Source organism: Argopecten irradians, chromosome 16, assembly GCF_041381155.1.
Source record: "Argopecten irradians isolate NY chromosome 16, Ai_NY, whole genome shotgun sequence".
NCBI lineage: Eukaryota > Metazoa > Mollusca > Bivalvia > Pectinida > Pectinidae > Argopecten > Argopecten irradians.
The window spans coordinates 18,311,545-18,455,723 of record NC_091149.1 but is presented as its reverse complement, the minus strand read 5'-3'; the positions used below and the strand labels follow the sequence as shown (position 1 = coordinate 18,455,723).

The 144,179-nt window shown below is 34.9% G+C and overlaps 9 protein-coding genes across 13 annotated transcripts; 3 read left to right on the top strand and 6 right to left on the bottom strand.

Moving 5' to 3' along the window:
- Positions 1-6,037: 6,037 nt before the first annotated feature.
- LOC138310059 (uncharacterized) lies at positions 6,038-11,997 on the bottom strand. The gene is made up of 4 exons (XM_069251205.1): positions 11,932-11,997; positions 8,197-8,287; positions 7,387-7,756; positions 6,038-7,156 (listed from the first exon to the last, which is right to left on the bottom strand). Exons 1-4 carry the CDS (start codon positions 11,995-11,997, stop codon positions 6,040-6,042), a joined length of 1,644 nt encoding a protein of 547 aa, XP_069107306.1. The 3' UTR covers positions 6,038-6,039.
- A 9,026-nt stretch (positions 11,998-21,023) lies between these two features.
- Positions 21,024-23,946, bottom strand: LOC138311028 (uncharacterized). Its single transcript, XM_069252454.1, has 2 exons — positions 23,698-23,946; positions 21,024-22,703 (listed from the first exon to the last, which is right to left on the bottom strand). Exons 1-2 carry the CDS (start codon positions 23,898-23,900, stop codon positions 21,584-21,586), a joined length of 1,323 nt encoding a protein of 440 aa, XP_069108555.1. The 5' UTR covers positions 23,901-23,946; the 3' UTR covers positions 21,024-21,583.
- Positions 23,947-33,235: 9,289 nt separating this feature from the next.
- Positions 33,236-34,959, bottom strand: LOC138311035 (uncharacterized). The gene is made up of 2 exons (XM_069252459.1): positions 34,807-34,959; positions 33,236-34,576 (listed from the first exon to the last, which is right to left on the bottom strand). The coding sequence occupies exons 1-2, from the start codon at positions 34,914-34,916 to the stop codon at positions 33,460-33,462; spliced, it is 1,227 nt and encodes a 408-aa protein (XP_069108560.1). The 5' UTR covers positions 34,917-34,959; the 3' UTR covers positions 33,236-33,459.
- Positions 34,960-41,423: 6,464 nt separating this feature from the next.
- Positions 41,424-69,254, top strand: LOC138310722 (E3 ubiquitin-protein ligase TRIM71-like). Of its 3 annotated transcripts, none has more exons than XM_069252063.1 (2): positions 41,424-41,502; positions 66,341-69,254. In XM_069252063.1, exon 2 carries the CDS (start codon positions 66,527-66,529, stop codon positions 68,294-68,296), a length of 1,770 nt encoding a protein of 589 aa, XP_069108164.1. In that variant the 5' UTR covers positions 41,424-41,502; positions 66,341-66,526; the 3' UTR covers positions 68,297-69,254. The 3 variants fall into 3 exon arrangements, with proteins under 3 accessions (XP_069108164.1, XP_069108163.1, XP_069108165.1); XM_069252062.1 differs by lacking the exon at positions 66,341-69,254 and adding an exon at positions 43,396-48,666; XM_069252064.1 differs by lacking the exon at positions 66,341-69,254 and adding an exon at positions 43,401-48,666 and having other exon boundaries at positions 41,429-41,502.
- A 1,004-nt stretch (positions 69,255-70,258) lies between these two features.
- LOC138310721 (integrator complex subunit 9-like) lies at positions 70,259-100,401 on the bottom strand. Of its 3 annotated transcripts, XM_069252060.1 has the most exons (22): positions 100,244-100,401; positions 99,829-99,956; positions 99,182-99,248; positions 97,027-97,095; positions 96,603-96,742; positions 93,692-93,778; positions 92,824-92,944; positions 91,771-91,860; positions 91,300-91,344; positions 90,533-90,644; positions 89,738-89,918; positions 88,576-88,636; positions 87,934-87,976; positions 86,989-87,117; positions 86,530-86,585; positions 85,936-86,085; positions 81,400-81,486; positions 80,436-80,534; positions 79,681-79,797; positions 76,535-76,555; positions 72,344-72,382; positions 70,259-71,366 (listed from the first exon to the last, which is right to left on the bottom strand). In XM_069252060.1, the coding sequence occupies exons 1-22, from the start codon at positions 100,250-100,252 to the stop codon at positions 71,247-71,249; spliced, it is 1,971 nt and encodes a 656-aa protein (XP_069108161.1). In that variant the 5' UTR covers positions 100,253-100,401; the 3' UTR covers positions 70,259-71,246. The 3 variants fall into 3 exon arrangements, with proteins under 3 accessions (XP_069108161.1, XP_069108160.1, XP_069108162.1); XM_069252059.1 differs by lacking the exon at positions 72,344-72,382 and having other exon boundaries at positions 76,496-76,555; XM_069252061.1 differs by lacking the exon at positions 72,344-72,382 and having other exon boundaries at positions 76,496-76,555; positions 100,222-100,364.
- On the bottom strand, positions 77,228-79,644 carry LOC138310727 (uncharacterized). Its single transcript, XM_069252067.1, has 3 exons — positions 78,240-79,644; positions 77,849-77,961; positions 77,228-77,679 (listed from the first exon to the last, which is right to left on the bottom strand). The coding sequence occupies exons 1-3, from the start codon at positions 78,325-78,327 to the stop codon at positions 77,332-77,334; spliced, it is 549 nt and encodes a 182-aa protein (XP_069108168.1). The 5' UTR covers positions 78,328-79,644; the 3' UTR covers positions 77,228-77,331.
- Positions 100,402-100,420: 19 nt separating the features above from the next.
- On the top strand, positions 100,421-111,949 carry LOC138310725 (RNA-binding region-containing protein 3-like). The gene is made up of 15 exons (XM_069252065.1): positions 100,421-100,556; positions 101,073-101,234; positions 101,720-101,767; positions 102,278-102,384; positions 102,958-103,059; positions 104,356-104,467; positions 104,841-104,909; positions 105,156-105,250; positions 106,818-107,071; positions 107,523-107,578; positions 108,320-108,425; positions 109,782-109,876; positions 110,085-110,143; positions 110,609-110,741; positions 111,599-111,949. Exons 2-15 carry the CDS (start codon positions 101,118-101,120, stop codon positions 111,629-111,631), a joined length of 1,386 nt encoding a protein of 461 aa, XP_069108166.1. The 5' UTR covers positions 100,421-100,556; positions 101,073-101,117; the 3' UTR covers positions 111,632-111,949.
- A 139-nt stretch (positions 111,950-112,088) lies between these two features.
- LOC138310726 (ganglioside GM2 activator-like) lies at positions 112,089-117,800 on the bottom strand. The gene is made up of 4 exons (XM_069252066.1): positions 117,643-117,800; positions 114,456-114,648; positions 112,851-113,067; positions 112,089-112,386 (listed from the first exon to the last, which is right to left on the bottom strand). The coding sequence occupies exons 1-4, from the start codon at positions 117,728-117,730 to the stop codon at positions 112,228-112,230; spliced, it is 657 nt and encodes a 218-aa protein (XP_069108167.1). The 5' UTR covers positions 117,731-117,800; the 3' UTR covers positions 112,089-112,227.
- A 1,752-nt stretch (positions 117,801-119,552) lies between these two features.
- LOC138310220 (kinesin-like protein KIF9) lies at positions 119,553-139,355 on the top strand. The gene is made up of 20 exons (XM_069251337.1): positions 119,553-119,629; positions 121,236-121,403; positions 122,324-122,489; positions 122,976-123,129; positions 123,471-123,657; positions 124,008-124,091; positions 125,912-126,004; positions 127,180-127,392; positions 130,185-130,262; positions 130,727-130,795; positions 131,182-131,286; positions 131,555-131,610; positions 132,530-132,620; positions 133,590-133,762; positions 134,123-134,376; positions 134,635-134,757; positions 135,038-135,217; positions 135,962-136,080; positions 136,680-136,784; positions 137,350-139,355. The coding sequence occupies exons 2-20, from the start codon at positions 121,248-121,250 to the stop codon at positions 137,464-137,466; spliced, it is 2,523 nt and encodes an 840-aa protein (XP_069107438.1). The 5' UTR covers positions 119,553-119,629; positions 121,236-121,247; the 3' UTR covers positions 137,467-139,355.
- Positions 139,356-144,179: the final 4,824 nt, after the last annotated feature.

Sequence of the window (144,179 nt, the reverse complement as noted above, 5' to 3'; positions counted from 1 at the left end):
ATAAAGAAGAAGTACTGTCTATAGCAAATGCTATCAGCATTTGTTCGATCGTATTCGATTTTACACAAGAATAGTTATATACTCACTTAGCTAACATGCATATGCATACTTTAATTCCATAACCATTTAAGACGATGATTTTATGTCTTGTGTATTTGTAAGCTACATTGTGAGGCCAAGCTTCACGATTCCTTCTTATACTTGTGTTTAAGTCCCAACAACACTAACTGCCGTAATTTGGCGGTATGGGTCAGTGAGATAGCACTATAAAAAGGACAAGAGTTCCATTATAGACATCACCGGTTTTCACGTAGACAGACTAGGTACGCGGGCACGAACGTGGACTACAAATATATTATGGGTCGTCAATGAGGTGTTATAATGTACCAGATATAAAATTTAAAAAAAATTCGATAATGATATTATGCAAGTAGTCAATCCGAGTAGTCAATACAGCATTTCCGATGTTTTGACAACATATTAACACCATAATCTTTAAGATTAGCCCTCAAGTAGTTCGCGTCCGTGTTCGCGTGGTTAGTCCATCTTCCTGAAAACCCATGATGTCACAACACGATCACATCGCAGTCTCCCAAAACAACGCACTTCACACGCAACACACTGCATACACGAAAGAACGTCCGTAAATGACCATGACTGCATGTTAATATAATGTTAATATATTTAACTAACAAACTTACTAACTGCCGAAATCGTGATGGCCGCTGTTTTGATGCGCATGCAACTCAAATTGGGACTGGATGAATCCGAATAATCGTTATTGTTTAGATTTACGTGATATAGGGAAGAGTTATTAGGAACAGATCCGAATTCTATTCCATATGCCCTCCTCTATAATGCATATATCGCATTTAATGATAAAATCCACAGGTAACTTTAGGAATATTAAAAAAATATGCATTTTATCACACTGTACGAAAATGGGTGATGTGGCTGATTGAAATAACATGTATGATTCAGGAAATTCTCACAATAAAAGTCACCACGATCAACAGACAAACCCGTACCCAGAGTTCTCTGAAGATCGAACCATCAAAGTTTCTAAACCTTAAAGAAACAAAGGATTGTTTAATGAATGAATACGGTCTCTCATATTCCGTCTTTGCACATTACAAAGTTACCCCTGTTGCCGATAGTTATCCATTATTACGTCATCAGTTTGTTCTTCTCTAAAAATTATGACGTTACACTTGCAAAAACATGACGGATAACTATATAATATAGAAATACAAATTATGATCTATGGACAGTTACATGGCTTGACTGACACATCCTTCCCTCAACACACACAAGAGAACTCCGAAGCAGTAATACAGATTTTGATATGATATTACTAAGTACGGAGCGATGCAGCGACACAGACATTTCTCAATCTGATCAGGTAGGAGACCATTCTGTATACATTGTGTTGGGTAGTCATGTGATCAAATGGTACCGTGTCAAATTTCAGACCTCACTTAAGGTATGAACATGTGATGTTCATGCTGGGTTACTTGGCCATTTTTTAAGGTTTGATGCACCTACCCGTAGTAGCATCTTTTGTATTCCGATGATAGATTTCTTTTGAAATAGAAAACTTTTCCACCAACTTTGATAGTATGGATACACTCGCAGAGTAGCGTACACGTCAAAGCTGACAACCTACACAGGGACGTCCTTGATCCACAGTAATGAAAATTGGCCAAACACTACACTATTTTAAAAGATTTCGTTTTCGGAAATATACAGGATACTATTACGCCAAATAGCAGAATAATCGGTTCAGTAAAATATTTGTTGCAGGATGTTTGCCGTGTATGATACCATTGATAATCAAGTGGTTTTCCCTAATGTATACAAGGAATTATTCTTTTCTGCTCCTGTATTGAAACATACGAATCAAAAAACGAGAAAAATATTTATTGACAAAACCGTGTTTCGAATTGGAAAAGTTTTTCGTTTTTTTTAATCAGATTAATAATATCTATTGCACAATGACAATAATTAAAATTGCTTTAAAAACAGTTTTAATATAAAAAACTACATAATGTACAAAATGAATAAAATTTAGTCTATTCACCATTTTAACATAAAAAAAATATTGTGACAGCGACATAATTAAGATCTTAAGGATGAGGTTCTGCATCGCCGAGACAGTCTACTACGCGTGACTTTTGTTTTCTCCCGCTAAGGCTATAGCTATCCATCATTGTTTTTTTTAAATTTTACAATGTATATTACATTTATTCAAGTTGTATGTAAAATAAATACTTTGTTTACGAAATATCCTTCTCTAGTTTTGGTGAAAATAATCAGTTACGTGTGAACTCGCATGTACAACATTTAACAGCACACTGTTACTTGTATGAAACAATTCAACGATACAACCGTTAATTAAGAAATGGTGTCATGATGTTATGTTCAAATATATGAACAAAAATACAGTTTATACATCAGTGTATGATGTTATGTTGAAAATACGTATATAATTACAGTTTACACACCATGTATCATGTCATGTTGACATATACGTACAACAATACAGTTTATACATCAGTGTATGATCTCATGTTGAAATATACGTACAAAAATACAGTTTACACACCAGTGTATAATTTTATGTTGAAATATACGTATAAAAATACTGTTTACACATCAGTGTATGATCTCATGTTGAAATATACGTACAAAAATACAGTTTACACACCAATGTATGATGTCATGTTGAAATATACGTACACAAATACTGTTTACACATCAGTGTATGATCTCATGTTGAAATATACGTACACAAATACAGTTTACACACCAATGTATGATGTCATGTTGAAATATACGTTCAAAAATACAGTTTACACACAAGTGCCTGATGTCATGTTGAAATATACGTACACAAATACAGTTTACACACCAATATATGATGTCATTTTGAAATTCACGTACACAAATACAGTTTACACACCAATATATGATGTCATTTTGAAATTTACGTACAAAACTAATGTTTACACATCAGTGTATGATGTCATGTTGAAATATATGTAAACAAATACAGTTTACACACCAGTGTATGATGTCATGTTGAAATAAACGTACACAAATACAGTTTACACACCAGTATATGATGTCATTTTGAAATTTACGTACACAAATACAGTTTACACATCAATGTATGATGTCATGTTGAAATATACGTACAAAACTACTGTTTACACATCAGTGTATGATGTCATGTTGAAATATACGTACATAAATACAGTTTACACACCAATATATGATGTCATTTTGAAATTTACGTACACAAATACAGTTTACACATCAGTGTATGATGTCATATTTAAATATATGTACAAAAATACAGTTATCACACAAGCGCCTGATGTCATGTTGAAATATACCTACACAAATACAGTTTACACATTAGTGCATGATGTCATGTTGAAATATACGTACACAAATACAGTTTACACACCAATGTATGATGTCATGTTGAAATATACGTACAAAAATACAGTTTACACATCAGTGCATGATGTCATGTTGAAATATACGTACACAAATACAGTTTACACACCAATGTATGATGTCATGTTGAAATATACGTACAAAAATACTGTTAACACATCATTGTATGATGGCATGTTGAAATATACGTACAAAAATACAGTTTACACATCATTGTATGTTATCATGTTGAAATATACCTACAAAAATACAGTTTACACACCAGTGTATGATGTCATGTTGAATTATACGTACAAAAATACAGTTAACACACCAGTGTATGATGTCATGTTGAAATATACGTACACAAATACAGTTTACACATCAGTGTATGATGTCATGTTGAAATATACGTACAAAAATACAGTTTACACACCAGTGTATGATGTCATGTTGAAATATACGTACAAAAATACAGTTTACACATCAGTGTATGATGTCATGTTGAAATATACGTACAAAAATACAGTTTACACATCAGTGTATGATGTCATGTTGAAATATACGTACAAAATACAGTTTACACACCAGTGTATGATGTCATGTTGAAATATACGTACAAAAATACTGTTTACACACCAGTGTATGATGTCACGTTGAAATTTACGTACAAAAATACAGTTTACACCAGTGTATGATGTCATTTTGAAATGTAGGTACAAAAATACTGTTTACACAACAGTGTATGATTTTATGTTGAAATTTACGTACACAAATACAGTTTACACACCAATGTATGATGTCATGTTGAAATATACGTATAAAAATACATTTTACACATCAGTGTATGATGTCATGTTGATAAATACGTACAAAAATACTGTTTACACAACAGTGTATGATTTTATGTTGAAATATACGTACACAAATACTGTTTACACATCAGTGTATGATGTCATGTTGAAATATACGTACAAAAATACAGTTTACACATCAGTGTATGATGTAATGTTGAAATATACGTAAAAAAATACAGTTTACACACCAGTGTATGATGTCATGTTGAAATATACGTACACAAATACAGTTTACACACCAATATATGATGTCATGTTGAAATATACGTACACAAATACAGTTTAGACACCAGTGCATGATGTCATGTTGAAATATACGTACAAAATACAGTTTACACACCAGTGTATGATGTCATGTTGAAATATACGTACACAAATACAGTTTACACACCAATATATGATGTCATGTTGAAATATACGTACACAAATACAGTTTAGACACCAGTGCATGATGTCATGTTGAACTATACGTACACAAATACAGCTTACACACCAATGTATGATGTCATGTTGAAATATACGTACAAAATACATTTTACACATCATTGTATGGTATCATGTTGAAATATATGTACAAAAATACATTTTACACATCAGTGTATGATGTCATGTTGAAATATACGTACAAAAATACAGTTTACACCAGTGTATGATGTCATTTTGAAATATATGTACAAAAATACAGTTTACACATCAGTGTATGATGTCATGTTGAACTATACGTACACAAATACAGTTTACACACCAGTGTATGATGTCATGTTGAAATATACGTACAAAAATACAGTTTACACACAAGTGTATGATATCATGTTGAAATGTACGTACAACAATACAGGTACACACCAGTGCATGATGCCATGTTGAAATATATGTACAAAAATACATTTTACACATCAGTGTATGATGTCATGTTGATAAATACGTACAAAAATACAGTTTACACCAGTGTGTGATGTCATGTTAAAATATACGTACATAAATACAGTTTACACACCAGTGCATGATGCCATGTTGAAATATACGTACACAAATACAGTTTACACACCAATATATGATGTCATGTTGAGATATACGTTCAAAAATACAGTTTACACATCATCGTATGGTATCATGTTGAAATATATGTACAAAAATACATTTTACACATCAGTGTATGATGTCATGTTGAAATATACGTATAAAAATACAGTTTACACACCAGAAAACAACAAAATAAATTCTAACAGTTACATTTCTATCAATCATTTCTTTTAAAATTGTAGTTCCAATAATTACCGATTGTTAACTGTTATACGATTAGTGAATCCGTCGGTCATTGGATGAAATCGTGGAACAGCTGGCGGGCTTTAGTTTGGAGGATAATGCTGTAAAGTTGAGAGAGTGAATAAAATATAGTTCCACTATAACTTTATTGTTTTTATTCCATTTTAACAATATTTCTTAAACTTTCTATTTTCTGATATTTTATGTAAAATTTTGAACATTTGAAAATATAATAAGAACAGGCTGAATCGAATGCGCATTCACCCTTCATGCGGACAGTGTTTAATTAAAATTATATAATTAATAAATCAAATTAAAACCAAATACGCATCCTGACAATATGGCTTGCATCTGTTCATCATTAGTATGGTAAATAGGTATCATAAACAAATAGTTTGTTTAGTTAATATTGTTCTTAAGAAACTTTCAAGTTCTAATTTTTTTTATGTTATTGTTCTTGTTTTTTATTCCCTTAAATCACAAACCATGAACTAGTTACCCTGAGGGTATTGGTAGAAATCTCTCTATTGTCCTTAACATCCCACAGCGATGACGTCAGTCTTCCTTCTGTTGTTACCAGGATTAAATTCCAGTGAGGTTCAGGAGCAAACATTCTGTCGGATGAATCTGGTTTCTGGACGTGTCCAATATACCGAACAAATTGTGCAGATATCTCCGATCCAAAATGCTCGACATTGTCGGCAGTAAAGGCGATCAATGTGTTGTTTGAGAATGTTACAACTAAACGTAACATGCCGCCCAATTTCAGTGACCTACTCAAAACTTCTTTAGATCCAGAAGTAACGGCCCCTGACTCTGATATCGTTAACAGTTTCCTCCACTGACGGGTATCGGCATACCACTGTGCACTGACTGTACTTTTTTCAGGATTGTTTTTGTTATTGTATGATTCGAGATATAGTCTAATAATGTGTCGAAATCCCGCTGTTGATATCATCTGCCAATACCAGTAGGGGCTGCTTTGAAAATAAGCCATTTGGTCGACTGATATTTGAGTAAGAAGCTGGGCGTTGATATGTCCGTCTGTCTCAACAATAACACTGTCTGGTTCTCCAGCTACATTACCATTCAGAACGACACGAACTCTTCTACCGGCGATGATACTAGCTCGTAGTCTGTGTAAAACTCCGTCAAGAGAAACTCCCTCTTGGTTGTGGGAATAGACCATTGACCAACATGTGTCTGCAAACCAGTCTATATCTTTTTCAAATTTTAAGTTGTACTTTATATTCCCGCCAATATACCAACCTAGCCTGTTAATATTGCCATCAGATCTGTCAATTTCATAGGACCATAAAGGTTTATCTCTTATGAACCTACGGATAAATTTACCGCCAGAGGACAATACTTCAGATCCAATGCGTCTTAGAAATTGGGCGCTGATCAACGGTCCATCTTTGAGAACAATTTGATCTAAAAGCGACGCCGTCCACCCATTTCCTGTAACGTAACTGGTTTCGTAGCCCTGTCGGATCGCTGAGTCGAGTTTAGATAAAGATCCGCAGGATCTCTGTCCACCGTTGTCATGACAATAAACCGGATAGTTATCGCGATGGCGGCAGGATTTCCTTGAATGAAAAATTACGTCCTTTATAACCTTATGGTACACATAGTAATTAATTATTCCCCTAATTTTAAAATATCTCAAATCAAACCATGGATGAAAAAGGACTAAACGTGATACACAATCAAAAATATCCACAATATATAATGATAATTATGGAACTCGTTAATTATGTTTTTAATGATATTGAACTCAAAATGAAAACAGAATTATAAACTATTTTAAAGTAGTTACCTCACGAACCATTTTATTCCAATGACACCAAATGTATCCGGATTGCTTGGACGGGAAGATCCAAACAGATAGTGCAGGCTTTTGTGATAATCCCCTGATGTACAGAACATATAAAACACACGTGTTGCTTCCGCTGAGAATGTGTTCCATGTTTCCTTGGCTACCTGGATCGACGACTGTGAACATGTTGAGTTTTTATCCAAAACAAATTCAGTGACATCAGTACGGAATGTCTGATTCCAGGAGGGTACATACACTCGGACGGACGAAGCTGATTGGAAGGCGGATATCAGGTCACCCTCCCGTCCGGAAACTACGTCCCCATCATCATCTGTCTCATAGACTAGTCTCCACTCATTCAGAAGGTCTCCTGTAAATGAATGTCACATTGTGAACGATTTTTATATTTCGTTTATTTTTTCTTTCTTACAACGGCATTCCATTCTCATCCTCTCCTAATTCGGTCCATATGGTGTTATATCACCCTGGTAGAATATAATATAATGCCACAAGCTACGCCTTCGATCTGTATATCATTTCAACAAATTTCATTGTCATATGTATATGGCGATACAGTGAATTGAATAACAGGCTATGCTTAGATATCGTTTTTAATAAACACTTATCGGTCATTATTGAATTCCAGCATGGTGGTATAACAACGTGACGTGTTGACCTCAATAAAAGTCCATAATTGATAAACAAATTCCATCACGATCGCTGACGTCAGTCATTCAAATATTTGTCAAACATTTATTTTATACACCCGTCAATAACCAAACATAAAACATACTTCTCTGATTTACGTACCTGAGTGATCACAGTATACCGATGTTGTATCAGTAACAGCGCATTTGTTAAACCCAGAACAATGACTTCTACTGCAAGGTGAAATCATTTCCTGGAATAGAACATATCACGAATAATATGACAGTGATAATCAATGTAAGTATTTGTTGGATACAAATTATTAAATAAGGTCTGGTCGATGCTTCATCTGACGATACATAAGAATGAGTTTGGTTTATTTTGTTTTTATCTTATTAATACAATAACGAATCATTCAGTGATATTAATTTGGAATTGATCGGGACGCAATTTCAGTGACCTCTAGCCACTTACGAATGGTGACCGCTTAATTGAGTTCAGTATAGTGTTTTTCCATCGTGAGGATCATTGACTGACCGCTAAAGGCAGGTGACCGCGACCGTTTATACAAGGTAGTCATTAAAGACAATACACCACTGACGAATGGTAATGTTTATATATTAAAAACGTGATTTTTGTTCAGTAACAAAAGATACTTACATGACACTATAACCATCATTAACAAGTTTGCGCTTCTTATTTCATTTCAAAGCAAAAAGTAATTATAATGGTTAATTGCATTCCGAAAACAGTCCATGGTAGACCGAATCATATGTCTCTTAAAATGAGCTCATTTTTGTTGTCGTTTATCAATACGCCCATTTTAGAGACAGAACAGACTCTTTCATGAATGAGGTAGAAATACAGCCATCCTGGTCGTGGTGAGCCTTCACATTTGTTTTGTATGTTTCGCTTACATTTTGGATTTATTTCATTATGAAATTAAAAAATACACTCAACTAACCTTGTCTCAGGTTGTAATTCGCTATTTCAATCATCCTATCACTCTTTTCGCTTCGCCTCGATTTCCAACTCGATATTTCAATATTGAAATGGATAAAATATAGCTAATTACAACCTGAGACAGGAATAGTTGAGTGCATTTTTTAAACTGTTAACACGTTGAATGATTCATAGGCATTAGCAGTGGAGGTTGCTGTGTAAAACTATTAACACAATAATTTACTAATGACAATCCAGATGAAGATGAAATATATAACAGTAATATCTAATGATGAGAATTCTCCAACTGAATATAAAATTTAATTCGGTCCATATGGTATTATTTAACCCTGGTAGAATATAATATAATGCCAAAAGCTACGCCTTCGATCTCTATATCATTTCAACAAATTTCATTACCATATGTATATGGCGATACAGTGAATTGAATAACACGCAATGCTAATTAGATACCGTTTCTAATAAACACTTATCAGTCATTATTGAATTCCAGCAGGGTGGTATAACGACGTGTGGACCTCAATAAAAGTCCATAATTGATAAATAGATTCCATCACGACCGCTGACGTCAGTCATTCAAATATTTGTCAAACATTTATTTTATACACACGTCAATAACCAAACATAAAGCATACTTATCAATAAAATATCTAGAGGCGGAGATTATTGTTTGTGATATACTGGTGAGGATTATGTATGTTTTATGTCATCATACCCCACGTTATTCGGCATAAACAAATAAATTAACAAACTGAATATAAAATTTATAACGCTGTTATGATGATATCTTGGCAGAGGTTATTCAAGTAATCAATTTTTTTCTAATAACAACATATCTGTATCACTACATCGAGGTGTCATTACTTAAATGTCTTAAGAATGTAAGCCGGGAAAATGGTGAACGGAAAGAATCAAACGTTACTTTCCAAAATAATTCACAGTGGTCGGAAAGGGTTTTATCAAAATGCGAAACATAGAAGATGCAGTAAGATTATTAAGTGGCGTTATTAGATATAAATTTAATAAAAATGGGACAATTATTTTCTAAAACCAACAGAAGGCGTTCGATAGGGTCGAATGGGAATGGTTAGAAACATGATTTGAAGAAATGGGTCTAAAATGATTAAATGGAATCAAAGGACTTATAAATGTTCAAAAAAAATTCTTACTATATATATATTCAACAAATATAACAAACATCTTTCTAAATTTAGCCAGGTCGCCCCAACCTTATACATTTTGCTTGTTCAAATTATAAATAACAAATTGAATTAAAACTAAAGATGTTCGCAAAATCTCTTTTTTTCAAAACTACATATAAAGTCATGGTTTTTAATCAGTGACGTGATATAGGGACGGTTGTAATTTCAGGATAAAATAATAAGATATTCATAAATTAATACCTCAGTTAATCTGGTGACGGGGACCATGACAAAAGTTGAGTCAACCTCATGGAAACTGGAGTCTGTCATATCCACATCAAACAGTCTACACTGTAGAGACCTTCGCTGGTAGCTGAGGACAGTACAACCTGGATGTGATAAGCAGTGTCTGCCACATTTTGGCAGTGAAATACCATACAACACTTCAAGAGAAGTGGCACAACATATTGTCTTTCCGGAAACAAACTGATGAAAGTCAGATATTACTGCAGAATCATTAAGCATTGTTCCATACACTGTTTTTGTTAGAGCTAAGTAGATACTTAAAATGACAACCTTCCGAGAATTCATTTTAAATCGACAAGTTTGTGAACAAAGAAACACCGCCTTACTTCAAATATGTGTCTTCGAATAATACTGAGTATATGATTTTGCTATGCGACTGGATCTGTCATTGCTAGAATATGTATACGGAAACATAAATTAAACCATTGAGAAATTTGTTCCGTCTAACTTATCGCCTTGCAAAGATGTGTTTCCGAATAACAATGAATTTATTATTTTACCAAGCGACCGGAACAACTATTGCTACAGATATGGAAATATGAATTCAACCAATCAATGAGAAGTTTGGAACATCCCATATACCTCATAAATATTTCATGCGTCTATGTCTTTTTAGCACTGACTGTCACTTTTCTCAGATAAATATCAAATATCATATATATATACCTACCGACTTATCAATTATGATATCAATATTTCAGGAATAGGATTGGTAAAAGTTTACACATGGATAAACGAAATCAATGATAGAGGAGAACAGGAATCATTTTCTATCGTAAATGAAATAACTTATGAAAGCGGAACTACTGCGTATTTTCATTTTTCATAATTCTTTCGTACATTTAAGGTTGAATGCCTAAATATGTATCATTTCTATTGGCTTCAAAGGGAATCAGTAATCATTATATAGCTATGATATAGGTACATTTGAACGTAAGCCAACTGATCAAAAATGTCTTTTCATCATGGCTAACTTTAGTTATTATTATTGTAGTTGTGTATTTTGCAAGTTTTGATGAGATATACGACAAAAGTACGTAGCAGCAGGTCCCGAACATACATGCGTCATACATTTAAGAGAAAACGGCGTGAGATTCGCTCACAAAATAATGACGTCACAATGGATACCTACCCACAAGGGAACTAACTCTGTAACATGCAAAGACGGAATAACATGTAGTAGGGATACTTACAATAAGCGGTAAACGTATACACATACGTATACAGATACGAATTGAATGGAGAGCGGCCAGTATTCAAAACACATTCCCTATTTTTATGTTACGTCTATGTTAGTAATTTATCCTGCAACAGCCCCTCATACTGACGGAAAACTACTGCCGCATAACATGTGCTTTTATCCACCAATACGACCACGTGAATTTGATCCATATCTGACGGAACTTTTTCTAACTTGACCCAGACCTTTAACCTTCCGGTGAATGACACGTCATTCAATCCCGCTAATAAAGGACGTCATATTTACCGCAAGGACGTCATTTTTACGATATCGGAGATCTCGTTTGGCTGTGTCGTCTTTTTCTTGTCTCATAGCAAAGATATGTGCTGTAAAGTAATTCTTTAATGTTTTTGGGTATTTTAAAATTGTTTTAATGACATTACACACTGAATAGAACTACTGGTACTGTTTCCGAATGCGTTTATATATTTCCCACGAAAATGATAAAGGAAAGGCGTACACTCTCATTCAGTTTAGTGAATATTTTCCTCCGCATCAAAGAAACGTCTCGCTTCGAGCGAAACCAAGTAAATAACTGTTCATTTGCTTTCGTTTTGAATGACATAAAGGTTGCGGGATAAATAGAATACACTGTTAGTACGCTCGTATCTTACAATACAAGTTTTATTTTGGTGCTCGACACGGAAAGCCGAGATGACTTGCCAAAGCCTCGTGACCTCGGCTTTCCTAAGTCTCGTACCAAAATAAATCTTGTATTGCAAGATACTAACCATGTAGAATTTACACATGTATGTTATATGACACAATGTAATTCTCTCCTCTTCTGATCTCATTATATCAGTTTTGAACCTAAAAAAACTGATGGCAGTTCTGGAGAAGAAAACAAAATATTAATCACAGAAATGCAGTGAAAATCACAGAGAGCGACGTGTATCTTCAAAGCCATATAGTCATGCACAATGTAAGGTTATTAAAATCTTTTGAATTACATCAAAGGACCAAACTATGTGTCTTATTAGTTTTGTAATGACAGATTCAAGAGGTGGATATATCGACAGTGAGAGTAACCCCTTGGGTATCACAAATGTGATAGATAGATAGATAGATAAACCTACCGGGAGTGGGTGGAAACAACACTGGTTTATAACTCTATAACCAAACAGATTTGTAATACTGTAGAATATTATATTGTCGTGTCTTTTATTATTTACAACACATTTGAGAATACATAAACACGCGATCAAGGCATCCTACTGGCAATAAAGAATCCATATACAATTATTCAAGTTGCAATTGAATTTAAATTTAACTTCTTACTAGAATATATGTATCCCTTGGACACATTAATATTTACAGTATCCACTGTACACGTGTTATACTGTGTGAATGGGCCTTTATTATGCATATTATAGCAAAACAAAACTATCCATGTTGATAAGGATACACTTACACCACAGACTGTTTGAAACAAACCTGTGTGTTCAGTATTCAGTATGTATTTTTAAAATCTTGCTTAAAAGAGGCACTTTCATTGCCTTAATATGTTTTGTTATCATCTCTTAACGTAAAATTAAAGCAAATCACGTGGCCTGTAACGTCGCTTCGCATTGGCTAATGCAAAAGTATATTGATTTTTTAAAAGAAAATAGTCGTTAATCGTATTTTCTCTCAATTGCACATGACGTTATTGAACTACAAAAATAAGTTTGAAAGGATAATACGTTGGAAAGACAAAAAACAAAAGTGAATTCGAGATGGGAGAACACATTGGTACTATCGTTCCGGATTGCTTTTTCCTTATAGTAACTATTGTCTATAGCAAGTTCTACCAGCATTTGTTTGATAAAATTCTATTTTACACAAACATACACATACTCACCTTCCATGCATTTGCATACTATAAAGTTGATTCATTCCATAATCATTGAAGGCGACGATTTAACATTTTGTGTTTTTGTAAGCTACACTGTGAGACCACTTCTTTTTGCGATTTCTGTCATTCTTATATTTATGTTGAAGTCACCAGTCAGAAAATAATGGATGATTGCAATGATAATCAAAGGACACTTTTATATAATTAGATATAAATAATTATTGCGGACATTTCGCTGATAATGTGGACGAGAACTGAGATGAAAATACGTACTGGTTGAATATTGAAAAATCATGATTAATTTGTGTAGATTTTCGTAATTTAGGTAGAAAGTTTCCCTTAAAATTTATGGTATCATTTTGTGTAACATCACAGGAACGATAATTTCTACAAAAAAAATGCGAATCCGGATAAATTCAACGTTTCAGTTTTATTGCTTAACATCTCACAATATTACATTTGAATCACAAACTTAAAATTTTCACCAGGTTTAACGAAAAAATATGCATTTTTTTAACATAAACATAACAATCACTGAAGTACGTAAAAATAACATAAAAATATTGGCGACAAAAATTACAGTGGCACATTGGCTATTCGAAAAACTTCATCATTGTTTACTTAAAATGGAGTATGACATTTTTTGTATGATACAATAACCATATTTGATAGGAATTTAAACGATTTTTTTTTGAAAATTTACTTAACTGTGAAGAGTGACGTACATGAATTAAACACACATGTTTTTGATTGATAAACAATTTACGATACATTCACGTGTTATACTATAGTGAAGGAATTTTATCACGTATATTTACCGTTTACATGTCAAAATGCCATAACAGTTTCATTCACGTGTATGAAAATGTTGATTATACTGCTGTACGTTTTATGATTGTTTTGTTTATCTATGTTATTACGTACATTCCATTTCCATTTATTTAAACCATGATTTTTTTTTAAAAATCGAATGTTGATATTGAATCCGTAGTGTTTACGTACAGTTTAATAGAAACATGTCATTTCATATTTTAACTTACACAAAGATAAGTTTTATTTCGTATTGTCATGTGAAACACATTAGTGTCAAAATTTTACGTAATTAGTGTGAAGTTTATCACAAATTTACAAAAATAATTTACATTACATCAGTGTACATCTCGTTTGAAAATACGTACAAAAATTTAAACACAAATGAATGAATTTATTTTCAGTCACCATTTATACTCATAATACTGTTATTCAAACTGTGATAAACTGTTGAAATGACCTACAAAATACAGTTTACAATGTGCAATGTCATGTTTATACGATATTGTTTCACATCACCAGACATAATTAATCCAAAAGTTAATATTAACAAATACTGATTTTTTACCAATATATGATTCATGTTGTCAAATATACGTAAAAAAACACAGTATACACATCATTTTATGATGTTTTGTAATTATACATACAAAAAACAATTCGATTTGTCAAGTTGTTGAAAATGTATAAAATAACCAGTTACACATATTGTAAAACGACACACATAAAATTATGAAATACAAAAAAAACATCATTGCATTTATATATGTTAAATATTACAAATGGAATACAATGTATAATTTTGGACTTTTACATTATGGAGGACTCACAATAAATATGTATAACATTTTTCCACCAACATAAACATCATGTGTTTATGATACATCGCATTAGTACTTTAATATTCATTACAAATTTGTAAGGGAAATTTAAAATATTCCTACAAAATCAGTTTAAGAATCATAAATGTTGAAATATACTACAACAATTTTACAAATTTGATGATTCATGTTGACAAAATTACAAAAATACAGTTTACAGAATTATTGGTACATTTGAAACAATAAAATATTACAATTTTACTCATTATAAAACCAATTTTTCATGATTAGCTCAAAAAAATACAGTTTACACACATTGTATGTATAACAGAAATTAAAAAAAATATTGAGTTTACACATTTTTGTATGTTTGAAAAGTTGAAAAGTGTTTTTTTACAAATTTATTGATTTCATTTGAATATACGTAAAACAAAAATTAAATTTACCACACAGTTTTATGTAATGTTTTTATATCAATGCAAAAAAATTAATAAAAATAATTTTACACTTTTTGTTTATCATCATGTTGAAATATAACTTCAAAAATACATTTTTTACACATAATATGATGTCATATTGAAATATAATGTACACATTACTAGTTTGAGACATTGTCCGTACATTCATGTCATGTTGAAATATTTACACTTTTTAAGTACATTTTACATGACATCAAGAAATCGGGAATATGTACAAAATGATACAGTATACTCACGCATTTGTATATGTCAAACTTTAATTCCATAACATTTGATGTCATTTACACATGTATGTGTTTTTGTAAGTTATTGTGAGAAAAAATCAAATTCAGTCTTACACATCAATTTACATGTTGAAAATTTGTACAACAAAGTAATTTTACACCAGTCATGAGTCATGTATGTAATAATATGAGTTTACACACAATAGAGTTTATTGAATATAATTCATGACAGTACCGAAAAACACATTTTACAACATCATGTGTAGAAGTGATCAGGCAACAGGAGTTTAGGCTTATTTAAGGTGCACCAACAATTATATGATACACCATCTGAAATATGTATTACAAATTTAAATACATGTATCCTTAGACAATATTTTAAATTAGTCACAAGATTTGATGTTTATATAAATGTACACAATAACAGAATTACACCAATACATGTTATCAATGAAAATGTTGTATTGTACACAAATACAGATTTACACATCAGAAATATGATGATTATGCATGTCAAAATAATTTTGAAATAAACGTACAACAAGAACAGTTTACATTCAAAGTAATTTTTTGTAAACAGCATCACTGATTGGAATCATTACCAAATGGCATGAAGATTCAAAGCTATCAAACCTTTAAACGAAATCTTGTCCAGTACTGTATATCACTAATCATAGACCAGTATTGTATTTTTATTGTGATGTCTAATATATTTGTCTATCTTTAGTTTCTTATTTGAATTCATATAATATTATGCATACTTATTTTAGTTTATGCATATATTAGCAAGCATGTAACTATATCAATTTTTATTATTTGCTATATTAGCATATATGTATTACAAAGGCATATGCCTTTTAAATGACGTATTAACTATATGCATGGGATTTATGCATCCTGTGATAATTTTAAGTATATTTTCTGTGATAATTTTTGTTATTGTTTATAAAATTTCTTAATTTGTCTGCTATTTTAACTAAAAAATGATATTATGTTTTACTAACAGGCAGGGCCATGTGGTACATATAAGCCATTTGGCTTAACATGTAAGATCCATCCTCAATAAATAAATTGGATTATCATTAGTCTAGTAATTAATATTACCTCACATTTCACACACGCAAATTACCACTGAAACACATGGAAGGCAGTCCCTAAGATGGTACTAGATCTGACTAGGTTAATAGGACGTTGCTATATAATATTCAACCAAATAAACGTACTGACTGCGGACATTGTGTATGATAGCTGTTTTGGATGTGGACGAGACAAATGATGAAAATATTGTAATGGAATGAATACGAATTAATCATTAATTGTGTAGATTTTCGTAAATTTAGGTAGAGTTGCTTTCCCTTAAAACGTTATGGTATCATTTTGTGAAACATCAACGGGAACGATAATTTCGGGAAAAAAATGCGATATCGGATTCATGACGTTTCTTTTCTATTGCTTATGTCATCTTCTATTACATTTAGAGATAAACTGCACATGGAATTTTAAAAATTGAAATATGCATTTTGCCATAAATGGATCACGTAGCTGATTACCATAACATAGAAATCACATAGGAAGGAAGAAACAATGATTCAGAAAATATCACAATAAAAATCACCATCATACGGATAGGAATAAAACAATCCCTTCTGTGGCATCCTCGATATTCAAGGGCTTCCGATCACTTACTAATAGGAAACCCTGGAGTATCGAGGATGGTTTTGTGACTACAGATTGCATTTAAAGAGTTAAATGATTTTTTTTTCAAAAACGTATCCGGAGTCCACTGAACTCCTGAGCAGTGACGTACAGGTCGACACAGACATTTCTCGCTCTGATCAGGTAGGGAATCATACACGTCAAAACTGCTGCATAGTGTGGAGTAATCACGTGGTCAAATGGTACCGTACACGTCAAATACCCTGCTTCAGGTATGAAAATGTGTTAAACTGCTGTACGGTTTACTTGACCGATTGTTTTTCGGTTTATGCATCGTACCCGTACTAACATCCTTTATATTCTCGATGAACGATTTATTTTGAAATAGAAAACTTTTCGACCAAGTTTGATATCATGGATACACTCGTAGACTAACGTACACGTCAAAACTGGTAAACCAATTGTTAAATTTACAACAAAGAACAATGTATACTTTTGTGTGAGACTGCACTGTATTCCCGTTTTGTCTCCTTTTATCAATTATGTATATGCATTGTATTTTACCTCGTGAACCGTTTCAATCCAATAAAACCCAGGCCAAACACTACACTATTTTCAAAGGAATCATCTTCGGGAATATACAGGATAATATTACACCAAATAGCAGAACAATCGCTTCAGTATCTATTCCTGTTCATGTATTGAAACATGCGAATTAAAAAACGACACAAATATTCATTGACAATTCGTGTTTAAATTGAAAAAAGTTTTTTCATTTATGTAGTTCAATGAATAATATATCTTGCACAATGATAAACAAGAATCCAAATTTCCTTTTTTAATATATATTATGTCAAAAACTACATAATGTATACTAAATGAAGCAAAACTAGTATTTTCACCATTTTAATATCAAACATATTGGAACGACAACATAATTAATAGTCTAAGCTCAAAGTTCTGCAACGGGGCGACATTTTACTATCCTTAATCTTTCTTTTCTCGTTTTCAGTCAAAATCGTGAATGTCATATTTATATTTTACAATACATAGATCATTTACTCAAGTTGTCTGTAAAATAAACACTATGTTCGCGAAATATTTTTGGTAGTTTTGATGAAAATAATCAGTTCAGTGTGAAAACAGTGTGAAAACGTATGTAAAAAATAAATAAAAAACAAAACAAACTGCTATTTGTATGAAGCAGTTAAACGATACAATGGTTATTTAAGAAATATTTACATTTCCGTTTTCACCTTCTATATAACCAATCGTTTACACTTGCGTGAACGCAGAGGGGCTCCTGTGCAAGAACACTAACCGAAACACTGACTTCCGCCCTTATGGTGAATGCGCATCCGGTTAGGCCAAAATATATGCCATGACAAAGGTTTCAATATAAATATCAGTTTTAATGCAATGGAAAACATTGTCTTAATATTGAAAATTAAGAAAAAAATGAAAACATATGGAATAAATGGATTAAAAAAGGCTAAAGTTATTGTGGAACTATATTTTTATTTACTCCCGGCACTTGACACATTTTCCCGCCAAATTGGAGTCAGTTGTTACGCAATTCCATCAATTACTCAGCTGTTTCTGTCAATCGTATAACGTTGAAAAAAACGAAGGTTTATTTCACCGGAACACTAAATTTAAATGAAATGGTAGGCCAAAATGTAAATATAAGGAATGTTTCTATTTTTTTGTTGTTTACCGGTGTGTAAAATGCAATTTTTGTACAGATATTTTAAATGACGCGCGTCAGCGCGTTATGTTGAAATATCTGTACAAAAAATGTACATTTCGGCCTACCATTTCACTTGAAATATACGTACAAAAATACAGTTTACACACCAGTGTATGATGTCATGTTGAAATATACGTACAAAAATACAGTTTACACACCAATGTATGATGTCATGTTGAAATATACGTACAAAAATACTGTTTACACATCAGTGTATGATGTCATGTTGAAATATACGTACAAAAATACAGTTTACACACAAATGTATGATGTCATGTTGAAATATACGTACAAAAATACTGTTTACACAACAGTGTATGATGTCATGTTAAATTACATGTACAAAAATACAGTTATCACACAAGCGCCTAATGTCATGTTGAATTATACCTACAAAAATATAGTTTACACACATCAGTGTATGATGTCATGTTGAAATATACGTACAAAAATACAGTTTACACATCAGTGTATGATGTCATGTTGAAATATACGTACAAAAATACAGTTTACACACCAGTGTATGATGTCATGTTGAAATATACGTACAAAAATACAGTTTACACATCAGTGTATGATGTCATGTTGAAATATACGTACACAAATACAGTTTACACATCAGTGTATGATGTCATGTTGAAATATACGTACAAAAATACTGTTTACACATCAGTGTATGATGTCATGTTGAAATATACGTACAAAAATACAGTTTACACATCATTGTATGATGTCATGTTGAAATATACGTACAAAAATACAGTTTACACATCATTGTATGGTATCATGTTGAAATATATGTACAAAAATACATTTTACACATCAGTGTATGATGTCATGTTGAAATATACGTACAAAAATACAGTTTACACATCATTGTATGGTGTCATGTTGAAATATACGTACAAAAATACAGTTTACACATCATTGTATGGTGTCATGTTGAAATATATGTACAAAAATACAGTTTACACATCAGTGTATGATGTCATGTTGAAATATACGTACAAAAATACAGTTTACACATCAGTGTATGATGTCATGTTGAAATATACGTACAAAAATACAGTTTACACATCAGTGTATGATGTCATGTTGAAATATACGTACAAAAATACAGTTTACACATCAGTGTATGATGTCATGTTGAAATATACGTACAAAAATACAGTTTACACATCAGTGTATGATGTCATGTTGAAATATACGTACAAAAATACAGTTTACACATCATTGTATGGTGTCATGTTGAAATATATGTACAAAAATACAGTTTACACATCAGTGTATGATGTCATGTTGAAATATACGTACAAAAATACAGTTTACACACCAGTGTATGATGTCATGTTGAAATATACGTACAAAAATACAGTTTACACATCAGTGTATGATGTCATGTTGAAATATACGTACAAAAATACAGTTTACACACCAGTGTATGATGTCATGTTGAAATATACGTATAAAAATACAGTTTACACACCAGTGTATGATGTCATGTTGAAATATACGTACAAAAATACAGTTTACACACCAGTGTATGATGTCATGTTGAAATATACGTACAAAAATACATTTTACACATCAGTGTATGATGTCATGTTGAAATATACGTACAAAAATACAGTTTACACACCAGTGTATGATGTCATGTTGAAATATACGTACAAAAATACAGTTTACACACCAGTGTATGATGTCATGTTGAAATATACGTACAAAAATACAGTTTACACATCAGTGTATGATGTCATGTTGAAATATACGTATAAAAATACAGTTTACACACCAGAAAACAACAAAATAAATTCTAATATTTACATTTCTATCAATCATTTCTTTTAAAATTGTAGTTCCAATAATTACCGATTGTTAACCGTTATACGATTAGTGAATCCGTCGGTCATTGGATGAAATCGTGGAACAGCTGGCGGGCTTTAGTTTGGAGGATAATGCTGTAAAGTTCAGAGAGTGAATAAAATATAGTTCCACTATAACTTTATTGTTTTTATTCCATTTTAACAATATTTCTTAAACTTTTTATTTTCTGATATTTTATGTAAAATTTTGAACATTTGTAAATACAATAAGAACAGGCTGAATCGAATGCGCATTCACCCTTCATGCGGACAGTGTTTAATTAAAATTATATAATTAATAAATCAAATTAAAACCAAATACGCATCCTGACAATATGGCTTGCATCTGTTCATCATTAGTATGGTAAATAGGTATCATAAACAAATAGTTTAGTTAATATTGTTCTAAAGAAACTTTCAAGTTCTGATTTTTTTATGTTATTGTTCTTGTTGTTTATTCCTTTAATTCACAAACCATGAACTAGTTACCCTGAGGGTATTGGTAGAAATCTGTCTATTGTCCTTAACATCCCACAGCGATGACGTCAGTCTTCCTTCTGTTGTTACCAGGATTAAATTCCAGTGAGGTTCAGGAGCAAATGTTCTGTCGGATGAATCTGGTTTCTGGACGTGTCCAATATACCGAACAAATTGCGCAGCGACCTCCAATCCAAAAAACTCGATATTGTCGGCAGTAAAGGCGATCACTGTACTGTTTGAGAATGTTACAACCAAACGCAACATGCCGCACAATTTCAATGACCTACTCAAGACTTCTTTGGATCCAGAAGTAACGGCCCCTGATTCTGATATTGTTAATAGTTTCCTCCACGGACGGGTATCGGCGTACCACTGTACACTGACTGTACTGTTTTCAGGATCTTTTGCATTATCGTATGACCCAAGATAAAGACTTAGAATATGTCGATATCCCGTCGTTGATATCATCTGCCAGACCCAGTGCGGTTTTTTTTTAAAATGCGTCTCATTGATTCTAGATACCCTACTCAGAAGCTGGGTGTTGATATGTCCGTCTGTCTCTACGATAACACTGTCTGGTTCTCCAGCTACATAATCATCCAGAACCACACGGATTCTTCTACCGGCCATGATACTAGCACGTAGTCTATGTTCGGATCCGCCCAGAACTACTCCATTTTCATTATGGGAATATATCTCTGACCAACACGTGTCTTCATACCAATCCATATTTCTTTTTGCATCTATGCTACTTTTTTTTATTCCATCAACATACCAACGGAGGGTGTTGATGGTACCATGCGAACTGAGATAGAAAAAGACCGAGTGACGATCATCTGTTCTAAACTTACGAATGTTTGTTCCGTTATAGACAGCTTGGTAACTTGCAACGTATCTCAGCATTCCGGCGCTGATAATCCCATTTTTGAAATAAATTTCATCTAAAATCGGTAAAGACAATGCGATATTTGAATTTGAGAAGATGCGGACATCACTACCCTGTTGCATGACTGACTGTAGTTTAGATAACGATCCACAGGTTTCCCGACCTTCCTCGTCATGGCAATATATAGGGTAGTTATCACGATGACGACAATAGTTTCTGGAATAACAAAACGAGCTATTAAATGATGTAAAATATGTTTAACTGCAAAACTTATTATAATAAATATGCTCCTAGAGTGACCATTCTATTTTTTATTGAAATCGCATATGTATTTAGGGTTCACATATTTTGCTATTTTGCGATTGATAGTATTGACGAATTGTTTGAGAACAGACAGTTTGGACCGAAAGACAAACTACTGCAGAACATGAAATATTTGTTGTGCATAAACCTTCATTGTTTTCATGGTTGGTAACACCTCAGCTATTAAAATTACAAGATTGGTTAAATACATGATTCGAAGCACTTAGACATCAGCTAACTACGGATATGTCAGTCCACGAAATGATACCAGAGCTCCGCACCATAAAAGAAAGTACTCGTGAACATTCCATTTAATACGGTAACTAAATTAACAATATATGAGCCAAATATCTTGGAGTAATCAATGGTGTTAGACTTGACGTTTTTCTTTGAAGAAAATAACGTCCTATCAACAGCATGGACGGCCTCCAATGTATGCGATGTGTGTCGTGTATGAAGTACGTGGTGCTTGTTTTTTAGGGGAGGGGCTGCGGAATATTCGTGTTGTGTCTTCTGACAATGGACAAAGCAGTTGTCCCACTCCCTTTACGTCGAGAGCTAAGCAAAAACAGAAACAAACATTGATATAGCCTATGGTGTGTCTCGGCCAGGGGACAGACCCAGAGCCTACCACACAGGGGCGAGCAGAAAGGCAGAAAGGGAGACGGTTAGTCAAGGGATATAGTAGTAAGCATTTAGGAAGTAAGGAAGAAAAGAACAGCTAATATGTTTAATTTAGTCGAATTTTACGACATGTAATGGGGACAGCAGGTACAATTTAAATACACTACCGCAAAACCAATTGTTACATTTACAACAAAGAATAATGTATACTTTTGTGTGAGATTGCACTGTATATTGCCGTTTTGTCAACTTTAATCAAGTATGTATATTTCATAGTATTTACCTCGTGAACCATCTCAATCCAATAACACCAAACGTATCCGGATCGCTGGGTCGGGAAGATTCGCTTAGATACTGTAGGCTTTTCTCATATATCCCTGAAGTACAAAACATATAAAACACACGTGCTGCTTCCACTGAGAATGTGTTCCATTTTTCCTTAGACATCTGGATCAACGACTTTGAACATGTTGAGTTTTTATCCATGTTGATAATAGTGACATCAATACGGAATGTCTGATTCCAGGAGGGCACATACACTCGGACATAAGAAGCTGATTGGAAGGCGGATATCAGGTCACCCTCCCGTCCAGAAATTACGTCCCCGTCATCATCTGTCTCATAGACCAGTCTCCACTCATTCGCCATGTCTTCTGTAAATGAATGTTATATGCTGAAGAAGCAAGTAAAATGTTCTGAATAAAAGCCCCGGACGACATATCACATCAAAAAACAGATCTAGAGGCGATGATTATTGTTTGTGATATACTGGTGTGCATTATGACGGTTTAACGTCAACATACCGCACGTAATTCGGTATAAACAAACAAGTAAACAAATATTATGATAATAATAATAGCTATATATATAAATATGTGTACCTGAGTGACCACAGTATGTCGATGTTGCATCAGTTACAGTGCATTTGTTAAACCCAGAACAATGACTTCTACTGCAGGGCGAAATCATCTCCTGGAATAGAACATATGAATTATAAGACATATACAAATGACTATCATTGTTTGTATGATGCAAAATATTAATTGGGTATTAGTGCATTCGGTTGGAATTACGTACTTCTTTGTCCCATACATTCTGTGAGCGATGCATAACCTGCCGATTTATTTAAAAATGAAACTTTTACAGATTTCTTTGTATATATTGTATACAAAACATATAATACAAGAGTGGATTGTAATGCGGGCTGTTTTATCACAGCGGTGTATGATGAGTGTATACTCTAGACTATTTGTGTATTATCTCCTTGACATACACATTTTTATTCAAGAGAGGACAATCATTATACTTCATATACAACGTTCAGACACAGGAAGGCCGAAAGCTACATGTGAAGCCTTTTGTTTTGAAATTCTTGCTTTATTTAAGTTCTATCTACTAACGTTACATTATGTCTGGGATATTTAAATACTCTATTTTGGTTTTTACAAGGCCTCTTGAATTGTCCGTTATGTTATCATATTCCCATCTGTATGCTATTATTGGTTTGATCTGTTTGATTAAGTATAATTGGAGAGATGGAGTGGAGAAGAAAGACGAAAAAGAATGTGAGAATGAAATACGAACGAATTTAGGTTTTTTAATCACTTTTACTTTCATGCTACTAGAGTTTGTACCCTGTACATTGATTTCTTCACCTTCTCTCGCTACTTTCTGTATTGTTACACTATGGAATCTACCGTCTCAGTAAGTAGAGATATCCAGAACCTCCTATGACCTCATCCTCACAACCTTAATTACAGACTGTCCCTCTTTGCTTTATCTATTTCTCTCCTGTTTTTTTTTTCTAAATCATGATACTACTAACATTTTAGATTATCAAACTTCTCGTTATGTGTTGATTGAAATCATAGTTTGTCATATTTGCATCCAAAGATAACTTAATCGTAACCTACTGTTTTTAGTGTGTCATTTCATCAACAGTAATGGGGGGGAGAACTGTTTTTTACATTGATCTCTTAACTGATTATTAAGGATAATGAGTCCACTTGACAAACTGAAAATGAACTGAGGAAATAAAATCGATGAATGGTTTGAATTGAAAGAAATAAAATTAGGTTCTTCAGCTAAATAATAGAATTAATATAATTCAAATGAACAATTCATAATACTTCACAGTATAAGTTTAGTTTTATTTTAAAAATGAAATTCAGTCGCCATGTTTATAAGCCAATAAATTTTTTTATATTGGCAATGTAGTAACAGGTAAACCCTCTATTATCCTGCATTTTCGTATCCCCAGAACTAAGACGGATTACGAAATTTTTCATTTATTTGACCTGATATACAGTGGTTGATAGTTCAAGATGAGATGTTCATAAATAATGAAAATAAAAATACCTCTGTTAATGCTAAGTGACGCGGGAACCATGACAAAAGTTGAGTCAACTCTCATGGAAACTTGGAGTCTGTCCGGATCAACATCAAACAGTCCTACACTGTAGAGGACCTTCGCTGGTAACTGAGGACAGTACAACCTGGATGGGAAGAAGCAGTGTTTGCTCACATTCTGGAAGTGAAATCCCATACAACAACTTCCAGGAGGCGTGCACAACAAATCGTCTTTCCGCGGAAATAAACTGATAAAAGTCTGATATTACTGCAGAATCATTAAGCATTGAGTTCCATACAACTGATTTTTGTGAGAGCCATGAAGATACTAAAAAACGAAAACCTTCTGAGAATTCCCATTTTAAATCGACCCGTTTTGTGGACCAAAGAAACACCGGCGCCTTACTTCAAATATAATGTGTTCGAATAAAACACTGAATCTATTATTTTGCAACCGAGAACTGGATCTATCGTTGCTGAGATTATTTATAAGGAAACATTAAAAAAAATTCAACCATTGAGAAATTTGGAACACTCCCTCGTGTGGGGGGGGGGCATATATCTCATAAAGTTCTTTCCATGATTCTATGTCTTTTTAGCACTCGACAGTCACTTCTATCAAATAAACCATCACATAACAAAACTTTTTAATTATGGTATCAATATTTCAGGAATTTCATTGGTAGAATTGTACACATGAATGCAGACCCAAATCGATGATGGGAGGTGGGAAATGAAGCCAGAGAACACTTTCTATCGTAGAATAAAATAAGATATAAACTCCAAAACTTCTCCTCCCGTATTTGAATGTGTTTTCAACAATTTTTTTTCGTTCGTGAACAGAACTGCATTGCCTTATCTACTTGTCATCACTTCTTATCGCCAGTGATCTGCCCTTGACCTTAAATGACTTTTAAAGGAAATCTATCCATGTTGAAAAAGGATCAATTTATACTTTACACCACAGATGGTTATAACATAAACCGGTATTGTTTCAGTTCTTCAGGTATCACATCTTTTAATCTTGCTTTAAAGAAAAATTTTTAATTGGCTTGGAATATTTGGGTTATCATCTTAAAACGTAAAAACAAATCACTTGGCATCCTATAGCAGCGCTTCTGATTAGCTGATGTGGACGATATATTGGATTTGTGAACAACAATAGTGGATCGTGGCAAGTTCAATCACTATCACACGATGATATTGAGTGAAAAAATACATATTTCGTTAGAAAGACAAAACCCAGAGTATACTCGAGATAGGAGAACACAATTTTAGACACTACTCGGTTATGGGGGGGAAAAAAAGTGGGCAAAAATAAAAAAAAAAAAAAAAAATATAATATAGTTACTGCAATTCACACCCCTAGTGTCGCAAAATGCCGCAATGAATAAATAACTAATCGTCATCATTGACGAAACCTAATCTTATATAAAGAAAGAATGTACCTGTCTATAGCAATTGTTGATCAGCCCATTGGTTCGATCGTATTCTCGATTTTTCAACAGAGATTAGGTTATATACACCACCTAGCTAACATGCATACATTAATTAACAACCATAACCATTGAAGACGATGAGTTGTAATGTCTTGTGTATTTGTCTACGCTAACATTTGTCGAGGCAAAGCTTTTCACGAATATACCTTTCTTATACTTGATGTTGAAGAATCCCAACAAAACTAACAGCCGTAATTTGGCGGTATGAGTCAGTGTATATAGTCACTTACAGAAAGGACAAGAGTTCCACAATAAGACATCACCGGTTTTCCACGTAGTACAGAGACTAGGTACGCGGGCACGATACCGTGTTCTACAAATATATTATGGGCTCGTCAAATGAGGTTTGTATAATTGTACCCAGATATAAAAATTTAAAAAAAAAATCGGATAATGTACATTATGCAAGTAGTCAATCCGAGTAGTCAAATCACACGCATTTCCGATGTTTTCACAAACATATTAAACACCATATATCATTTAAGATTAGCCCCCTATTTTCAAGTATTACGCTGTCCGTGATTCGCGTGGTGTATTCCATCTTCCTGAAAACCGATGATGTCGTATAACACGATCACATCGCAGTCTCCCAAAACAACGCACTCACGACGCACACACTGCATACACGAAAGAACGTGTCCGTAAAGTAGACCATGACTGCATGAGTTAATATAATGTTATATATATTTAACTAACAAACTTACTAACTGCCGAAAATCGATGATGGCCGCTGTTTTTGATGCGCATGCAACTCAAAATGGGACTGGATGAATCCGAATAATCATTATTGTTTAGATTTACGTGATATAGGGAATTAGTTATTAGGAACAGATCCGAATTCTATTCCATATGCCCCTCCTCTATAATGAATATAAATCGCATTCTAATGATCAAAATCCACAGGTTGTAACTTTAGGAATATTATAAAAAATATGCATTTTATCACAGCTGTACGAAAAAATGGGTGATGTGGCTGATTGAAATAACATGTATGATTCAGGAAATTCCTCATAATAAAAGTCACCACGATCAACAGACAAACCCCCCCCGTACGCCAGAGTTCTCTGAAGATCGAACCATCAAAGTTTCTAAACTTTAAAGAAACAAAGGAGTGTTTTAATGAATGAATACGGTCTCTCTCATATTCCGTCTTTGCACATTACAAAGTTACCCCTGTTTGCCGATAGTTATCCCATTATTACGTCATCAGTTTGTTCTTCTCTAAAAATATTATGACGTTTACACTTGCAAAAAATCAAATGACGGATAACTATATAATATAGAAATACAAATTATGATCTATGGACAGTTACATGGCTTGACTGACACATCCTTCCCTCAAAACACACACAAGAGAACTCCGAAGCAGTAATACAGATTTTGATATGATATTACTAAGTACGGAGCGATGCAGCGACACAGACATTTCTCAATCTGATAGGTAGGAGACCATTGTCGTATACATTGTGTTGGGTAGTCATGTAATCAAATGGTACCGTGTCAAATTTTCAGACCTCCACATAAGGTATGAACATGTGATGTTCATGCGGGTGTTACTTGGGGCCACTTTTTTATAGGTTTAAGGTTGCAAACCTACCCCGTAGAAGCATCTTTTGCATTCTGATTGATAGATTTCTCTTTTGATATATAGCAACAACTTGTCCAACCAAACTTTGATAGTATGGATACACTCGACAGAGGTACGAACTACGTCAAAGCTGACAACCTACACAGGTACGGTCCCTTGATCTACTGTAATGATGAAATTGGCGCAACACACTACACTCTTTGAAAAAAATTTCTTCGTTTTTCAGAATAACAATACATAGATGCTGTTTCCAGTTAAAACATTTTTTTGCAGGACCATAATTGCGCGTGTATGATATCCAATGATAAATCATAGTGGTTTTCCCTAATGTATTAGCCAGGACTTAATTTTTCTTCTCAGTCCCTGTATTGAAACATACGAATCAAAAATACGAAAAAGTATTTAGTTGACAAAAAACCGATTTTCGAATTGGAACAATTATTGTATTTTTTTTTTTTTTTTTTTTTTTTTTTAAATTAAATACTATTATGAGTCTATTTCACATTGACAATAATTCAAATTCGCTTTAAAAACAGTTTTGATATACCCACAAAAACTACATAATGAACAAATTGGGAATAAAATCTAGTCTCTTTCCACACATTATCTAAAAAAACATCAAACTAACTATTGTGACGGGCGACATAACTAAGATCTTCAAGGATGCAGTACATGCCACATTGGCCTAGACAGTCGGACTACGATTGACTTTTGTTTTTCTCCTCCCGCAAGGGCAACAAGCTTATTCAACATAGTTTTTAAATTTATCAATGTAATTTTACATTTATTTCCCCAGGATAGTTATGTGTTAAAATATAATACTTTGTTTACGAGACAATCTCTCTTCTGTAGTTTTTGGTGAAAATAATCCAGATACGTGTGAACTCGCATGTGCACCAACAATTTAAACAGCAACAACTGTTACTTGTAATGAAACAATCTTAAGCGGACTACAGCCGTTAATTAAACGAAATGGGTGGTCCATGAATATATGTTCAAAATAATATGTAACTCACAATAGACAGTTTAAACATCAGTGTTATGATGTTCTGTTGAAAAATTTACTACCAAAAATACAGTTTACACGCACCAGTTGTAATGATTTCTATGAGTTGAAAATACGTACACAAACTTAGAGTTTAACACACCAGTGCTATCATGTTATGTTGTTGAAATATACGTACAGAAAATTAGAGTTTTACACACCAATGCATTTGATCACATGTTTGAAATAGAACGTACAAAATTAGAGTTTACACTACCAATGCATTCTGTCCAAGATTGACATATACGTACAAAAAATACAGTTTACACACCAGTGTTAATGTATTTTATGTTGACATAATTCGTATAAAAATACCTGTTTACACATCAGTGTCTGATCTCATGTTGAAAAATACGTTACATAAAATACAGTTTTTACACACCAGTGTATGATGTCATGTTGAAGTATATGTACAAAATACGTATAAAAATACTGTTTACATATCAATGTATGACATTGATCTCATGTTGAAATATACGTACTATAAATACAGTTTACACACCAAATGTATGATGTCATGTTTGAAATATACGTACAAAAAATTACAGTGTACACACACATCAGTGTATGATGTCATGTTGAAATATACGTACAAAAATACTGTTTACATGACAACAGTGTATGATGTCATGTATACGTAAAAATAAGTAACAAAATACTGTTTACACACCAGTGTTGTATGATGTCATGTTGAAAAATACGTATAAAAAATACATGTTTACATATCAGTGTGATGATGTCATGTTGAAATATACCTACACAAAAATACAAAAATACAGTTTACACACCACAGTGTATGATGTCATTTTGAAATATACGTACACAAATACAGTTTACACACACCAGTGTATGATGTCATGTTGAAATATATACGTACATAAGAATACTGTCGACACATCATTGTATATCATGTTCATATTGTGTATGATGTCATGTTGAAATATATCCCCGTACAAAAATACAGTTTATACACATAAGTATGGTGTATGTTGAAATTACGTATTAGTTTACATATATGATGTCATGTTTAAATATACACAAAATTACAGTTACACATTGTATGATGTCATTTTGTATATACGTATAAGAATACATGTTTACAATCATATGATGTCATGTTGAAATATACGTTACAAAAATACAGTTTACACATCCATGTATGATGTCATGTTGAAATATACGTACAAAAAATACATGTTTACACATCATTGTATGTTATCATGTTTATGTACCAAAAATAACATGTTTCACATTGTAAGTGTGATGTCTTGTTGAAATATACGTACAAAAATACAGTTTACACATTCATTGTTTGGTGTCATGTTTGAAAATATACGTACAAAAATCAGTTTACATTGTATGATGTCATGTTGAAATATACGTACAAAAATACAGTTTACACATCAGTGTATATGTCATGTTGAAAATATACGTACAAAAATACAGTTTACACAATGTATGTCATGTTGAAAAAATACGTACAAAAATACAGTTTACACATCCATTGTATGATGTCATGTTGAAATATACGTACAAAAATACAGTTTACACACCAGTGTATGATGTCATGTTGAAAATATACGTACAAAAATACAGTTTACACATCATTGTATGATGTCATGTTGAAATATACGTACAAAAATACAGTTTACACATCATTGTATGATGTCATGTTGAAATATACGTACAAAAATACAGTTTACACATCATTGTATGATGTCATGTTGAAATATACGTACAAAAATACAGTTTACACATCAGTGTATGATGTCATGTTGAAATATACGTACAAAAATACAGTTTACACACCAGTGTATGATGTCATGTTGAAATATACCTACAAAAAATACAGTTTACACATCATTGTATGATTTGTCATGTTGAAATATACGTACACAAAATACAGTTTACACACAGTGTATGATGTCATGTTGAAATATACGTAACACAAATACATTTTTACAACACCAGTTATGTATGATGTATGAAATATACGTAAAAAATACATTTTACACATCATCATATGTATGGTATCATGTTGAAATATATGTACAAAAATACAGTTTACACACCAGTGTTTGATGTCATGTTGAAATATATTGTACACAAATACAGTTTACACATGAGTGTATGATGTCATGTTGAAATATACGTACAAAAATACAGTTTACACATCATTGTATGGTTATCATGTTGAAATATATGTACAAAAATACATTTTACACATCAGTGTATGATGTCATGTTGAAAATATACGTACAAAAAATACAGTTAACACACCAGTGTATGATGTCATGTTGAAATATATGTACAAAAATACAGTTTACACATCAGTGTATGATGTCATGTTGAAATATACGTACACAAATACAGTTTACACACCATGTATGATGTCATGTTGAAATATATGTACAAAAATACAGTTTACACATCATTGTATGATGTCAAGTATAAAAATACTGTTACACATCAGTGTATGATGTCATGTTGAAATATACGTACAAAAATACAGTTTACACATCATTGTATGATGTCATGTTGAAATATACGTACAAAAATACAGTTTACACACCAGTGTATGATGTCATGTTGAAATATACGTACAAAAATTCAGTTTACACATCATTGTATGGTGTCATGTTGAAATATACGTACAAAAATACAGTTTACACATCAGTGTATGATGTCATGTTGAAATATACGTACAAAAATACAGTTTACACACCAGTGTATGATGTCATGTTGAAATATACGTACAAAAATACAGTTTACACATCAGTGTATGATGTCATGTTGAAATATACGTACAAAAATACAGTTTACACACCAGTGTATGATGTCATGTTGAAATATACGTACACAAATACAGTTTACACACCAATATATGATGTCATGTTGAAATATACGTACACAAATACAGTTTACACATCATTGTATGGTGTCATGTTGAAATATATGTACAAAAATACATTTTACACATCAGTGTATGATGTCATGTTGAAATATATGTATAAAAATACAGTTAACACACCAGAAAACAAAATTAATTCTAATATTTACATTTCTATCAATCATTTCTTTTAAAATTGTAGTTCCTATAATTACCGATTGTTAACCGTTATACGATTAGTGAATCCGTCGGTCATTGGATGAAATCGTGGAACAGCTGGCGGGCTTTAGTTTGGAGGATAATGCTGTAAAGTTCAGAGAGTGAATAAAATATAGTTCCACTATAACTTTATTGTTTTTATTCCATTTTAACAATATTTCTTAAACTTTCTATTTTCTGATATTTAATGTAAAATTTTGAACATTTGAAAATATAATAAGAACAGGCTGAATCGAATGTGCATTCACCCTTCATGCGGACAGTGCTTATTTAAAATTATATAATTAATAAATCAAATTAAAACCAAATACGCATCCTGACAATATGGCTTGCATCTGTTCATCATTAGTATGGTAAATAGGTATCATAAACAAATAGTTTGTTTAGTTAATATTGTTCTTAAGAAACTTTCAAGTTCTGATTTTTTTATGTTATTGTTCTTGTTTTTTATTCCCTTAAATCACAAACCATGAACTAGTTACCCTGAGGGTATTGGTAGAAATCATTCTATTGTCCTTAACATCCCACAGCGATGACGTCAGTCTTCCTTCTGTTGTTACCAGGATTAAATTCCAGTGAGGTTCAGGAGCAAACATTCTGTCGGATGAATCTGGTTTCTGGACGTGTCCAATATACCGAACAAATTGTGCAGATATCTCCGATCCAAAATGCTCGACATTGTCGGCAGTAAAGGCGATCAATGTGTTGTTTGAGAATGTTACAACTAAACGTAACATGCCGCCCAATTTCAGTGACCTACTCAAAACTTCTTTAGATCCAGAAGTAACGGCCCCTGACTCTGATATCGTTAACAGTTTCCTCCACTGACGTGTATCGGCATACCACTGTGCACTGACTGTACTTTTTTCAGGATTGTTTTTGTTATTGTATGATTCGAGATATAGTCTAATAATGTGTCGAAATCCCGCTGTTGATATCATCTGCCAATACCAGTAGGGGTTGCTTTGAAAATAAGCCATTTGGTCCACTGATATTTGAGTAAGAAGCTGGGCGTTGATATGTCCGTCTGTCTCTACAATAACACTGTCTGGTTCTCCAGCTACATTACCATTCAGAACGACACGAACTCTTCTACCGGCGATGATACTAGCTCGTAGTCTGTGTAAAACTCCGTCAAGAGAAACTCCCTCTTGGTTGTGGGAATAGACCATTGACCAACATGTGTCTGCAAACCAGTCTATATCTTTTTCAAATTTTAAGTTGTACTTTATATTCCCGCCAATATACCAACCTAGCCTGTTAATATTGCCATCAGATCTGTCAATTTCATAGGACCATAAAGGTTTATCTCTTATGAACCTACGGATAAATTTACCGCCAGAGGACAATACTTCAGATCCAATGCGTCTCAGAAATTGGGCGCTGATCAACGGTCCATCTTTGAGAACAATTTGATCTAAAAGCGACGCCGTCCACCCATTTCCTGTAACGTAACTGGCTTCGTAGCCCTGTCGGATCGCTGAGTCGAGTTTAGATAAAGATCCGCAGGATCTCTGTCCACCGTTGTCATGACAATAAACCGGATAGTTATCGCGATGGCGGCAGGATTTCCTTGAATGAAAAATTACGTCCTTTATAACCTTATGGTACACATAGTAATTAATTATTCCCCTAATTTTAAAATATCTCAAATCAAACCATGGATGAAAAAGGACTAAACGTGATACACAATCAAAAATATCCACAATATATAATGATAATTATGGAACTCGTTAATTATGTTTTTAATGATATTGAACTCAAAATGAAAACAGAATTATAAACTATTTTAAAGTAGTTACCTCACGAACCATTTTATTCCAATGACACCAAATGTATCCGGATTGCTTGGACGGGAAGATCCAAACAGATAGTGCAGGCTTTTGTGATAATCCCCTGATGTACAGAACATATAAAACACACGTGTTGCTTCCGCTGAGAATGTGTTCCATGTTTCCTTGGCTACCTGGATCGACGACTGTGAACATGTTGAGTTTCGATCCGAAACAAATTTAGTGACATCAGCACGGAATGTCTGATTCCAGGAGGGCACATACACTCGGACGGACGAAGCTGATTGGAAGGCGGATATCAGGTCACCCTCCCGTCCGGAAACTACGTCCCCATCATCATCTGTCTCATAGACTAGTCTCCACTCATTCAGAAGGTCTCCTGTAAATGAATGTCACATTGTGAACGATTTTTATATTTCGTTTATTTTTTCTTTCTTACAACGGCATTCCATTCTCATCCTCTCCTAATTCGGTCCATATGGTGTTATATCACCCTGGTAGAATATAATATAATGCCACAAGCTACGCCTTCGATCTGTATATCATTTCAACAAATTTCATTGTCATATGTATATGGCGATACAGTGAATTGAATAACAGGCTATGCTTAGATATCGTTTTTAATAAACACTTATCGGTCATTATTGAAATCCAGCATGGTGGTATAACAACGTGACGTGTTGACCTCAATAAAAGTCCATAATTGATAAACAAATTCCATCACGATCGCTGACGTCAGTCATTCAAATATTTGTCAAACATTTATTTTATACACCCGTCAATAACCAAACATAAAACATACTTCTCTGATTTACGTACCTGAGTGATCACAGTATACCGATGTTGTATCAGTAACAGCGCATTTGTTAAACCCAGAACAATGACTTCTACTGCAAGGTGAAATCATTTCCTGGAATAGAACATATCACGAATAATATGACAGTGATAATCAATGTAAGTATTTGTTGGATACAAATTATCAAATAAGGTCTGGTCGATGCTTCATCTGACGATACATAAGAATGAGAATGGTTTATTTTGTTTTTATCTTATTAATACAATAACGAATCATTCAGTGATATTAATTTGGAATTGATCGGGACGCAATTTCATTGACCTCTAGCCACTTACGAATGGTGACCGCTTAATTGAGTTCAGTATTTTCCAACGTGAGGACCATTGACTGACCGCTAAAGGCAGGTGACCGCGACCGTTTATACAAGATGGTCATTAAAGACAATACACCACTGACGAATGGTAATGTTTATATATTAAAAACAGGATTTTTGTTCAGTAACAAAAGATGCTTACATGACACTATAACCATCATTAACAAGTTTGTGCTTCTTATTTCATTTAAGCATTGAACGTCTTTCAGTTGGAATTCATAGCCAATATGAATGCCAACTGGACAGAGGCAAATGCCATGAAGCGCGCTAGCGCTTCATGTTGAATTTGCCTCTGTTCAGTTGGCATTCATATTGGCTATGAATGCCAACTGAAAGACGTTCAATGCTTATATTTACATTTGATTACAATTTTATGATGAAATTCCAAGGAATTTTGCATTTATAATGAATTAATCATTCGTTATCGTCATGGATGGAACAGCCATTTGAACAGCCGTCTTCCGTGATCGCTGGCACGACAATTGTGACGTCACAATGATAATGACGTCATAATAAGCGCTTGAAGTTCATTGTTTATATGACTGCCAACTGCGTTTGGTAAGGTTACATAGTGGGACTGCATTGAAAATGTAAATATTTCAAAATAAAAGTAATTATAATTGTTAATTGCATTCCGAAAACATTCCATGGTAGACCTAATCATATGTCTCTTAAAATGAGCTCATTTTTGTTGTCGTTTATCAATACGCCCATTTTAGAGACAGAACTGACTCCTTCAAGAATAAGGTTGAAATACAGCCATCCTGGTCGTGGTGGGCCTTCACATTTGTTTTGTATGTATCGCTAACATTTTGGATTTATTTCATTATGAAATTAAAAAATACACTCAACTAACCTTGTCTCAGGTTGTAATTCGCTATTTCAATCATCCTATCACTCTTTTCGCTTCGTCTCGATTTCCAACTCGATATTTCAATATTGAAATGGATAAAATATAGCGAATTACAACCTGAGACCGGAATAGTTGAGTGCATTTTTTAAACTGTTAACACGTCGAATGATTCATAGGCACTATTTTAACTTGGGTTCTATTAAAAACAACAAAATTATTAGCAGTGGAGGTTGCTGTGTAAAACTATTAACACAATAATTTACTAATGACAATCCAGATAAAGATGAAATATATAACAGTAATATCTAATAATGAAATGGAGTCTTGTGAGAATTCTCCAACTGAATATAACATTTAATTCGGTCCATATGGTATTATTTAACCCTGGTAGAATATAATATAATGCCAAAAGCTACGCCTTCGATCTCTATATCATTTCAACAAATTTCATTACCATATGTAAATGGCGATACAGTGACTTGAATAACACGCTATGCTTAGATACCGTTTTAAATAAACACTTATCAGTCATTATTGAATTCATTCCAGCAGGGTGGTATAACAACGTGTGGACCTCAATAAAAGTCCATAATTGATAAATAAATTCCATCACGACCGCTGACGTCAGTCATTCAAATATTTGTCAAACATTTATTTTATACACACGTCAATAACCAAACATAAAGCATACTTATCAATAAAATATCTAGAGGCGGAGATTATTGTTTGTGATATACTGGTGAGGATTATGTATGTTTTATGTCATCATACCCCACGTTATTCGACATAAACAAATAAATTAACAAACTGAATATAAAATTTATAACGCTGTTATGATGATATCTTGGCAGAGGTTATTCAAGTAATCAATTTTTTTCTAATAACAACATATCTGTATCACTACATCGAGGTGTCATTACTTAAATGTCTTAAGAATGTAAGCCGGGAAAATGGTGAACGGAAAGAATCAAACGTTACTTTCCAAAATAATTCACAGTGGTCGGAAAGGGTTTTATCAAAATGCGAAACATAGAAGATGCAGTAAGATTATTAAGTGGCGTTATTAGATATTCATTTAATAAAGAAGGGACAATTATTTTCTAAAACCAACAGAAGGCGTTCGATAGGGTCGAATGGGAATGGTTAGAAACATTGTTTGAAGAAATGGGTCTAAAATGATTCAATGGAATCAAAGGACTTATAAATATTCAACGAAATTCATACTATATATATATTCAACGAATATAACAAACATCTTTCTAAATTTAGCCAGGTCGCCCCAACCTTATACATTTTGCTTGTTCAAATTATAAATAACAAATTGAATTAAAACTAAAGATGTTCGCAAAATCTCTTTTTTTCAAAACTACATATAAAGTCATGGTTTTTAATCAGTGACGTGATATAGGGACGGTTGTAATTTCAGGATAAAATAATAAGATATTCATAAATTAATACCTCAGTTAATCTGGTGACGGGGACCATGACAAAAGTTGAGTCAACCTCATGGAAACTGGAGTCTGTCGGATCAACATCAAACAGTCTACACTGTAGAGACCTTCGCTGGTAGCTGAGGACAGTACAACCTGGATGTGATAAGCAGTGTTTGCCACATTCTGGCAGTGAAATACCATACAACACTTCAAGAGGAGTGGCACAACAAATCGTCTGTCCGGAAATAAACTGTTGAAAGTCAGATATTACTGCATAATTATTTAGCATTGTTCCAAACACTGTTTTTGTTAGAGACATGTAGATACTAAAAACGACAACCTTCTGAGAATTCATTTTAAACCAGCCCGTTCCTGAACAAGTAAACATAGCCTGATTTCAAATATGTGTTCCCGAATATTACTGAATGTATAACTTTGCCAATCGACCGGAGCCAGTTGCTAAATAATTTATAAGGAAACATAAATTCAACCAATGAGAAATTTGGAACATCCCATACACTTCATAAATATTCCATTGGCCTATGTCTTTTTAACATTGACTGCCACTTCTTTCAGTTAGAAATAAAAATAGCAGATATACCCAGGGCGACTTTTCAAATAGGGCATCAATATTTCAGCAACAGGATTGGTAAAAGTTTACACACGGATGCACGAAATCAATGATAAAGTAGATCAAGGATAATTTTATGAAATGATTTATGAAAGCACAACTACTGTGCGTTTGCATTTTTAAATAAATCTTTCGTACTTTTAAGGTTTCATGCAATTATGTAAGCATCGCTTCTCATCGCAAAGACCCTCTATGGCGTTATAGGGGTCAGTAACTCACTAGATCATTTGAACTTGTATTTATTAGTTTAACATCATATTAACAGCCAGGGTCATATAAGGACGTGTTAGGTTTGTTGGTGGAAAAAAGCCAAAGCATCCGGAGAAAAACCGGTAGAAATGTTTGCATATTGATCAATTTCTTACAGAAATAAACTGAACGGGTTATCTTACGTTTAAGGATTCATGTATATATATGCATCACTTCTTATCGCGAAGCTCCGCTTGACCCTCAGTGGCGTTATAGGGGTCAGTAACTCACTTTAAAGCTATAAATAGGTCATTTGAACTTGTGATAATTAGTTTAACAGCCTATTAATACACAGCAAAAAGTGCAACGCATGTTTTACATACGTTTGAAAAAACATGCGTTAAACGTCGCGTTAAACGTGTTTAAAACATGCGTTTTACGTATGTTTTAGCCACCATGCGTAAAAGTACGTTTGAACAAAACATGTATTAACCATATGTTTAACATATGTTTTACGTACGTTTGTTTTCCACCACATGTAAAACGGACGTCTGTTAAAATAACACTACAAATCCACGTAAAACAATAGTTTTATCAATGTTATTGAAGACCTGCAATCCTTTGTTTTTTGTTTTCAAAAATGATACTCCCATATGCAAATACATGTTTAATAGCCTCTATGGTTTGGTTTCATTTTATCTATATATGTCTTCTACCAACTTATACTGAACCTCATATTAGCCACGTGATAGAATAAAGCAGCTTCAATATCGTGTGATGATACATTTAGGTCTACAATTACATGTACATCTACTGATTGTGAACAGAAGCAAAACCGCTAATGTGGATTCCGTCTTTTTATATTTAAATTTTAACAGTTTTGAAGACTAATGCTTTGAATACATATGATCAATATCAGCTGACCAGCGCTTCATGATGTACAATGTAGTAGGTCTACAACTGCTGTTTGATCATCCTCGATACCATAGCCCGGCGTCTGCTTCTGGTTTAAAAAAATAATAACCTCCCCTACTATATAGTAGGGGTAGGTTATTGTATGATTTCAAAACCAGAAGTAGACACCTGTGCTATAACATGACAGATTCTAATGGCCGGACAAATTTATTTTCCGAAAATCTTTATTTATTGTATATTCATAGAATACGGTTTAAATGTTATTCTGAGATTCTGTTTAAACATCTGAAGTTTTTAACCTGATTTTTGGACTCTATGAGCCAGAATTTGAAAACAATGGAACATTGGCCATGACTTCAGTGAAGATTACAGCCTTTAAAATATAAGTGATAAAAGTGACGTTAAGGACAAATTGATGTATGAAAAATAAAATCATCCTAAGATTATGAAATTATACAACATACTATGTATGAAAAGATATCAGTCACTGGACAGGAACCGAAAATCCAAATAAAATGGTATTAAACTTTACTTTTGAAAATGACAAATATATGGTGCAACTTCAAAGACAATGTAAATGTACATAAAAACAAAAAAAGGTGGATTTTGTAATAGGATCAAACGTATGTATAACACATGTTTTGAAACGTCCGTTTTACATGCGTTTACGTTTTACGTCTGTTTACCATGCGTATTACGCATGTTTAACACATGTATTACCATGCGTATACGTTTCGTACGTACGTTTTACATGCGTGGTCCTCAACATGTTTTACATGCGTTTTATAACGTACGTAAAACGTGTATGCACTTTTTCCTGTGTAACCAGTGGCGTGTAAGGATGGGTTATCTTACTTTCCATTTTATTTGTAGGCATATAAATCCTCGGAAATTAGCTTTACCGAAAAAATGGCGAAATTTCTTAATCTGCGAATAAAAATCAATTATGTGCAGTATGCATATGTATGCCAATGTAAAAGGACCTGGAGCGAATTTTACTAATAGTGATAAAGGTCGTAAACGTAAAGGTAAACGTAAGTTACGACTTTTAGTAAAACACAAAAATGTCGTAAGTTACGTTTACGACCCTTGGTCAAACAAGCGCTTGTAGTAACATATGGTTATACTATAGTGACGTGATTATTTGGTGACATAAATGTGTCCTGAACCTTGTGAACTATATTCCTACAATGCGCACTTTATTGTCAAAAAAATTTACAAGCTACATAACAATTTACGTAAATAAACAGCAATACTTAAGTTTAGTCATACAAACACAAACGTAGTTTTGCTTAAGTCTACCTAATACGTGATATGCATGCAACTTATCACTAGGTTAAACGGAGAATGATGTCTTATGTTTATCAACACAAACTAGATGACCTCATTCAAACCCGTCCTAATGTTCATGGGTAGTGATATGTTCTGCATGGCTAACCAGGCGGCAATATAGTGGTGTTAAAACATTCATAGGATGTATGTCCGGGTAGTCACCTCACACACGATTTTTGTCAGGTAGGTTTCAGTATATATGTGGATTTGCGTTGTTCCTGTTAATATATCACTATCAATAATTAATTCGATGACATTATAATGACAAGGTCGAGCCTACAGCCGTACCTCACTTTATTTTATTGCGTACATACATTACATTTGACGATTTGCCCACCCTCACGTTGTTATGGCAATCCATCATGGGGGCAGTATTTGTATAATGTGCTTCACAAAGTTAACCTATAGAGTCCTATACAATTTTACCAGTTATATTTACATTTACTACTGTCACTTCTACTAATTAAACCAACTAAGGCAAAGTAAAAAATTATGACGGTATAACTGACACCCAAAACGTGACCATTGTGACGTCACTAATGTTGACGTGGCGACGTCTACTGATCACCGTCAAAATGGCTGTTCCGTCTTGTCGATGAAATCGTTGTCGTTGATAAACGGTTTTCCTGGTCTAGCTTAAACAATGTTAATGCAGAGACCCTAAAATGAGTTGATAATGTAAATATAAGCATTAAACGATCTTCCTAATGCTTAAATATAAGCGATACAAAAGTATACAATATATATATTATATCGTAGCTATGTATATATCTAACGTTGATGAGACATGACCATTTTCAGACATTTTTAAACACTTTCTTCGGGTTGGAAAGTATGGTTTATATGATGTTGTTGTAACTTTACCAGTGAATATTTTATGTGTGACAATGTGTACAATGTACACGATCAGTTCCATCAAGATGACAGTGTACACGTCGTACTAGTTATCGATACGTCACGTGTAAAATTCTCAAAGGTTACCACAACATAAAATGTTTTTGTTCATTCCACAGTACCCTCGATACTCCAGGGGTTCCGATCATTTATGATCTCTACACCCCTGGACTATATATTACATAGTAAAATTGGAGACAACAGAACAGAACAGGTAATTTAGTTTTGATGTACACCAAAAGAGCCGTATAACGGTACACTGTGGTTGGCTGTGTGACTTTGATGTTGGGCGTCGCTCTCTCTGTAGTATTCGAAGGAAATCGTTGCAGACCTGTGATTGGTTCAGCTGTTTTCTGCTGAGCTGCCTCCAATTTTACTATGAGATAGTCCAGAGGTGTAGAGATTGTAAGTGATCGGAACTCCTGGAGTATCGAGTATGTGTGTGATGATGTGTACACTATCATTTCCATCAAGATTACAGTGTACACATTGTACTAGTTATCGATACGTAACATGTAAAATTCTCAAAGGTTATGTTACAATACCACAACATATAATGTTGATGTTCAGTTCATGTCCGCCGTCAAAGCCGTTGTAACAGTCATGAATCCCTCCAGCGTCATAGTCAACATTATTGAAATATCAAATTACAGATTTTACTTTTGAGTTCAGGTTCTTATTACATGCATTAACAGCCAGAGTCATTTAAGGACGTCTCAGGTTTGTCGGTGGAGGAAAGCCGAGGTACCCATCGACCAGCGGTCAGTACCCGACAACTGCTTGAAATGTGAAAATATTTTAATAAATATAAGTTTCAAGAGGAAACCCGTAGATCGTGTGGAATATATATACCGCATATAAATCAACAAATCGACAATCCTCGTGTTTGACAACCGAAGAATCCTACCGGTAGATAATTCTCTGTCTTACCCAAAAGAGGGTGAACATTATATCATTATAACAAGATGCCGAGACAAAATGCATTTGCGATTTTATCATTAAACGAACTATAATAATTTTAGTGCTCCATACTAATATACTAAACTAATTAATTGAAGACACATATTAAGGTCATTTGTCAATAGCCATTAGGATTTATGTTTGTCATGTACATCAGTTATATTATAAAATATCACAGAACATATTCGTTTCCCTATTGTTCTTACCTCTTATTTTTTGTAGAATAGTGTTGGGATCGTCCCCTCAGCAGCAACGGTTTCTCAATGAACATGGATATGGATTACATTTCTCACTACCATTGCCTATTTTAAAAAACATTAGCCAGTTACATGTATAATGTATTAGTATAGAGCACCATCATGTATGAAGTATGATAGTAGGGAACCTTCTGTAACTGATACATTATGGCGGGGAGGTTGTTCAGCAAAGGCCAGATGGTTGTTCGTGCGCAGGGCCAGACCACGTGTGCCCACCATAGACAGACCATTCTAGACTGGTTCTGTAAAACATGCAGTGACATCATATGTGCCAAGTGCATCTCGTCTACTCACACAGGTCATAGCTTTATTCAACTGAGTGAGGAAACGCCCAATAACAGAGCCAAAGTCATAGCGTTCATAAATGAGGCTGAAAAAGAGAAACTCGTCGAAATCCAACACGAAATCAGTTCTACAAATAATGACTTGAAACGGCACCTGGATAATTCCGATGAATTAGTAACACAGGTGAGAAAGCAAGGGGAAAAGCTTAAACAACAGACTGATATTTTGATTTCAAAATCAATATCCGAGATAAAACGTCTGGAAGAAGAGAATACTAAACTTCTTGTAACCTACAGAACAGATCTTGAGACGAGGCTTGAAGCACTGAAGGAGCAAGTAAAGTATTGTAAGGAATCCCTACAGACGGGTAGCGATATTCGTCTGTTTGATGCTGCAGATGGTTTAGAAACCCCAAACACATTACCAATGAAACCACATCTTAGTTCTTCAAAGTTCTGTCCCAATATCAATCCAATGTACGATTTAGAACAGGCACTCGGCGAAGTCGGTTTGGTCACATCTGGTAAATTACAGAGTAGTTCAACTCAAACAGGGAAGGCGAGAGTCACAGAATCAAGAAAGGTCGTTCGGGCAAAACGTGGTGAGCCGCGACATCAAGGCTGGATTTCGAAATTTCCAGGAGGATTTCTCCAACCAGATCCCACGAATCAACAGGTTATCGGCACAGACGGCAGCCTTGAGGAATTGATTCGGGGCTTAAATACTAATCTTGCTTCACGGGAAGGGATCAGTCGGAATGCCGAACATGACTCTCCACAAACCACTGTGCTGTCGACATGGAAGCCTCCGTGTGACGTTACATCGATCTGTCCGTCCGGTGATGGGAGCTTATGGACGGGTGATAATAGTCAAACTGTGACTCTGCTGAGCAGCCAAGGAAGGATAGAGAAGCAAGTAAAGAATCCTGGCGGTGTTAGAGACATATGTATATCGCCTGCTACACACACTCTCTGGGCATGCTCTCACACTGATAGTAGCATCACAGAACTGACAGGCGATTCTCTAAAATGCAGATTCAAGACGCCAGATACCCCGAAGTGCATTTGTCTAACGAAGGACGGTCATGTCCTTGTCGGAATGAAAAAGAAGATAGCCAAATATAAGATAGGTGGAGAACTTGTGCCGACCATCACCACGACACCGCATGGGAAGCCGTTAGTGTGTACACCATGGCGGATCTCAGAATGCCCTGTCAGTGAAAAGGTGGCCGTCGTGGATCTGGACCGGCCAGCCGACGGAGGCCAGGACCGTCCTCATATCATTGTCTTGGACAAGGATCTGCATCTGATACATCACTATGGACGTCCGCAACATGACCTATATCATGGATCTGGATCAGGGCCATTTGATCCCTGTGACGTCACATTTGACATGGTGGGACGGATGGTTGTCGCTGACCGTGCGAACAGGAGTATTCACCTGCTGAGCAGCCCTGGGAAATATTTGACACGTATTCACAGCGACATAGGGGCAGCGTGGTTCGTGAGTGTTGACTATGACGAGATTATTTGGGCTGTGTTCAGTTATGGAGGTAAACATGTTAGCAGAATGCGGTCCAGTACATCCAAATTAATTTGGAGTAACAAACCTTCCCATTCTAATGCCAATTAATGCAAAATCAAATTTTGGTCCTGCAATGTGAACATTAATTGACTCAGATACAACAACAATATTCATTTTTTTCAAATCATGGTTGTGTGTCTAATTCATTATCCAGTAATGCCTGTTATTATTGACAACCTCTGGAGTGTAACTTACGATCTCTACACCCCTGGACTATCTCATAGCAAAATTGGAGGCAGCTCAGCGGCAAACGGCTGAACCAATCACTGGTCTGCAAAGATTTCCTTTGAAGACTACACAGAGAAAGTGACACCCAACATCAAAGCCGCACAGTCAACCACAGTGTACCATTATATGGCTCTTTTGATGTACATCAAACGACTAAATTACCTGTTCTGTTCTGTTTTCTCCAATTTTACTATGAGATAGACCAGGGGTTTAGAGATCGTAAGTGATCGGAACTCGTAGTATCGAGGATGTACTTACGCGTGTATGATAATATTGCATTGAAGTAGAAGGGAACCCCTGAGTGTTGTACATAGCGCGATGCCGAAGTCTGAGTGTTAGTTCAATAGGGCTTCGATCCTCACTACCGAAAGTCTATAGAACAAATGATCTACTACCTGGTTCTCAAAACACAAGCAAATTTAATCAGAAAAATCAGAATTCTGTGTAAATGCCTAAATGGGCATTGTGGACATGAATATGTCTATATTATTATTTTCGAAGAAAATTTCTTCTATAATAGGAATTTACATTATGTTGGAATTACCATGTTCCATATTTGAAATGCTAACAACAATAATTACAAACATATGCTTCATATATAAAAACACACGTATCTCGGCCTTATAAATACTAAATGAAGCTTATTTTTCCCATTATCAGCCGATATAAAAATTAAATGGAGTTGCCGTTTGTTACGTTGCTTCTGCTTGGTTAAGATAACGGCATACTGATTTTATGACAAAAGCGTCTCAAATGATTTTGGAATTGTGACGAGATTAGCTGTAATTAATTAAATTATAAAGGTTAATTTGAATAGATTTTTTATATTGTGGAGTTATCATACATAAATCTTGGAACACTCTAATTGTAACTTCTAATGATTTAGCTTTTATGTTAGTTAATATAGATTTTCTTACAAACAACTAGTTAGGCATTAGACAAGATCTTACATATAGTAGATAGTGGCAATACATATATGTAGATGATTTCATACCTAGGTAAGACATTCTTAGACATGTTGTTAGACTATTGACAGCTATTGATACACCGGTAATACATTCTTAACATTCATGTACATCGAATTCATAATTATAACATTTGCATTCCTCAACAATGTTCCTATTACATGTATATCCGTGCCTTCCATTTGCGGATTCGTACCAGTTGCACTAAAGTGATACGGCACCGTCAAATGGAACGCATTTGGATTTTTCTATGATGGCGGGACCCATATGAAAGATACACTTCGAATATAAAAGCTAAGTATTTTCAGTGTTAACAATGAAATGGATATAAAAATAATACCTAAATAGTTTCAGCACACATTGATATAAACGATCCATGTAATTTTATCGGATATAAATACACTCTGCCTTGTTTTCAACAAAGAAAACATTCCGGTGACAAATGAAGAATCTCGGGTCCGCCATCTTGGATACAAGTGGTACGCTTCTGAAAACGAACCACTTGTACCGGTTCGGTTCGCCTGGTACAGCCTGTTCCATTACATATACAGCGGGTTCGTACCAGTTGTATCTGCGAATGGAACTGACAGTACGTGTATGTGTATAACAAATTATTTGTATAACAAAGTCATTCCGTTGGATCCAGATGTTCGTTATAGCAGCGTTTTGATGTAAATGTATACACTGCAGTTTAGTTTTGAATAGCTTTCCCCCATAAATTTACGTTTATTACAGTATCATTTTATAAACGTCAAGATTAAATGGAAATTCGATAAAGATGCACGAATAAAACAATATCAATACTATTGTATGTAAGAATTTTATTGACATTTTTTCACTAACACAAATAGCACATTATCTTAGTACAGGAGAACCTCTGATTTTTATATTGTCTTCTTTCTTCTGAATGGATATTTGATTATTATAGAACTGCAAAGATATGTGATCATTGTAGAGGAAATTCTTACCTTGCAGGATAGAGAACCAGCAACATTTTTTTGAAAAACAGAGTTTCTGTCTCCTCCACTTTTAATACTTGTACAGACATCAGTGGGACATTTCAAAGTTACAAACCTAGTATATATCCTTTCATGTTGAAAAAAACATAACATCATTTAATAGTCAACAATGTTTCAATTGAATGTCCCAGGCAACATACACTGATCATAAAGTCTCGGAATATTTCTGTCCCTAAGACAGTTTTATGTTATACCTTAAAGAGAGATTCTTGTCTTCATTCCTCAGTGTCTTAGGTACATGTAGTTGTCCACTGCTCCACTCAGAGAAAGGTATCTCTGGTGTATAAACCTGAGGACCTGGTCGCTATCACCGAGAAATATGGAATACTGACTCTGAATTTCATGTCAGAATTTGAAGAGGCATTAATGCAATGTGTCTTTAATTCACTCCCCAGTGTCACAGTCCAATGTTTTAAAAAACATATCCCTGTGGTCCTGACCTAAAAATCTGGTCCAATAACACTGGTGGACGAGACACAAAACACTTCTATCTCAGGCAATGGATTTATGGAGACAACTGTATGAAGTGCAATTGGCTATACAGTATCTTTCTGTCTCGGGCAATGTCTAATGATTTTATGGAGACATTAGCATAAAGCACCATTGGTAGCACAGTATCTTTCTGTCTCAGACAATGTCTAATGATTTATGGAGACATGTACATAAAGCACCATTGGTAGCACAGCATCTTTCTGTCTCAGACAATGTTTTATGATTTATGCAGACAAGTACAAAAGGAACCTTTGGTTATGTAGAATTGTACTAGATCCAATGCTATAACTTGTGTAGACATTTCAGTAGGGTGTCCCTGAGTTTTGTTCTGACTGCCTCCTCACCTTCACAGATGATGTGTGTTGAATCAGACTCGACCTGTATCAATGTATCGTCATTGGACTGAAATCAATCAAGAAAATACCTAGTTAAATCGTGTTAACTTGCAACATGATCCTGTTTATTTTGAATACTTATATAAGTCACAATGCTTCATTAAAGATGCTCCGTCGTCGACAGAGCATAAATGATATTCATTATTTGAACAATAATTGGTGTTCAATCATGTGTATATATGTCTAATTAACACAAACAATAATATATATATTTTTATTTTGCCTTTGGTGCATGCGCAATCAGTACTTTGTGCCATATATGATATAGTGCCACAGAATTTTCTTCGGGATGCACTTAATTATTTTTCCTATTTTCAACTTGAAGTAAAATAAGAAGCTCAAACTTTTCCATGGTGGTAAGGGTTGTAAAGTAAGTAATTTGTGTAACTGAAGAAAAATACTTAATCTTCGGCTCCTGTTTTTGATAGTGAAAAAACCCCATTTGTCGGCGATGGAGCATCTTTAAGCAAATAAAAATATCTGACTTCTTGCTAATTTCTTAATGTTGTTATTTTTATGATATATTTCTCACATATATCTTATGTACAGCAACTGTCAAACCTAATCATATGCAAGTTCTTGGGGAATAAAAAATACTTTCTAATTTCAATCAAAACAACCAGTTTTCATGTGCCTGGTATTTATATAATAGAAGAGAAAAAACAATGAATTCATATTGATGGGAAATATACTTCATTTCAAATTAAGCTGTACTTCAATAATCTGAGTCCCATATTAAGTGGGTTGTAATTATTTCACCAGACAAATAGACAACACTTAGTGAGACAGATGGTTTGTTGGTTAGTTTTCACCAGACAAATAGGTCAACACTAGTGAGACAGATTGGTTTGGATGGATTGGAAAGTTTTTCTATCAACAGCCAGGGTCATTTAATGGACTACAGTGCCAGTTTTAATTGATCCACTGTCTCCTATACTCTCCAGGAAAGACTAACCAAATTACCCCAGAGAAAAACGATCCAGGAGATCACCAGTATACTCAGTACCTTAGAAAGACTACAGACTTACCAGGTGTATAATTGATCCACTGTCTCCTATACTCTCCACCTTAGAAAGACTACAGACTTACCAGGTGTATAATTGATCCACTGTCTCCTATACTCTCCACCTTAGAAAGACTACAGACTTACCAGGTGTATAATTGATCCACTGTCTCCTATACTCTCCACCTTAGAAAGACTACAGACTTACCAGGTGTATAATTGATCCACTGTCTCCTATACTCTCCACCTTAGAAAGACTACAGACTTACCAGGTGTATAATTGATCCACTGTCTCCTATACTCTCCACCTTAGAAAGACTACAGACTTACCAGGTGTATAATTGATCACTGTCTCCTATACTCTCCACCTTAGAAAGACTACAGACTTACCAGGTGTATAATTGATCCACTGTCTCCTATACTCTCCACCTTAGAAAGACTACAGACTTACCAGGTGTATAATTGATCCACTGTCTCCTATACTCTCCACCTTAGAAAGACTACAGACTTACCAGTGTATAATTGATCCACTGTCTCCTATACTCTCCACCTTAGAAAGACTACAGACTTACCAGGTGTATAATTGATCCACTGTCTCCTATACTCTCCACCTTAGAAAGACTACAGACTTACCAGGTGTATAATTGATCCACTGTCTCCTATACTCTCCACCTTAGAAAGACTACAGACTTACCAGGTGTATAATTGATCCACTGTCTCCTATACTCTCCACCTTAGAAAGACTACAGACTTACCAGGTGTATAATTGATCCACTGTCTCCTATACTCTCCACCTTAGAAAGACTACAGACTTACCAGGTGTATAATTGATCCACTGTTCTCCTATACTCTCCACCTTAGAAAGACTACAGACTTACCAGGTGTATAATTGATCCACTGTCTCCTATTACTCTCCACCTTAGAAAGACTACAGACTTACCAGGTGTATAATTGATCCACTGTCTCCTATACTCTCCACCTTAGAAAGACTACAGACTTACCAGGTGTATAATTGATCCACTGTCTCCTATACTCTCCACCTTAGAAAGACTACAGACTTACCAGGTGTATAATTGATCCACTGTCTCCTATACTCTCCACCTTAGAAAGACTACAGACTTACCAGGTGTATAATTGATCCACTGTCTCCTATACTCTCCACCTTAGAAAGACTACAGACTTACCAGGTGTATAATTGATCCACTGTCTCCTATACTCTCCACCTTAGAAAGACTACAGACTTACCAGGTGTATAATTGATCCACTGTCTCCTATACTCTCCACCTTAGAAAGACTACAGACTTACCAGGTGTATAATTGATCCACTGTCTCCTATACTCTCCACCTTAGAAAGACTACAGACTTACCAGGTGTATAATTGATCCACTGTCTCCCTATACTCTCCACCTTAGAAAGACTACAGACTTACCAGGTGTATAATTGATCCACTGTCTCCTATACTCTCCACCTTAGAAAGACTCTCCCTATACTCTCCATCCTTAGAAAGACTACAGACTTACCAGGTGTATAATTGATCCACTGTCTCCTATACTCTCCACCTTAGAAAGACTACAGACTTACCAGGTGTATAATTGATCCACTGTCTCCTATACTCTCCACCTTAGAAAGACTACAGACTTACCAGGTGTATAATTGATCCACTGTCTCCTATACTCTCCATCTTAGGAAAGACTACTTACCTATACTCCTCCTATACCTCCACCTTAGAAAGACTACAGACTTACCAGGTGTATAATTGATCCACTGTCTCCTATACTCTCCACCTTAGAAAGACTACAGACTTACCAGGTGTATAATTGATCCACTGTCTCCTATACTCTCCACCTTAGAAAGACTACAGACTTACCAGGTGTATAATTGATCCACTGTCTCCTATACTCTCCACCTACTACAGAAAGGTGTATAATTGGATCCACTGTCTCCTAGACTTCCACCATAGAAAGACTACACTGTACCAGGTGTATTGATCCACTGTCTCCTATACTCTCCACCATAGAAAGACTACAGACTTACCAGGTGTATAATTGATCCACTGTCTCCTATACTCTCCACCTTAGAAAGACTACAGACTTACCAGGTGTATATAATTGATCCACTGTCTCCTATACTCTCCACCTTAGAAAGACTACAGACTTACCAGGTGTATAATTGATCCACTGTCAACAGACTCCTATACTCTCCACCTTAGAAAGACTACAGACTTACCAGGTGTATAATTGATCCACTGTCTCCTATACTCTCCACCTTAGAAAGACTACAGACTTACCAGGTGTATAATTGATCCACTGTCTCCTATACTCCTCCACCATAGAAAGACTACAGACTTACCAGGTGTATAATTGATCCACTGTCTCCTATACTCTCCACCATACAAAGACTACGAGACTTACCAGGTGTATAATTGATCCGACTGTCTCCTATACTCTCCACATAGAAAGACTACTAGACTTACCAGGTGTATAATTGATCCACTGTCTCCTATACTCTCCACCATTAGAAAGACTACAGACTTACCAGGTGTATAATTGATCCACTGTCTCCTATACTCTCCACCTTAGAAAGACTACAGACTTACCAGGTGTATAATTGATCCACTGTCTCCTATACTCTCCACCTTAGAAAGACTACAGACTTACCAGGTGTATAATTGATCCACTGTCTCCTATACTCTCCACCTTAGAAAGGACTACAGGGCATTACCAGGTATATTAATTATAATAGATCCACTGTCCTCCTAATACACTCCACCATAGAAGACTTACAGACTTACCAGGTGTAATAATTGATCCACTTGTCTCCTATACTCTCTCGCACCTTAGAAAAGACTAACTAGAGCTTACCAGAGTAAAAAATGTGATCCCACTGTCTCCTATACTCTCCACCATAGAAAACCTGACTACAGTACATAACCAGGTGTATAATTGATCCACTGTCTCCTATACTCACCCCTTAGAACGAAACAGACTACAGGTGTATAATTGGATCCACTGGTCTCCTATACCTCCACCCTTAGAAGACTAACAGACTTTACCATTGTGTATAATTGATCCACTGTCCTCCTATAAACTCTCCCACAATAGAAAATACTACAGACATTAGACCATGTATATAAATGATCCACTGTCTCCAATACTCTCCACCTATAGAAATGTACTACAGACTTATTTCACTCGAGTGAATTATTTGTTTAAAAGTTACAAAAAGACACGAGCTTATAGCGAGTGTCTTTTGTAACTTTTAAAAAATAATTCACGAGAGGGAAATTAATTCAATATCCAATAGTTGCGAGTGGTGTGACCTGTTTCTACCACAATGTTTTTCGTGACAATAGGCCCACGTTTTTTTTACTAGAGTTCCGTATGCAAATTAGGCGTAGTGATATAACCTGTATGATACAGAAACTAATTAATATGCAAAACATTCAATTTCGTAATTATTTTTTTATTACTATTAATAATTGATAATACACAAATATTTCTTTAAAATAATGATAATTAAATGTATTTGATATCCGAAACCCAGTCATTGGCATTCTCTTTTAAATCATATTGACCGGGGACATATATGCGCGCAAATTTAACAGTTGTGTGGCCTCGGCATGTGACGTAATTTTCCCGCGCGGATTGTTCAACCCACTCTAGTCCGTGTCACTGTCGGAGTAAAGCACCCTTGGCCTTTGGCGTTTCCTACAAGTACACACGGACTTGTTGTTGATGTTTATTGTGAAAGATCCACCATTAATGGGTCCCGAAAACAATGACGGGAGCGTGTTTGGTAATGGTGGTCTGTTTGATACGTTTTGAAGTTGAACATCACCGTTTGATGACACTAGTGATGATGGCCGGGGGCCGGATGATGGATTGTTTGCTGGCTGACCGATCTGCTCTGAGTGCGCGTTCGACAATGTTCTTGAGATCGTCCTATGTTGGTTTGAGTTTATTGTCGAATAGTTGTTAATACTCTGGATGTTCTTTCTTGTGTCCGGAAATCTGAAAGGATAAAAAAAATGCAAAAATATGCAAGTGATTCGTAAAAAAGTTACAGTAGCCCTACTGTACCGAAATATTTGTGATGGGATGTATTTTCTTAAATAAAGGTAAGTCTGCATTAAAAACATACATTTTGTTATTATTTAACGTACAAGAATATTTATTAATACCTGCATAATCTGATTGGGAGGCAACCCGTTATCATTCAACTTCTGTACAAGATACTTTCTTGCGCTATGGTTCGTGAGGCGCTTTCCATTTCCCCCTGTTTTGCTCGTCAAGCCTAAAACATTTTTATTGCAAATATTGAAAAATCCTGTATCACGGGTCATAATTCAGTAATCATTTAGTATTAAAGTGCAAATAACCAGGACAATCGACCTTGACCTGTTGTGTGAAATTTTGAAATGCAACATGACATCGTGTACTGTTTCAGTACACACTGTAATACATTGTATAGCCTGTGTACAATCTGAAAGGGGCGGGGCTTAGTTTTTGTTACTTTGTTGACAGCAGCTGTTTATTATAATGGAAGTTTAGGATGAATTCATAAAATATTACCTGCATTTTCTGCCATTGTAGTCATGAATCTTCCCAGTTTATTTACGCCGACAGGCTGGCACTTAAACCACCTGCTAGATTTGTCCATGTTTGTATTAGTGGCGATATAATAGGGTGCATCATCATGGCAGTATGTTGGCGGACGGCGAGATTGGTAGACCTTATAAGTGGCGACAGGGCAGCGTGATGGGGTTTTAGGGGTAGCCCAGGCGCGCGGGGGGACGGCCCTTACATTCTTAGGATTTGATCCAGGCCTTGTTTTAGTTTGCCGTTCACGAAATTCAATGTACTCATTATTCTCTGAATCTTTACATAGCTTAATATCCCCCCAACACATATCCCTGTGTTCAGTAACACCTCGCATGCCAAAATGCACAGTATTTAGAAACCAAACTGTTCTTAACAAACTGTCAGGGTTGTGTGAACCAAGTTGACCTACGTCATACAATTTATCTATGTCTTTGTCTGAAACAGCATCAGCCCTCTTTTCTAAATTTCCCTTTCCCTCTCGTTTTAGCTTTTTTTGCTTAGATTTGATAACCTCCATTACCTTAGAAAACTCTACACTTGTTGTTAGTTGTTTGCCGTAATCTTTCGATTTCAAATACCGATCAATGCTACATGCCATGTTTCTAATGGTAGCAGGTTCATATTCCTTTCCATGATTGTTTCTAACATTCATAAAAAAGATACAAAGTAACTTGTTCAGCTGAACTGGCGGAATCGATTCTAATGGCCTGTTTTCCTTGATGAGAACACACTGAAAAAAATCTCGTACTTTTTTCATATCTAAATCAGTTTTTTTCTTAGTGTTTTTGTTGACCTCTGAAGCAATGGAATCTGTCAACATCAAAATCTTCTAATGAATCTTTGTCTGACAAATATGGATCATGGGGGCTTATCAACTGGGGGTGTTAATGTACTCTGAATGGTTTCCGATATCGTGAAAGATCTAAGGTTATTTTGTGATATTGTAACGTCGCGACCCGGGCATGACGGTATGACGTCGAACCGATACCGGGCTTCAGTTGCTATTTTGCCTGAATCAAACTGAATTTCAAATCGGTCGAAACCATAATTAGTGTCTGCCTTTGAAATAGACTTGATTACTCCCCTTTCCCCGTCACATAGCTTCACTCTGTCGCCAATATTGACCAAATCTTCGTCCATCGCAGCCATGATGTTGACGTTGAAAGCAGACGACGTAAACATTGATCACGTGGGGTAGAAAAAGTAGTACCGGTCAAAGGTCAATTTCTCCACCAATCAAAACGCCGGAAGGTTATATTCCACTAGTGGAATATCAATATATATAATCAACGGTGTGTACATATAACCAATGGCCTGAGAGTTGAATAAATCGAATAAGATTATTTTTCAGAATGTCATGCTTACCTTAGTTAGGGCTGGGCGCGTCCACAAAAGACTGAATGTTGAGTTTTCCCAAATGTAAGATTTTGTCGGATCAAAGAACCATCTGCCCGTCTTTTTTATGGATAAAGACTCCGAAGTAATGGCATCTTGCGACGGATATATTTGAGAACATCTATATGAAATGCCTTCATTTTTGCTATGACATACATTTTATGTAGCTCCAGGGGTAGATTTAAAGATATATTGATAGTAACCCCATGGAGTATCGAGGGTATGAACTAAAACCTCCATTTATTTGATATATGATTCAGAAGTAACAGCAAATTATCCTTGAACTTCAAATCCTCAATTTTTCCATGCGGTCATTTATTCTTCACTTACAGATGATCACAGGATTGGGATTGCTGTATTTGTTTCAAGCAAATTCTAGTTCTTCTTAACGTGCACTCCAGTCCTTCTTAACTTTTAAATGTGGGGAAAACGAAGTATTCGACCCAATAAGTGCCAAAGACAATGAAAAAATTGAAGAAATGAAAGGGTCTTTTATAGGATTAAATTAGAGCTAACATTTCACAAAATCATTGCAATGTGTACATAAGACATAAATCAATTTGAAAAAGAAATCAAGTAGAGAAACATACACAGTTTTCATAGTTTCAATCTGAAATTAAATCAATGTAAGTGAAATTGGGGCCTTAAAAATCGGGAGAGGCACATACATGTACAGGGATGCTAATAGGTCGAATACGGTATATATCTAAAATTTATGAGCCTAGTGCCTATTGACTACAAATCTCACCTTCAACACGTTATTTGTTGTCCTTCCTTGGACAAACGGAGAGAGGCTGTAATCATACACAGACTTTGTACCTGGCTTAACTTCAGACGGCTCCAGAGGAGGCTGCAAGCCTGGAATTCAATGTGAAATAAGGAAAGATCATAACTGGTCTGCAATCACTATTGGACAGATGGTAGATTCCTGTTTGGTTGTGTTACTTCACAAGCGATGCAGCCATGCCACCTAATGTCAACATTTAGAGTAACCAAAATGGACAGTAGCCATCGAAAGCTCTCGATTAGCTTACAATGTAATATTGTGGGTATATATAAGTATATGTATATACAAATTCATCGTTTAATGAAAGATCATAATATTGAGAATATACTAGAACAGTAAGCTGATTGCTGACTAATACCCGCACCTCCACCCCCCGCTTCCTATCTTATTAGAAGTGTCTGACTTGTAATTTACCAAATTTTCTGCGACAAAATTTTTACTTTGTATATCGACCCTGGTTACCCGTGGCAACTAAAATTTTGACAAACGTAAACCTGAAATCTGACTATCCCTAACATAATCCCAATCTATTCCATCAAAGTTTCATTGAAACTTGAATCAGTAGTTTAGGTGGAGTTGTTGGGACAATTTTGAAAAACCTGTGTATAGTGACCTGTTACGATGGCAACAATTTTGACAAATGGAAACTTGCATGCACAATCTACACATGGTCTCCAACATTACATCTATACTGCCAAGTTTCATTGTTGAAAAACTGTCAAACAGTCTTAGGAGGAGTTGTCCAGAACAAAATTTTTTCTATGGGACAGATCGGAACCAGATCGACAGACAGGACAGGCAAAGCTGATTCCAGCTATACCCTAATTTTGTTACAGGGTCGTGGGGGGGATTGGGACAGGGATTGGACATGATAGACATCGAGGGGAAAGGGGGGGGTTTTACAAAAAAACACCTCCACCACTTTTTTTTTTTATAACCCCACACCAACCCACCCACGAAACACAAACCAAACTACAACCTCCTCCCACCAACTGTACCCCACTAAATACACCCACACCCTCACCCACTTAAAAGTAGTCTCTTATTAACATACCTCAAAGAGCTCACGTTTCCACCGTCTCAAAACTGACGTTTTATTGGTTAGTGATACCAATCTCCTCCTCGCTTATAGGTCAATGCGACCTGGTTCTATAAACAATTGATTTCATCTTTTTTTTAATTTATTCTTTGTTAATTATGTTTTTAATGATATTGAACTCAAAATGAAAACAGAATTATAAACTATTTTAAAGTAGTTACCTCACGAACCATTTTATTCCAATGACACCAAATGTATCCGGATCGCTGGGACGGGAAGATCCAAACAGATAGTGCAGGCTTTTGTGATAATCCCCTGATGTACAGAACATATAAAACACACGTGTTGCTTCCGATGAAAATGTGTTCCATGTTTTCTTGGCCACCTGGATCAACGACTGTGAACATATGGAGTTTCGATCCGAAACAAATTTAGTGACATCAGCACGGAATGTCTGATTCCAGGAGGGCACATACACTCGGACGGACGAAGCTGATTGGAAGGCGGATATCAGATCACCCTCCCGTCCGGAAACTACGTCACCGTCATCATTTGTCTCATAGACCAGTCTCCACTCATTCAGAAGGTCTCCTGTAAATGAATGTCACGTGATGAACTATTTTTATGTGTCGTTTCTTTTTTCTTTCCTACAACAGCATTCCATTCTCACCCTCCCCTAATAATGAACGAAGATAAATTTTCAAATTCATACACTATAACATTGACGAAATATTAATATATTGATGTGCAAAAGATATTAGATATGAATTGATTTTCCACTGATCTCATGTGAGTTTCGATAAATAGAATGTCGAATCGGTGTTTCCATTTTTGGAATATTCGATGCCTTAACATCATCACGAACGATTTGATATCGTGTTTGTGAAATACATTTCCAAAATGTTGAGTTATTCAGGGCGGCCTTCTATGGTCATTGCTCTTGTTGTAATTAACATTCACATTTGAAAATCATTTTAACCTTTGTCAAAGAAACTACATACCTTACAAAGCAATTCACAAGTATTAATTCGGTCCATATGGTGTTATATCACCCTGGTAGAATATAATATCATGCCAAAAGCTACGCCTTCGATCTGTATATCATTTCAACAAATTTCATTACCATATATATATGGCGATACAGTGAATTGAATAACACGCTATGCTTAGATACCCTTTTAGTAAACACATATCGGTCATTATTGAATTCCAGCAGGGTGGTATAACAACGTGTGGACCTCAATAAAAGTCCAAAATTGATAAATAAATTCCATAACGATCGCTGACGTCAGTCATTCAAATATTTGCCAAACATTTATTCTATACACCCGTCAATAACCAAACATAAAACATACTTCTCTCATTTACGTACCTGAGTGATCACAGTATACCGATGTTGTATCAGTAACAGCGCATTTGTTTAACCCAGAACAATGACTTCTACTGCAAGGTGAAAATCATTTCCTGGAATAGAACATATCACGAATAATATGACAGTGACATATCAATGTAAGTATTTGTTGGATACAAATTACCAAATAAGGTTATGTCTGGTCGATGCTTCATCTGACGATACATAAGAATGAGAATGGTTTATTTTGTTTTTATCTTATTAATACAATAACGAATCATTCAGTGATATTAATTTGGAATTGATCGGGACGCAATTTCATTGACCTCTAGCCACTTACGAATGGTGACCGCTTAATTGAGTTCAGTATTTTCCAACGTGAGGACCATTGACTGACCGCTAAAGGCAGGTGACCGCGACCGTTTATACAAGATGGTCATTAAAGACAATACACCACTGACGAATGGTAATGTTTATATATTAAAAACATGATTTTTGTTCAGTAACAAAAGATGCTTACATGACACTATAACCATCATTAACAAGTTTGTGCTTCTTATTTCATTTAAGCATTGAACGTCTTTCAGTTGGCATTCATAGCCAATATGAATACCAACTGGACAGAGGCAAATGCCATGAAGCGCGCTAGCGCTTCATGTTGAATTTGCCTCTGTTCAGTTGGCATTCATATTGGCTATGAATGACAACTGAAAGACGTTCAATGCTTATATTTACATTTTGTTACAATTTTATGATGAAATTCCAAGGAATTTTGCATTTATAATGAATTAATCATTCGTTATCGTCATGGATGGAACAGCCATTTGAACAGCCGTCTTCCGTGATCGCTGGCACGACAATTGTGACGTCACAATGATAATGACGTCATAATAAGCGCTTGAAGTTCATTGTTTATATGACTGCCAACTGCGTTTGGTAAGGTTACATAGTGGGACTGCATTGAAAATGTAAATATTTCAAAATAAAAGTAATTATAATTGTTAATTGCATTCCGAAAACATTCCATGGTAGACCTAATCATATGTCTCTTAAAATGAGCTCATTTTTGTTGTCGTTTATCAATACGCCCATTTTAGAGACAGAACTGACTCCTTCAAGAATAAGGTTGAAATACAGCCATCCTGGTCGTGGTGGGCCTTCACATTTGTTTTGTATGTATCGCTAACATTTTGGATTTATTTCATTATGAAATTAAAAAATACACTCAACTAACCTTGTCTCAGGTTGTAATTCGCTATTTCCATCATCCTATCACTCTTTTCGCTTCGTCTCGATTTCCAACTCGATATTTCAATATTGAAATGGATAAAATATAGCGAATTACAACCTGAGACCGGAATAGTTGAGTGCATTTTTTAAACTGTTAACACGTCGAATGATTCATAGGCACTATTTTTAACTTGGGTTCTATTAAAAACAACAAAATTATTAGCAGTGGAGGTTGCTGTGTAAAACTATTAACACAATAATTTACTAATGACAATCCAGATAAAGATGAAATATATAACAGTAAATATCTAATGATGAAATGGAGTCTTGTGAGAATTCTCCAACTGAATATAAAATTTAATTCGGTCCATATGGTATTATTTAACCCTGGAATAGAATATAATATAATGCCAAAAGCTACGCCTTCGATCTCTATATCATTTCAACAAATTTCATTACCATATGTATATGGCGATACAGTGACTTGAATAACACGCTATGCTTAGATACCGTTTTAAATAAACACTTATCAGTCATTATTGAATTCCAGGAGGGTGGTATAACAACGTGTGGACCTCAATAAAAGTCCATAATTGATAAATAAATTCCATCACGACCGCTGACGTCAGTCATTCAAATATTTGTCAAACATTTATTTTATACACACGTCAATAACCAAACATAAAGCATACTTATCAATAAAATATCTAGAGGTGGAGATTATTGTTTGTGATATACTGGTGAGGATTATGTATGTTTTATGTCATCATACCCCACGTTATTCGACATAAACAAATAAATTAACAAACTGAATATAAAATTTATAACGCTGTTATGATGATATCTTGGCAGAGGTTATTCAAGTAATCAATTTTTTTCTAATAACAACATATCTGTATCACTACATCGAGGTGTCATTACTTAAATGTCTTAAGAATGTAAGCCGGGAAAATGGTGAACGGAAAGAATCAAATGTTACTTTCCAAAATAATTCACAGTGGTCGGAAAGGGTTTTTATCAAAATGCGAAACATAGAAGATGCAGTAAGATTATTAAGTGGCGTTATTAGATATACATTTAATAAAGATGGGACAACTATTTTCTAAAACCAACAGAAGACGTTCGATAGGGTCGAATGGGAATGGTTAGAAACATTGTTTGAAGAAATGGGTCTAAAATGATGAAATGGAATCAAATGACTTATAAATATTCAACGAAATTCATACTATATATATATTCAACGAATATAACAAACATCTTTCTAAATTTAGCCAGGTCGCCCCAACCTTATACATTTTGCTTGTTCAAATTATAAATAACAAATTGAATTAAAACTAAAGATGTTCGCAAAATCTCTTTTTTCAAAACTACATATAAAGTCATGGTTTTTAATCAGTGACGTGATATAGGGACGGTTGTAATTTCAGGATAAAATAATAAGATATTCATAAATTAATACCTCAGTTAATCTGATCACGGGGACCATGACAAAAGTTGAGTCAACCTCATGGAAACTGGAGTCTGTCGGATCAACAATCAAACAGTCTACACTGTAGAGACCTTCGCTGGTAGCTGAGGACAGTACAACCTGGATGTGATAAGCAGTGTTTGCCACATTCTGGCAGTGAAATACCATACAACACTTCAAGAGGAGTGGCACAACAAATCGTCTGTCCGGAAATAAACTGATGAAAGTCAGATATTACTGCATAATTATTTAGCATTGTTCCAAACACTGTTTTTGTTAGAGACATGTAGATACTAAAAACGACAACCTTCTGAGAATTCATTTTAAACCAGCCCGTTCCTGAACAAGTAAACATAGCCTGATTTCAAATATGTGTTCCCGAATATTACTGAATGTATAACTTTGCCAATCGACCGGAGCCAGTTGCTAAATAATTTATAAGGAAACATAAATTCAACCAATGAGAAATTTGGAACATCCCATAAACTTCATAAATATTCCATTGGCCTATGTCTTTTTAACATTGACTGCCACTTCTTTCAGTTAGAAATAAAAATAGCAGATATACCCAGGGCGACTTTTCAAATAGGGCATCAATATTTCAGCAACAGGATTGGTAAAAGTTTACACACGGATGCACGAAATCAATGATAAAGTAGATCAAGGATAATTTTATGAAATGATTTATGAAAGCACAACTACTGTGCGTTTGCATTTTTAAATAAATCTTTCGTACTTTTAAGGTTTCATGCAATTATGTAAGCATCGCTTCTCATCGCAAAGACCCTCTATGGCGTTATAGGGGTCAGTAACTCACTAGATCATTTGAACTTGTATTTATTAGTTTAACATCATATTAACAGCCAGGGTCATATAAGGACGTGCTAGGTTTGTTGGTGGAAAAAACGCCAAAGCATCCGGAGAAAAACCGGTAGAAATGTTTGCATATTGGTCAATTTCTTACAGAAATAAACTGAACGGGTTATCTTACGTTTAAGGATCCATGTATATATATGCATCACTTCTTATCGCGAAGCTCCGCTTGACCCTCAGTGGCGTTATAGGGGTCAGTAACTCACTTTAAAGCTATTAATAGGTCATTTGAACTTGTGATAATTAGTTTAACAGCTTATTAATACACAGCAAAAAGTGCAACGCATGTTTTACATACGTTTGAAAAAAACATGCGTTTTACGTATGTTTTAGCCACCATGCGTAAAAGTACGTTTGAACAAAACATGTATTAACCATATGTTTAACATATGTTTTACGTACGTTTGTTTTCCACCACATGTAAAACGGACGTCTGTTAAAATAACACTACAAATCCACGTGAAAAAGTAGTTTTATCAATGTTATTGAAGACCTACAATGCTTTGTTTTTTGTTTTCAAAAATGATACTCCCATATGCAAATACATGTTTAATAGCCTCTATGGTTTGGTTTCATTTTATCTATATATGTCTTCTACCAACTTATACTGAACCTCATATTAGCCACGTGATAGAATAAAGCAGCTTCAATATCGTGTGATGATACATTTAGGTCTACAATTACATGTACATCTACTGATTGTGAACAGAAGCAAAACCGCTAATGTGGATTCCGTCTTTTTATATTTAAATTTTAACAGTTTTGAAGACTAATGCTCTGAATACATATGATCAATATCAGCTGACCAGCGCTTCATGATGTACAATGTAGTAGGTCTACAACTGCTGTTTGATCATACTCGATACCATAGCCCGGCGTCTGCTTCTGGTTTAAAAAAATAATAACCTCCCCTACTATATAGTAGGGGTAGGTTATTGTATGTTTTCAAAACCAGAAGCAGACACCTGTGCTATAACATGACAGATTCTAATGGCCGGACAAATTTATTTTCCGAAAATCTTTATTTATTGTATATTCATAAAATACGGTTTAAATGTTATTCTGAGATTCTGTTTAAACATCTGAAGTTTTTAACTTGATTTCTGGACTCTCTGAGCCAGAATTTGAAAACAATGGAACATTGGCCATGACTTCAGTGAAGATTACAGCCTTTAAAATATAAGTGATAAAAGTGACGTTAAGGACAAATTGATGTATGAAAAATAAAATCATCCTAAGATTATGAAATTATACAACATACTATGTATGAAAAGATATCAGTCACTGGACAGGAACCGAAAATCCAAATAAAATGGAATTAAACTTTACTTTTGAAAATGACAAATATATGGTGCAACTTCAAAGACAATGTAAATGTACATAAAAACAAAAAAGGTGGATTTTGTAATAGGATCAAACGTATGTATAACACATGTTTTGATACGTCCGTTTTACATGCGTTTACGTTTTACGTCTGTTTATGTTTTACGTCTGTTTACCATGCGTATACGTTTCGTACGTACGTTTTACATGCGTGGTCCTCAACATGTTTTACATGCGTTTTATAACGTACGTAAAACGTGTATGCACTTTTTCCTGTGTAACCAGTGGCGTGTAAGGACGGGTTATCTTACTTTCCATTTTATTTGTAGGCATATAAATCCTCGGAAATTAGCTTTACCGAAAAAATGGCGAAATTTCTTAATCTGCGAATAAAAATCAATTATGTGCAGTATGCATATGTATGCCAATGTAAAAGGACCTGGAGCGAATTTTACTAATAGTGATAAAGGTCGTAAACGTAAAGGTAAACGTAAGTTACGACTTTTAGTAAAACACAAAAATGTCGTAAGTTACGTTTACGACCCTTGGTCAAACAAGCGCTTGTAGTAACATATGGTCATACTATAGTGACGTGATTATTTGGTGACATAAATGTGTCCTGAACCTTGTGAACTATATTCCTACAATGCGCACTTTATTGTCAAAAAAATTTACAAGCTACATAACAATTTACGTAAATAAACAGCAATACTTAAGTTTAGTCATTATGCATACAAACACAAACGTAGTTTTGCTTAAGTCTACCTAATACGTGATATGCATGCAACTTATCACTAGGTTAAACGGAGAATGATGTCTTATGTTTATCAACACAAACTAGATGACCTCATTCAAACCCGTCCTAATGTTCATGGGTAGTAATATGTTCTGCATGGCTAACCAGGCGGCAATATAGTGGTGTTAAAACATTCATAGGATGTATGTCCGGGTAGTCACCTCACACACGATTTTTTGTCAGGTAGGTTTCAGTATATATGTGGATTTGCGTTGTTCCTGTTAATATATCACTATCAATAATTAATTCGATGACATTATAATGACAAGGTCGAGCCTACAGCCGTACCTCACTTTATTTTATTGCGTACATACATTACATTTGACGATTTGCCCACCCTCACGTTGTTATGGCAATCCATCATGGGGGCAGTATTTGTATAATGTGCTTCACAAAGTTAACCTATAGAGTCCTATACAATTTTACCAGTTATATTTACATTTACTACTGTCACTTCTACTAATAAAACCAACTAAGGCAAAGTGAAAAATTATGACGGTATAACTGACACCCAAAACGAGACCATTGTGACGTCACTAATGTTGACGTGGCGACGTCTACTGATCACCGTCAAAATGGCTGTTCCGTCTTGTCGATGAAATCGTTGTCGTTGATAAACGGTTTTCCTGGTCTAGCTTAAACAATGTTAATGCAGAGACCCTAAAATGAGTTGATAATGTAAATATAAGCATTAAACTATCTTCCTAATGCTTAAATATAAGCGATACAAAAGTATACAATATATATATTATATCGTAGCTATGTATATATCTAACGTTGATGAGACATGACCATTTTCAGACATTTTTAAACACTTTCTTCGGGTTGGAAAGTATGGTTTATATGATGTTGTTGTAACTTTACCAGTGAATATTTTATGTGTGACAATGTGTACAATGTACACGATCAGTTCCATCAAGATGACAGTGTACACGTCGTACTAGTTATCGATACGTCACGTGTAAAATTCTCAAAGGTTACCACAACATAAAATGTTTTTGTTCATTCCACAGTACCCTCGATACTCCAGGGGTTCCGATCATTTATGATCTCTACACCCCTGGACTATATATTACATAGTAAAATTGGAGACAACAGAACAGAACAGGTAATTTAGTTTTGATGTACACCAAAAGAGCCGTATAACGGTACACTGTGGTTGGCTGTGTGACTTTGATGTTGGGCGTCGCTCTCTCTGTAGTATTCGAAGGAAATCGTTGCAGACCTGTGATTGGTTCAGCTGTTTTCTGCTGAGCTGCCTCCAATTTTACTATGAGATAGTCCAGAGGTGTAGAGATTGTAAGTGATCGGAACTCCTGGAGTATCGAGTATGTGTGTGATGATGTGTACACTATCATTTCCATCAAGATTACAGTGTACACATTGTACTAGTTATCGATACGTAACATGTAAAATTCTCAAAGGTTATGTTACAATACCACAACATATAATGTTGATGTTCAGTTCATGTCCGCCGTCAAAGCCGTTGTAACAGTCATGAATCCCTCCAGCGTCATAGTCAACATTATTGAAATATCAAATTACAGATTTTACTTTTGAGTTCAGGTTCTTATTACATGCATTAACAGCCAGAGTCATTTAAGGACGTCTCAGGTTTGTCGGTGGAGGAAAGCCGAGGTACCCATCGACCAGCGGTCAGTACCCGACAACTGCTTGAAATGTGAAAATATCCTAATAGATATAAGTTTCAAGAGGAAACCCGTAGATCGTGTGGAATATATATACCGTATATAAATCAACAAATCGACAATCCTCGTGTTTGACAACCGAAGAATCCTACCGGTAGATAATTCTCCGTCTTACCCAAAAGAGGGTGAACATTATATCATTATAACAAGATGCCGAGACAAAATGCATTTGCGATTTTATCATTAAACGAACTATAATAATTTTAGTGCTCCATACTAATATACTAAACTAATTAATTGAAGACACATATTAAGGTCATTTGTCAATAGCCATTAGGATTTATGTTTGTCATGTACATCAGTTATATTATAAAATATCACAGAACATATTCGTTTCCCTATTGTTCTTACCTCTTATTTTTTGCAGAATAGTGTTGGGATCGTCCCCTCAGCAGCAACGGTTTCTCAGTGAACATGGATATGGATTACATTTCTCACTACCATTGCCTATTTTAAAAAAAAACATTAGCCAGTTACATGTATTATTGTATAAGTATAGAACACCATCGTGTATGAAGTATGATAGTAGGGAACCTTCTGTAACTGATACATTATGGCGGGGAGGTTGTTCAGCAAAGGCCAGATGGTTGTTCGTGCGCAGGGCCAGACCACGTGTGCCCACCATAGACAGACCATTCTAGACTGGTTCTGTAAAACATGCAGTGATATCATATGTGCCAAGTGTATCTCGTCTACTCACACAGGTCATAGCTTTATTCAACTGAGTGAGGAAACGCCCAACAACAGAGCCAAAGTCATAGCGTTCATAAATGAGGCTGAAAAAGAGAAACTCGTCGAAATCCAACACGAAATCAGTTCTACAAATAATGACTTGAAACGGCACCTGGATAATTCCGATGAATTAGTAACACAGGTGAGAAAGCAAGGGGAAAAGCTTAAACAACAGACTGATATTTTGATTTCAAAATCAATATCCGAGATAAAACGTCTGGAAGAAGAGAATACTAAACTTCTTGTAACCTACAGAACAGATCTTGAGACGAGGCTTGAAGCACTGAAGGAGCAAGTAAAGTATTGTAAGGAATCCCTACAGACGGGTAGCGATATTCGTCTGTTTGATGCTGCAGATGGTTTAGAAACCCCAAACACATTACCAATGAAACCACATCTTAGTTCTTCAAAGTTCTGTCCCAATATCAATCCAACGTACGATTTAGAACAGGCACTCGGCAAAGTCGGTTTGGTCACACCTGGTAAATTACAGAGTAGTTCAACTCAAACAGGGAAGGCGAGAGTCACAGAATCAAGAAAGGTCGTTCGGGCAAAACGTGGTGAGCCGCGACATCAAGGCTGGATTTCGAAATTTCCAGGAGGATTTCTCCAACCAGATCCCACGAATCAACAGGTTATCGGCACAGACGGCAGCCTTGAGGAATTGATTCGGGGCTTAAATACTAATCTAGCTTCACGGGAAGGGATCAGTCGGAATGCCGAACATGACTCTCCACAAACCACTGTGCTGTCGACATGGAAGCCTCCGTGTGACGTTACATCGATCTGTCCGTCCGGTGATGGGAGCTTATGGACGGGTGATAATAGTCAAACTGTGACTCTGCTGAGCAGCCAAGGAAGGATAGAGAAGCAAGTAAAGAATCCTGGCGGTGTTAGAGACATATGTATATCGCCTGCTACACACACTCTCTGGGCATGCTCTCACACTGATAGTAGCATCACAGAACTGACAGGCGATTCTCTAAAATGCAGATTCAAGACGCCAGATACCCCGAAGTGCATTTGTCTAACGAAGGACGGTCATGTCCTTGTCGGAATGAAAAAGAAGATAGCCAAATATAAGATAGGTGGAGAACTTGTGCCGACCATCACCACGACACCGCATGGGAAGCCGTTAGTGTGTACACCATGGCGGATCTCAGAATGTCCTGTCAGTGAAAAGGTGGCCGTCGTGGATCTGGACCGGCCAGCCGACGGAGGCCAGGACCGTCCTCATATCATTGTCTTGGACAAGGATCTGCATCTGATACATCACTATGGACGTCCGCAACATGACCTATATCATGGATCTGGATCAGGGCCATTTGATCCCTGTGACGTCACATTTGACATGGTGGGACGGATGGTTGTCGCTGACCGTGCGAACAGGAGTATTCACCTGCTGAGCAGCCCTGGGAAATATTTGACACGTATTCACAGCGACATAGGGGCAGCGTGGTTCGTGAGTGTTGACTATGACGAGATTATTTGGGCTGTGTTCAGTTATGGAGGTAAACATGTTAGCAGAATGCGGTCCAGTACATCCAAATTAATTTGGAGTAACAAACCTTCCCATTCTAATGCCAATTAATGCAAAATCAAATTTTGGTCCTGCAATGTGAACATTAATTGACTCAGATACAACAACAATATTCATTTTTTTCAAATCATGGTTGTGTGTCTAATTCATTATCCAGTAATGCCTGTTATTATTGACAACCTCTGGAGTGTAACTTACGATCTCTACACCCCTGGACTATCTCATAGCAAAATTGGAGGCAGCTCAGCGGCAAACGGCTGAACCAATCACTGGTCTGCAAAGATTTCCTTTGAAGACTACACAGAGAAAGTGACACCCAACATCAAAGCCGCACAGTCAACCACAGTGTACCATTATATGGCTCTTTTGATGTACATCAAACGACTAAATTACCTGTTCTGTTCTGTTTTCTCCAATTTTACTATGAGATAGACCAGGGGTTTAGAGATCGTAAGTGATCGGAACTCGTAGTATCGAGGATGTACTTACGCGTGTATGATAATATTGCATTGAAGTAGAAGGGAACCCCTGAGTGTTGTACATAGCGCGATGCCGAAGGCTGAGTGCAAGTTCAATAGGGCTTCGATCCTCACTACCGAAAGTCTATAGAACAAATGATCTACTACCTGGTTCTCAAAACACAAGCAAATTTAATCAGAAAAATCAGAATTCTGTTTAAATGCCTAAATGGGCATTGTGGACATGAATATGTCTATATTATTATTTTTGAAGAAAATTTCTTCTATAATAGGAATTTACATTATGTTGGAATTACCATGTTCCATATTTGAAATGGCTAACAACAATAATTACAAACATATGCTTCATATATAAAAACACACGTATCTCGGCCTTTTAAATACTAAATGAAGCTTATTTTTCCCATTTTCAGCCGATATAAAAACTAAATGGAGTTGCCGTTTGTTACGTTGCTTCTGCTTGGTTAAGATAACGGCATACTGATTTTATGACAAAAGCGTCTCAAATGATTTTGGAATTGTGACGAGATTAGCTGTAATTAATTAAATTATAAAGGTTAATTTGAATTAGATTTTTTATATTGTGGAGTTATCATACATAAATCTTGGAACACTCTAATTGTAACTTCTAATGATTTAGCTTTTATGTTAGTTTATATAGATTTTCTTACAAACAACTAGTTAGGCATTAGACAAGATCTTACATATATATATAGTAGATAGTGGCAATACATATATGCAGATGATTTCATACAAATGTACCTAGTTAAGACATTCTTAGACATGTTGTTAGACTATTGACAGCTATTGATATACCGGTAATACATTCTTAACATTCATGTACATCGAATTCATAATTATAACATTTGCATTCCTCAACAATGTTCCTATTACATGTATATCCGTGCCTTCCATTTGAGGATTCGTACCAGTTGCACTAAAGTGATACGGCACCGTCAAATGGAACGCATTTGGATTTTTCTATGATGGCGGGACCCATATGAAAGATACACTTCGAATATAAAAGCTACGTATTTTCAGTGTTAACAATGAAATGGATATAAAAATAATACCTAAATAGTTTCAGCACACATTGATATAAACGATCCATGTAATTGTATCGGATATAAATACACTCTGCCTTGTTTTCAACAAAGAAAACATTCCGGTGTTAAATGAAAAATCTCGGGTCCGCCATCTTGGATACAAGTGGTACGCTTCTGAAAACGAACCACTTGTACCGGTTCGTTTCGCCTGGTACAGCCTGTTCCATTACATATACAGCGGGTTCGTACCAGTTGTATCTGCGAATGGAACTGACAGTACGTGTATGTGTATAACAAATTATTTGTATAACAAAGTCATTCCGTTGGATCCAGATGTTCGTTATAGCAGCGTTTTGATGTAAATGTATACACTGCAGTTTAGTTTTGAATAGCTTTCCCCCATAAATTTACGTTTATTACAGTATCATTTTATAAACGTCAAGATTAAATGGAAATTCGATAAAGATGCACGAATAAAACAATATCAATACTATTGTATGTAAGAATTTTATTGACATTTTTTCACTAACACAAATAGCACATTATCTTAGTACAGGAGAACCTCTGATTTTTATATTGTCTTCTTTCTTCTGAATGGATATTTGATTATTATAGAACTGTAAAGATATGTGATCATTGAAGAGGAAATTCTTACCTTGCAGGATAGAGAACCAGCAACATTTTTTTGAAAAACAGAGTTTCTGTCTCCTCCACTTTTAATACTTGTACAGACATCAGTGGGACATTTCAAAGTTACAAACCTAGTATATATCCTTTCATGTTGAAAAAAACATAACATCATTTAATAGTCAACAATGTTTCAATTGAATGTCCCAGGCAACATACACTGATCATAAAGTCTCGGAATATTTCTGTCCCTAAGACAGTTTTATGTTATACCTTAAAGAGAGATTCTGATAAAATTGTCTTCATTCCTCAGTATCCTAGGTACATGTAGTTGTCCACTGCTCCACTCAGAGAAAGGTATCTCTGGTGTATAAACCTGAGGACCTGGTCGCTATCACCGAGAAATATGGAATACTGACTCTGAATTTCATGTCAGAATTTGAAGAGGCATTAATGCAATGTGTCTTTAATTCACTCCCCAGTGTCACAGTCCAATGTTTTAAAAAACATATCCCTGTGGTCCTGACCTAAAAATCTGGTCCAATAACACTGGTGGACGAGACACAAAACACTTCTATCTCAGGCAATGGATTTATGGAGACAACTGTATGAAGTGCAATTGGCTATACAGTATCTTTCTGTCTCGGGCAATGTCTAATGATTTTATGGAGACATTAGCATAAAGCACCATTGGTAGCACAGTATCTTTCTGTCTCAGACAATGTCTAATGATTTATGGAGACATGTACATAAAGCACCATTGGTAGCACAGCATCTTTCTGTCTCAGACAATGTCTAATGAAGTACAAAAGGAACCTTTGGTTATGTAGAATTGTACTAGATCCAATGCTATAACTTGTGTAGACATTTCAGTAGGGTGTCCCTGAGTTTTGTTCTGACTGCCTCCTCACCTTCACAGATGATGTGTGTTGAATCAGACTCGACCTGTATCAATGTATCGTCATTGGACTGAAATCAATCAAGAAAATAACTAGTTAAATCGTGTTAACTTGCGACATGATCCTGTTTATTTTGAATACTTATATAAGTCACAATGCTTCATTAAAGATGCTCCGTCGTCGACAGAGCATAAATGATATTCATTATTTGAACAATAATTGGTGTTCAATCATGTGTATATATGTCTAATTAACACAAACAATAATATATATATTTTTATTTTGCCTTTGGTGCATGCGCAATCAGTACTTTGTGCCATATATGATATAGTGCCACAGAATTTCTTCGGGATGCACTTAATTATTTTTCCTATTTTCAACTTGAAGTAAAATAAGAAGCTCAAACTTTTCCATGGTGGTAAGGGTGTAAAGTAAGTAATTTGTGTAACTGAAGAAAAATACTTAATCTTCGGCTCCTGTTTTTGATAGTGAAAAAACCCCATTTGTCGGCGATGGAGCATCTTTAAGCAAATAAAAATATCTGACTTCTTGCTAATTTCTTAATGTTGTTATTTTTATGATATATTTCTCACATATATCTTATGTACAGCAACTGTCAAACCTAATCATATGCAAGTTCTTGGGGAATAAAAAATACTTTCTACTTTCAATCAAAACAACCAGTTTTCATGTGCCTGGTATTTATATAATAGAAGAGAAAAAACAATGAATTCATATTGATGGGAAATATACTTCATTTCAAATTAAGCTGTACTTCAATAATCTGAGTCCAAATTAAGTGGGTTGTATTATTTTCACCAGACAAATAGACAACACTTAGTGAGATAGATGATTTGGATTGGTTAGTTCTATCAACAGCCAGGGTCATTTAAGGACGTGCCAGTTTTGTTGGTGGAGGAAAGCCAAATTACCCGGAGAAAAACCAGCGACCAGTGGTCAGTACCTTAGAAAGACTACAGACTTACCAGGTGTATAATTGATCCACTGTCTCCTATACTCTTCATCTTAGAAAGACTACAGACTTACCAGGTGTATAATTGATCCGCTGTCTCCTATACTCTCCACCTTAGAAAGACTACAGACTTACCAGGTATATAATTGATCCACTGTCTCCTATACTCTCCACCTTAGAAAGACTACAGACTTACCAGGTGTATAATTGATCCACTGTCTCCTATACTCTCCACCTTAGAAAGACTACAGACTTACCAGGTGTATAATTGATCCACTGTCTCCTATACTCTCCACCTTAGAAAGACTACAGACTTACCAGGTATATAATTGATCCACTGTCTCCTATACTCTCCACCATAGAAAGACTACAGACTTACCAGGTGTATAATTGATCCACTGTCTCCTATACTCTCCACCTTAGAAAGACTACAGACTTACCAGGTGTATAATTGATCCACTGTAACCTATACTCCACCTTAGAAAGACTACAGACTTACCAGGTGTATAATTGATCCACTGTCTCCTATACTCTCCACCTTAGAAAGACTACAGACTTACCAGGTGTATAATTGATCCACTGTCTCCTATACTCTCCACCTTAGAAAGACTACAGACTTACCAGGTGTATAATTGATCCACTGTCTCCTATACTCTCCACCTTAGAAAGACTACAGACTTACCAGGTGTATAATTGATCCACTGTCTCCTATACTCTCCACCTTAGAAAGACTACAGACTTACCAGGTGTATAATTGATCCACTGTCTCCTATACTCTCCACCTTAGAAAGACTACAGACTTACCAGGTGTATAATTGATCCACTGTCTCCTATACTCTCCACCTTAGAAAGACTACAGACTTACCAGGTGTATAATTGATCCACTGTCTCCTATACTCTCCACCTTAGAAAGACTACAGACTTACCAGGTGTATAATTGATCCACTGTCTCCTATACTCTCCACCTTAGAAAGACTACAGACTTACCAGGTGTATAATTGATCCACTGTCTCCTATACTCTCCACCTTAGAAAGACTACAGACTTACCAGGTGTATAATTGATCCACTGTCTCCTATACTCTCCACCTTAGAAAGACTACAGACTTACCAGGTGTATAATTGATCCACTGTCTCCTATACTCTCCACCTTAGAAAGACTACAGACTTACCAGGTGTATAATTGATCCACTGTCTCCTATACTCTCCACCTTAGAAAGAATACAGACTTACCAGGTGTATAATTGATCCACTGTCTCCTATACTCTCCACCTTAGAAAGACTACAGACTTACCAGGTGTATAATTGATCCGCTGTCTCCTATACTCTCCACCTTAGAAAGACTACAGACTTACCAGGTGTATAATTGATCCACTGTCTCCTATACTCTCCACCTTAGAAAGACTACAGACTTACCAGGTGTATAATTGATCCACTGTCTCCTATACTCTCCACCTTAGAAAGACTACAGACTTACCAGGTGTATAATTGATCCACTGTCTCCTATACTCTCCACCTTAGAAAGACTACAGACTTACCAGGTGTATAATTGATCCACTGTCTCCTATACTCTCCACCTTAGAAAGACTACAGACTTACCAGGTGTATAATTGATCCACTGTCTCCTATACTCTCCACCTTAGAAAGACTACAGACTTACCAGGTGTATAATTGATCCACTGTCTCCTATACTCTCCACCTTAGAAAGACTACAGACTTACCAGGTGTATAATTGATCCGCTGTCTCCTATACTCTCCACCTTAGAAAGACTACAGACTTACCAGGTGTATAATTGATCCGCTGTCTCCTATACTCTCCACCTTAGAAAGACTACAGACTTACCAGGTGTATAATTGATCCGCTGTCTCCTATACTCTCCACCTTAGAAAGACTACAGACTTACCAGGTGTATAATTGATCCACTGTCTCCTATACTCTCCACCTTAGAAAGACTACAGACTTACCAGGTGTATAATTGATCCACTGTCTCCTATACTCTCCACCTTAGAAAGACTACAGACTTACCAGGTGTATAATTGATCCACTGTCTCCTATACTCTCCACCTTAGAAAGACTACAGACTTACCAGGTGTATAATTGATCCACTGTCTCCTATACTCTCCACCTTAGAAAGACTACAGACTTACCAGGTGTATAATTGATCCACTGTCTCTATACTCTCCACCTTAGAAAGACTACAGACTTACCAGGTGTATAATTGATCCACTGTCTCCTATACTCTCCACCTTAGAAAGACTACAGACTTACCAGGTGTATAATTGATCCACTGTCTCCTATACTCTCCACCTTAGAAAGACTACAGACTTACCAGGTGTATAATTGATCCACTGTCTCCTATACTCTCCACCTTAGAAAGACTACAGACTTACCAGGTGTATAATTGATCCACTGTCTCCTATACTCTCCACCTTAGAAAGACTACAGACTTACCAGGTGTATAATTGATCCACTGTCTCCTATACTCTCCACCTTAGAAAGACTACAGACTTACCAGGTGTATAATTGATCCACTGTCTCCTATACTCTCCACCTTAGAAAGACTACAGACTTACCAGGTGTATAATTGATCCACTGTCTCCTATACTCTCCCTTAGAAAGACTACAGACTTACCAGGTGTATAATTGATCCACTGTCTCCTATACTCTCCACCTTAGAAAGACTACAGACTTACCAGGTGTATAATTGATCCACTGTCTCCTATACTCTCCACCTTAGAAAGACTACAGACTTACCAGGTGTATAATTGATCCACTGTCTCCTATACTCTCCACCTTAGAAAGACTACAGACTTACCAGGTGTATAATTGATCCACTGTCTCCTATACTCTCCACCTTAGAAAGACTACAGACTTACCAGGTGTATAATTGATCCACTGTCTCCTATACTCTCCACCTTAGAAAGACTACAGACTTACCAGGTGTATAGTAATAATGATCCACTGTCTGTCTCCTATACTCTCCACCTTAGAAAGACTACAGACTTACCAGGTGTATAATTGATCCACTGTCTCCTATACTCTCCACCTTAGAAAGACTACAGACTTACCAGGTGTATAATTGATCCACTGTCTCCTATACTCTCCACCTTAGAAAGACTACAGACTTACCAGGTGTATAATTGATCCACTGTCTCCTATACTCTCCACCTTAGAAAGACTACAGACTTACCAGGTGTATAATTGATCCACTGTCTCCTATACTCTCCACCTTAGAAAGACTACAGACTTACCAGGTGTATAATTGATCCACTGTCTCCTATACTCTCCACCTTAGAAAGACTACAGACTTACCAGGTGTATAATTGATCCACTGTCTCCTATACTCTCCACCTTAGAAAGACTACAGACTTACCAGGTGTATAATTGATCCACTGTCTCCTATACTCTCCACCTTAGAAAGACTACAGACTTACCAGGTGTATAATTGATCCACTGTCTCCTATACTCTCCACCTTAGAAAGACTACAGACTTACTTACCAGGTGTATAATTGATCCACTGTCTCCTATACTCTCCACCTTAGAAAAGACTACAGACTTACCAGGTGTATAATTGATCCACTGTCTCCTATACTCTCCACCTTAGAAAGACTACAGACTTACCAGGTGTATAATTGATCCACTGTCTCCTATACTCTCCACCTTAGAAAGACTACAGACTTACCAGGTGTATAATTGATCCACTGTCTCCTATACTCTCCACCATAGAAAGACTACAGACTTACCAGGTGTATAATTGATCCACTGTCTCCTATACTCTCCACCTTAGAAAGACTACAGACTTACCAGGTGTATAATTGATCCACTGTCTCCTATACTCTCCACCTAGAAAGATACAGACTTAGGTGTATAATTGATCCACTGTCTCCTATACTCTCCACCTTAGAAAGACTACAGACTTACCAGGTGTATAATTGATCCACTGTCTCCTATACTCTCCACCATACAAAGACTACAGACTTACCAGGTGTATAATTGATCCACTGTCTCCTATACTCTCCACCATAGAAAGACTACAGACTTACCAGGTGTATAATTGATCCACTGTCTCCTATACTCTCCACCATAGAAAGACTACAGACTTACCAGGTGTATAATTGATCCACTGTCTCCTATACTCTCCACCTTAGAACGAATACAGACTTACCAGGTGTATAATTGATCCACTGTCTCCTATACTCTCCACCTTAGAAAGACTACAGACTTACCAGGTGTATAATTGATCCACTGTCTCCTATACTCTCCACCTTGATGTCAGTAATTCCTTGCTGTTAAAAAAAATAAAAATGAAAAAATAACATTCAGATAGCTGAGAAACTGTCTACATTCAATACTGTAAACTTACTTATTTTCTTGTGCGATTAATTTCCCTGGGCGATAGGAAATAAAATCGCAGTGAATATGACGTTGGGCAGAAAAACAAGAAATTAATAAGTTTGTTTATAGTACAACATTCAAAGACATTCCTCATTGACATTAACATTTTGTTCAATTTACACTTATTAACTTTATTACATAAGTTTCAGAATCATTAGAGATATAAAGGTTACACAACGAGCAGCTATTGGATATTGAATTTATTTCACTCGAGTGAATTATTTTTTAAAAGTTACAAAAGACACGAGCTTTAGCGAGTGTCTTTTGTAACTTTTAAAAAATAATTCACGAGAGGGAAATTAATTCAATATCCAATAGTTGCGAGTGGTGTGACCTGTTTCTACCACAATGTTTTTCGTGACAATAGGCCCACGTTTTTTTTACTAGAGTTCCGTATGCAAATTAGGCGTAGTGATATAACCTGTATGATACAGAAACTAATTAATATGCAAAACATTCAATTTCGTAATTATTTTTTATTACTTAATAATTGATAGTACACAAATATTTCTATAAAATAATGATAATTAAATGTATTTGATATCCGAAACCCAGTCATTTCGTTCTCTTTAAATAATATTGACCGGGGACTATATGCGCGCAAATTTAACAGTTGTGTGGCCTCGGCATGTGACGTAATTTTCCCGCGCGGAATGTTCAACCCACTCTAGTCCGTGTCACTGTCGGAGTAAAGCACCCTTGGCCTTTGGCGTTTCCTACAAGTACACACGGACTTGTTTTTGATGTTTATTGTGAAAGATCCACCATTAATGGGTCCCGAAAACAATGACGGGAGCGTGTTTGGTAATGGTGGTCTGTTTGATACGCTTTGAAGTTGAACATCGCCGTTTGATGACACTAGTGATGATGGCCGGGGGCCGGATGATGGATTGTTTGCTGGCTGACCGATCTGCTCTGAGTGCGCGTTCGACAATGTTCTTGAGATCGTCCTATGTTGGTTTGAGTTTATTGTCGAATAATTGTTAATACTCTGGATGTTCTTGTGTCCGGAAATCTGAAAGGATAAAAAAATGCAAAAATATGCAAGTGATTCGTAAAAAAGTTACAGTAGCCCTACTGTACCGAAATATTTGTGATGGGATGTATTTTCTTAAATAAAGGTAAGTCTGCATTAAAAACACACATTTTGTTATTATTTAACGTACAAGAATATTTATTAATACCTGCATAATCTGATTGGGAGGCAACCCGTTATCATTCAACTTCTGTACAAGATACTTTCTTGCGCTATGGTTCGTGAGGCGCTTTCCATTTCCCCCTGTTTTGCTCGTCAAGCCTAAAACATTTTTATTGCAAATATTGAAAAATCCTGTATCACGGGTCATAATTCAGTAATCATTTAGTATTAAAGTGCAAATAACCAGGACAATCGACCTTGACCTGTTGTGTGAAATTTTGAAATGCAACATGACATCGTGTACTGTTTCAGTACACACTGTAATACATTGTATAGCCTGTGTACAATCTGAAAGGGGCGGGGCTTAGTTTTTGTTATTTTGTTGACAGCAGCTGTTTATTATAATGGAAGTTTAGGATGAATTCATAAAATAGTACCTGCATTTTCTGCCATTGTAGTCATGAATCTTCCCAGTTTATTTACGCCGACAGGCTGGCACTTAAACCACCTGCTAGATTTGTCCATATTTGTATTAGTGGCGATATAATAGGGGGCATCATCATGGCAGTATGTTGGCGGACGGCGAGATTGGTAGACCTTATAAGTGGCGACAGGGCAGCGTGATGGGGTTTTAGGGGTAGCCCAGGCGCGCGGGGGGGACGGCCCTTACATTCTTAGGATTTGATCCAGGCCTTGTTTTAGTTTGCCGTTCACGAAATTCAATGTACTCATTATTCTCTGAATCTTTACATAGCTTAATATCCCCCCAACACATATCCCTGTGTTCAGTAACACCTCGCATGCCAAAATGCACAGTATTTAGAAACCAAACTGTTCTTAACAAACTGTCAGGGTTGTGTGAACCAAGTTGACCTACGTCATACAATTTATCTATGTCTTTGTCTGAAACAGCATCAGCCCTCTTTTCTAAATTGCCCTTTCCCTCTCGTTTTAGCTTTTTTTGTTTAGATTTGATAACCTCCATTACCTTAGAAAACTCTACACTTGTTGTTAGTTGTTTGCCGTAATCTTTCGATTTCAAATACCGATCAATGCTACATGCCATGTTTCTAATGGTAGCAGGTTCATATTCCTTTCCATGATTGTTTCTAACATTCATAAAAAAGATACAAAGTAACTTGTTCAGCTGAACTGGCGGAATTGATTCTAATGGCCTGTTTTCCTTGAGAACACTCTGAAAAAAAATCTCGTACTTTTTTCATATCTAAATCAGTTTTTTTCTTAGTGTTTTTGTTCACCTCTGAAGCAATGAATCTGTCAACATCAAAATCTTCTAATGAATCTTTGTCTGACAAATATAGATCATGGGGCTTATCAACTGGGGGTGTTAATGTACTCTGAATGGTTTCCGATATCGTGACAGATCTAACGTTAGTTTGTGATATTGTAACGTCGCGACCCGGGCATGACGGTATGACGTCGAACCGATACCGGGCTTCAGTTGCTATTTTGCCTGAATCAAACTGAATTTCAAATCGGTCGAAACCATAATTAGTGTCTGCCTTTGAAATAGCCTTGATTACTCCCCTTTCCCCGTCACATAGCTTGACTCTGTCGCCAATATTGACCAAATCTTCGTCCATCGCAGCCATGATGTTGACGTTGAAAGCAGACGACGTAAACATTGATCACGTGGGGTAGAAAAAGTAGTACCGGTCAAAGGTCAATTTCTCCACCAATCAAAACGCCGGAAGGTTATATTCCACTAGTGGAATATCAATATATATAATCAACGGTGTGTACATATAACCAATGGCCTGAGAGTTGAATAAATCGACACATTGTGGTAGAAATAATTATAATTGACTCAGAGGTATTCATCTAATGTTAATAAGATTATCAGAATGTCATGCTTACCTTAGTTAGGGCGTCCACAAAAGACTGAATGTTGAGTTTTCCCCAAATGTAAGATTTTGGTCGGATCAAAGAACCATCTGCCCGTCTTTTTATGGATAAAGACTCCGAAGATAATGGCTGCGACGGAATAATTTGAAAACATCTATATGAAATGCCTTCATTTTTGCTATGACATACATTTATGTAGTCCAGGGGTAGATTTTAAAGATACTGATAGTAACCCATGGAGTATCGAGGATGAACTAAAACATCCATTTATTTGATATATGATTCAGAAGTAACAGCAAATTATCCTTGAACTTCAAATCCTCAATTTTTCCATGCGGTCATTTATTCTTCACCTTACAGATGATCACAGGATTGGGATTGCTGTATTTGTTCAAGCAAATTCTAGTCTTCTTAACTTGCACTCCAGTCTTCTTAACTTTAAATGTGGAAAACGAATGTATTCGACCCAATAAGTGCCAAAGACAATGAAAAATTGAAGAAATGAAAGTGTCTTTTATAGGAATAAATTAAAGCAAACATTTCACAAAATCATTGCAATGTGTACATAAGACATAAATCAATTTGAAAAAGAAATCAAGTAGAGAAACATACACAGTTTTCATAGTTTCAATCTGAAATTAAATCAATGTAAGTGAAATTGGGGCCTTAAAAATCGGGAGAGGCACATACATGTACAGGGATGCTAATAGGTCGAATACGGTATATATAAAATTTATGAGCCTAGTGCTATTTACTACAAATCTCACCTTCAACACGTATTTGTTGTCCTTGACAACGAGAGAGGCTGTAATCATACACAGACTTGTACCTGGCTTAACTTCAGACGGCTCCAGAGAGGCTGCAAGCTGGAATTCAATGTGAAATAAGGAAAGATCATAACTGGTCTGCAATCACTATTGGACAGATGGTAGATTCCTGTTTGGTTGTGTTACTTCACAAGCGATGCAGCCATGCCACCTAATGTCAACATTTAGAGTAACCAAAATGGACAGTAGCCATCGAAAGCTCTCGATTAGCTTACAATGTAATATTGTGGGTATATATAAGTATATGTATATACAAATTCATCGTTTAATGAAAGATCATAATATTGAGAATAACTAGAACTGTAAGCTGATTGCTGACTACTACACCGCACCCCACCCCCCGCTTCCTCTTATTAGAAGTGTCTGACTTGTAATTTACAAATTGTCTCGACAAATTTTTACCTTTGTATATCGACCTGGTTACCGTGACAACTAAAATTTTGACAAACGAAAACCTGAATGCCTATCCCCACATAACCCCAATCTATTCCATCAAGTTTCATTGAAATTGATCCAGTAGTTTAGGTGGAGTTGTTGGGACAAATTTTGAAACCTGTGTATAGTGACCTGGTTACCATGGCAAACAAATTTTGACAAATGGAAACCTGCATGCACATCTACACATGGTCCCTAACAATACTGCCAAGTTTCATTGAAAACAGTCAAATAGTTTAGGAGGAGTTGTCTGGACAAAAATTTTCTACGGACAGATCGACAGATGACAGACAGACAGACAGACAGACAAGCTGATTCCAATATACCCTAATTTTGTTACGGGGTGTGGGGGGGATGGGACAGGATTGGACATGATAGACATCGGTACGACACTTAATGGTATTGTGAACAAATAATCATTGACATAGAATAAAGCACTAACAGTAAAAAGTATCCCTTTTTAACATACCTCAGAGCTCAGTTCCACCGTCTCAAACTGACGTTTTATTGGTAGTGATACAATCTCTCCTCGCTTATAGGTCAATGGACCTGGTTCCTATAACAATGATTTCATCTTTTTTTTAATTATTCTTTGACCATAAATGACAGAAAACTAATACTCTTACAAATATTACTCATGTCAGTATAATAGGATTTGAGACTTCAAAAATAATATTAAACAGCAAAACCTTGAAGGTTTGTTATTTTAAATTTTAATCTTTAGTTAATAGCTGCATATTTTCCACCCAAAAAACAATTATGAATATAATTCACCAAACTATACTCAATTGCTATTTATTTTTTAATAACAGCTATTTTTTAAAGATTTGTTCACAACCAATGTTTTGTAGTTATCTGCCTTTGTAAGCTGGTATTGATTGTAATGTCATGTGTTTGCAGCGTAATGTCATACAAGAAAACGACGTAAATTACAGTCACCAAATAATGATGTCACAACGAATACCTGCAAGCGAAGTTATACTGTAATATGCAAAGACAGAATTCAAGAAATCGAGAGATTGAAGTAAAGCAACGGCCTCTGATTCATGATGATCTTTCTTCGTCTAAGGGGGAGAGAGCTGCACTTGCACTTCCTCCTAAGTTCGCTACATATAAACCTATCAAGGTAGATGATATGGAGACCGCAGCCGAACTTATGGGTACAAAGATAAAGTGGGAGCTCAGGTCACGAGATGAACGAAGAACGAATCATTTAGGGGGCAAAGACGGGGCATGGACCGTAGAATGGGAACAGGAACAACAGAGAAAAAGAGAGGTGTACAGTTCCGATGTCTTTCTCGAACAGGCGTGTTACAGACATGCCCACGTGTCGTCGGATTGTTCCTCCCAGACCCTTACCTCAGCAAAAGGCAGTTGTACTCAACAACTTGAAGATCGAGCTAAGGAATACCACGCAGGATTACATAAACAAAAAATGTGATAAAAATGGTAGACCTAGGAGCTCGAATCTGACTCAAGAAGAGCAGTCTGGGATAAAATCACTGAAGGATCGTGTCAAAAGTAAGGAGGTGGTAGTTATGCTGTCAGACAAAAGTGGGCGTATGACCATGAACAGTATGAGCAATTTCATTGAACTCATGCAGCCCCATCTCGATGATGATCCTACTATCAGCCATGAGGAACACGACAAACTCGAGAAGGAGATTGGAGCTCACGCTTTGCAATGGGGGAGGTTCCTCACAATGGGGGAAAGGTGGGATGACCCAGATGGTATTCAACACAGACATTGGGACAGGGTAAAACAGGCACTTCGCACTACAAATTGCATTGCACCGCCCTTGTATGGTTTACCGAAAGACCATAAAACCGCCAGTGAACGTGGTCATCCCCTAAGACCGGTATGCGGAGCTAACGAGAGCATCAATGGTCCTCTTTCAGACACTCTCTCTGAGATAATCTCAACGTTGGGAGACGTTGCCGACGACATCGGAGTCATCAGTCGATCCACAGAGGATGTACTTGAAGCGGTGACATCGTACAATAAAAACACGGCTCATGGTGCCAGAGAACCAGTAGCTCTATCAATGGATGTTGCCGCCATGTATCCGAGCCTCAATGCCTTCGCCGTTGCGAAGGAAGTGAGAGAGGAGTTCCTTCGATCTGACCTAGAGGTAGTTGTGGATTCCGTTGAACTTGGTCTTTATCTTGCGATCATTTATCAAAATAAACGCAAGGACCTAGCCGTGCTTGGCCTTGATGATAAGATACCCAAACGCAGGAGTCGTGGCAAAGACATCAAAATCACAACGGATGAAGTTACTTCAGCTAGGAGGAGGGGAGAAAGACCACCAGGCTCCGACAAGAGTCTATTTAGAGAACGTGAAAGTGTACCTAGGTCAGATGAGACACGTCTCATGTTCGCGTTGGCCTTGGAAGAGGGGATCAAAATAGTAATGAACCACCATACTTACACGTTTCAGGGAGACTTATACCACCAACAGAAAGGAGGTCCCATTGGTCTTAAATTATCTGGAGCGTTAGCCAAGATCCATATGATTTTCTGGTGCTGACAGTTCAGGCAGAAAATGGCAGCAGCCACGGTGTCAACCTTTCTTAACCACCAGGTATACGTACACAAAGTTTATGTGGATGACCAGAACCTTGTTGTGGAGGCGTTACCACCAGGTAGTAGGTTTGTTGAGAACAAGATCGTGATTGTGGATGAATTGGTGGAGAGGGATAGAATAAGACCAGTAGATGAGAGGACGGCGCAGATAATTAAAGAGGTTGCCAACTCAGTATGCCCCTATACAAGAATGGAGGTTGACTATCCATCGGCCCATGATTCTGGATGGATGCCGTTGCTGGACATTCAGGTCCAAATTCGCGACGCGGATGGGTCTGTGGACTGGAAGTTCTACAAGAAAGAGGTTTCCAGCTCACAATTCATCCTCAATCGCAGTGCACTCCCTGTGTCCGTGAAACGCCAATCCCTAATTCAGGACGGCATACGCCGATTGCGTAACACCAGACCATCTTTGGTACCAGAACTGCGCCAAGAGCTTATGGAGGATCTTGCAGAGATGATGCTGATCTCAGGATACCCAGAGTCTTTTAGGGCCAATGTAATCATTGCTGCCCTCAGAGGCTATGCCAATCAGGTATCCGCGAGCGAGCGTGGTGATACGCCACTATATCGGCATAGATCTTGGAAGGAGAATGAGCGCAGGTCTAGGAAGAACGTGAAAAAGGCTTCGTGGTTTCGACCAGCTGACACCGTAATTTTCGTACCATCAACTCCTGGTGCAGAACTTGCCAGACGTGTACGAGGGGTGACAGCGGTACAGGGGCCCAGACTTGACGTGAATATCAGGGTGGTTGAAACTGGTGGGCAGACGATCAAGCAGCAACTTGTTCCTACCGACACAAAATTTGGTGATGAGTGTCAACGAGGAGAGTGTGTGTTGTGTCAGAGCAACCCTGGTTCTGGTGGTGGGTCATTACATTTCCGGTCCGGTGCGCTGTACAAAGCCACATGCAAAATCTGTGCCAAGCACAACACAGTGGCCGAGTACATTGGTGAAACCGGCCGAAATGCCTATACCCGGTTCCAGGAACACAGGCGCCAAGTAGAGAGTGGTAATCTCTCTAATGCTCTGGCAAAGCACTTGCTCGAAGAACACCCAGGAGACGAAGGTGACATTAGAAACTTCAAGTGTGAAGTCCTCAAGACCTTCTCCAAGCCACTCGAACGACAAGTTTCAGAGGCGGTCGCTATACACGGATCAGTTGCTGACAAGCTCCTCAATTCTAAGTCAGAATGGGAGCAACCTGCCGTAGAGAGATTGGTGGTCACTAGGGAACCACGACTGTGAATAGCAATATGTGATAGGAAATCTGATTAAAATACAGATCTTTATGACCACTCCGGTGATTAGAGGATCTGACAGCGTCCCATGGGGGGGTCATGTCATGTTCAGGTGACCTTTATACCACGTGTACTCACGACCACGTGTAGGTTCTGCACCTTGCTGCATCAAGTATAAACAACATTTCGCCCCAGTATACATATACGGTAAGCTATGTTGTTCTCTTGGGGCGAGATGACCTTAGGTGTGAAAGTTTTGGGGGCAGCAATTTGACTGGTCTTTATCAAGGATCACGTGGACGTGGCCCCTAGTGGGATTTTCTCTGATCCTTTTTATCAAACGTAATGATAATGGGAATCTGTGTTTTATTTTATTAGATTTGATGTAATAGGCACTATGTCTACAGAATAGTGTGAGGTACGAGTTGTCTCAAAACAATAACATACCCTTAGTCGATTGTCAAACTTTTCTTTCGATTGCCACCTCGAAAAGCTGGTATGTCTGACGTTTCGACCGTGCATGTGATTGCATATAATATCCCCTTTTCATACGTCAGTGTTATGTTTATGGCTACACAAGTCTATCTGATAAAGTATCTTGCGGTTATAACCATCGTTTAAACACTGGGGTTGATTAAGTGCACATAGCATGTTGGGTCGAAATAACCCGCCGTATACATCAAACGGGCCGAGACATTTCGTACCTGCACACAATAGATGTAAACAAACATGTAGACGAACACGTTGTGTTAGTGTTATTTCGGACTGAAGAAGGCCCTATAGTGGCTGAATATATATTCCATAGAAATGATTTTGATTTTACTTTGAATTTATTTTGGCCTTTTATTTCGGATTATTAATATACTAGCTTTATACCGTTTTTTCCTCATCAAGAAATCTTGAATTCCGTCTTTGCATATTACAGAGTTACCTCCCTCTCAGGAAGGTATCGATTGTGACGTCATTATTTTGTAAGCAAAATGCATGCCGTTTTCTCTTAGACACTATATTCACAAAAATAACGAAGATTTTCTTAATTCTATAATAGACTTGCATATATTTATATAATGATAAGCTTTGTGCGATGAAGCATGAACATTATAATAGGATACATTCTTTCCCATTTGATTACAACTCTGTGCGATGAAGCATGGACACTAGAAGATGTGTACTAACCCATTCGATAACAAACTCTGTGCGGTGAGGCATGGAGACCGGAGGATGTGTGTAACTCTCGGCGACCACCAGGTGGGCGGGTTTAAGATCCTTGATAAGTTTGTTAGCCTGGCCAAAGTTAAGACTGGTGTCTATGGGACAATAACATACCTGGAATATTTAATACAAAGTGCATCATTCTAATAAATTTATGATTTATTTTCTTGTTTTTATTAGCAGGAACACAATTCAAAAATACAAAATTTTAGTGTAAAATCAATGAAATGCTTAAGACCAATTTAAAACAAAACCCATATTATTATACTTGCATAAAAGAACTTGTAATAATTACACTTACAAGCCCATCATTATGTAGATGGTCTTAAGTTAAAACTTATATACTGTATAACATTAATTATTTGTGGATATTTTCTGTTATGGTTTGGAGATTTTAAATCATTTTGTGGATAAAAATATTCATCATTAGCCACCAGAACAATGCTAGATCCATCATTGTTTTAACATATTTTTGATTTCATAGCAACCATAAAAACTACAAAAATTTCTAACCAATGAAAATTTCATGTTAAACAATAATCAACAATGTAAACGTACTCTCATTTGCATTGGCTGGTAAGGAGCCAAAGCATCTAGGTAAGGAAAGTCAGGCTCTGTGAAAAAATGAAAATATAAAATCAGTATTTTGAAAAACCTTTATATTCAAAATTGCATCTTTTATCAGCAATTGTTGTCATCAAATTGATATGATACCTTTTATAATTTGTGAAAACACATGACTGTCATATTCTGCCATCAGTATTTTGCATTCTGCCATCCCCATAACCGTATATGATATGATTGTCTCATTTCAAGAACAAGACGTAGTGTTTGGTTTGGTTAGTATAACATCCTATTAACAGCCAGGATAATTTAAGGACATGATAGGTTTATATGGTGGAGGAAAGCTGGAGTACCCTGAGAAAAACCACTGACTAGCAGTCAATAGCTGGCAAATGCCCCACATTGGATTCAAACTCACAACCCAAGATGTGAGGTAGTTTTGCTGTTCCTTACCTGTAAATATGATGGTGTTCCCAGAAGATTTGCCCCACATTTCTATGAAATGGACGACGTCTCCCATCCTCAGTGAAGGGTGACCAGTAAATACAATACAGGGGGTCTTAAAGTCTGTGTTCAAACCATCTGTAAAGTTAAACAAGCAGTGGAATTACCAGTAATAATATCAAATAGTATCAATATTCTAACAGGCCTCTGATGAAAGATTAAATTTTCTATTCTGTAGGTAATAAAAGATTGCAAATCAACTTTAAATTATTATCAAAGATAAGGTCATGAGCAGAGGTCAAAAAATTTGTCACAATCTAGAGTTTTATTTTTCAAAATCTTTCATTGTTGACTTCAATTGATGAATTTCAATCTGTTAATTAGCTCACTAAATAACGATTAAAGTATTACAACACTCATAAACCATCTATTGGCAAAGAAAGCAAAAAGTAACCCTTCCTACATTTCTCACATTTTTGTCAGATGAAAGATCTTCTTGGCACCGACATAGATGAAAGGTAATTTTATTCTTTACTTTCAATATATCTTAACATCGAAATTTTAAATCAAAATAATTAATTTTTCTTTGTTTCTGGCTTTCTGATTGGCCTATTCATTTTTTGCATTCAACAATGAAAAAAAATCCGGGAATGGTGCGGAAATCCGATGTTAACGTGACGTCACAATAGAAACTTTTACGTTGTGTATTTATTTGGCAAAAATAATTCCTTGGAAAATCAATGGAATCGTACATGTAAACGTATTTCATTTTTTAAAGTAGCCTGGAAAATTAATTATATTTAATTTCATAATTGAATTTTGTTGGCAAACTTTTGTGAGAATCCGCTATGCGGATTCACACAGTTTGCAAACAAAATTTCTTTCACACTCCGATAAAATTAAAAAATAGTGACCTCAATGCTTAAATGAAAAATCTGAGAATTGATCACTTACCGTGTATGTTATTATAATGCTTCAATCTACCTAATGTCACCAACTGAAATGTAAACAAAATATCATGGGGTTTTACTTGTAATTGAAATTGTTTAAAAACTTTGATGCAAGGAATTTTCTTATAAAACTGTTTTTATATAACAGATATAGGTTCTCTTGTCAATAGCTGTTGTTTATGATGTGTCTGCCGGAGTAAGAATGTCACATATTTTTTTTATTCAAAACGCTTTTATGATTCCACAACACATACCTATTTGATTCTCATATTCCCCAGGAAACAAATCAATACAAACAGGGCCCATTTAATCTATATATACACTGCCCTCCAAAAGTTCTGTTACTGACAATTCATCGCTAAGAAAACTCATGAAAATGTTATGATTTACAGAAGATAAATAAGTTGATTTATAATTTATACTGATGCATGTATTAACAAGGTTTACATATTTCTATATTTTATGTATATTTAAAAATATCTAAAGCTTTTGGAGGGCAGTGTAAATATTTGTGTTGTAAATTCCATTATTACTGGCAAAGTTTTAAACATACCTTTCCATTAAAACAAATCACAACAAACATGGTACAGTTAATCTATATATGTTTGTGTAAATACCATTGCTATAGACAAAGTTTTAAATGTACCTCTGCGTGTGGGAAGGGAGGTTCAGGTAGATAGACCCGTGACTGCTTCACTGTAGATAACCTGTAAAGACATGTTCTATTATTGAACCAACAGTGTGCCGAATCAAGAAGGATGACAGCGTGTATTATCATTCTAATTAATGGTTTTTTAATGTGTTTTCCATCTGACTAACAGTATTAGATTGTTTTTTGATATCATAAAAGCAATCATTCCTACATTCAAACAATCAGGTATTTACACAGTCATGCTGTATGAGTATGGGCATCCATCAATCTGATCAAAATTAGACTTGTAATTCCGCTCCACTACGATACTCTACGTTATGCTCCAATACAAGATCTAACAGAGCTCCGTTCAGGGTCACCTCAGATTGGGGCATCCACACATTTTCAAACTAAGGTGAAAGCAACTCTTGTTTTCTAAAACAGCATGTTGGTCAAAAAGGTGTCAACACTCATAATTTTTCAAAGATGTGGGCTTCCACACATTTCCAAACTAAGAGTAATTCTTTTGTTTCCCAAAACTTCTCTTTGTTCGAAAAGGTGTGAACGCTCACAACTCTTCAAACATATCTGTCTCCACACATTTCTAAATAAGGAGAAAGTAACTCTTGTTGCCTTGACAAAACATTACTTGTTTCCCAAAACCATTATTTGTCAAATAGATGTGGACAGTCAGAACTTTTCAAACATGTATGTGGGCCTCCATACATTTCTATACTAAGGAGGAAGTAACTCTTGTTTACCAAAACAGAATTTTGTTCAAAAAGGTGTGGACACTAACAATTTTTCAAACATGTGGGCCTCCATACATTTCTAATCTAAGGGGGAAATTACTATCGTTTTCCAAAGCAGCTATTTGAACGAGTATAATCAATAGACACAATTTTAACATTTTGTTTATATTTGAAATACTCCCCACATTACAAAGATGATTGATGAACACAATTTTAACGTTTTGTTTACATTTGAAATACTCCCCACATTACAAAGATGATTGATGAACACAATTTTAACGTTTTGTTTACATTTGAAATACTCCCCACATCACAAAGATGATTGATGAACATAATTTTAACGTTTTGTTTACATTTAAAATACTCCCCACATCACAAAGATGATTGATGAACAAAATTTTACAGAATTGTGATGATATACTCACCACTCTGCAAAGATGTTAGAAAAGGCGAGTACGCTGTCTGATACCGGAGACAGGAAGTACATGGGAATTGTACTCAGACCACACGTGTCAAGATGTCCACTCAGACACTCAAACAGATCGTAGGTGATACCCGAAGGATAACATGGAACAAGGACGTTACCACCATTCTTTAGTGTTACAGCTGAAACAATAGAAATTTACACACATGTAAAAAATAAGCCCAAGAGATTTCTTTAATTAACATTAAAGTTTGATTAGGTTTGATAAAACTTTGATTTGTTTGATAAAATTTTGATTTGTTTGATAAAACTTTGATTTGTTTGATAAAACTTTGATTAGGTTTGATAAAACTTTGATTTGTTTGATAAAACTTTGATTTGTTTGATGTCTTATTAAACAGCATCAAGGTTATATGCAAACATGACTGGTTAAGGTGGTGGAGAAAAGCCTGAGTAATGGGAGCAAAACCATCGACCAGTGACTAGCAACTGCCAAACATGGGATTCAAACTCATGACCAAGAGGTGGAGCGCATGAGGTAATATGTTGGGACATCTTAAACACAGGTCACTGCGAGCCCATGTTTTAAAAGTTATCTAAACATGACATGCATCATAGTGGGACAAGATGGGACTGTGGACACAGACATGGATGACACATGACTGGATGGGGGAATGGGACGGGACGGTAATGGGGCAACGGACATTATACGCTCCCTCTATTTCATGGAGGGGACATGATAATAATTCTATCAAAGTATTATCAATGAAGATTTACTGTAGTTACAGAGTAGTACCTGCATTAACACAGAATTCACCGATCATAGCGTCCGGGTTGACTGTAGGCGTCTGTGTCAGGCATCCCAGAATAAGAAGGTCACTGTTTCTCAAGGGCGCTTGGTCCACCGGCTTTCAAATAGCAAAATAGCTAATAATTAGCATATCACAATCTCTACGGTAGCCAGAGTTGTCTTACCCTACACTTACATTAAACTTCAGTCTACAAATGGCACACAGAAAATTCAGATCCTATTTGGGACATAGAATAAATTATTCCATAATATCTTAAAATCAGTTTCCTTCTGTTTACTTATAAATGACTGCTTGTTACGACAGAATGTAATTTGGTCATTCAATGGGACTATATCAAGTACCACATGACACCTGATAATGTTTGTGTGGGACTATTGTTTCTATTGGTGATGGAATGACACTAAAAGATAATATCCTGTGTTTACATTATTTCACCGGGAAGATCACAAATATTACACTCCATCACCACTGGAGATACTCCTCCCGCTCAAAAGTTATCGGGTATCATGTGGCTCATGGATTAGTCCCATTAAATTATGTAACTTCAACACATATGGAATACCTATATCATGTGTGCATTACAAAATTTTAAACTGAATTTTTAAGTTCTGGTGGAACCAGTTTTCAATCTGGTATTTTATTAACAATTTCAGTTGATTTTTTTAACTTAAACATACACTGTTACATCCTTCTATGATCATTAATACTGAACATCACCTCCGTCACAATACCAGAGAGTGAACAGTTTTACCTTTGGGTGTGTAGTCAGAGTAGAAGTTCCAGCCACATAGCAGATCTAAGGACAAACAAAACACACATAAAATTAAACACATCTCCTTGACAACCTTTCATTTAAATAATTTACAACCGTATTTCATTCATGAGAACCAACATCTCCATATTTAGTGCCGTCTATCCGTTTGTTGCTTCTTATGTGTCCAAGTCCCAGCAGCTGAGTTGTCTATCTGATCAAATCCATATATTCATCATACTTTAAGTTATTTGTAATTTGCTAAAGAGAATCGGAAAATTGTCAATAAGACATCATGACAATAACATGTTCAGAAAGATAATGTTAGCCAATCAAATTTCACTTTTATTACCAAATTTTTAAAGTGATGATGGTTTACGAAAAATTCATTAAACATGCATGAAGATCATTTGCAGAACTTTGCATAATTAATTAAATGGTTTCTGTGTAGTATTCAACTAGAAGCCTTACCTTTTCATATTCAGAGCTAATGACCCAGTTACAGCTACCGATGCTGTACCCAGAACTACAGGCTAGGACGGTCAGGGAGCCGTAAATGTCCTGTAAAACAGACACCTTCATCTATATTTTTGAATTACAGAGGCATTAAACTTCACTTATATTGTTTAGTGTCAATTAAGGATTATGATCATTGAGGAAAAGCTTATGGAAGATGAAGCAAATGTCAGTCTGGACCAAAATAATTATCTATCATGGCCTGGTTGAGAGGGTGCCTTAGCCTTATGATAGGATAGCACTCTCGCCTTTGGAATGGGCACTACATTGTTCTCCCAAATCAATACATCAGTCTATTTTATTTCAATAATGTTCATCATTTGGATTTCCAACAGCAGTATGAAAATATTTCAAGAGACACACAGTGAAATATAACCCCCATTTCCAAATTACATTTTCAAGTAATTACAAGAAAGCCACAACATATCAAAGGTCACATTTTTATGTTTCTTCAAACGTGATCCAATCTCGTAAACATTGAAAACAAGCAAACAGTCTTCAACAGAATTCAAATCGTTTACTTTTCCTTCATATATAGTGACATCTTTGTCAGACACAACATTATAATAATGTAATGCAATAGTGACATCACAGTTAGGTTCACATTCAATAACATATGATATGGCTGAAAATAGGACGATAAACCAAACCAGTTGTGTATATTTTGTATCACATGGCAGGGAAATAAAAAACTGTATATATTGTATTTCCCTGGGGCGCGTGCCCCCATCATGACTGCGCCCATTTCTCACACAAGTCATCTCCCCTTCCAATAGTACAACAATGACAGATGTAGCGTAAAACGATATTTACCCCCAGAGTAGCGAATTGCGAACTATCGGTATAATAAACAACAAAATGTCCCTAATGGCAGTGTGCTATGAAGTTTATTTACCCTTAGATGTAATATTTCCCTCGGGCATGCCCTCTGGTAATATAACATCTTCGGGTAAATAAACCTCCATATCGTACTGCCACCGGGGCCATAAATGTGTATAGTCTACTTACCCGTCTCTCATTGTAGCCCACCACCTGGACTCTGGCCAGACTGGAGTTCACATCATGTCTTGTGTAACATTTCTTCCACATACGAGGCCGTACGGTGTCTTTAAGCAGGGGAGGTAACAATCTGAAAAGGCATAAAAAATAATCATAAAATATATTCAACGTTATCATAATAGGAATGTCACTAGACTATGCTTTGTTCCTATGATAAATCAAAAGTACAGTTAAAGATGCTCCACCGCTGACAAAGCATAAATGATACCCATCACTTGAACAATTACTGATGTCATTTTTTAATATTTTTATCTTGAAGTCAAATAAGAAGCTCAAACTTTTCAATGATGGTAATGTAAAGTAGGTCACTTATGTTACTGAAGAAAAATACTGATTCATCTGCTCCTGTTTTTGATAGAGCGTAAATATCATTTGTCGGTGGTGGAGCATCTTTCAAACTTGTCAAAGCCGACAATTGTATAATCCAGATCCCAGCGTATTCTGTTGAAGATTGAATTTATTCGACATTATTACAGTGTCAGTTGTCTAAACATTGACTGGTATAGCCAGGTTTCCAGATTATTCAAGTTGTCATTCATTACTATTCTGTATTTGCATATTACAGAGTTATCTGCCCTTGCAGGTAGGTATTGATTGTGACTTCATGTGTTTTCGAGTGTAACGTCATACTTTTTCGGAGAAAACGGCGTGAATTGTGCTCACAAAATAATGACATAACAATCGATACCTACCTAATTGTAAGGGAGCTAGCTCTGTAATATGCAAAGACGGAATAAATTATGAAGACAAATGCCATAGAATTACATCGGAATAGAGAGAGATGTGGGTTAGATAAGACAGATTTTAGGTCACTTACTTTAAAATATTATCTGCTTTCCATTGAGTGCAGACTTTGGATTTTGGAGTTCTCTCAATGTAGGTCACCAATTCTTCCATGTACTGCCTGGAAACAGAAATACAGTACACAATCAATTATTTCATAGGAATCAACAGAGCTTTTACAATTCTGATGATTTATGATTTAAAGTTGTTCCCACAAGGAAACTTGTAATATAGATATACAGTAAAACCCCTATAACTCGAACAGCAGGGGACCAGGTCAATAGTTCGAGGAATACGGGGTATTCGACTCATCCGAGGTTGGTCACGATCGACAGTCAAAATGTCCGGTCTCAAACTATGACAAACAATGCACGGCAATGACATTTTGATTAACGTATCCTTCAGCATTTTGGATTTCTTTACTCAAGTGTTTTATTGATAGTAATATCAAGTTGAAAAAATATGTATAACATAAATTGAGCGTTTGAAAATGCTTACTAGAAAGCCCTAATTCAAATGCCATTCACAGCAGAGTAAGCGATCGTCATCTAGGTCAATGCACAATCCATATTGGTCAACAAGGGGTACATTTTCTATTATTTAATTATCACAAATCATTTAACACATTTACAAAATACATACTCACAATAATGTCAATAACCAGCATATTTACAGACATAAGAAATGATATCTTTAGATGTCTATTTAGTAATATAAAAGCGTAATGTTAGGCCTATGTTACATGTGTTTACGAGTAAAGTTACAAAATACAATTTACGGGAAAAGATACGGAACGCACTGATAAAATATACTCTACATGTATCTTTTGATATCGTTTACATCTTTCGAATAATAACATTGTGCTAGCCTTTCGAATGAAACCAACAAAGAAATTTAAAAAAAAAAAACTTTTATAATTAGGCGGACGTCAGCAATATCTTCCGCCTCTTTTGGCATTTACAATGCATGCTTTCTATTAACACGGATCAACAACTTCCGTATTTTCGTATTTACAGCGAAGATTACATACAACACCAATAACTTAATGTCTTTTCTGAAATAATCAAATAAAATTAGCATCAAACAACAACTTGCGATCGTGTAGGTAGGTAATAATGACACCGTTAATCCCTTGATTAATGACCTAAAGGCTTGACACGCCAACTGTATAAACACAAGATTGTGAGCAGTTATCCATATCGGTCGGTGCAGTCAGGTGTGACACAGGTAAAAAATCTCAAGGGCCAAACACCTGTTCGACGAATACATGGGTAAATACTATGTATTTGATGAAACGGGGACATATTTCTGATCGAGGAATAAGGGGTATTCGACGAATAGCTGTTCGAGCTATCCGGGGTTTTGTTACATAGATTATATAGGGAGATGGTCGGGACCGTACGACCAGTTCGACAAATAGGGGGTATTCAAGGAATACGGGTTCGAGTTAGAGGGGTTTTACTGTATATCTATTTCCAAAATACCAAAATCATGTCAGTAAAGTACAATTTATGGTGGATTAGTTTCACTATTCTGATAATTTTGATGTCATATTTTGACATAATTTTTGTGACGTCACAATCACCAGAATGTGAAACTAATCAATGGTAATTGTACTTTCAATTACTATATATGCAACTCCATATTCAATCAGTTCTAAAAGTATTAATTGCATTTGCACTTTTTTGCTTTAAGACATATTAAATGAACTCTTCTTTCTGAAAACAAAATATTTTTGATCCTCCATGATAAATTTTCTTACCTCCCTATCCGAAAGAATAGGTTAAATATCTTTTGCCTCTTTGTTCGATACTGTAGCATGGAAATTTACACGAAAGGGAAATTTACACTAATTACTTGAATGACTTTTCAGCGAGGAAAATTCCCCCTGGCATAATATTTGGTGTATCTAAAATGACACTATGCAGCAAAAGCAAAAACTTAAAGATGTTATCTGCCCTTGCGGGTAGGTATTGATTGTGAGACTTCATGTGTTTTCGGTGTAACGATACGATTTTTCGGAGATGAAAATGGCGTCCTACCTGCGAAAGGTCCGTAAATACTCACCTGGACAATAGATAAAGGTCAATTGTCAAGGGACCTTCATTTTGTAATTTGCAAAAGAGGAATATAATTTTACTTATTTAAACATTTCAATATATTTTTTCTCTAATAGAGAGATTTGATAACATATATTTTTCTAATACAGATTTTAGGTCAATGAAACTTTAAAACAATATGAAATCCATACATACTTCTGCAGGATTTGGATTTTGGATCATTCCATCAACAAACACATTCCCACCACACTGCTTCAATTCTTGTTCCTAGAACAAAATATATCAAAATACAGAGGATTCCACTTATTTGAATAATTATTAAATCAAGTTGTTCCCACAAGGAAATTTGTAATATAGATATATATCTATTTCCAAAATTACCAAAATCATGTCAGTAAAGTACAATTTTATGGTGGATTAGTTTCACTATTCTGATAATTTTGATGTCATATTTTGACATAATTTTTGTGACGTCACAATCACCAGAATGTGAAACTAATCAATGGTAATTGTACTTTCAATTACTATATATGCAACTCCATATTCAATCAGTTCTAAAAGTATTAATTGCATTTGCACTTTTTTGCTTTAAGACATATTAAATGAACTCTTCTTTCTGAAAACAAAATTATTTTTTGATCCTCCATGATAAATTTTCTTACCTCCCTATCCGAAAGAATAGGTTAAATATCTTTTGCCTCTTTGTTCGATACTGTAGCATGGAAATTTACACGAAAGGGAAATTTACACTAATTACTTGAATGACTTTTCAGCAGGAAAATTCCCTCTGGCATAATTATTTGGTGTATCTTAAATGACACTATGCAGTAATAGCAAAAACTTAATAGGTGTGTCTGATTTGATTCAGTAAACATTAATTCTTACCTCCCTATCTGAAGAGTGGGGTCGGTACAGTAGACGATTCCCTTGAAGCCAGTGTATTCCGTAATATAAGGTAGAGCGAGGATTGTGTTGTGGTTAGAGATCAAAATGGCGTCTACCTGCGACAGGTCCGTAATACTCACCTGGAAAGATAGTAAAGGTCAAGGTCAAGGTGACCTTCATGTAGCAATGGCCATTCACAACGCTTCATCAACATTTGACCTGTGCTATTTTTTCTCTTCACATTTTATGGTAACATTGTTTCAAGAAAAAAGTCTTAAGTTAACATTTTTTGCATTTGATCAAGATTGTATAATTTTACTTATTTAAACATTCAATATATTTTTTCTCTAATTCTTATTTGATAACATATAATTTCTAATACATCTTTAATCAATGAAAACAGATATTGAAAATCCATACATACTTCTGGGATAGAGAATTCTATCATTCCGTCAACAAACACATTCCCACCACACTGCTTCAATTCTTGTTCCTTGAAAAAATATATCAAAATACAGAGGATTCCACTTATTTGAATAAGTCATTTTCCAGAAGAAAATATTCAAATAATGGGAGTACAATGTATTCGAATAGGCCGAGATCTCCGTTTGACCGCCTACATACATATGCATCTGCAAGGCAATATTGTTTCCTTCATTTGATCAATACGTAAATTATTTACACTTAAAAGGAACAACAAGTAATTATTTTATAAGTTATAAATCAATTTTAATTGTTTAATAACAAAGCTATGTTCCAATATTTAGATTCTTGTTTACATTAGATCGACACCTGAATCTGTTTGAGAAAAAGTCTGACGATCGATACCAAATAAAAAAAGTACAATAACTAATCATGATTAAGTCTGAAAATATTTACGTATCAATTCTGAACCTGAATAAAGGACAAATTTACGTACATTTGCCCTGGCAAAATGATCATACGATCGTAATTCAACTTCAAAGGGCCGATCAACTTGCAGTACTTTATTAGTAAAAGTGACCAAATTCTTGACACCAAATTTGTTATCGCAGGCTGTTTTTGATAGGGAAAAAATCTTATTTCTTCAATTAACAAGAAATTTTTTCAACACATTTAAATTTTATAATGAGGCAATCATAGTTATTACATGAATTGCCATTATAATTAAAGCATCAATTACCAAATTATAAAATTATTGCACTTGTCAATAAATCTTGAATAGATTATCACCATGATTGAATTTAAAGATGCTCCACCGCTGACAAATGGGTTTTTTCACTATCAACAAGAATTCCACGGAAGTGGATGTATTGCCTGCACAGCATCACAAAAAAAAGTTATTTACAGTTGAAAATATTGTTGATAATTAGGTGAAGTTATCAATAAATATTTAAGTTATCGCGCAGAAACCATGGATTTATCTGTTTTGACAATTTTAAAGTCCCGTAACTCTTTGACCATTATCGAACTCATCCAAGATTTCATCGATATAAAGCAATTTACTATAAATTTGATTGAAATCGGACAATAAATATTTAGTACTGCATGGAAACGCATTTTCGGAAATGACAACCGACCGCCGACATAGTGATACCTAAGTGTCGCCCTTGTTTGCCAGGCAACACAAAAACGAGGATCAGAAAATATAACATTTTTTCTCAGTTACAAAAGTTTACTTAATATACACATTATAATGTATATCATACCAACCACTGAAAACTTAGTTTAAAATATAAAACAATAAGTATGCCTCTTAAAGGGACACTTTCAACTCAGGCTAATTCTTTTACGATAACCAAGAAGCAAAATGTGGCATAAAAGTGTTGTTCTACATTTCTTATGAAACATATAGCATAACATATTGACAAATTCCAAGTCATTGTTTTTAGTATTTTAATTGATGCCCGTTGTAATTACAAATCGTTGATCAATACGATTAAGCAAGTACAATATGTACGCTGTACCCATACCTGAGCCAAAGTCATGCACGTTAAACAAATGGACACATACCACTTGAAGATGTGATGTGAAACCGTTTTTTTAGACAAGACAAATCACATAATAAGGTAAACACACTACTGTCCAGAGCGATTGGAAAGCAGTTTCTAGACAAAAGTTAGCATTACACTACGAACTAGGGACAGGGGTTCGGCATACAAGATGTTCGACCACAATGTGGTAATATGCCGGAACAGCGAACGAGTTTGAAATCTCACACGTATTTCACCACCATGGGACTTTTCTGCATATCATCACAGTAAAACGACTGATCTAGATTTTCCATTAGAAATAGGTTTTTTTCCGATATATGTAACAAATTCTAATGCTCTCTTAACTGAAATTTTCCCTTATAATTGCATCCCGAAAAAAATCCCATAGCACTATATATATATATAATGTCCTATATGGAATGAAGTACTGATTGTGCATGCATCAAAAGTAAAATCAATTATTTTATATAATTGTTTTAATGTTAATTAGACATATATTTACATAATTAAACACCATTTATTGTTCAAATGATGAGTATCGTTTATGCTTTGTTGGGGGTAGAGCATCTTTAAACAAAATTAATCTTAATTATATACACATCTCACCAATAATGCATTTTCTTCACTTTTATCCTCAGACGAAGTCCATCCTTTTAATTTGGACAGCCTTGCACTATAAAAAATTGCAATAATTATCATTTAAACAAGATTTATATTTATTAAGTATATCATTAATATCATTAATATCAATCACATTGAATGGTACTCCAAATATGTAAGAGATTAACATGACAAGATACTTTTTAACATTGCGTCGTGTGACGCATATCCACCCAATGTAATCGGGTGGAATAAGACCTCATACATGTGTAGGAGTAATTGAATGGTAACAAGTTAATTGGCTTCAAATGTCAACCATGATCTACATTATTGTTAATCTGATACCTGTCAAAATTTATTGCATATTGGCACTGAATTAGGTACCCCGGTAATTCAATCCACGTACTCATTTCCATCCATGCTAGATACTCATAGTATAAACACAGCTCAGCAGAAAACGTCTTAACCAATCACAGGCCTGCAAAGATTTTCTATTGAAGATTACACAGAGAGCGACATTCGAATTTAAATCAAAGCCATATAGCCAGCCACAGTGTACCGTTATACTGATCTGTTGATACACACATTTAAGGACTAAATTACCTGTTCCTCCAGCTGTTCTGATCTTCTTTTTTAAATCTAGTTAATCTCACTTGTGTACAACAGGCAATGGTAGAAACTTCAGGATCTCTCGGACATCTAAACCACAATCCAGCATGAATGTTACACCTTTAAAGTGAAGGATGAAGCAAGGCTTGCTTGGATTGGCCGACAGACACGTCTGAAAAAAAAACCACACACATAATCAATGCCGGAACATTATCTTGTGCACCTGACTGGGGAAATGATAAATTAACGAAAAACGACACATGAGCACGTTACTAAAGTTTTTCTTGTGTCAATAGTCGACGCGTGTACTATAGTCTATATTTGGGTCAATCACTGAACCTCTTTTCCACCATACAGGGCCGAATTAGTCATATACAATGTATACATTGTATTTATCCCATTCGCCCTTCACTGTGCGCATTTGCTACTATTTCTACCTCTTTAAGCAAGCTATCGTACCAGTTTCATAATTGCTTTGTTGTCGCTTCGGTGTTATTTTCAAAGTAGCAATCTTCTGTACATTATTCGTTCAATTGTTTCGAACACCAACAACTTCACCGTGACTGATTCATGGGCGCTGCCATTTTTCTAAATCATTCGTAGTCGTATCTACGTTTGTTTTGAACGCGTTTGCTAAAGATAAGAGGGAAGAAGATTATGATTTATCTGGATCTCATAAACGCTTCGCAATTGTTTCTTTGAAGCTAACAATAACAAGAACAACACGAACCGACGATGGCTTGAAATAAGATATCGGTCTAATTACATCTGTGTACGTATACTGGTTCACCTATTTGCACTCGGCTATTACTGCATAACAAGGATTATTTTGGAAGGGTTTATATCCCTCTAAGTAAAAGATACAATCGAAAAGGGAGAAAGATTCAGGTAGTTTAAACTTCCTATCCACAGGGTAGGGGAACAGCTAGATATAAAAAAATAGTAATATAGGTCTACAGAGGGAAGAATATAGCCACAGGGGAGGGGGTCCGCTAACCAATAGTTCCCCTGTGAATAAATCGAGAGAGGAGATTAGCCAATCAATTTCCCCACCTAGCTCCAGCTAGAAATCAAATTAATCAATCGATTGGGACTGGGGGTTGAGAACCTGCAGCCAGCCAAAAGCAATGAATTGAGAGTGGAAAAATTAGGATTACACATCTAAATTTAGAAATCAACCAACAGTTAGTAGGGGTTGCTGTTTATATAATACACTGGATTCAAATTTTGGCCTAATTGTGCATTATTACAGAATATTATTTTTTCATATAATTTCTATATATTTCAGATGTAGACATTTAGTATAAGGAAATTTAGACTGCCGGTCCTTACAATGAACACTCTGTTTGTGCGACACCTGCCCGGGGAGCTCAGCCCTGCTGAGAGAGAGGACTTGCTAGGACACTTTGGGGCCGAGAGTGTCAAAGTGATGGGTAACAATGGGCGAATGGTAAATAAAGTTTTGATATAAAGAAATGGTATTTTTATGTTAACAATGAATACTATCAGCCATCTTTATTGGTGATCTTAAATGTTAGCTTTTTATCATGTGCCCAAGTCATGAATTAATTGGTGGATGTTTAAGTTGGTATCCTTTATAATTAGAGTGCTTGTATATGTACATGTCTGTCAAGGCAATTAAACTGCACCCCACTGCATACTGATTAACAGAGCCTTTCAGTGAAATTAAAAGTTCTGTCAGATTGAACGACTTAGTGACTTTCAGAAAAGATTATCATCATGACAGTTAAAAACACATGTATATGAACTCTCGAGCGCTCCCCATGAAAATAAAAAAGCAAATTGATATGAATTGGTGATGAATGACTAATTGCATTTATTTTCTTCATTTTGGGTGAAGATTGATTAATCTGTTATTTCATAATATTTCTCTTCTTTTGTAAAACAAGCTTTTCCTTCTTCCTTTCTTTGCAGAAATATACTGCTTTTGCCACATTTAAAGACCATGTTTGTGCAAAACAGGTAAGGACTTCATTCAAACACGTAGGGGAAAATCAAGTTTATATATAATTAATTAGTTGAAAAGAAAATTATGGTGGTAATAGATACATGTTTATCAATTAAAACTTTACCTGTGTATTTATGTAATATACATTATTATAATGTACTATACAATAATATAAAAGTTCAATGAGAATGATGTTCAGGTAATAGTTACTATATAAATGTATTATGATATTTTTCTGAGAACAAGGGGAGATAATCTACCAAAAAAAATGTGAAAAAAAATTATGTTTGATTCATCTGTATGCACTCATATACATGTATTCATGTAATCAATTCATATGTAAAATTATCGTATTACCAGGTAAAATAGGAAATATTAATCACGTTTTCATCTTTGAAAACAATTGATAAATCCAAACAAATACAAATGTAATTGTGAGATGTTGGAGGGTTAAAAATATGATTTTAGATATGACTAGTGATTTAATTTGATGATGTCTAATTTCCATTCTGTATTTCCCAAAGGCTCTTTCACATCTTCATCAACTGGAGGTTTTAGGAAGCAAGCTCGTTGTGGAATTTGCCAAAGAAAATCAGAGGAAAAATTTCCCGTCCGTACTGAATGACAAGACGTATGTTAACAATATTAGACTGATATAACTTTGCTGTACAAATATATTTTAGTCTGCATTTTGAAGATAGATTTTACTTTCTACCACAATAGATGGTAATATTCAACTTTCAGCGTATCAAATAAACAGCGCAGATGAAAATTTTTGTATATACCACACGTGGTATAAACTCTGTAGGCATTCTGATTGGCTGGCACGGTGAACTTTGACCAACCTACTTTATTCTTTGGTGTCAAGTCATTTTTTGTCAAAGTCATCAATAATCGAATGACATCATACTATGTTGTGATCGCTGCTTGACGTCTAAACTGGTGTTGGAATGCGTACTGTATGTGGTGTGGTCGTTGAGTCAAATTTATAGAGTAATATTTCATCTTAAAGATATTCCCAATTAGAAAAATTTTGAAGATGGTTACCATGACACTATATCTAATTCATTTCCTATATGATTTTTGCTAAGGTAGTCAGATGATCGTTAAGGCCCTTGGGCATCTTGTTCTTACTGTGTTTTAATTTTGATTTTAAGGTTAGATACTACCATTAATATTTACTGTCTTGGTTATCTGTATATAGAAAAAGAGTGAAGGAGGAAAAATCTGAAGAAAATGAAAAAGTTAAAGAAGACGTCCTAGAGGTACCGCTACCATCCACCGACAAGACTTTCACTAAATGGAGGTAAGCATTCTCATCTATTAGAGTTCCTCCCCTTTGTTTCATTATCCGTCAGTACAAACTTTCACTACATTATCCGTCAGTACAAACTTTCACTACATGGAGGTAAGCATTCTCATCTATTAGAGTTCCTCCCCTTTGTTTCATTATCCGTCAGTACAAACTTTCACTAAATGGAGGTAAGCATTCTCATCTATTAGAGTTCCTCCCCTTTGTTTCATTATCCGTCAGTACAAACTTTCACTAAATGGAGGTAAGCATTCTCATCTATTAGAGTTCCTCCCCTTTGTTTCATTATCTGTTAGTACAAACTTTCACTAAATAGAGGTAATGCATTCTGATCTACATTATGTATCAGAGTTTCTTCCCTTCCAATGTTTTTTTTGGTCAAATCTACAGCCGAACTTCGGCTGTTTCCCCTAGCCAAAAAATGCCTTATTTTCCCAATTTTGAATTCAAATTTCCCAATAAAAACTGATCAAATGCAGTGACATCTGTTTTGATAATTTGTACCAGATTTTCATTCCTAAAATGTGTAAAGATAATCTATATTACTTAAACAAATAATTTGGGATTAGAAACAATTTTTATTTCACAAAATGAAAACTAAATCGAAATGAGCATAACTAGGTCGCTAGACGCACCTTCAGTTCAGGGATGTTTTACAGACATTCAAGCTGATAAAAACAATAGTTAACTGCGTTTAAGTTATATAACAATGTTTCCAGAGTTAACTTACATAATTAGTCGTCTAATTTTTTTTTTTTTTTCGACATAAGCAAGGAGTTTTTCTGTGTAAAAACGATCTCTGTTCAAGGTAGGAAGTAGTACTTGGGATCTAATAATGGAGCTGGAATCCGGGAATAGTCTATATAGATGCCAGAGCTTTGCAGACAATCTTCATTATGTGCGCTTGCCCAGTATGAGATGATTGTCTGTAAAGCTCTGGCATCTATATAGACCATAGATGCCATAGGAAGATAGTTTAATTCTTATATTTACATTATCAACTCATTTTAGGGTCTCTGCATAAAAATTGTTTAAGCTAGAACAGGAAAACCGTTTATCAACGACGATATCATCCACAAGATGGAACAGCCATTTCGACGGTGATCAGTTGACGTCTCCATGTCAATATTAGTGACGTCATAATTGTCACGTTTTGGGTGTCAGTTATGTCGTCATATACTTCACTTTGCCTTGGTTAGTTTATGTAGTAGAAGTGACAAGGAAATGTAAATATATGGAGGTATTCTGATCTATAGTGTTACCTGGGTATATTTCCCTTCTCTATTCCAGCCTTGAATATCCCAGAAATCCGAAGTTGTATTACCTGTATCCGCCTCCCAATATGTCAATCATCAACAACATCGCTAACGCTGTGGCTGCTCACCCCAAGTTGTATGTTCAGGTAAGTTATAATTATCATGGTGCTTTTAATGACTAAAACTGCGAATTTATCAGATTTACTGTTATATATTAGTAATTAGTATAAAAGGGTCTTGAAACTGGTTTCAATCAAGACACAAATTCAGAATTTATAAATTTTAAAGAAAAAGAAAAATCATCAATAATTGCAGTAAAACATGGCTATAAAGAACCTTTGGGTCCAACAAATTTACTTTGTAAAAGCATAGTTCATTATACATCCTATAGGAAACCGGATGGGGAATGGAAATCATTACATTATTATGACAAATTTGCTGCATTTAGATGTGTTCGTTATAGACATGTGTTACTGAGTACTTAAATTTTACTTAATAAATAATTAATTTGGTTTTCAGGTTCTTCATTTGATGAACAAGATGAACTTGCCATCACCCTTTGGACCTCTCACAGCCCAGCCCCCTCTGGTAATTATACTGTGAATAAACCTGTTTAGGGTCATCATATCGGATGTATAATAAAAAAAAAATTGTTAATTCCTAATTGTCTATTCAATTTTGTGCGTACAGTGGACCCTCCTTAATCCGTACACTTCTATTGCATTCCCAGCCAAATCTGCTCAGATTGAGAATTTTTCAGATTTTTTAATTAATAATTTAACATGAAGTTAGCATGGCTACACCTTATACGTCATTGTTCTTCTATTTCCTCAGGCGTATGAACAGCCAGTCCAACCTTCAGAGCCAGAACCGGTTAAGGCCGCAAGTTCAGAGGAATCTGAAATAGAGAGTGAGGAAGATACACAGAGGTCAGTTAAAGGTCTTTTATCATACAATACCATACAATGATCATAATATCACTTACAATGTACTTACCACATTCTCGTAAACACCATCCTCTGAGAATAAGAAATCACCTTGATTTTACCAGGCATATACTTCACAATTATTTTAAGATGTTGTGTCATCAGAAATTTACCGTATTTCGATACATGTATTTAATTTTTTAACTTATTCACCCCTGAAAGTTAATAATGAACTGTTCCGACCTTTGAATCAGAGGAGTTCAAATGTCCCTTCAGGGGTAAATAAATTCAAGGTGCACCACCGCTGACAAACAGTATTTTTTCACTCTCTAAAACAGGAGCAGACAATTTAGTATTTTTCTTCGGTTATTTACTTTATGCCATCACCACCATTGAAAAGTTTGAGCTTCTAATTTTACTTAAAGACAAAAATATCAAAAATAATTAATTGCATCCTGAAAATATTCTGTGGCACTATGTCCTTTATGGAATGCAGGACTGATTGTGCACCGAAAGCAAAATAAATGATTTTAAATAAAAAAAATTTGTGTTAATTAGACATATATTTACACAATTAAAGGGACATTAACCTTAAATAAGTTGTTCTGTATGCTTAGATATGGATTTCAGATGTTTATTGAATATTTTATTACAATGATTGGTTATCTAAAACGACAGGAAAACGTGGGGAATACCTACCTCAAAAATGATAAAAATAGACCGTCATATTCTATTTTTGGAACACAAAACGAAAGCTGGCCGAAAGCGAGGTTATAATGAACAACAAACTTGCTGACATGACAAGGAATATCTGTTTTCCACATTTTAAGATTATTTTCTAATTTACGATGGTTGACAAATGAAGTTTAAGCCATATTTGTTATAAAACAATTTGTATTTAGCGTAAGAATTATAAGTCAAAAGTCAAACGAGACTTTTCATTCGACAGGGCACCGCGAAGTGAGGTTCCTGACTTATTACACATATGTACATCACGCAAGTATAAAGTGGGGAGTTGCTCCCGTCTCTTGCATTTCAGCTATCTATTTATATTTACCTACTTTCCAAATCGCGCACGTAACTGACTCTTGACGTACACCGTTTTCTATCAGAATTCGTTTGTGTTCGCTTCACCCACGTTTTTACCCACCATTTTGTATACATTTGTGCAGTGCATTGTGGGAGGTCACTAAAGTTCAACACTACTATACTTTCGTTACAAAATTCGACCGGGCCGGTTCAAAATACAGAAAGATGGAATTTCCATTATAATTATTTTATTTGACACATTTGCACAATAACTGATATATATTACTTAGAAAGGTATCTGAAACATCTTAAATATGTATTTTACTCAAATTTACATGGTTTATTTAGGTTCATGTACCTTTAAATACCAATTATTGCTCAAATGATGGGTATCATTTATGCTCTGTCGGCGGTGAAGCATCTTTAAATGAAAAAGAAAAGAAAAACTCATGTACAACAAATGCAAGCCACTATTGACTTTATCTAAGAGTAGAGCTATATTGTCGTAAAAAAATATCTGTAAATTACCTTTTATTTTTAGGTCCATATTTGGTGAACAAGCTTCCAAAAGATCCAGACCAGGTACATCTAAATCATCAAGACCGAGGAAAGTTCCGAGGTTAATTCTGGAACAGGAACCACCACGACCCGTCCCCACCGGTCCGGTGTTGTCAGCTAAAGATGTATTTGAACAAACTACTCAGGCCGGAGTTAAGAAGATCCAACTTAAAATTCCAGAGGCTGTCCAACCTCAAATTGAGCAGCCAATCAGTGATCAGGACATTTCAAACACTGGTAAGGATTGGTTAGATTGTTGTGGTATTGATACATGTAACAGCCAATCAGTGATCAGGATATTTCAAACCCTGATAAGGATTGGTCATTTTGTCGTGGTATTGTCACATGTAACAGCCAATCAGTGATCAGGATATTTCAAACACTGGTAAGGATTGGTCAATAATGTTAACAGTTAATGATTGGTCAAATCTACTGAGGTTATTGTGAACATCCAATTAGAAATCAGGATATTTCCGATACATGGAAGGATTGATCAGATTATAATTACTATAATGGCTTATTATAACCACCCTATTCTGAGATTAAGATATTTAAAATACAGGCAAGGATTGGTAATACTGCCGTTGTAGTGTTAACAGCCAATCAGATACCAGGATATTTTAAATATAGGTAATGACTGGTTAAATTGAGTGGGTGCCTTAATGACTTGCATATTTATTTGTTTTAGAAACTAAACAGAAGGAAGAGGTCGGCGGATTTGGAAAAATAACTCCAACTGAAAAGGTATATTAATATAAAAACTTTATAGAACTTCAGTGGGAAGGAAGTTGAGGGCTTTATAATTTTGTATACAAAACTGTCAATCATTCTCTTGTATGTTTGTAATGAATGAAACTTATTATTAGATGTAACACATGTACAGGGGTTTTCTTCTCCAGCGGATTAATAATTCATGGTAACATTTTTGTTAAACACATATTATTTCTGCTTTTCATTTTCAATCAGGTAAATAAAACGTATTCTTGTTTACATAGCAACTAAAATTTAAAAAAAAATTGTATTCATCCTGAATGTTATTTGCCTTTTTGACTTTACCTTCATTATACAGTCACTGCAGTTGATCTTCCTATAAATGACCCTTTTTTATTATGACCATGACGTTTTCACTTCCATCTTTTACAACACCATTTTAGTTTTACCTATGTCTGTTCCATTACATCTCGTGTACATGTCCTGTCCTGTCCTAACCCAAGATTTCCAGATCTCAAATGAAGGCTGGAACATTTGTCTAAAAGACATTTTGAGTTTACCTAGGTACCTTTAACTACTTAGCCTCTGGGTTTTCAGTTCACTTCCTCACTTTTTTTTGCCCCTGCCATGAATAAGGAGTAGGCAAATGTAGTTTTACCCATGTCTTTTCCATGTCTAGATTTTAAATGGAAGTAGGAATGTTGGCCTAATAGGCATTCTAAGTTTACATCCTTCTAGCTGCTTAGCCTCTAAAAATAATTTCCTTTCCTTCAGCCATGTGAAGAGATAGAGATGAAGGACTCCACCCTGCCCTATACAGTGAACCCCAGCCTCTTCCTAACCACAGAACAGTTACACAAAGGCTGCATTTCATCAAGTGGTAAGTCCTGTATTGTTGCTGATTAATGGGAATTTACCTGGGTCTGTCAAGTGGACAGGGATATCTCAACCCCGAGTGAAAGATTTTGGCTTGTCAACCCGAAGTATGCCTAGGGTTGAAACCCAGAATCTTTCATGAGGGTTGAGATATTCCTGTACACTTGACAGATCCATGTTTCATTCTTTTTCTGCCATACTCAGCTAGAAAAAAAATGATGAAATTTGCTTTCTGGATTTTCCATCACGCCATCATTACAGGAATGTTGTTTTGCATCAAAATTGATGATGTCATAGACACTGCATGCGGCTGTTACACCACATGTATAGATGACATCACATAAATGTCTAGCATGTGTGAATTGTCTTACACCCTCTATGTATTAAGATAGTCTAAGAGTTATCTTTTCCCTAGCGGGGATATCCCTGTGAACTATAGGTGTGGAGAAAACAATTGTTTTACAGTACATGAATACTGTAAAACCAACTTTTATTCGCGTGCGATTTACTTTCGCGAATTTTGCGATCGACTAAAAATCGTGAAAGTTAATCTCTGGGAATTATTATCGATACATTTGTATGACCGTATAGTTCAAAAATGCTCTCTTAGCTTTAGGATACTAATATTAGTTCAGAAGTAAAATATCTATATTCAAACTAAATAAACAATTCAAAGCTCAGTAACACTGAACATGGTAATCCAAGAACGCTACCGTCTGCATGAGACGGTGTTTGTGTTGGCCGCCATGCCATGTCAGGCTGAAATCATTATCGGTGCATTCGTTTCGTTCCAGTGAGGGGACAAAATGGTTCCTTTCGTTCCAGAATTTTTTTATCTCATGTCTCAGAATTTTGAGTTATGGTATCCTTTACAAGAAGTAGATGGTTTTTTTTAACTACACTAGTACTGATATGTTTACCCAAAGACAACTTAAGGCATACCATCGCCAATTGTTTATTTGTGTGTGTTCATGAGTTCTATTCTATCGTACTGTACGTGTTTGTATAAGAATTAACACTTACGAATGAGATACCTTCTCATTACAAACGCAGGTAAACGGCTATAATCAGTTTCACAAAAACAGATCTGTAATACCTTATACTTTATGTCAGGAAAAGTAATGAAAGTAAAACGGTTGTCTGATCCGCGAAAGTATATCTCCGCGAACTTGTTTTGAAACGGAATTCACGAATTTAAGTAGCCTCGAATAACAGTTGGTTTACAGTATCAGATAGCCTAGCCATTGACAAATATACTAAATTTGACAACACTTCCAGGTTACTTGCATCACCAAAATGCTAGTCCATGGTGGTTATAATTGATTGCTCTGATTATTGATTATACTATTAATGGTTTCAGAGATGAAGAATTTCTCTGTGTTCAAGCGGTATGATGCTGGTGAACCTACCACAAGGCTCTACATCAAAAACCTGGCAAAGCACACATCAGAACAGGTACAAAATGGCTGTTACAGGTAAAGATTGGGGATCAAACACAGATAATTGAGAATTCATTACTGCAGTTTATATTCATTGACCTTTCATGTGTTTCAGGATGTAGATAAAAGATTACTGGTGAAGTAAAACTTCATACTCATTGAGTTTAATTTGAATCCCAAACCGCCCCAGCTGATTTATTGATTTGATTTTGTGTTTTTCCTAGGACATTGTGAACCTGTATGGGCAGTATGTGAACTGGCAATCAGAACTTCATAAAAATATGTAAGTAACACTGTGACTGTTTCTTATATGATGATACTGAAAAGCGTAAATAAATATTGGACACCATGGCTAAACCTAAATCGCAATCAAATGATCAGCTAGATTACCTGTAAAGCTAATTTACAGTTAGAAGTTGACAAGTGAGCAAACATTTCTCTCTCGATGAAGTATCAAAGACCAGATCATGAAATGTTCTTCCTTTGAAATTAAAACAACAGTTTTGGCAACAGTACTGTACTACGTATATGTCAATTAAAATAAGTGAAATTACTGAATGTAATTGGTATATCAGTACTATACCGGTTCTATTACGAGATACTATTCTTTGAACTGAAATTCTCATTTTAAATGCTAATTTTAGAGTATTTGGTGATACATACAGTAATGGTAAGATTTAGGTCAGATAAAATATCAAACCTTTGAATTTCCTTGCAATTTGTCGAATACTTATAATTTCTACTTCAGGTTTGACATCAGACTGATGAAGGAAGGTCGTATGAAAGGTCAAGCCTTTGTGACGTTTCCGACGGAGGAATCAGCGAGTCGTGCACTTAAGGACACAAATGGCTATGTTATCAACACCAAGCCAATGGTGGTTGTATCCTTTTGACTGTGATTTAAAATTTTCTGTATTCACCATAATTAGTGCCCAGGGCACTTAATAACAATGGGCCAGTGGTTACCGGTATTAGGAAAAACCAAAATGTAAGATGTAAACAAAAAACCTCTTAAAGATAGTCAGCCATATTTTAACTTTTTTGTACTCATGTCGCATTAATCTGTCACAGTAAACATGCATATGCCTGAATTATTTACTTTGAGACGCATTTTTACATCATGATTCACTTGTAAAAGACTTTGTCATTTAATATAGAATGCAATGCCAATTTTATAATTATAAGCATTACACAGTTGTAAAACATTGTTGAATCCATGGGATGGGACTGGGGGGGGGGGGGAGATTGTATAATTTCAACTCCTTCTCCTGAAGAGAGGAGGGGTGCATATGGGTGAGGGACGCTAATTATGGTGGATATGGTACATACATTTTCTTCAGCAACTAAATTCTTGTAAAGTGTTGAAGTTAGTTTTTTAAAAGGTTTATAATTGTCATCTTATTCTCATCTAGAATTATTTTCACACCACCATAACTTAACAGGTTTTTTTCTCCTACCCTTCACTAATTTGCCCACTGTTTTGGCAACAAAATATCAACTCTTTGGGTAAATTTATGAATGTCCAAGGCTCTGCAAGCTTTCATGAACTACCCCTCTAGTTATTATTTCATTATAATTATCAATTATAATAACTGTTATTGATCTTGAATTTACAATTTTTTAATTTAAAATACAGTATAGACTATTACTATAATACTAGAAATAAAAGTATGCAGATTTTAATAATAAATTGATTTTTAAAAAAAGATCACAGAAAAATCTTTAACTTAGTTCTCAGCAATTTGCAAGATCAGCAAGAGCAAAAGACTGAAGTAAACTTTGGAGAAAAGGATTGTGAATAATCAGGATAATAAGATATCACCAGACCTGCCTTTAAAGATTAAAGTTGTGCCATGAGCTGATGTCGGAAGTACCAAGGAGTCCTTGTGATCATGGCTACGAAAGCATCCAAGTTATAAAGCCAGGTGTTCGTCTGAATGCAGAGATGGAAACATTACATTATGTTTCATTCACACCTGAAGATGCATTTAGGCTCTTCTAAGTCAAAGACTAGGACAGTCCATTATGAAATTTGGGGTGAAAGAGTTCATACCAAATTAAATGCTTAATGGCTCTCCGTCTTGAGATTGAGGAAATATGTGACAGCTTGTTGCAATTGGCGGGCTGTTGTTCTTTGATTTATCTCTTGGAACTCAGGTTTTAACTCTTTGTACTTGTGATAAATCAATTTCTTAAAAAGGTTAAAAGACTGGACTGAATGCAAAACATAATGAAATGCAGAAGATTGTTTAATTTCAAAGCTCAAAAGACATTTTTTGTAATATTCAAAACTGCATTAAAATGACTTGTCTTTGGAAATCAAAGGCCTGTGTTTGTTTTTGGGAATGTTCCCCTTCCTTTGCTCATTTAGTTTAAGATTTTGTTTTTGAGAACGTCCCTCTTCCTACGCCCACAAAGCCATCCTGTACATGTGGATGACTTAGTAAGGGTTACTTTCAGATCAAGACAAAGCAAGTTCTCATTGGTGGTTGGATCATCGACCATGACATTTATAGAGTAGTCTCCCTGTAATAGAAAAAAAAGGGTGATTAAAGGGAGATAAACCTGCAGTGATTAAAGAGAGATAAAACCATCATTAGTGCACCTGTTCTGAAGAGCCGACATTTCACTACTAAATCACTACTAGTCATAAAGGACTGAAAGCATTGTAGCCAAATTTGGTCAGAAATCATGAGTGATGGAGATGAGAATTTGCATCAATGGTGACTGACCCCCATGTGGCTAGAGTGCCAGATACCAGTATGAAAAATAGAGGGAAATTTTGTCAAAAACATCCTTTATAGGAAGGGAATCTGGTGATCTTGTGAGCATAACTTATCATACTTTTCACAAAAAAAAAATATAAATTTTTTGATTGCTAACAATTGACTTATTTGATAAAGGGCAGATAACTCTTTAATTTGAAAAGATAGAATATATAAAAATAAATGACAGAGAAGCAACGTACATACAATATAGAGAAAACTTACCGACGCTAGCCAGCTGAGGACTGAAGGGACCTCTGGCAGTGTGATAGTGTAATCATGGATGTCAAGGGAGGTAACCTGGAGTGGACATAGACTAGGGTCAACATTGATGCCCGCTGATGATAACATGGCTTTTATTTGAGTAGCCAGACCGGCAGTGATGGTCGCCCAGTTCTCAGTTTCCATCGTATTCAGGAGAGTACACAAATTATCATAGGTGCTGAAAAAGACATTGGTCAAGTATATAGGTGATGAAACTGACGTTAAGTTATTGTTGTAGTGGAAATGCATTAATTGACACTCTGGCTATTTGTTGTAGCTGAAAAGCATTGGCATTGATGACGTCTAACTATTGTAAAAACAGTTGTAGCAGAAAAGCATTGACATTTCTGAAGTCAAGCTACTGTTGTAAAGGATATGTCGTTAAGCTACTGTTTAGTCTGCTAAACCTGCCTATATTATTAGGCTTTTTAAAAAAAATTTTGCCTAATATATATAGAGGCAAAAAAAATTTAAAAGCCTATTAAAAGGCATGTTTAGCGGACTAGCTATTGTTGTAACAGAAAAGCAGGCATTTATGTCGTTTAGCTACTGTTACTGTGGAAAAACATCGACGCTTAATTATGACGCCTAGCTACTGTACGGAAAAGCATTGACACTTATGTCTAGCTATGTACAGAAAAAACATGGGCATTTGATGTCGTCTAAAGCTACTGTTACTGTTACTGTGAAAAAATTTGACGCTTAATTATGACGCCTAGCTATTGTTGTAGACAAGCATTGACACTTATGACGTCTAGCTATTGTTACGTGTGACGCTTAAAAACCTACTTTGACGCTTAATTATGACGCCTAGCTATTGTTGTAGCATGGCAATATGACGCTAGTATTGTGTAGCGAAAAGCATTGACACTTATGACGTCTAGCTATCTAAGACGTCTACTTATTGTTACAGCGGTAAAAACATTGACGCTTAATTATGACGTCTAACTACTGTTGTAGCAGAAAAGCATTGACATTTCTGAAGGCTAGCTGTTTTTAATTGTAGCGGAAAAATCATTGACACTCATGATGCTTATAACTGTTGTAGCGAAAAAAACATTGGCACTACTATGACGTCTAGCTTCTGTTGTAGCGGAAAAGATTTGACACAAGTTTATGACGTCTAGCTACTGTTGCAGAGAAAAACATTTATATAATATTTCTGACGTCTAGCTCCAACTGAAGCGGACAAGCATTAGCACTTAGGATGTCTAGCTATCGTGCTAGACTTAGTCTGTTGTAGCGGAAAAGAATTGACCACTTATGACCTCTAGCTAATGTTGTAGCGGAAATTATTCACAAATCTGACGTCTAGTTTCTGTTTTAGCGAAAAGCATTGACACTAATGACGTCTAGCTACTGTTGTAGCGGAAAAGCATTGATATTTCTGACGACTTTCAGGATAAGTATCAATATGAAACAAAACATATACTGTAGCTAGCTACATATCTATCTTCTTTGAATTTATCAATTTTTTATTCAAATAGAACATTATTTTGATAGATAACCAATTACAAAAAGTAATATTTATTTAAAAATATGAATGCACGGTGTTCAATGACGTACCAAGTTCCTAAATGTAAAACACAGGGGATCGGAACGCTGATGAGGAAAGTGTCACGATGAAGCGTCAGGGACAGTTTGGCACTGTTGAGAACTTGAGTCGTGTTCCCTCGTACCGACAGTTTAAGGGTGCCGGGCAGTTCAATGGGGTCAGGGGTCACTTCTATTAAGTCCACCACTACAGCAGGGTGTGGGTCTGAAACATCGTTAAAGTGTAATATTGATATTGGAAATAGAAAAATCCTTATTCGTGATCCATGTCGGTTGGTGAACTGATCAAAGGGATCTGAGAATTAGTAACAGTCTATATAATCATGGATCCACCAGATTTCCCGCCAAGACAATTTTTTGACGTTATATAGAGACCTAGATCAAAACTCGGTAAACATAATACGCTATATAGTACTTTTTACGTAACTATGTAGAGTATGAATTTTACCGGTTTTTATCTAGGCGTCTAAAAACGGCCTTAGGGTTCATAATTATATCAACTGTAACTTATTTTCATATACCTGTGGAACTAATTATATATATATTGTGTATACTTAACCAACTTGTTTTCATGGCTACTAAATTTCGCGATTTCCATTTAAAGTTTATTCGCGGATTTAAAATTGAATTGAAATGTCTTTCAAAATAACTGTGGGAACTTTCACGAACTTACTTCCTTGATTCCGAAATTCGTGAAAACAAATCGCACATCATCGACATTTCAGAGGTTACAATCGCTGCCGTAATATCCCCAAAAAATAGCGATTGTGAGAACGTCTGCTGTGAAGGATACACTACACATGTACATGTAAACACAGCAGACTTCCTCACAATCTAAGTTTCAATTCCCTGTGGATATACAGAGAATGGCAGCTTAATTGAGTGTTCATTTAATATTCGTATGCGTTTTTTTTATCAAACAAATAAATAAGTGTTAGAAGTTTAAATTTCGGTATCTTATAAGACGCACAATCAGGTACACGTGGCGGTAACGTGCGGCATCCTCGATATCCCATGGGTTACTATCACTGTCGTTATATCTACATTTATAGAACGAATATACATACCCGGCCTACTATACCTTTCTAAAGACGACAAAGTTATCGGTCAAAAAGTCTTTTGAGCTTCAATATTGCAGCTACTACATTTATAACATAAGCGATCTGGAAACCCCTTGGACATCGATGATCACCGTGCGACAGCTGAGTTTCGTATAGGGAACAGCGAATTGCTACAGCTGCTGTACCAGTATATTTCTGTATTATAATGCTATCTTAAATATTGCTGATACCAGTAATCTTAAACACAGGAACATACATCTTATCGATGTTACGGCTGGCTTCTCAATTTACTGAACGTTACTTATATTGGTTAATAATCTTTAAAAAAAAACAAGATTGTATACGTCTACAAAGTAAACAATATACATGTATAACCATTTATATAAAACTGCGCCATTTTTCATAAACACACGTACGTGTCCCATATACACGTACAAACATTCTACAGCATAGCCGGGGGAACTTAATTAGATTTGGGGAGGGTAAACATTGATAAACAATATGGTGATATCAAGCTAATATAATGTAATAAATCAATAGGCTCTTCATATTAACCTAAGGAATTTGTCAGATAGGAAAATACTTCCCATTCTCATACATTAACTTAGCTTTCTTTTAATAAATGGTCACAAAATCTAATATTTCTATTGATGGTCACGAGATCTAATATTTCCTTTTATAGTCACGAGATTTATTTATTGGCACACGATCTAATATATCTATTTGGTCACGAGATCTATTCTAATGTTTCTTATTATGGTCATGAGATATTAAAATAATATACCTCTTTAGGGTCACGAGATTTTATTGATTTACCTCTTTATGATAACGAGATCTAATAAACCTATATTTATGGTCACGATATCTAATAAACCTTTTTATGGTCACGAGATCTAATACACATATTTATGGTCACGAGATCTAATACACATATATATATTTTATGGTCACGATATCTAATAAACCTATTCATGGTCACGAGATCTAATACACTTATTTATGGTCACGATATCTAATATATATATATATATTTATGGTCACGATATCTAATAAACCTATTTATGGTCACGATATCTAATAAACCTATTTATGGTCACGAGATCTAATACACTTATTTATGGTCACGATATCTAATAAACCTATTTATGGTCACGATATCTAATAAACCTATTCATGGTCACGAGATCTAATACACTTATTTATGGTCACAAGATCTAATATATATATATATTTATGGTCATGAGATCTAATAAACCTATTTATGTTCACTATATCAAATATATATATATCTATGGTCACGAGATCTAATATTTCTTTTAATGTTACACCGTGACGATCTAATATGTAGTTCTTTATGGTTAAAAAGTCTAATAACTAAATCTTATTTATTTATGGAAATTTTCTTTAGGACCTAATTCTTAACCTTAGTCCTAAATTGCAAGGAAGTTGCCTCAAATATCTCTTTATAACTAGTATTTTTTGAGAGGAGCGAATAAATCACTGTTGTTTTCTTGAGTTACCGGCCTCTACCTTCATTCATGACGTGACACTATTCAGATGTCACAGTATACAATAAAAGTTTGCGTGTTCAGAAAAATATGACTTATTTTATTATTTTTATAGACAGTGTGCCGTTTGGCATATGAGCGTAAGGTCATTATGTCCATCCACACAGGTAAGTAACTGTTCTATATCTTGAACGCGCAGTTTGAAAAAAAAATCGTTCATGGGAAAACAAACATGTGAACTTTAGATAGCATGGTTCCGTTTCAAAATAGTAACGCTGAACACGTGTGATCAGGGGTTCGATATATTTATTTTTATAACCCAAAATGATAAAGTGTGTAAAACATCCGCATGATCCGACTTATACAGTAGAACATTGATAAGTCGAATTTCGATAAGTCGAATTTCACGATATGTCGAAAAAATCGTTCGGTCCTGATATTTTCTCCAATGACTTAATTTAATTTTACTATCTAGTTATAAAAAAAACTGTCAACGAGTCGAAATAATTTGGACAGTCCCTTTGTAGCAATTCCAATCTAATTGTACATTACATTGTTCATACACGTACATGTAACCATAATGGATTTTTTTCGTCAGTGCTGTATAAATTAACATCGCTTCATACTTACTCCCACAACGCGACCAGGTGAAAGGCTTTGCATTTACTGACACTGTCAGCACAGCACATAAAACTCCTATAACAGCCCCACAGACCATCTTGACTGGAATAAGGGCAGTCTCGGCTAACGACTACTGTGGAAGGTGCACAAAGTATAAGTGTAGCACTATCAGAGATTCTTTGGAGTACAGTCGAGGTTTTTAGGTCAGCAGGTCTTATCTATATTTGTAGACTTAGGATTACTTAGTGAGACTGTTGTTCCTCTAGCCTTGACAACAAGAGTATGACCACGATGATGCTATCTCTTAATGGGACAAGTCAGTGAACTTTTTAGTAATGTTCACATATTCACAGGATGGAAGCAAGGGTGGGAGAGGGGGGTGTTCAAACTAACGAACCATCTTTACCTATATAAAGCAAAAAAATGCATATGTCTGTTTAGGGTCACCCGACCGACCCTACTTTTTACCCCCGACCATATTTCCCCCCACTTTTCTACGAAAAAATTAAGAGTCGGGATTTCGATCTAAGGCTCCGGTTCCGGCCTTTATTTTAGAGTGAAAGACACTAAAAACAAATCCTCCCGACCTACCGACCATTTTTTGCCAATGTAACCCTAGCCTAAACAGACATATTTTTGGCCGAATGTGGACATTAAATTCCTATTAGTAAGTATTGCCAACTTACATATAGTTATATATCGTATTCGTCGCCACCAATAGCAGCAATGGGCTAATCCTATACGTACGGTGGCTTGGAAAGGACAGGGGAAATATAAAAGTTATTGTGTGTGAACGCATAATATACACTTTGTAAGCGAACGCAATAATACTTTGCGTGCGAACGCAATATTAATGCGTGCGAACGCAAAAGTTTTGGTGTGTAATGAATATTGCGTGTGGCTGGGAAAGGACATGCGAAATAAAAAAAAAAGTATTGCGTATGAACAAAATATATTTGCGCGTGAACGCAATTGTACTATTGTGTTCATGCGCAATAATCACTGGGATGTTATTAATAGATCATTATTAAACAAAAAAAATGTCTGTTTAGGGTTACATTGGCAAAAAATAGGTAGGTAGGTCGGGAGCACTTTTTTTTAACTTGCGTCTTTCACTCTAAAATATTGGTAGGAAACTGAGTCTATGATCGAAATCCCGACTTTTGTTTATTCTCGTAGAAAAGTTGGAAAAAATTAGGGTCGGCGGTAAAACATTCGGGTCGGTCAGGTAACCCTAAACAGATATAATATTTTTGTTTTGTTTTGTTTTGACCTTATAAACTAACAAAACATATTACACACGTTCTAAACTACATCATATAAGAACATCTTATTAGCAGTCCATAATTACAGTAATTTAACTATGGGCCTATATTAAAACCAATATATGCTTAGCAATTCAAGTTATCATACATGTTTGTCTGTGCATTTGAATAGTTTTCACATCAAACCTGGTGGTTTTCCGAAGAAAAATCACATGTCAATATTTTCGCCGATTTATGACACATTACATATTAACTGCAGAAATTTAAGTATTTAAATTTCTGATTACTGTATATGCATGATGTCTAGATTATCAAGGCCTTCGTTGTATGGTTCAAATTAGGAATAAATAATACTAAATTTGATCTGGAGTAAGCTTCCACGAACATGTATGGTTAGCTTATTTTTGTAAAAGTAGATCTTATATTATTTATCTACTTTTTGCAACGATCTCCCAAATTCAATTCTTTGGTACTATGATAACATAGCTTCAATAAATATTTTCCTTTTTAAATTCTAAAATATAAAGACAGTCCAGCGTTGGCCTTAGCTTACTTCATATTACGTCTTCACTATGCTAACAATACTCTATATCGTCTATGAGGTGAAGTAACGTAGAATCTCGTTTCAGACGAGATGTTTGCACTTCCGTTTGCGCATGCGTCACTTGTCCTAACAACCTGTCAACAAAATTTACCCCCTATTTTACAGGAGCTAAGAGCACACGACTTCGGTAAGTTATAAGATGCATCACGTTCGATTAGTTAATCATTTAGTTATTGTTTCATGGAACGATCAACATCTTTTATGTAATGGCGACGAACGAATACTAATGAATGGATTTTAAAGCGGATACTCCTTCGTCACCAATGTTGATTTTTTAGTCAAAAACGGAATGATCGAGCCACGATTATCATCACCAATAAACATATTTGTGGATGCCAGGGCAAGAAAATTGGTGTAAACTTGCCTAGTTTTAATGTTGATTACACTGTTTTGGGTAAAATTAGACTGAAATCTTAAATTCGGGCAAGTGGTTTTCAAAATAAGTTTCTTGCCCTGGGTGCACGGCTCAGACACAGTTTACATGTCAACGTTGATTTAATTTCACTTTAGGTACAGCGAAAGAGTTCTTACACGTTCAACACGGTCATGTAAATGTCATATGATATCTTAATCAAACAGTTAAAGTCCATGCATGTTTGTCGCTACTGTAAGTTGTAAGTAAATGTAACGTTACAGCAAAGTAAAAACAGTTACAACTGAAATATAGCTAGACTAAGTAATAAAACTGCATACATACATTATGATATATTTAATGCAAAACCTCGGAATAGCGAAGGTACATGGAAATACAGGATTATAACCTCAGAACTTTATATGTGTTTACATTTTTTCTACAAGATTAATTACATATATATTTCATTGACATGCACAGAATATCAAAATTCAGAAAGATTTTGAAATAATCCAGATGAAATTGTTTAATTTTCCTTCAATCTTATTTCCATCAAAGGCAGCATGTTATCAAAAATGGGAGGGAATCTGTTCCGTCATCTTTGACATATTAGGTTTCATGACATATCACTATACTCCAACAATGTAACTTGTAAGAGGTATATAAAGCACCATGAGACAGATTATGTTGTGTTAACACTAGACGTCGTTATTGAGAAACTTCTGATGGGCAATATCGGCATTGGACACAATGTAATTATCAAAAGTGTCTCGTTGTGCTAAAAAAGTGCTATACCTCTTACATTGTCGGTATTGCCCATCAGAGGTTTCTCAATACAGACGTCTAATATTATTGGAAAAGACGTCACTGATGATGGTGCAGTAGATGCTTGAGAACAAACAGAGTATATCTAGTTTTTAACCAGTACATTTATTGTGTCGTTCTTGTCTTTGTGAAGTTATCTTAAACTAGTCTACTTACAATAATTTCTTATGACACTTTTCGTTTATACAGAAAATTTTAAATCTTGTCACGGTGATAACGAGAATTAAAACATGGCTGCATGGAGGTGCGAGACTTTTCCCGACACGATTTCAAAGTCCAAGTGGTACTGAAATGGATTGGAATCTATATTCTCACACACATGTTATGGTTTAAATAGTAGAGCTTTGCTCTACGCAGTTTTCAGCTTCACAGAGAGCTGCACTCTTAAAGACTGTACTGCTGGGAGATATCTTGTGTACTTATGAAGATATTTATGACAATTTATTAATATCTACAGTCATATGTAATGTACAAACAGCTGATATATAGAGTATGTAGGATCTCTATAAAAACATGTTAAGATGCTATCCATCAGTGTCTTTTATGTTGGTTACAGGTCTGTGTGAAGATGTACAGCAGGGGGGTAACAGGCCTTAGCGCCTACAGTCGCGAGAGTAACCAAGAGAGACGTCCAAGGAAAAGCAACCGAGTACAAGTATGGGCAAGGATTCGACCAACATCACAATTTGCACATAACTGTTTGGAACTTAATCAGGATGGCAGGGTAAGAAAACAGATAATAAATTAAAAAAGAAAAAGTTTAAAAAAAAAATTTTTAATATCTAAATACTAATGCAAAAACTTAAAATATTGAAGAATAATTTTAATATGTATGCTTATTTACTGGTAAGAGTTTGCTTTCTAATAAGAGCGAAAGCGTGTCAAAAAATCAAAGCACTGTTCCAGTAACATGTATGTGAACATAAGTATACGTACATACTGAGATCGTCGACCGATGTCACATTTACATCAACAAATGGTACAAAATCATGGGATTCGCATATGTAAAAGGAACGGGTCGGTGTGACTTGTAAATAGTGTTAAAATACGGTCTCTGTCACTCAGCTGACGGAGCATGCTTCTTTGGCTCAGTCGGTAGAGCCGTAGATTTCCACGCCGGAGACCCGGGTTCGATTCCTGGTCGGGGCACTCGACAGGAATGTGTATTTTCCCTGTTCTTCTTCGCATACGCGGCACCCCAGGCCTGTGCCAATGCATGGACACAGAAAATCAATGTTCAAATCCAAATTTTAAGTTATGTTTAAAGTTAAAGTTTTATTATGCAAGATAAATTATCAGTATGTTATTGTTTTGCCCAATGACTGTCTAGTTTGTTGGACTGGCTCATGTACTTGATGTGTTACAAGTATAGATTTGTTTGATGAGTTAAAGGAATAAAGTACATCCTTTTGTATTTAAATTATGTTTTCTTCTTGAAATAGAAAAGAAATAAACAAGTAGAGCTTCGCTCTTCCCTTGGTGTGTATGATTCATATTACTTTTGAATATATTTAGCAAAGGAAGATATTTCAGGATCAAGCATTAATTCTTTTGTTCAAGGGTTATTTTAAAAGAGATAAGAAATTACTATAACATTTCAATTATGTTCATTAATATATCTAGATGTAATTTATTTTTTTACAGAGTATCAATGTGCACATGAAAAAGGATGGACGTAAAGGAGTGGTCAACAATCAGATTTTGGACTGGTCATTCCGCCTGGATGGTATATTTCACAATGCCAGCCAGGACCATGTTTTTGGAAATGTGGCTTCTGAACTTGTAACATCAGCCCTAGACGGTTATAATGGTAAGTATTCTCCATCTAGGATGGTCTTAACATGTCCCAACTGAGAAATGAACTTTGACTTTTCAGTTAGAAATCCACACTATTTTATGGCAGTCCATGTAGCATGCAGCACTAAAGTCAAATTTCTGCATATGATATTATTGCACTATTAAAATTGTTCATTGACATTGTTCTGACTATGAAGTAAATCAAAAAAGTTTTGTATTTATGTCATGCATGTTTCAATAACAATTTCATATACTTTTTCAATACCTGTGTAACTAAAGAGAATAAAAAATGAGATGTGAAAATCATACATAATTTGATAGTAAAATATTATGCATTTATGATTTTCACAGAAACAGTGATATGTCATATTCATTATGTAGATAATATCTATGATTTCACCAATCATCGTTACCTATAATAATGTTATGTACAATATGTATTATGCACATTAGTTTTTATGCATTGTGTAGATTATATTATAAGATGTGATTTTGACAGGTACGGTGATGTGTTATGGACAGACAGGAGCCGGTAAGACATTTACAATCACTGGAGCCACAGAGAACTATAAACAAAGAGGAATTGTACCACGGGCTCTCTCACAGCTCTTCAAGGAGATAGAGGAGAGACCAGAATACGCTATCACTGTCAGGTGGGTACTTTATCTGGACTAATAGGGGTATTGGTTTGGTTTTTATTAGTTTAATGTCCTATTACCACCAAGTGTCATTTAAGGACGTGCCAGGTTTGTTGATGGAGGAAATCCTGAGTACCCAGAGAAAAACAACTGATCAGTGGTCAGTACCTGGCAACTGCCCCACATATGGGACTCAGAGGTAGAGTGCTTGTGGTAATATGTTGGGACATCTTAACCACTCAGTCATTGCTTCATTCTATCATTAATAATGGTAAATGATTCACTTTTTGAAATAGCATAATTATTACAAAATATTGTTTGAATTTATATTAGACACATTTTGTTCTATTTTGCAGGGTATCCTATTTAGAAATTTACAATGAGAATATGTTTGACTTGCTATCGACCCTGCCCGAGTCTTGGAACCAGGCTAACCCAGAACAACAGATGGTCGTAGTGGAGAACCAAGATGGGGTGTTTGTGAAGGGTCTGTCACATCACATAGCTCAGAATGAAGAGGAGGCTCTCAACTTTCTGTTTGAGGTAAAAAAAAAAATTATTTCCCATTGTGAAGATATTTAACATGGAATATGAGAAAATTCATAAGATTTGTAGAATAAAACCCAAACGGATGTAATTGATTAAAGTGAAAATTCTTAATGTTATTATCAGCTTACAATTAATTTTAATTAATTCTCATTATTGTAATAAATTTTAATTTCTAATTTTGTGATTTTCATTTTTTTGTTTTGTTAACTTGTTACAATACTGAAGTAATTCTTTATCCTTTCAGTGCATAATTTGATATTGAAGACCTATTTTTGTTATAACCGTTACATATACATCAATGAAAATGAAGTTTTAGATGAGAATTTATTATTTTTTTATTACAGGGAGAAACCAACAGAGCAATAGCAGCTCACTCCCTAAACAAACAGTCGTCTCGGTCCCACTGTATTTTTACTGTCTACATTGAGGTACGTAAAACAACAGCTGTTACATAGTAATTATCTATTACATAGTAATTATCTATTACATAGTAATTATATTACATATACATAGTAATTATCTATTACATAGTAATTATCTATTATACTATAATAATTATCTATCATATTAATTAAATAGTAATTATTACTATTACATAGTAATTATCTATTACATAGTAATTATCTATTACATAGTAATTATCTGTTACATAGTAATTATCTATTACATAGTAATTATCTATTACATAGTAATTATCTATTACATAATAATTATCTATTACATAGTAATTATCTGTTACATATCTATTACATAGTAATTATCTATTACATAGTAATTATCTATTACATAATAATTATCTATTACATAGTAATTATCTATTACATAGTAATTATCTATTACATAGTAATTATCTATTACATAGTAATTATCTACTACATAGTAATTATCTATTACATAGTAATTATCTATTACATAATAATTATCTATTACATAGTAATTATCTATTACATAGTAATTATCTATTACATAGTAATTATCTATTACATATAATTATCTATTACATAATAATTATCTATACATACATATACATTATCTATCTATTAATACTTATTATAATTATCTATTACATAATAATTATCTATTACATAGTAATTATCTATTACATAGTAATTATCTATTACATAGTAATTATCTATTACATAGTAATTATCTATTACATAGTAATTATCTAGTAATTATCTGTTACATAGTAATTATCTATTACATAGTAATTATCTATTACATAGTAATTATCTATTACATAGTAATTATCTATTACATAGTAATTATCTATTACATAATAATTATCTATTACATAATAATTATCTATTACATATATAATTATCTATTACATATATATTATCTATTACATAGTAATTATCTATTACATAGTAATTATCTATTACATAGTAATTATCTATTACATAGTAATTTACATAGTAATTATCTATACATAGTATTATCATATAGTAATTATCTATTACATATAATTATCTATTACATATAATTATCTATTACATAGTAATTATCTATTACATAGTAATTATCTATTACATAATAATTATCTATTACATAGTAATTATCTATTACATAGTAATTATCTATTACATAGTAATATATTATCTATTACATAGTAATTATCTATTACATAGTAATTATCTATTACATATAATTATCTATTACATAGTAATTATCTATTACATAGTAATTATCTATTACATAGTAATTATCTGTTACATAGTAATTATCTGTTACATATCTATTACATAGTAATTATCTATTACATAGTAATTATCTATTACATAATAATTATCTATTACATAGTAATTATCTGTTACATAGTAATTATCTGTTACATATCTATTACATAGTAATTATCTATTACATAATAATCCATGAATCAATGGTATGTTCAGATTTATGTTTAACATTAGAATAAAATTAATGATTCCAGAATTCAACATGTTCCATGTAAACTAAAGCACCTTGCCTATACATTTAATTACTTGAAAAAAAATGCAATTTTTATAATAACTATTTGTAAATTAATTGAATTTCATGTACATACTACATACACCTTTGTACATGTATATACATGTACATTGAAGTTCTAACAAAGAAATTAATAGATTATATACTGTATTCACTGAATGAAAAATCATAATATTGATACATTATGATTTTTTTTATCAATTTACTAGCTAGATTGCAGAAATTTTAGTTTTAAATGACTATGTCTTATTAATTTGTTTTATTTTCCTCAATGTAGACACGGTCAAGAGTCCAGTCAAATGCTCGGTACACTGTATCTAAGTTGAACTTTGTGGATCTGGCAGGTTCAGAACGGCTTGGAAAAACCAAGGTAATTATCCAAAATTACTACCATCTGATCAAATTACAAAAACCAAGGTAGATATTCAAAATTATTACCATCAGATCAAATACAACTGAAATGGTGCTGATATCCTTTAGTTATAATAGTGAATTTGAGCATCAGGGGAGACAACTTATGTATACTTGTCTTTTTTTCTATGTACTGGTAAATCTTTGACAAAAAACTGTTCACAGCAAATGCTGAATTTTTACTATCAGATCAAATACATTTACAACTGAAATGGTGCAGATATCCTTTAGTAATTATAGTGAATTAGAGCAGCAGGGGAGACAACTCATGTATACCTGTCTTTTTCATGTAATGATAGGTCTTTGACAGACACTAATTTTTATGCACAGAAAATGTATAATTTCTACTATAAGATCAAATACAAGTGGAATGGTTAAATGATTTTTCTTCATTATTGTAGTGAATTTAGGTAGCAGGGGAGACAACCCATGCATACTTGTCATTTTTAACTTGTATAATGTACTGGTAGATCTTTGACAAAAACTATGCACTGAAATGTTGATGACTTACTGTCATATCAAATACAAGTGAAATCATAATTTTGAATTATTGTAGTCAATTTAAGCAGCAAGGGAGACAACCCTTGTATACTTGTCATTTTTTAGATGCTTGACAAAGATGTGACTTTTTTCAATTTTATTTTGAAGTCCTTTTAGAAATATGTATGTTTCCATATAACATATGAGTTATTCAATCAGCAAATTACTTTTAGCTGTAAGAATAAAAAAAAATCCAATTTGAGACCTAAGTCTATATCTTAATCGATCAATCAAGTGAATACAAATATTTTTTTAAGATTTTTTTTTTTTTTTTCCAAAATGAAACTCAAAAACGTACCTGCGCACTATAAAATACGGTAATACAAATTTCCATAGGAAAGCATTCATAGAAGTTAAAGGTAAAAAGTTTAAAAAAAAATCCTTAACTTCTTTTAAAATGCTTTCCTGTGGGAAATTTAGGATAAAGAATTTCCTGATTAAAATCAAGGAATGTTCATGAAACTGGCTCTGGAAAAGGGGGAGGGATGCTTATAGGGTTGGAGCAATAATGTTGAGTAAAACGGTATTATGTACAATTGTAAAATAAAATCATGCAGTATCAACATCAAACAATGTTGTTTTCTACTATTCCAGTCTGAAGGTAAGACTCAGCAGGAGGCCATGTACATCAACAAGTCCTTGACCTTCCTGGAGCAGGTTATTGTAGCCCTGGCTGACCGTCGTCGTGAACACATCCCGTTCCGTCAGTCCAAACTCACTCACTGCCTGAAGGATTCCATTGGAGGTAGCTGTAACACACTGCTTATAGCCAACGTGTGGGGCGAGTCACCTCAACTTGAGGAAACGGTAAGTCTATAATGTTGTCAACCTTGATACTCCAGGGGTTGCTATCACTGATGTTATATCCACCCGTGGACTATCTCATAGTATAATTGAAGGCACCACCAGTAACAGGTTATTTGATCCTTTGATGTATAACAGTACACTGTGGTTGACTGTGTGGCTTTGAAGTTGGGCGTCTCTCTGTAATCTTCAAAGGAAGTCTCTGCAGGCCTGTGATTGGTCAGTTAATTTCCTCTGAACTGCCTCCAGTTTTACTATGAGATAGTAAAGGAATGGATTTAAAGTCAGTGATAGTAATCACTGAAGTATGGAGGATGTAATATTGTGTACCTCAGCTCGAGGAAACGGTAGGTGTATCACCAACTTAGCCGAATGTTACATATATTTCTATGTGTGTCTATCTGAATCCTCTTACAGGGGCTTTGGTGGGAGGGGCGAGGGGGAGGGGTTATACTATAGGTTTATGTTATGTCCGTCTGTCTATATGTCCTTCTGTCTGTCTGTCCTTCCATCCTTCCACACATTATCTTATCTATATATTATATTTAGGCAATGGAACGAAATGTTTGGTGTGTAGGTTCATTGTGTAGTGTGTCGTATACAAGAATCAGGTTACTGTGACCTACATTTTATTTTTGACCTCATTATCAGAAAAAGCATGTTTGAGCTCTCGTTCCGTTATATTACAGAACTATATATATATAAGACACATCACCCTGATATATACAGAATACATTTGTCAATGACTAATCATGGAAAATATGTTAGATGCCATAAAATATTCTCCTGTACACTCTATCTATCTGTGTTTGTGACATTTCAATAATGAATGTGATTCAAATACTGTATCATTGATATTACTTGGCTATTGTCATACATAAGAAATGACCAATACTCACTATGAAATATGTTTTCAAAGTAATAGTAATTATAATCAAAGTTTAAAATTTATAATGAATAATAATTGTATGTATTAGATGCATTATACATGTGTTAGAATTATCTGACCCCAATCAGCTTATTATTGGTAAGTACATTTGTACCTGTAATTTACAGGTGTGCATGCACTAGAAAATTTACAGGTGTAATTCACATTGAAGATCCACAAGGAAAGACAACTAGGCCGCGGAAAATCAATAACGTTTTAATAATTGATGACATATTGATTCCAGGCCTTCATTAATAGTAGAAACATTTAGGTCACTCAGCCATCACCCGATACCTTGTCATTGATACATCCGAGGAAAAAAAACTGAATTGGTCATACATATACATGTATTATGTAGGTGAAAATACAGAAAATGTTCCCACTTTTCATACATATACATGTATTATGTAGGTGAAAATACAGAAAATATTCCCACTTTTCGTTATTATACTGTTTTATCAATATTTAGTAAATTTAAATCAATGGCTTCAATCTTTGGAATTTATGCAAATTAAATGTTTATTTGAATAATTTCTCTAACACTGCTCTCTTAGTTTCCTAAGGCTTCTAAATAATGACTTCACATTTTCAAAAAAAAACCTGGTAATTGGACATACTTTGAACTATGAATAATTATAGACTATATACATACATTTAAGCATGCCTGTGATTTAAGTTTTTCTACATTCAAAGTATATATTTTACTTTCTGTTTGCAGTAGTAAAAAGATGTGATATTATCTGTTACTTTTCAATAAGAAGAAAAAAAACCCAAATATATCAAATAAATAAATATTAAAACAAAAATAATTAAAAAAAAAGTCTGAGCTAATGAATCAATGATTTAGATCTCTAGCTAACTGTCTCTATGGATCCTTGTAACATACAGATTGACTCAACATCAGAAATCCTTGATATTTTAACGATTTGTTGGGCTGTACCATTTAATATTTCATAAGCCTTGTCTGACATTTTCATGAACATGCACACCTTTTCCTGATAATGAGACATTCCTTTCCTTTGATGTGGGCCGATTTATTGATCCAGATAGGTGGAACTTCATCTAGGTATTGTATCTGGTTGATAATCAACAATTGTTGACTGTTTTGTTTTCTGTAAATGAACAGCAGCGTCCGAGCCTGTTGTCATGGAGATGATACCTGATACAAATAATAACCTTCGAGCGATTCATCAAGCAAGACAAACACTAAGAGAAACACAAATATTTATAGAAAGTGTTGGATGTTTATCTCCAACATTCTGTGTTCTAATATGATTTTTCATGGGATTATTTGGATTTTCTCCTCATTTGGAACTTTTAGTCCATTTCAGAATTTGTAACACCAATCATTGGTAAGGTAGTTACTAAAAGCAATGGAGTAAAAAGGATATTTGAAAGAAAATAACCTGTTTTGTGTCAATTAAGGTTATTTATCGGAAGTCAAAGTTAAATGTTAATTCTAGCATAAATGAAATTTTGGTTTTATTAGTTTAACATTCTATTAAAAGCCAAGGTCATGTAAGGACATGCCAGGTTTGTTGGTGGAGGAAAGCCGGAGTACCAGGAGAAAAACCAACAACCAGCTATCAGTATCTGGCAACTGCCTCACTTGGGATTCGAACCCGCATCCCAACGGTGGAGGGCTTGTGGTAATACGTCAGGACATCTTAACCATGCGGCCACCGCGGCCCCATTATAAATGAAACCAACCATATATGCTTATCAATGTTACAGTGACCATGAAATCAACTTACAATGTGTTCTGAAGACCAGGATTTATCATTCTTATATTGTAATTAATAGATATTATCTAAATTTGTTAATTTTAATAATTGGAAATTAATTAGACAATGTTTATGTTTTCTAGGTTTCTACTTTACGATTTGCCACCAGGATGATGTGTGTTGCGAGTGAACCTTCCGTTAACGAGGTCTACGATCCAGCGGTAAATATTTTATTATCTTCCTTAATTAATCGTTGATTTGTCAAAATATCCTTGAGATAATAATTTTAAATACATGTAGTCATTTTTTGTGTATATAAAGTATGATAAACAACCATTATAATTTAACTTGCTAGTAATTTTTAAGTTAAATTTATTAGCTAAAATCTTTTGAGTGAGTTAAATAGCTCATTTGAACTTAAATCAAAGCTGATGTGGTAATGAAATATCTAGATAAGATAAAAATCAGTGGAGTAATTGATTTATCAGTTAAGGTAAGCAATCACAAATTTTAAATTTCTTTTACTCTGTAACAAAGCAAACTGTTTATGATTTTTCTAAGAATTATAACACAGCATGGAATGGCGTCTGCTGCATATCAAACTGAGATCATAGAATTTATTAACATTTAATATACTTATTTGTTATCTTTCGGTTTTTAACATTTTCTTATTTCTATTTTTAAGGTATTAGTGAAGAAGTTACAGAAGGAAATCCAGTATCTGAAGAATGAACTAGCAATGCACGATACCCTGGTATGTATACACTGAGAATAAAATGAAAATTAAAAAAAACATCACTTATTTGGGGTAACTGTCACGGCCTTACGTTAAATTACAGATATTAGTATTATTCTTAATTATAGTAAGTATGTAGTAAATATAGTAGACTGATTGAACTTCATTATCTTCAAATTTGGTATCTGATCTCAACATACTACCTGTCCTTGACCCCTGTAATTTTGAATCTAGGCTTTGAGTAAAAGAGGTTTAAGGGTTCTGCGGGCTCTGATACCTAAACTCATTCACCCCTGAAGACACATTTAGACTCTTATAAATCAAACACTAGACCAGTCCATTATGAAAATTTAGGGGTGAATGACTTATTTCTTTAACTTGAATACTAATAATCTTTATTACAGACAAACCGGACACAAATCACATATGAGCCTCTCTCTGAACAACAGAGGTACGAAATCCGACAACAGGTTCGGCGTTACTTGGAGGGATCTTTAGAAGATATTGATGTAAGTTTTGATTGGCAAATTTGTCATAATATATATTTTATATTTGTTTTGAACCAGGATTCTGAATACCACTGTATACTCATAGATTTTAAATTTACAAGCAACAGATTTGTTTAAGCCATTAATGATCGGACCTTTCCAGAGGTTAATTCAGTGTTCAGTCAAGTATCAGTACATTTCTTTTGTTGCAGAAAATGTAGTATTGTGTAATGTTTATTTGAACCGTGTACTTTTGACCTATTCTTATTAAAATCATTTGTATTTCCAGATAATCAACATCAGACAAATACAGGGTACTTTTGAAGGATTCAAAGACATTTATCTGTAAGTTTTTCTTTCTTTTAAAATTGTTAAAATGCTTATAAATAATACATTTTGTAAGGCTGAATTCAATCCTCATTACATTTGTTTGAGATTTAAAAAGTAGAAATCATTTCAGAATTTTGTTAATTGATTATTATGTAAATAAGATTAGTAAATTCTACCAATATATATATAATCTTCTACCTCTGGGTTGTGTTGGCCAACGAGTCAAGATCTCTTACCATATACTACTAGTCCTCTACCCCAAAGTTGTGTGTTTGAAAACTGTGGTAGTCGCTTGGTACTGGTCTACTTGGTGTACTGGGATCATTTTCCCTGCAATTTTAAGATGTAAACGCATGTGTACCTATTCCATGTTGTATCAATTGTTGTAACGTGCGTAATAGAAAACAGTAGAAAATACAATGTCATGTGCCGTATCCGGATGGTTTGATTGCACAGCTGGCGATCTGTTAATATGATAGGACATAGAAAGCAAAAATCTTCTCCTAATAACAAACTCTTCTATAACATGAACATATTAAAGATGCTCCACCGCCAACAAATGGTATTTTTTCACTATCAAAAACAGGAGCAGGCGATTTAGTATTTTTCTTCAGTTACAAAAGTTACTTACTTTACACCATTACCGTCATTGAAAAGTTTTAGTTTTTAATTTTACTCCAAGATAGAAATATGAAAAATAATTAATTGCATCCCGAAAAAAATCTGTGGCACTATACCCTATATGGAATGAAGTACTGATTGCACATGTACTTATGGCAAAAATGAAGTATTTTATATTATTTTTGTGTTAATTAGACATATATATACACGATTAAACACCAATTACTGTTCAAATAATGAATATAATTTATGCTCCGTCGGCGGTGGAGCATCTTTAAACTATTTATTATAATTAACAATTTGTGTGTTTCAGACAAATGGAGAGGGATGTAGAAGAACGGCTAAGACAGAAGTTTACCCTTATAGACAGGACTGACCCCGCCGCTATAGCTGCTGCCCAACAGGTAAGGCACTAGGGGCAGGAGGAGAGGAGGGGGGTGGGGTGGGGGGTGTAGGGAGGGAGGGAGAGGAGGGGGGTGGGGTGGAGGGTGTAGGGAGGGAGGGAGAGGAGGGGGGTGGGGTAGGATGGAGAATTATCGGGAAATGTGCGTGACCATGGTTTTGCTTACCCAGACACATGTACCACCCAATACTGGTAAGACCAACAATGATGAATAGGGAAAAATAGTAAGCCCTATAGTGTTGTTTGGCACTAATATTCTATATTTCTGTATTAAAGAGTTATCTGCCCTTGCGGGTAGATATTGATTGTGACGTCATGTGTTTGAGAGCATAATATACATCATAATTTTTAGTGAAAATAACGCGAGTTTTGTTTAAGAAACCAGCGACATTACAATTGATACATTACAACAATGGAGGTATCTCTGTAAAATGAAAGGAAAGATGGAATATCATTAACAATTTAAGAGAGGGACCAAAAGTAGAGAGACATTTGTTGTCGATTATCTTGTTTGTTGTTTATTATTGGGTCACCTTAAGAATGTATAATGGCAAATCTCGACAATATATTGTGTCTTTTAACAATAGGATTATTTCTTTGTCTGATACCTTCATGTACAGCCATACTTTTGAAGCTTTTCTATGATGATACAGTATTTGACTTAATAAGCGCCCAGGGCTCTGAAATATTAAAACAAATAAGGACCAATAGAACCAAATTTGGACTAGCCTTTCATAAGATTATATGGCACAAAGTAAGGCAAAGATCAATTTGCAAAGGATATCAATAAAGAAACCTACACAGCTTTCATATTTTTTATCTGCATTTAATGTGAGGTTAGTTAAATTAAGGTCTGAAAAGGGCGAGGGGTGCTTATAGGGACAGTGGTGCTTATTTGGTCGAATACGGTAATTAAAATAATGAGAATGATAAACATAGAATGAACAGTTTCTCTGTTTTCTGTTTGCAGGCTGGTGTAGCTATAACAGATGATGGGACATTGGTGGGAGAACCTGACGGCCAAGGATTCGGGGTCGGTATGGCCCCTAAAGTGGCTAAAGCTGATCCCTCATCTGTCGTTCAACTCAAGAAGAAAGAACGGGAAAAGGATAGAAAGAGCCGCACTGGACGAGACACCAAGAGGTAGGAATTTCTGTCTTCACATCACTATACTTCATATAAAAAAAACCTCGTGGATTTGTTACATAGATTTCTTTTTATAGTTTAAATGACCAATAAATTAATTAATATGTAGCTGTTACCATTTGAAATTGTTTGATGAAAAGTCCAGAGAGACAATCTGTGAAATTGCTAAGTTTAAACCTTTGTTAGTATCATAGATATAAAGATAATCTATAAAACAGACTTTAGAAATTCTTGGGTAACTTGCTTTTCATTATTCACCACATTTTTAAAATTCAATAATTTAAAGTTTTAAATAATTATTTATCAACCTGCATTATCAACTAAAAAATGATATAATGATGATAAATATCTTTACAGTCCGGTGGGAGGTAAAAGTATCAGCAGTCCATCCCAGAGTGCCAAGGGAGAGAGAGATATCAAGTCGCCCCACCCCTCGGAGCGTGAGAAGAGAGATGACAGGGATGGAGAAGCCCCCACCCCCACAAGTATCTCTGGTGTGTCCAGGGCGGATAAGATCCTAACTAGTACCCCACCCCCCAGGACGGAGGCCTTTGAGGAGTTCAAGGCTGACCGGGGCAGCGAGATCAATAGGGTACTAGTTGAAAATAAACGTAAGTTTCCTTAAGATCTTTAGGGTATACATAGTTTATCAATTTTCATATCATTAACATCATATTAACAAATATTTAACTGAAGTGGTGAAGTCTTAAAATCTTTTTTTTTATTGATTTTTTTTATTTGAGAAATAATCTGTAATAAAAATTGATTAGATCTTAATTTGTCAAGCTTATTATTTATCTACTAAAAATCTATGGAATTTTGTCCGATTGTGAAATTTAAACATGATTTTTGTTGTTGTTATTTTCTAGAAATTTTGAATTCCAAAAAGCAGTCATATGCAGAATTAGCACGACAGGTGAATTCAAATAAAGTTGAGATTGACAGGACGCGAGACCGATTGGAGAAGTATCGAATGGAAAGGGAAGATAATGGTAAGTTGTGTCCCCTTAAGGTTTTCTTTATCATAACTTGTGAATTGATTGTCTCCTTGAGTATTCTTTTTTTTTTTTCAAATATTTCTCTTAAGATCTGTCTGTTGTGGTTCGAGATTCGGAATAATCCTGTTTTTACTATCGGAGTTTTCTTTTAAAAGATATTTATGCAAATCGCTTTAGATCATCATATTCCTTTAACTTGGTTAGAAGTAATGTATAACCTCTAATTACTGTGACGAAGATGACCTAATTAATATTCCTCTTATCTATGATTCAGGACCACAATATAACGAGGAGGGAGATGTTATCATTAGTGAAGAGGAGTTTTTTGAGATCAAACGGCTAAAAGATTTCAAAATGCAATACAAGAGTGATTTCGAGGAATTGAAGAATTTGAAAGCAGAAGTGCAGTATTGTCAAAAACTGGTAGAACAGTGTAGACAACGGCTGGTTCAGGGTAAGCAGAGATTGTTTTATTTTTAGTATTTAATAATAAATTTTGTGGTGATCGAGGTCTTGGTATTCTCCTCATGATAATTGTTGAAGTTTTGGTTTGGGAATAAACTTGTTAAACTTATGTATCTAAAACGGTATTTGACTCAATAAGCACTTAAAAGGTGTTTCAAAAATTGACGTAATTATAAGGTGCGTTATGAGAAAAATTTAGACATTTCACAAAATTATTGCATAAAGTAATTACCATATTTGACGAAATTAGCACCCCTATTGCTATATGCGCCCTTCTCCTTTTTTAGGGTTCAATTTCACTTGTGAATTAAATGCAGACTGAAAATGTGAAAACTTTTTTGCTTTTCTTACCAATTTCTTTCGCAAATTGATTTATGGCTTACTTTGTAGAATAATTTTATGAAAGGCAAGTTCAAATTTATTTCTATTAAGCACCCCCAGATTTGCTTCAGTTTTTTTAAGCGCCCTGGGTACTTATTGGGTTGAATACGGTAAGCCACAAATTAATTTGTAAAAGAAATGAAGTAAATGACATTCATTTTTTAAATATGTTTAAGATAAGTGGCCTCAAACAGGTTTGTAGGTATAGGGATGCTTATTGGATCAGATCAAATAACAACAATGATAAAATATCATATGAACTTAGGGTATGTGAAAAACAGAAATCAAATAAAAACACGCCTTTAAACTTCAATTCAATAATAAATAACCGATACATTTTTCTTCACTACAGAGTTTGACAATTGGTACTCGGAGAGTTTCGTCGGTCCTTCTGAGGAGAACCAGACTAGCCAAGCTCATGGTCATGGAGTTCGACCTGGAGTACAGCTTCCCTTTAATCCTAGCTCCATCGTAAGTCTTTTACTATTGTATCTTGGTTATCAAGGAACTTCATGTATTAATCTAAGAAAAAAAAAAAATTATTCAATAAATCATGGTATTTTATAAAAACAAGGTATTTTCATGGTTCTCACACTGTTTTGCTGTATTAGAAGTATTTTAATTTTGAAAACATTTTTACACCACCCTTACTTTATTCAAGATTTTCACCATTTACTTTTTTTCATAATTTATATCTAAACTATCTAGAAAACTTTTATAGCTTATTTTGAGTAACATTTAAGGGGAGGCAACTCTAAGAAACTAAAATTAACCTTCCTCTCTTAAAAATTCAAAGCAGACCTTTTTTAAAATGACTTTGAGATTCATTATTCTTGCATTTGAGAAACCATACAATAGTACCTGCATGTTTTTTTTTTATTATTTGATCAATCCCATAATGATTCTTTTAAAAAAAATGCTAATACAGTATTTATACTGTGTCAATGTATTTGGCGCAATCAATTTTTTATAGAATATCGATTTTGAAAAAGTAAATCACAATTCATGCAATTTACTACAACTGTGATATTGAAATATCAATTTGATTTGAATTATCTCCCCTGGAACAGCCTGAAGATGAACATGAGAAGTTTGACCGCCTCCAGATGGAGCTGTTGATGAATAATCCAGACTCTGCTGCCTTTTATAATGCCCAGATGAGGACTCAACGCAGGGTTTGTAGTTTTTTACATCATTTTTTTTAAATAATATTTTTTTTTCAATTTATCTTTTGATTTATTTTAAATCTTTTGAAAACATAAAATAGGACATATTGTGAAGCTAGTTGGTTTGATGATTTAAACATTTTCCCTAATTTTGATTAAATGACAAAAATTTTAACATATTGAAAATTGACTGACTGAATGCATGTTCATGCATATATCATAACCACATTATTTCTTTGATAAGAATTTTTGGATAATGTTCATGTAAATGTCTCCCAAATTTGTGAAATAATTATATGTACTTGGATAGTTTCTTCAATCATTCCATTTTTTTTTTAAAATCTTTAAAAGAAAGTAAGTGGTAGAAATGTTAAATGGTTAAAATTAAACAATATTTAATGCAGATGTTATCATTAATAACTTAATGAAAAATAAAAAGAATATAAAAAAAATAAAAGTTAATTTAAAAAAAATATATAGTTATCAATACTTATAAATAGAGCATGATTATATCGAATATTTAATTGAATATTAATTAAATGTTGTTTTTATTTTATTTTTATTTTTAATTTAGAAAACATATGAAACTGCAATGTCACAGCCACAACCAAGCTTCAGGAAATCTCCAGGAACACCAACTATGTCAATACGAAACAAACCACCAAATATGTTACAAGTTTCCATGGGATAAAGATGGTACAACCCTTCTGATTGGTCAATTTAAAATCTCTTATCAAAATACAGTGATCATGATTTTGATTGGTTGATGAATGCTACGAGAATCCAAGAGAGCTGCTTTGATTGGATATACTGTGAATGATGTATTTGTAAGAAGTTGGAATGGGTATCAAGCTTGAACATGTTTTCTATTCGAAAATCTGGATATCTTCAGCATTAGGTGAATTCATATGTATCATTCATATCTTTCACATACATATGACCTACGTTATAGCTAGGAACTGATAATCTTTCCTCCCTTTTTGATGCAAAATTACATTAAAATTATTCATATGTGTTGAAAGAACCAAAATGTACCTTTTTCTAGTTTTAATATGATTGCTTTTTATTAGCATTTAAGTGGTTTCATTTTTTTTCTCATATAATGTATTTACCCTATCTTGCGATAATGTATCTACTTATTTGCAAGTGTTCACAAATACATGTGACTTTATCAAATTAATCAACATTGCTGAAGATTCTATTACATCGCGGCACACTGAATTCCATGATAAAAACATCATTATTTATTTGATATTTTTGTTAAACATCACAAATAATGTTAACTTTGAAGAGATCTGATATAGACAGTATTCACAAACAAGACTTTTATGTTTTCTTAAAGATTTTTTTTTATACTTGTTAATATTTAATCATTTGTATATAGTTTTATCTTGTAAATATGAACTTCATGTCTATAAATGTATATATCTATACGTAAGGTGTTAAGGATTTGTAGAAAAGAAAAATTGGAATTTTCATTTCATTTAACATCAACACGTCGTAGAATTTATTTCAGAACATCTTTGTATGTAACAGAGTTATCTGCCCTTTGCGTAGGTATTGATTATAACATCATTAGTTTGCCTGTAAAAATTACGTCATAATTTATTCTCCAAAATATGATGTTATGCCCACAAAAACCTGATGTATCAATCAATATGCAAACACTGGATTAGTTGTAATAAATTTTTGTGGGATATTGAAAAAATATTGGTTACGTTACTGTACCCTTTATTATGTAGCATTAAATATCTTGAATACGATTGTTAAAATTGTTTGTCAGTAGCATCAGTTCTTTTCTTTGCCTGCTGATACAATCATGAGAAATATTTATCGGTAGACACGGTAACGGTATTTAGTGTTAGCACCTTCCAATTTATTTATAGATCTGTGAAACTATCAAGTCATAATAACTGTTGACTTTAGGGTCTTACACTTTCGTTTTATATTTGAATTGGGGTTTTTTTCAAAAAAAAATTTCTTTCTTCTTTCATTTTATAAGTAAAATGCATTAACGAGAAATTTTATTTCTTTGTGCTTTCATTTTATATGTAAAATGCAATTAGAGAAATTTTACTTCTTTTTGCTTTCATTTTATATGTGAAATGCATTAATGAGAAAATTTTATTTTTTGTACACCTGTACATTCATTTTATATGTATTATACAGTGGGATGCTGTATATTTTAACATCATTGTTATAAAATGTTCCCAGAGATTGATTTTAATATAAAGTGATTTATTCAGTTACTCTTAAAAATCAGTCACTTGAAAACACTCGACATCACGAATATAGTAATGTTTCACCATTTACCGCGTAACTTTGTCTTTTATTCGAGCTTACACAACAAGGACAAAGTGAAGAATAAGTCTATTTTTCTATTAATCTTATATGTCAACAAAATGTTTATGCTATTATTGCATTTTGAAACATTAGCATTTTCTGTGATATATGTAATCTTTCTGCTGTTGGACATTGTCTGTGGATGTTCACATATATACATGAACTAAAAGGAATTTATTGTCAGTCCAATTCCACACTGTGAAGATAGCATTAAATGGAATAATATGACTAAAGAAATTATTTGTGTTTTGTTTTTCAATCTAGATATCAACAGAAAAATTGTTTTTTTTTGATAATCTATCAGACTTTTCACATCAATTTCTCCAAATTGATGTAGATCTACCTGTCAAACATATCAATATCGACAAATGAATCAAATCGAACATTTTATCATAAACTATTACAACAGAAGCGTATGTTTGTTTGGTTCATCTGAAACACATGCCATACAAAACTAGACTATCTCAGGTAGATCATTCAAATGTACCAGCTTTCCACAGTCCATGATCGTAATTTTGTTATGTTTGACACTCTTCTCTAATAACATCAAAATGTACCATATAGCAGATAAATATTTTTTTTAAATAAATAAAAATAAGAAAAAAAATAATTATTTTATATAGAAGGCGCTTTTGTCCGGAGGGGCTTTTGTCCTAGGGGCTTATGTCCCAAGGGGCTTTTTTTCGGGGGGGGGGGGGCTTTTTTTTTTCCAAGCGAACAACTGAGAAGGGAGTTAAAATGTAACATTTGGACTTAAATAAATAAATGATATCAAAAGTAAAAAAAAAATACAATAAAAGAAGTGAAACTGGACTACTGCCTTAAACATGCCTAATGAATAAATCTCCCAAATTAACAATACGATCCGGTTATTATACCACCAACCTTAATGTCACTGAATTCGTTATCCGTTGCCTAAGCAGCACCAGCGACAACGGGAGTGATCCTAGTACTAGTTGCTCTACACTACCTGCGCCTTGAATTCTATTACTGTTGAATATGAATAGACATCACCCTCTTGTGTTGCTATCACATCCGTATTGTCATCCCGAGGTAAGATTCCTCTCTAAAATGTATTGAATCAATATTATATCAGCAATTCTGTCAAATGTGCAAATGTCTCTTGCCTTGACGGGGGAAATCAACCTTAGCTGTTGAAAGGTCATTCTAGTTTTACCAATCTTGCAACGGTTTTTAATACGTTTGTGTTGAATATTGAGGATAGCACATTGCAGAGCTGTGGCCTGTAGGACTAGATACTGCTAAGTACGCCCCTTAAATAGCAGGTTTTGGACGGTTTTAGATCCAGAGCACACAAGAGACAATGCTATCTCTGTGTAGGTTATATTTCGTATACAGTCTGATTGTCGACTCTCAGGTATGGATGATGCTTAACGAGCTGGATTTTTTTTCATTGTGTATACAAGCTGTATTTTTCCGATTTCTATATGATGCATATTATCGATATATAATTCGAGCTGCCGGGTATCACTCCCTTTCACCAGAGTGAACAGGTCTCTGTAGGGTGTGATGGTCGTCGACAGGTTTGTTGGTACTTTGAACAATAACTAAATTCGTTTTGTAAAGGCAATACTTTAGAAACGCTTTTTTTTTTATAATTTTTAGTCCTTTCATCTCAGTAATATCATAACCTGAGATTTTCCGATCTGTAATAATTAACTTTCTGATTGGCAGATAAATATATATACTTTTTCTTCATTTAAGCATTGATGTCACTATTTCTTAACTTCATCTGGGTATGAGAGAAATTTTGTTTGCAAACTGTGTGAATCCGTGTAGCATACCCCGATGAAGAACATCAATGCTTAAAAAAAACATTCTTGCAATTATGTATATGTATGATATAATCTAGAAACAGCATAAGGAAAAGTTTCAATTATTCAATTTTATCATCCTCTTACTCCTTCTCCCAATTCCTGTTAGTGTGTTATTCGGAATCTTTGATGGGATGCTGCACTATAAATGGGTAAACAACTATTATAAAGAGGATAACACGACACGAATATACCGCAGCCTCCCAAAACACACAGACAGTCATGGAGGCCGTCCATAGAGTTAATAAGACGTTGGCTCTAATAAACCAAACCAAACAAAATACTCCCAGTACCACTTATAACGATACATTTATTAAAGTGTAACATATTTTACACAAGTTGTACAATTTTAAAATATTCTCAAATGGTAAATAATGTCCAACCAGAATAGAGTTATATAGCAGAGTGGGCGCTTACTACGGTAAATACGTTATAGGCTGTAGATAAGCGATAAATGATGAATGTATATAAATACGGGTGCACTGACTAATAGATAACGGGTACAGGTGTAGGCGGTGATATCGTGATAGCCGGGTCATGTAAGGAAGCTATTGAAATATTTGACACATATCTACTGTTTGAATCATCACTTCCATTCAGCATTTTATATTTATCTCTCCTCAGTTATACATCATTACAATTCTCCTTTATGCACCGGTATAATTGTAAAGGTATGGGATCCTTCCTGAGATAATTACGTACAGGTGTATCACATTTACATTGATAGACATGTACACTTCTCTTTGTGTAGAATGACGTAAACAGTTAACAGGACATCATTTTTGTTATAATATATTATCAAGTACATTTTTACATAATATCTTATTATATCAAGGCCTGAATAGGGATCAAGTCATAAAATTGGCTTTCTTTTTCACTTGTGTTTAGAAGATATTATTTAATTATTAAATCACTATATATGCACCATATAAACTATATATGTGTGCTGTGATTCAGAAGTTTAGATATTATACTCCTTTGATTAATTATATCCTAATATAGTAAATATAAGCCTTATATGGGTTCAACAACGTTTGTAATTTTAAATATATATACTAGTACTGACTATCTAATTAAGGACCTCCCTCGATGCTCCAGGGGTTCCGATCACTTACGATCTCTACACCCCTGGACTATCTCATTGTAAATCTGGAGGCAACAGAACATAACATGTAATTAAGTCCTTTGATGTACATCAAAAGAGGCGTATAACGGTACACTGTGGTAGACTGTGTGGCTTTGATGTTAGGCGTCGCTCTCTCTCTGTAGTCTTCAAGAAATATTTGCTAAACTGTGATTGGTTCAGATGTGTTCCTCTGAGCTGCCTTCAGTTTTACAATTAGATAGTCCAGGGGTGTAGAGATCGTTAGTGATCGGAATTCCTGGAGTGTCGAGGATGATTTAGGACTGGAGCTCAGTTTGTTTCGCTGATTACTGTATATCATGTTGTTTTCGCGTAAACTATATTTTGCGTCTCCGTTATTTTCGTGAACTCTTACTGATAATCGCGCATACATATACACGTTATTACAATTATTAGCGAAATCTTTAATTTACGATCGAACTCTCTAACGAAATGACGTGAAAATGCTTATCTCACGAAAAATAAAGTGTTTTTCAGTAAAACTTTGTAAGTTTTTTTTGTTTATAGCAGATTCGATATAATGATCCCTTTATCACATCAATGAATCTTACTGTCAACAGGACGTAAAGAGCAACCAAAGGTTGCGAGGTGAAGGCAAACGCCAATCTTATGACTCGATCCCTATTCGAACTTGGATATGATAAAATATAATGTAAAAGTATTTTTGATAATATGTTAGAAAAAAAATATATCCTGTTAAATGTCTAAGTCATTTAACACACGAGGAAATCAATATCAATGTAAAAGTGATACACCGGTAAATTATCTCACAGGAAGGATTTCACACCTTGTGAATTAATATGTAAAAACGTATGCGTATTTGAATATAGCTATACGTTACCATATTTTGATGTCAATGAGTGTAATGCAAATTTTCGTATTTTTTTTATCCCAGATGTGTATTTTGTTGTAAATATACCATGAAATTAATTTTAATGAAATAACATTAAAATCTGACAATTGTTAATTTATGGAGTTGAAAGAGTTTAAAATTGTCATGTCACAATAGGAACGTCTCATGTAAAACCGTCCACGTATTAATTGTATACCTGTTTATAATGAAAATAACAGTAAATTTATTTTGCAATCCATGACTAACTTAATTCCATTCTGGTAGAATAACAGATGACAGTTTTAACGGTTTGTCCTCGTAAATATTAAATTGTGGAAAATCTGAATGTAAAAACGGAAGGAGGGCTTATTAAGTAGTTTTCGTACCTAAATGACATACTGTGATATATATGAAGATAATTTGAAAATGATATAACATCGTTTTTCCTTGTATAATTAAGGTGGATATCAGTACAAGCGTTTGAAATATACTAAAGTTGTCGAGTACACAACATATGGGTGTTCGCATTACATGTCTTTTTGTGAAACGTGACTTAGATGTGATTCCAAAAAAACGTCGCATGAATTGAGCACGCATTGAAAATACCCTTTATGACTTAACTGCAACATTATACATTTCAAAGAAATTAACTTTAGATTTGGCTGTGACAATCCTGCGGAGGAAGTCATTTGGTCATACCGACCACAAATCATGATGTCACGTCATTGTTCTTATCATGACGTCAATGTAATCACGACATCCTTATTTAATAAATCCACTTACATATTTCCATTTATTAAAATAGCGATACATGACGAGCGGTTGATGGATATGGAATTTATTTCACATGAGTGAAGTATTTTGTGAAAGTAACAAAAGACACGAGCTCTAGCGAGTATTTAGTATCGATTATTTATGACGTTAACGATTTGTGACGTGGCTATGAGTTCGGAAGAAAGTTCAAAATCTTGACCAATCAAAAGATCGGAAGATCATATCATATTCCACTAGTGGAAAATCAATATATTTATCCAACACCCAGCATATTTATACAATGGATTTCGAGTTGAATAACACGACGTATTGTGGTAGAAATCTGGGTATCTGGCGGTTTATGTTATGAAATCATAAATTCAAACTGGCATTACGTACTATGTGCTATCAAGTATCCAATAACTTATGGTTTTTTTCTTTTGTAAATCTTAAAATTCGTTTTCTGTGAAAGGTTTACTCTGAAGTCAACCCTTTTA

Bases quoted from the DNA above. Each gene is read 5' to 3' on its own strand.
- LOC138310059 (XM_069251205.1), bottom strand. From the start codon at position 11,997: ATGAGACAAGAAAAAGACGACACAGCCAAACGAGATCTCCGATATCGT. The intron at 8,288-11,931 runs GTAAATATGACG...GTTCTATTCCAG, and splicing joins GTAAAAATGACGTCCTTGCG to GAAATGATTTCACCTTGCAG. The intron at 7,757-8,196 runs GTACGTAAATCA...ATTCATTTACAG, and splicing joins GGTATACTGTGATCACTCAG to GAGACCTTCTGAATGAGTGG.
- LOC138311028 (XM_069252454.1), bottom strand. From the start codon at position 23,900: ATGGATAAAAACTCAACATGTTCAAAGTCGTTGATCCAGATGTCTAAG. The intron at 22,704-23,697 runs GTAAATACTATG...TTGTTATTCCAG, and splicing joins GGATTGAGATGGTTCACGAG to AAACTATTGTCGTCATCGTG.
- LOC138311035 (XM_069252459.1), bottom strand. From the start codon at position 34,916: ATGTTCTGTACATCAGGGGATTATCACAAAAGCCTGCACTATCTGTTT. The intron at 34,577-34,806 runs GTAACTACTTTA...TTTTCATTCAAG, and splicing joins GGAATAAAATGGTTCGTGAG to GAAATCCTGCCGCCATCGCG.
- LOC138310722 (XM_069252063.1), top strand. From the start codon at position 66,527: ATGGCGGGGAGGTTGTTCAGCAAAGGCCAGATGGTTGTTCGTGCGCAG.
- LOC138310727 (XM_069252067.1), bottom strand. From the start codon at position 78,327: ATGGACAAATCTAGCAGGTGGTTTAAGTGCCAGCCTGTCGGCGTAAAT. The intron at 77,962-78,239 runs GTACTATTTTAT...AAAATGTTTTAG, and splicing joins TACAATGGCAGAAAATGCAG to GCTTGACGAGCAAAACAGGG. The intron at 77,680-77,848 runs GTATTAATAAAT...TTATCCTTTCAG, and splicing joins CTCCCAATCAGATTATGCAG to ATTTCCGGACACAAGAACAT.
- LOC138310721 (XM_069252059.1), bottom strand. The intron at 87,977-88,575 runs GTACATTTAAAA...TTTACATTTCAG, and splicing joins CTCCCTTCCCACACGCAGAG to TTGGTGACATTAGGTAGATT. The intron at 80,535-81,399 runs GTATGTTAAAAA...ATTGAATTCCAG, and splicing joins CGGTGGAACTGAGCTCTGAG to CTTGCAGCCTCTCTGGAGCC.
- LOC138310725 (XM_069252065.1), top strand. From the start codon at position 101,118: ATGAACACTCTGTTTGTGCGACACCTGCCCGGGGAGCTCAGCCCTGCT. The intron at 101,235-101,719 runs GTAAATAAAGTT...CTTTCTTTGCAG, and splicing joins TGGGTAACAATGGGCGAATG to AAATATACTGCTTTTGCCAC. The intron at 108,426-109,781 runs GTAAGTCCTGTA...TAATGGTTTCAG, and splicing joins AGGCTGCATTTCATCAAGTG to AGATGAAGAATTTCTCTGTG.
- LOC138310726 (XM_069252066.1), bottom strand. From the start codon at position 117,730: ATGGTCTGTGGGGCTGTTATAGGAGTTTTATGTGCTGTGCTGACAGTG. The intron at 114,649-117,642 runs GTAAGTATGAAG...ACGATGTTTCAG, and splicing joins CACCTGGTCGCGTTGTGGGA to ACCCACACCCTGCTGTAGTG. The intron at 112,387-112,850 runs GTAAGTTTTCTC...TTTCTATTACAG, and splicing joins TCCTCAGCTGGCTAGCGTCG to GGAGACTACTCTATAAATGT.
- LOC138310220 (XM_069251337.1), top strand. From the start codon at position 121,248: ATGTACAGCAGGGGGGTAACAGGCCTTAGCGCCTACAGTCGCGAGAGT. The intron at 130,796-131,181 runs GTATGTATACAC...TCTTTATTACAG, and splicing joins TAGCAATGCACGATACCCTG to ACAAACCGGACACAAATCAC. The intron at 131,287-131,554 runs GTAAGTTTTGAT...TTGTATTTCCAG, and splicing joins GATCTTTAGAAGATATTGAT to ATAATCAACATCAGACAAAT.